At 47.3% G+C, this 144,179-nt stretch overlaps 3 protein-coding genes and 1 pseudogene across 3 annotated transcripts; all 4 read right to left on the reverse strand.

The window, feature by feature from the left end:
• Positions 1 to 15,884: 15,884 nt before the first annotated feature.
• LOC139054487 (uncharacterized) lies at positions 15,885 to 60,426 on the reverse strand. Its single transcript, XM_070531521.1, has 4 exons — positions 60,356 to 60,426; positions 59,275 to 59,410; positions 46,194 to 46,270; positions 15,885 to 16,372 (listed from the first exon to the last, which is right to left on the reverse strand). Exons 1-4 carry the CDS (start codon positions 60,424 to 60,426, stop codon positions 16,201 to 16,203), a joined length of 456 nt encoding a protein of 151 aa, XP_070387622.1. The 3' UTR covers positions 15,885 to 16,200.
• On the reverse strand, positions 42,732 to 45,608 carry LOC139055002 (uncharacterized; annotated as a pseudogene).
• A 1,507-nt stretch (positions 60,427 to 61,933) lies between the features above and the next one.
• On the reverse strand, positions 61,934 to 82,340 carry LOC139059409 (uncharacterized). Its single transcript, XM_070537798.1, has 2 exons — positions 81,154 to 82,340; positions 61,934 to 62,032 (listed from the first exon to the last, which is right to left on the reverse strand). The coding sequence occupies exons 1-2, from the start codon at positions 82,313 to 82,315 to the stop codon at positions 62,013 to 62,015; spliced, it is 1,182 nt and encodes a 393-aa protein (XP_070393899.1). The 5' UTR covers positions 82,316 to 82,340; the 3' UTR covers positions 61,934 to 62,012.
• Positions 82,341 to 91,669: 9,329 nt separating this feature from the next.
• On the reverse strand, positions 91,670 to 94,141 carry LOC135909858 (uncharacterized). Its single transcript, XM_065441897.1, has 5 exons — positions 94,109 to 94,141; positions 93,878 to 94,041; positions 93,641 to 93,767; positions 92,605 to 92,697; positions 91,670 to 91,978 (listed from the first exon to the last, which is right to left on the reverse strand). The coding sequence occupies exons 1-5, from the start codon at positions 94,139 to 94,141 to the stop codon at positions 91,670 to 91,672; spliced, it is 726 nt and encodes a 241-aa protein (XP_065297969.1).
• Positions 94,142 to 144,179: the final 50,038 nt, after the last annotated feature.

The raw sequence follows: 144,179 nt of genomic DNA on the forward strand, positions 1-144,179 counted from the left end.
GTTATGCCAATGCAGCAGCCATCGTAGGACCAGCGTTAAAGCCAAGATTGGGCCAATGTTATGCCAATGCAGCAGCCATCGTGCTGCCAGCGTAGGACCAGTGTTGAGCCATATCGTTGCCATTATTAATGCCAGCTTTGAGCCAATGCCCTTTGCATGACGAATATTCTAGATATGCTGGCTTTAGAGCACGCACATATTCTTACCGCAAACATTTTTCTAGCGGCATTTTTTGTACCAATTGTCCCCTTACTGTCTTCCTCAATAGTAGCTAGGAAAGCTCGGCAAAAAGATGTCAAGAAGCAGAAGTCATATATGATTGGAAATAATAATAAAAGAATACTGAAATTGACGTTTATGACAGTTTATTTGCGAATAAATTTTCACAAACAGGCATTTTCCGTGGACCTAGATGGGTGACGCTCGGTTATCTTCAAACAGTTTATTTACAGGCACTGCCCTCAGGATAGGAATTGGGCAAGGTGCCGAGGACGGTGGGCTGGCCAGGGGTTTCAGGGCAGGGAGCTGACGTCGGTAGGCAGGTTTGTCAGTGCTTGGATGACAGCGGGCTTATCAGGCCCCCGAGGACCACGATAACGCGCTGGTTTCGTTGATATTGCCACCATATCCGATAGCGACTTCACCATTACTTGGGAGGAAATGTTTGCACTGTAAAATGAAAAGAAACAATGTCAGAGATGTTGGTATGACAAATGTATGATGGAGAGTTTTCATTTGAAAAATCGCCATACTGCAACAATATTATAAATCGGAGCAGAGAGTTCGAAGGGGTGAATCAAGAAACTTTCTTGCAAGAGATTTGTCAAGTAACACTTCTTAATATTTCGACATATATGGCATACCTTGTACAAGATGTAACGTAATATTTAGAACAGACATAAAATGCGCAGGATCCGTCCGCTTTGTTTACAGCTCACACCTAGTCAGCGTAACACTTTAAAATTAAAAATTGCAGCAAAACCTGCTGCAGCACAAAAAGCCTTGTTTCAGACTGTGTAGACACAATGCGGCCTTCGTGCGAAATTTTTAATGTGGAAACCGAGAAGTTCCGTCAAGAAACACTAGTAAAAGAAGCATTTATTATACGAAAAGAAAGAAATACTGTCAGCTGGGAATGATGCTTGACCTATACCAGTGAGAAGCGTGGTTCCTCGGTATCACTAGCAGGATCAGGCCGCGCGCGTGGCTTGATAAAATCATAGTCCTGGAATTTGGGTGAAATTCACAGAGATTTACACGTGGTTCTACTCCAGGCAGTATTCAAAGGCTGCAAATAAAAAGAGCTATTTAATTACAGGCATTCTACATTAGCCAGGCCTGTTTCAGTAATATATATACCGCGTGATATTGCTTGGGTGATATAGCTTGGGTGATATTGCTTCTGATAAAACTTATAACATGCGCAAAACAAATGCACTCACCATTGTATGATCCATGCTTCTTTGTATCCGAGTTCATCCCACATCGAAGACGGTGCCCACGAGCGCCGACTTTTTTTCTAATTGTTGTTTCGCCTATATTAATTCTAACACTCACAAAAATTCGTGGCCACATTGCCGCGTATTTCAAGATGTAGGCTTCTCAGTAGGAATGACGACCGCAAGCAAGCATTTTTCACGAGAGGAGTGCTCTGGCAAGAACGGACGGCAAGCACTCAGGCGGTGTTGCACCCAGTCGGCGTGCTAGCGACGCATAGAAGGAAAGAGTGAAAGGAAAGGGTGAACGAAGAATACGGCGTAAACGCCACTTTCCCCCGCTGGACCTAGCCCGAACGGGTTTTGGGGTGGCAGCGATGGAGGGCGACAAGGAGGACAATAGTGACCCCGCCGCTTTCCCCCATGCTTCCGAGAGCACCCAATTCGACACAGCAGCTTATGGCTGTCTGAACGCTTGACTGATAGCATTGACCAGGCTCACCTGGGTGCGTGAAGGAGAGGCAAGGGAGGGCTGAAGGACGAAAAGCTAGGCCGAAAAAAAAATCCGGAATGCGCCGTGCCTACTAAAGGCAACGACAAGAGGTTGTTGACACGCAAATGCCAAAACGTGCAATTAATATTTTTTTTATGTCAGGGGCATTCATACAAGGAGCTTACTACACATGCACGAACAAACAAATATATTAGAATAGGAGCATGATGTCGCCGCAACATGCCATGCATGCTAAACAAACAAACAATAGCTTCACTAATGCATATCCGCTCCATCTCGATGCAATATAAAACGGTTCCATCAGCTCTGAGGCACTGTAATTCTCGATCCTCCTCAGAATCCTGGCCCACTAAAGCCGCCGAGCGTACATGCAAAAAATACAATGCGCAGGCAAATTCGCAATACCGTTGCTTCTTATGGAAAGCTCAAGTTCTTATTCACGATCAATAAAGCAGCGGCTAAATTTATGCGACTTCCCCTGCTTGCTACGTGGTACACTGGCTTTTCTCTTTAGGGGACACATTTCGGTAAAGGAGAAGTGCAATAATGGCGGTGTACCATTCATGGAGTTGACATGGGAGAACATATTTTTGGTTCCTGCGCAGTGTGCCTGTGATCAGTGCGTTTGTCTTCAAAACACGTTGTTCAATCTCAGCAAGTCGTAGAGCACTAAAAGCCGACAAGGCGAAAATTAGCTTATTACGTGCCAATGTCCTCCAAAGAAATCCAACTAGTAACCCATATTGGCAAATCCATACGAAAGTCGGTCCAATAATTCCCGCCTTGTTGAACGGCAGTGCCAATATTGTTTACTGACTGTGTAAAGTGGGCCAACATTGGATCTCTATCAGAATGGCACAGCCAATATTGTTTACTTACTGTGTAAAGTGGGCCAACATTGGATCTCTATCAGAATGGCACAGCCAATATTGTTTACTGACTGTGTAAAGTGGGCCAACATTGGATCTCTATCAGAATGGCACAGCCAATATTGGCGCCACGCTGTTAACCTTAGGCCAACATTGGGCCAGGAACCAGAATGGCACTGCCAATATTGGAACCACGCTGTTAATCTTAGGCCGTCATTGGGCCAAGAAGTGCCAATATGTTTCCAACGTTGGCCCAACCTGACGTGCCGCCTGGGTATATACCTGTTCGTCTTGTCTCCGTTCGCGTGTAGCCTTCCACTGTAAGCCTAGTTCACTTCGATACTTGAACTATTTCTGTGGTTGAATAGGATGTAACCACAGCGAGAATCGAAGTCGGCGAGAAGGGCTTAAAGTGATGAAACTTCCGTGTGCCTTTTATGGTAGTCACTTTGCTAAACCGCGGGGATAGTTATCCCTTGGATATTCTCCTTCGCCCACGTGAACAGCTGGTGTGGGGTCATGATTTGGTAACGAATTGGCCTCTGAAGACTGGCTCCGGCTACTGGCCGTTTCACGGTGCCGCCAAGACCGTCACAGGCACTCTTGCCATGAGCTGTAGCATAAAAATTCCATTCTGCACCAATTCCGAAGTCATCTTCGTGATTGCAGAGGTTCACGAGGTTGCTTTTGTTTTTGTACTGTGCTGGAGCTCCGTCAGAAAAGTAGAGGATTTTTCGTAGATGTGGCAACTGTTGCTTGAGTACTGTCACAACTTCGGCCTGGAACGCGGACACTGCAACGGCGTCGAGCTCTGTACAGTTAGAAATGACAACGTAATTCTTGACTACAATTTCTTCGTCAGGGAGCAATAGACTACAAATGGGTGCAGTGTTGCTTGCTCATTCACCCAGTGGTAGGCCTGCGGGGCATCTTCCACAACGAATGTATAGTTCTCTGAAAAGTCTAGAAGAACAAGCGCTTCGGTTTTGGTAAGCTTTGACATTGCATGACGAAGGTAGGATGCTTGTTTCTTGCTGATATAATGATGAATTTTCAATTTGGCTAGCATCTCCGAAAATTTCTCGCGAAAGTATTCCGGGGTTAGCAGAAGAGTTTCGAGTTTGCATCGTAGGCCACCTACCCACTGCTGTACATGTATGTGGTCGACTTCTTCGCTGTTAAGTAGTGGGCTGTTACCAAGCGCCGTTTCGACGTTTTCTGTACCGGGGCAGGTCTGGCACCTGCCACGCATGCAATCTTCATTTCCTGTGTCACACACAGTGGTTGCCAACAGTTCTTGCAGGGATTTCCTTAATCCGGAACTGTGGATCATCAACTTAAAATTTTGGTGATCCATGCAGACGCAAATGGAGTGTGTGCCACTTGCCCCTGCTACCACGCAGTTTGATGGTCGCAAACTTGCAAACATGGAAAATCCACACCTGATATTATGAGTACTTTTCCACTCTGCATACAGCTCCTTTAAATTCAAAAGCAACAGTCGCTTTTGCCGGCCTGCTATTACATCTTTCTTCCCCGGGAGACACTATGAAACACAATCGTATTCATAAAATCCTTTATCAAAGTCTTCACGCTTTCGCTGATTGGGTGGCCCTTCTTTATTGGTGGGGTGCTGAGGATTCCATGTTCAGTTTTCAGTTTGATTGCTGCCCGTACTTGTCTTTGCGAGACTCCGAAATAGTCCATAATTTTTTTTTTTTTGAGACCAAGACACGGGAGCAAGGGTTAAGAGCTCTATTTTCCTTTCGCGTTTTCCTTCGGCGTGAAGCCTTTCTCTTACATTTTCCATTAAAGTCACATAGTCGCTAAGCATAAAATCGATACGTTGTCTCTTTGTCCTTGCAGTCTGACTGGGTGCCGGAATGGTTCGCGCTTGTCTCTGTGCTGGGGTTCCGTGGCTCAGGCCTTCGTCTGTTACACAATATCTTGGGCTTCCTTCATCGCTTGCTCTGCTGGCAGATGTCTCCACAGCAGTGGCACTCAACCCATTCACACCTCCCACATGTGCGACTACCGAAAGGGCCGGCACCTTTAGATACTGAAGTGCCTCTCGAGAAGAGCGCCTCTTCTCCATTTCATAGCACCGGCGCATGCAAGCTTGACACAATCTAGATCCTGGAATGAGATCCAAAGATGGGTGCGAATCTGACAAGGATAGGGATATCACAGATGAGCCTCGGTAATTCTTGATGTGTGAAAGAAACGGATTCGAGCACCATTTGGATGCTGTGTGTGATGTGTACTTTACGTAGAGGTGGTGATGATGGCCACGCACTGTATCATCCAGTGTGCATTTTGAACGCAGAATCAAGAGCCGGTGATCAAGTTCGCTCCGTTCTTTGACACTACTGATGTACTGATTTTTCACGTAGATTGTCCTGTGGCACCCATTCGGTCCAAGTGAACAGTGCGGTAATTCAGCACCTGAAAATAAATCGTAAAAATACTATTGCCAGGAACACGTGTCATTGAATTATATATTGGCGCATACATGCCAGAAAGTCTGACATAAGGCACCTGTGCCACGCAACTTTACGGCCACGTTTCTTCGTCATCCTACGAATGTAAGGCTAGAATTTTTATGTGCGTCCGGCGACACAATGGTGTTAAAATCACCCGTTGTCCTGGAGAGGAAATACGTGAACTAGAGACATCGTGTAGTTTAAACGTGCCATGAATTATTACGCAAATCCATGTACCTGAATTCTCAGAAGCTGAAGACGCACCAAAACTGTCGTCCAGACCGTCGACTTGATTCTTTCCGATGGTCCAGGTGTGAAGAAAATGTTACTAAATATGAACGCCGGTTTGCTTCTGTGACAGCTGTAGCTTTGCCTGGGATAAAGATGAGCAGTAGCAGACGACACACCTATCGTCTGCTCGTAATGCACGCTCCTCCCGTCGTCTTGACGTCGCTTTCCCAGCCTCGGTGGGTGGCATCGCGGGACGCGTTTACGATACGAATACGCGTTCCAACCACACATTTAAAGCCGCTTCGCAGACATTCTAGGTATCAAGCCGGCCAGTGGCCTTTTTCTTTGTTTTAGCTTTAGCAGAGCGCCACAAATCGTCTGTTCGTTGAATAAAGCCACAGTTCTGGTTCCTGTTCTGGCGCGTCTTTAGTGAATGGTGACATGTGGATAGAATTTATTTCGCCGTATTTTTTAAGAATTACGCGTTATAACGTCTCCGTATATAGTAGTACACTAACTTTCTGCATCTTTTTCGTTCTAAGCTTAACTCAGACGCCTATTTCTTGTCCTACGTGCACTAGAAGGCCTGCAATTATCTAATCTTACAAGATGACAATAGCCAGGAGCTCAGTCCCCACGAACCGCAAATCAACCTGAAGTCGCCAAAGAAGACCTCGTATTCAAAAAGAAAAAGAAGAAACACGTAAAATGAGCCAGACTGAAACGCCGACTGACGTGCTATGCAGTGAAGGCGAAGCAAAGAGATGCTCCGCGCAACCTTGTGATTGTGCAGTTCAAAAATTTTTTTCTCGCTTCAAACAAAATTTAATCTTTTAAATCTTTGTACATAGGTAGACAGCAAAGCATACTATGCAATGCCGACTATGCCATATTTTTACTTGGAACGCTACGTTGCGAAAATGAAGCCACAAATTGAGTCAGGACGTAATTTTTTCATATTTACCATGACATTAAGCGAAAGTTTAGGCTTTATTTCTTATACGAATATTTTTATCATCTAGTATACACACATACCAAGCCCCTATTGTGAATATATTCCTCATGGAAACGTTACTTTCTTTTATAAAAAATATTAAAAAGGGGCAATTGTCGACTTTTTCTTACGGCTGAACATTATGTAAATTAAAACAGAAAGTAATAAACGACAATAGTCACGAAAGAGTGCCATCTGGCGACTATTTAAAAACATATTCGCAGTAACAGGTCAAAGAAATAATTTTGCAGAAATGTTTCTACCTGGCATAGTTTCGCTTGTGTGCGCAACATTCAAAGCGTCCTCAGGGCATTAGAATTTTTTTTTCACGAAAAATTGCTTGATTAATTACTTCGCACATTGAGGTAAAACAGTATGATTTTTTTCAGCAGAATCGCAGATGGTCGATAAAACACCGAGTATACTTGAGATGGAATGACCCAGATACAAAACAAGAGAGGGCTGAGGGGGCAGCCCTGACGCAAAGAACGCTGCAGGCTAATGGGAGCCCCCAAACTCTTATTCAAGATAAGTGTCGTCGTGCAGTTACGGTACGCTGGGGCGACCCCCTCAGATTACAGATCCAAGATTGGCATGGTCTAAGACAGACGGCAAACAAGATTTCACGAGCCACGCAATCAAAAGCCTTCTCGAGGTCAATCAGTAAAATGGCAATCCGACTATTACTATCATCACAGCACTCAAGTACGCTGCGCGCTTTGTGAATATTAATAACAACCCGCCGTGGTTGCTCAGTGGCTATGGTGTTGGGCTGCTGAGCACGAGGTCGCGGGATCGAATCCCGGCCACGGCGGCCGCATTTCGATGGGGGCGAAATGCGAAAACACCCGTGTGCTTAGATTTAGGCGCACGTTAAAGAACCCCAGGAGGTCAAAATTTCCGGAGCCCTCCACTACGGCGTGCCTCATAATCAGAAAGTGGTTTTGGCACGTAAAACCCCAAATATTATTATTAATATTAATAACAATAAACCGGCCCACATGTCTGGTGTCCCACATGTCTGGTGAGGCCCGACGATGTCCTGTATCAATGACTGCAATCTACGCGCCAATATCTTCATAAAGATTTTATACTCGATATTGGTGAGTGCTAAGAGACGATAAGCCATAACATATCTTAATTTCGCTGCATCATCAGTTTTAGGAATGAGTACGGCGTGCGACGACCCATAGGACGGAGGCAATGCTTTCAATTTGTAAGCCTCGTTAAAGATTACATTCAAGACAGGGCTAATTTCGTGCTTGAATTGTTCATAAAACCCGGCGCTAAAGCCGTCTGGTCCAGGCGATTTTTCGGGGTTTTAAGTTGTCTATCACCTGTTCAACTTCGGTTTCTGTTATCGCTAGTTCCAATCTCTGTTTTCTTTCTTCGTCCAGTCTGGGTATAGCACGAAAAAACACATTCCCAAATGTGGTCGTGTCTACCTTGTGGTACGCGAATAGCGCCTGGTAATGCTCATGAAAAGCAGCTTTGATGTCGCCTAGGTCTCTTGATAAAGTCCCGCCCTATTCTATTCCGTCGATGCGATTCCTTTCACCGCGTGCTTTTTCTAAGCCTAGCGCTCGTTTCGACAGCGCTTCGCCTGCAGCTGTGTTTGTGCCCTCACCCTCACCGGGGCTCCCCGATAACGTTGTTCAAGTTGCTCTATCTGTTGTTTCACTTTTCTTATGTCTTCTATCCATTTGCCCAGTGCTTTAGATTCCTGCTTGAGCAGTTTATGAAGAAGTGCCTTTAACTCGGTCTCTTTTTGCTTATCCGCGTAACGCATACAGGTAGCCCTCTCTATTGCCTTTATTTTAGGGTTTCTTTACTCAGCTCCCATTGTCGCCATATGTGAAGGTTATTACTGGGGTCTATTTTCCTTATTTCTTCTCTTACTACTCGGTTAAAAGGTTCATCCTCAAGAAGCTTGTTATCTAATTTCCATGTTTCCCATGAGAAAGCATTACCTCGCTTCGAAATTCCTATGCAGCATTGAACCAAGCAATGGTCAGAAAAATACACTGGCACTACCTCGTAACTGTTACACTCCGGAACGATGTCAACAGATGCATAAATGAGGTCGAGCCGTGCATGGCTAGAGCCCTCAAATCGTGTGTACTTTACAGCACGCGTTCCTTCGAGGCACTCTGCCACATCCTCTAGGTCCCAGTTCTCAACGATTCGCGATAACACTTCAGCGCTTTTGTCTCTAAACCTACGAACGCTTGTTTTATCACGCGCACTGAGGACACAGTTGAAATCACCCATTACTATGAGCTGTCTTCCCTTGCATATACGCTCTTCAATGTGGTGAAAAAGCTGAGCCCTTTCATCCACCTTATTGGGGGCGTACAAGCACACAATACGCCACTCGTTGTTGTTGAACGAAAAATCGACGACAACACACCGGCCCAACACACATCAATAAATTGCATGTACCTCTAGCCCCGGCAACTTCAGCCAGCGGATGCGCCCAGCGCATGAATGACTACCGCAGAAAACCTAGACGTGAAACGTCGCCCCATAAGGCCGGTCCCTTCTTCACCATCGACTTTTGTCTCCTGCACGGCTAGCACATCTATGTCGTGCTCCGTTATAAGCTGGTAAAGCTGGCCTTCCTTTCTTTTCCCTGCCGGTCCTCGAACATTTAAAATAGCGACTTTCAACGGACACGCTGGAGCCATTTTAACAAAAGGCAAAGAGACCGGCAATATGGTGCTTACCTCTCGCGTCTAGCACGAGGCTAGACGCCGTCATCGCCGCCAGTGCGGACCGGCGGAAGAACATGAGCGTTTCCTAGGGACTCCGAATTTCTGGCGCGCTTGTCTACCAGAACGTTAGGGCGCGGCCGAAACGATGACCGCCGGGCTTGAGGCGCCTTTGCTGGGGGCTCCAGGCGCCGCCGCCGTCTGGTCACCGTCGGCGCTGGTTTAGGCGTGGGAACGCTTCGCCGCAGCGGAGACGCTGGTCGACGTGCGGGGACCACTCTTGTCCGGTTGCAGCTCGTCCGGACCCTTGGGCTCGACGACCTTGGTCTCCGGAGCGTTCTCCCCATTCTTTCCGGTTGTCACGTTGACCCCGGCAAGTCATCCGCTGGTTATTGGCTCACTGAACCATCCCCAGTGCGGGCGTCTACGCCGGTAGACGCTGACGAGTCGAGTGTCCCTGTCTGTTTGCCCGCCTCGTCCGTTCCCCTGGCTGCATCCTCGGCTTCAACGACGTCCATGAGTTCCGCGTTCTCGTCCGGACGCAGTCAGCGTCCCCGTGTCCGTAGCGTCTGCACTTCGAGCACCTGCGCACCTTCCAGTAGCGGCGAACATGGCCCGTGGCATGGCAGCGCAGGCACTGCATCGCCCAGCCGGGTACCGCCACAAGGGCCAACTCACCGGCAACACGAACCTGGTGGGGCACGTCGTCCGCCTTCATTCCCGGCTTGAGCTCGAGCAGCACTGTTCTCGTGGTTGAGCCCTTCTCTCTCATGCCTTGAACGCGCCAACGCTCCCGCGTCACCCCGGTTACGTTCCCGAACGCCGCAAAAGCAGTCCGGACGTCTTCATCTTGCACTCCGTGGAGCATCCAATGCAGGCGCAGTTTAACCTGCTGGTCCTCAGGGTCAATAACAATGCACCGGCGGCCTTTAACTTGCACCTCTTTGAAAGCAACCAGTTTTCTTGTGGCTTCCGCGCTGTTGAACGTCACTGCCCACACATGGTTGATCTGGTACGCTCCCAACGCCACGACGTCTGGGAGCACACCAGCGTTGGCGAGGGCGTCTCGGAAATATTCGACCCTGTAGAGCCTCACCCGTACGTCGCCGTGCAAAAACAACGTCTTTAGAACAACACGACCGGTGCGCAGAGCAGGCAGCACAATCTCGTAGTCCTTTTCATCTTCGACGCTGCACCTGTTTCCGCGGCCGGCGAGGGCCGCTGTCGCCACTCCTGCGGAGCTCATGATCCTGCGTCCGTTCGCAAGCGCGTCAGGAAGTAGAATGCTACACCATGCCAGCAGACGAGCACAAACGGATAATTTGGCATGTGAAAATCGAGAAGCAGTTTTAGTTTCGCGTAGCTACGCCTCGCACAGACATGGTAGATGCGCTATCGCCCAGCGAATAAAACTCCCGCCTGTACAACAACGAACAATTTGATGTCCGTATTCAGCAGCATGGTCGGAAATACAACAACATCGATTTTCACTTGCGATTGGTATTTTAACTTCGAAAAAAGTCCTAAATGAACCGCGGACCCGGGACGCTGTATGGGCTGTTACTGCCGATTTCGCTAGCCGTTTCTTGTTCCTCGCGCGATGAATATGCATCGTTTTCTTAGTTCAGTGATTCCTTTCAGTAAACACGTCCGTCTTGTCATATATCATATGACTAGACGAGTCATATATCGTATAGTCATATATGTGTTATCGCCGAAGTTTCCCAGCACTTGCCTGCGCTATACCTCTGTTTATGACGCGTCACATCGACGGTCATCGCTTCTTGTGCTACCACTGTAGACATGAAAATTTGTTTATTTGAGAACACCGATGCGAAAGCTGAAATACATGGTGATTTATCCTTGTTAGTCTTCTTGATTCCTGAGCCTAGACGCGCCCATAGCGTGAAGACGGACTCGGCGGATACGCTAGGCCTAAGCTTCGGTGAGGACCGATCTCGGCGCGGGAAGCTGGCGAAAGCTAAAATGTGTGTATTTGAGCATCAGAACTTTTTTTAGTACAATAGGGAAAGGGCAAGCGCACGAATCCCCTCAGCTTTGTTATCTGTGCGATAATATCAGTCAGCGATTGGCTTCGAACTCTGGGTCCGTTCGCGCGCGTCCGAATGACTGCTGCATTTCACGTCCACGCCACAACACTGCGACAACGGCGACAACTCCCAGTCATATGTTACGTGCGAACTACTACAAAACGCGGCGTCCTCTGCGTTTGCGTGGTTTCGTTCAAGAATTTAGCTATCCGCCCAGTCAAAAGGGAAAATGCCCAGTCAAAGGGAAAAACGAAAAAAAAAACGAAACTGATCTTCAGTGTCAAATGTCCACGAATAAACAGAGCAGCTCACGCACGTTTATTCCAAGCTGCGACACGAAATAGGGTTTTATGACCCCAAGAAGTAGCGTTATTTAGGTTAGGTTGGTTAGGTTAGGCTAGGAAGCGATGGAATTGTATAAAGCATTTAATATTCAGCAGCGTTCGTCCTTGCGTTGGAACCAGCGCGGCACAAACACAACCAGTGCAGTTTCCATTGCGAACCAGCGAACTGCAGCGAGAACCAGCGCCAGTACAGCACTAACCAGTGCGCCCCAGCGTAATAGCAGTGGAACCAGCATCTCTTCCAGTGTGACACAGCTCTTATCCAGCGTTCTCACTGGTGTCCCAGTGAGTCTCAACGAGCGCCAGCGTACCCAGTGCGACCCAGTGCCAAAAAACGCGCTGGTTTCACACTGGAAGACGCTGGTTTTTGCAATAGCGGTACCTAAATTTAAGCGCACACAAAATATGAGCAAGCCCTCCATTCTTAGTATTATGTCAGGCGAAGAAAATATAATGCCACAACATTAAATCGTGTAGTGATGCTCCGGTCGACTCGCACCACTGACCAATACAGATGATAATGCATAAGTACTGAACAGTAACACAAATTTGAGTACAAGTAATCACAACGTGAATACAAAGACCTTTCTGGATGATATGTGAAAAGTTTACAAATGAATTTATTATTTAGCATCGTAATATTTGAGCTGTTTTTCGTATGAACTAGTAAATCCTCTTCCACATTACATACCATGGCCGCATTCAGTATCGGGGATCTCTGTGTCCATGGCAACCACTGGGCTGTCAAGTGGGGGCTCTTCCACATGGGGCCACGGTGCGGAGTCTCGAGCAAACAAGTCATAAGAAAGCACCCAATGAAGCTAATTATGTCCTGTATGCACTATGCATTTACCTTTAGAGCAGCCAGGCTGTGATTGTTGCATGCGCTTGCAGGTCGATTCATGTTCTAGGGAGGCACCTACTGGAACAGTCTTCTCTAAAGCAAGAAGAAAATATTAAGATCCCACGCACTGTGGGAATCGATCTAAGCGAATATTTCTGTGGTGTTTGCGTTCATTGACAATATTTGGCGGTGATGTTGACGGCCCACGACAGTCGTGATGCCATGTTATATGTTACCTTACGTGCACCACATGTGTTTGCCTACGTAGTACACCAAACGGCGAGGCGTGTTTGCTCGAGGCATTGTTGTGCGCCATTGATCGTGTGCTGCAAGCAATTTAGCACTGACATTCCCTCATGCAGGCGCATCGCATCCTGGCTGAAATGTTTATTTGCTCGACAGCCGCTTGCGGGTTGTCTTGACGCTGCAGTACTGAGTGCAGCTTTGCGTCTGCACGCGCTGCACCAGTTGTCATGATGTACAAACTTGCAGGGTGTTTTAGTTTAAGGTATGAAACGGCACGTTTCTGCTATTTCTGAAAAATACACTTTTACAGTTTCTCCGCAACTGTCGCCATGTCTAGTAGCGACGTTTCGTTTATTTGAACGATCCTAAACGAAGCATGCTTTCTGGTGGTGCCTTTCCATTCTCCCGCATGCAAGGCGCCACTAGCGAATAGAAGCTGTTAATGATCCATGTGGTCAGGGCGTTGGCTTTACCCATACTCTGTCTCCTCTTTTCTTCAGACTATCTCCTCTCTGGAAGTTAGAACGAGAGTACAAAAGCGCTGCAGCTTCTGCAATGCGTATGCCGCAGGCTAACGCGTAACTATAGCTCTTCAGCGGACATTTCGTGTCGATGGCTGAGGAGTTGCAGAGGGCATTGTGACAACGACAAGAGAACTCCAGCTCCATTTGGCGGGTGTGTTCGGCATAATTTAGCATAATGAGTGCGTAAACGTCACTTTGACGTGGCAGTTTTTGGGCATTCCTGACGTCGCTTGACAGGCAGGAAAAATTGGCGCGGCCTCAAAAAAATCGACCAATGAGCGAGCGGTGTCGGCCACTTTGGAATAGAAACAGAACGGAATAGCTTTACGTTATGCCGATCCTACAACCAGTGAACTATTTGTATGAAAACCGGTATTTACGCAAGCCAGCTGAAACAGAACGGAATAGCTTTACGTTATACCGATCCTACAACCACTGAACTATTTGTATGAAAACCGGTATTTACGCAAGCCAGCTGCGCATTGCCGGCCCTTTTGGAAGCTTAGTCAGACAAACAAATCAGACTCAATGCATGGAGCCAACTGCCAACGATGTCTTCGCTTTGTGCTTACCGCTTGTGCACAAGCAAATTCGAGCGACGAAGCAGCAAGCTCTCGCACCACAGGTGAGTGTAGTTATGTGAATAGGCAAACGCACGTGTGCGGTCCATATAGCTCCTAGCAGGATTATCAGAAGTGTCACCTCGTACTGTTGAAGGTTTTTTTTATTTTAAAAAAATACCTATTATGTTTAGCATTACCTTGCTGTTGTCACACTTTAGTTGCTTACTAACCGAAAAAGGCGTGCAGGGGCAAGAAAACCATGGTGGAGTGCTGGAGTCGAAGTGCACAAGTAGGCATTGTTAATAATGCTGCCTGATACAATGATAACATTTGGAAATGATAGAAGTATGGGCATGAATAAAAATGATAATGTTTAGATTGTAGGATTAATTAGTGTCGCCAAAATGAAAGGCTAAATTGGGCACCTGTGAAGTGAGTCTGAAATAAAAATGTGCGGACTAAGCAAAGCATGTGGACGTAATAATCAACAGAGAAATTAGGGAGCATGTAAATAAAACCTCCTATTATGAGCGTGAGGTACGTAGCACAATCACAATTAATTGAGAAAATGTGATAAAACGATAAATGGCTTGGTGCACAGGCATAGCAGCAGCACTACATGGAGTATTTAAAAGTGTATGCATTGAATGTATGTCTCACTGCGGCTTTTTGAAAAAAGTGCTGGAAGTAAAAAAAAATGTGTTCTCTGCAGCTTATACAATAGAGCGTAAGTATTCCTTTTCATGTGCTTGCAATGGATACAATGCACAGTGATAATGTCGATATATGTAATAGGCATATGCTGGCAAAAAAAGGTTTGTGAGCTAGTGAGAACTGCTCTGGAAAGCTCCAATTTCTGCTGGTCAGCTATTGCAGCAAAACATTTTCTTTTTTCGTGTACAGGTTTCCAATGAACAATGAACACCTACTGCAAAAATGGCTCCTTCCTGTGAACCAGCCAGGTTTCACCCCGACAGGGCGCCACATGCTATGCTCAGCACATTTTGAAGACGCTGCGTTTCTCGCTGGTCTACAGTGCCGCCGCCTTCACGAGGGTGCAGTGCAATCCAGGTTATACACTCCACACCATCATGAAAAGGTATGCACACCGGATATTTTTATTGACAGTACTAGTGTATACACAGCCGTGACGGGATACAACAGCCGGTGGTGCCAAAAAACAAAGTGGTGGAGTGTTGCAAGAACAGCAACAATGTTACAAAAATGTGTTAACAGCACTTAGCATGCACAGCCATGAATCAATTCGTGCATGACTTTTCACAACCAGGCAAACTTTTTACCTGCCTAGCTCATGCTGTTTACGTGCAGACGTAAAAGGATGTGAAAGTGTTAATGGAACTTTTAAACAACTGTGGTACTACATAACTCATTCTTTGAAGCCCCGCACTGCTTGTAAAAAATTTTAGAAGATAGTCATTCCAGCCATGGAGCTCATATGCCTCATAGTAATACAGCAAGTGTAATAATAGAAACCGCAAAAACCGAATTTACAAATAGTGCCATGTGTCAATATAGAGCGGCAAGTGCTTCAGCAGAAGCTTCGAGAGAGATCGTGTTTAATGTTTTACACAAGGATGTAATCGTAGCGCAGTGGTTTTATTATACATTTCACTTTTGCATGCCAATAGGTGTCTCTGCTGGGCTCTTCTGCAATGTGTGCAGACAATGATAGCGAAATTTACAGAAATTGTACAATTAATTTTTTTAAAGGAAAAGCCTCATTCAATGCACAATTGACATGAAAGAATAGAAGGTACCAATACAACGTACCGCTGTCAATCCTGTAGTTGTATTGCATGCACAGCAGAATGAAGTTGTAGCCGAAAAGTGGAAACATTTTTCATTTGCATGCATGTTGGTCATGCAATCACGCTGAAGACTCCTGGCAATGCTAAATGATGAAAACACACTCATCGCTGTCTGTGAAAAGAAGCGCCATGTAGAGTGCACAAGTTAAAGTGTTCATTGCATGCGGCTTTTGTATGGAACAAGCCAAGTAAAAAAGACGATGTATAAATGAGCAACAGCACAAATAAGTGAACTTAGTGCATGGGTCTGTCAGCAGTCAGCTTGTAATGCACCCCTTCGTTGGTAAAGTATGCAGCTTTTGCGGATTGAAAGGACCAGAGAACTCGACACATGCGTAACATGTCCCACACACGTGCTGTGTGGATTCTGACAGGTCCCCCCTCCGCAACCATTATATTATCAGACAATTACATTGATTACCTGTCAATGTAACAATAAGTGCCATTGCAGCCTTCCCATGAACAATCATCATGCTTGTGTGTGTAATAAAACTGGATTGGATGGATGTTAACCGTGTTCTGTCCTGTGAATAGGTGGCTAAGTTAACATGCATTATACATTCAATCGCAGGCACATGACACTCCGTCACCAGCCACTGAGGAAGCCTCACGTAGCTGCCGCATACGGAGTGATGGTGGGACATCAACTACTACCTTGGAGAATGTCCTTCTTGACCACACGTACAGCTCCGCAAAGCAACCGGAGGGCAGAATGAAGAGGTTCAGAGAAGACCTGAATGCAGCACGAAAAAAAAGTAAATTTACTGCAAAAAAAGCAAATCGCTATAGCAAGACGAATGAAGCCATGGGAAGTGTGGCAGAGGAACAACATGAGCACTGCACACATCTACAAGAATCAGCAAAGAAGAAGGCACATCTTGAAAACCTGCTGCAAGGAATTGTTGCGAATTGGCAGACTAATATGGTAGAACAGCCCCGTGGAAGGAGGTCCACACCAAAAATGAAACCTTTCGCAACAATCTTGCATTACTACTCCCCCCGGGCCTATGATTACATGAGCACATTGTTTCCAATGCCGAGCGTACAAAAAATCCCAGAATGGCTCAAGGTCATTGACGGTTGGCCAGGATTCACTGCCGAGGTGCTGAACGACCTAAAGGGTAGGCACAAGGACGAGAGTCCACATGAGCGTCTTTGTTCCATTTTACTTGATGGCATGAGCATCAGCAAGGCATGTGAACTAGACATCCCCAGAGGCCGTCTTATTGGATATCCCGGCCTTGGCCAGAACAATGAACAGCCAAGTAACCCCAGAAGCACCCCACCTGCTACTGATGCCCTTGTATTCATGGTTGTTGGGCTGGCATCACCATGGGAGATGCCCTTTGGGTATTTCTTAAACGCTGGCCTGGCAGGTGAAGTGCTGCGGGACCTGTTATTGCAGGTTAACCACCACCTGCACGAGTGCGGCCTAAGAGTGGTGGCAGTTGTCTGTGAGTGTTTCGGGGCAAATGTCCATATGTCTAAGCTGCTCGGCTGTCGAGTTCATGAATGTTCGTACAATGCCCTGAGGACAACATTTAAGTGCCCAATCAACAAGCAGGAGGACATTCACATGGTGTTTGACGCGTGCCATGGCCTTAAGTTGTTGAGGAACCTCCTCGGAGACAAGCGAACTTTGACAAGCAGCACATACGGGGTAAACTATTTTTCTTGAATAATTATCATTGCCTCTTTCAAAAGCAGTGAACATGCTTTACAATGTGGTGTAATGCTCACACTGACACGGAATGCTTGCTGCGTTAGTGGATTGTTTGCAAAATATTCTATCATTGTGTTCCCTACTTTTTTATTCAGTGAGGTCATTTAAGGTGTGTCACTACATTTCAGAAAAAGTTGTACAAATGAAATGTGAAAGTCAACTTCATGTTCATCTTCCGACCAAAATCAATGCGTAGTTGTAATGCGGTTAAAGTCTTAAAGCAGTGGAAATATATTCTTAGTACTAACCATGTGCCAAAATTTGCGTGTCAAGGCGTCAGTGATAACAATAAATTTGTAGGCTCCCCGCAATAATTGCCACTTGTGCAATTATATTACAGGACTGTGTAATGAGTCACCATAATTTGCACATGTTTATGTCGAACCACGCATTATTAAAACACCTTATCAATTATTAATTATTTTTCATAACAAAAATTTCTCCAAAGTATTGCCCATACTGGCAAACTTTACAATATGTTTCAACCATTGGTGTTAACCGCACAGGCTCTTGTATGAAGAAACTTGCCACAAATACATAATGCGAATCAAGGAAACTGTTACGAGTGTTTGCATAAGAAATGTATCGTTTCAATGAAGCCTTCAGTTGTTCCCTACGAGTCTTCAAAATTTGTCCATTTGGTTTCCGAGACTTTTTAGCAGGTGCCACCTCACTTTTACGCCTTAATAAAAAATAAATATGGAACCGGGTAAATGAGGAACCCCAAAACATGTTAAGCTTTTGTGAGGTAATTGATAGTGATCCCAATGAAGCGTGTTGCATCTGGAAAATGAAGTTTCGATGCATGCTACCTTATGTAAAACATTATTTTCCAGCATAGCATTCCTTACAAAGCGTTCATAAAAATTGAGAAGTACACAAACATAGAACCACATTTCCCATAAAACCATGACTGTCCACACACACAAAAAAATGCACTTCTGTAAAGTGTGGTAATGAGTGTATGTGAAGCGAACATATGTAATATAGGAATTTACAACGCATGGATACTTTATGGAGAATGTTTACCCTGTTTATGAAGCGTTACCGAAACTCAAACACCCAAATTAGTGCGCCATTACAGAGTAGTATATGTCATGGCAAACTTATCATGTTATGTTTTGTTAGGTGAAGTTAACACATTTAGGAAACTTTTTTAACTACTACCTTGCTTACTTACTATACTGTCCTGAATCTTTGGAATGTGTAACACTTTTTGTAAACATTTCCTTACACTCTTCCAATTATCCTACATCAAGATGTTCGTCTTACTAAACGTCCTCGAGAGTTTGGGTGTGCCTTCTGCTGTCTCTATGGTTCTTAATGTCAGGTTCATACCAGTGACATTTCGGACATGACACGTAAATTCTGTCAAACGCTATTGGTATCCTACAGATGCAGTATGAGGTAAGATTGTGCTTGTGTGATTGATTACATAAAGTTAGCTATGGCATTGACTTTTCCATTACACACAATTACGGTTTTTTTAAAACATGGCGGCACTGGTGAGAACATTGAAAACAAGTAGTCTCTGCCTTGAAAGTGAGGCTTGACTTTCTCTATTAATGCTGGCTCCAGGTCGTTCAGTGGAAACACATTACAATGCTCCACCAGCGCCCTGGTAAAAGAAGGACTAAATGCAGCCAACAAGCACTCACGGGCTCATGTGCAGCACTGCCGACAGGTAAGTTCCTACCTGTTAATACATGACACTACAGTGGCAATTACAATCGTGTTTGTGGTCTCTGTTTCTTCTGTAACAGATAATGAAAGTCAAACTTGCAGCCCAGACATTCAGTGCATCAGTCAGCAAAGCACTGGAATTTGCCTCGCAGCTACATCTGCAGGGTTTCGAAGACTGCAATGGGACCGCAAAATTCGTCATCATGGTTGACAAATAAGGACTGTGAGATTTAACTTCATTCACAACATACTTCTGTTGAAGCACACTATCAGGCCATCATCTACACTTTACCGGAGGGAGAAGAGCAGTAAAGAAAACGCTACTGCAATAACAATGCACACTCATACCCTCAATAAAATGAAGTGTTTAAACCTGATTTGAGGAATAACATGTGACTAATACAGTTACGGTCCTGAGTGAGCAGTAATTAACCAAAGCACAGGGGTTTTATTATTACACTCAATATGATTCAAGCGAAGCGCTTCATTACTTCCACGGCCACATCTTTCTGTTCAAAATAATCATCCCTTGTCATTCAGTGATTGCACATCTATGTCAAGGGAGCTGTCCAGAAAATTTTGACGCAGGTAACGCTTATAAACTCACTAATGTGTCATGATAAAAAAAGGCACATGTGCCGAGCACTTCATTGCTGTTATTTTCATTCCTTGCATGTACGTATACTGAACACCTGCCCATTTAAGAGGATGCTTTAGCTCGGGCCCAAATCCAACGCGGCCTATTCAAGTACATGTAAAATGCAAAAACGCATTTCTGAGATAAGGTCTAGACCAATTTTGATGAAATTTGTTGCATTTGAGAGAGCAAGTTGGATTGTAGTGACTGTTGGAAGCAGAATTTAGATTTAGGGCGTGGAGTGTGTTGAAAGAATTTTTAGAAATGCGATATTTCAGAAAGGAATAGAAACGCGAAGTATACAAACTAATATCTCTCCGCCAAAACAGATACCGCAGTTCTATAAACAGCATCCATTAGATTATTCGAAGTGGACAAATTAGATATGTCAATTTACATATCACGTGAATGTCTTACACTGTGTACTACGGCTTTCAGAAAGATGTATTTGAGCATTACTAAAATATCTGAGACTCATGTGTAACTTATCAATTCTGTCCGCTAGAGATGTACTATGACACACAATATCATTTTTCATTGCACATTCACAGAGGTGGAAGCTTGATATTTTTTATGTTTTTTTAAATGTAGAATTTTGGCCAATTTTCAGTTGAACATTGAGGCCTAAATCGAAAAATCGAAAGCAAAAGTCACTGGATTTTAAATTTTTGTTTTACATGCAACAAACCTCATCAAGTTTGCTGCGCTGGTTGCCAAGAATAAGAAATTCTCCTTTTACACGCATCCCCGCAGGGGCGTCTGCGTCAGCAGGCGTTTGGTGTGTTGCGACACCACGTACCCGAGCACACGAGGGTTGGACCCTCCCGCGTTTAACCGTGCGTGGATTAGCCGTGTCCGGGGAAAAGGGGATCCTGGGGGTTGAGCCGATGCTGGGTGTTCGGACCTTTAAGGCCCCCCGGCGGAGGCAACACACCCCTTTGGCCTCGGCTTCACGTAGACGGCACCCCCGGACTGACCCACCCGGGGGAAATCGGTAGTTGCCTTTTCCTGTCTCTCTCTCCCTCCTGCCTTCGTCTTTTTTCTCACTTTTTCATCTTTCCTGTCTTCTCCTAGCTTCCGTTTACTTCCAATGTTTCCAGGCAGCAAGGGTTAACCTTGTGTGAATAACCAACCTAGGTTATCTCATATTTGGTTATAGTAACAACGTACAGCTGGCGTTTGCATGACCTGTTTTACAGTCCCTGTAACGTCCCCTTGTTGGGCTCAATGGTGGGTGGCTGGCGTTATTGCCGAAAACTAAGTTCTCCTATGGCAAATTCCTTCCCACCCCTCCTTGATCGCCCTCAGAAAAGAGGGCGCACCGAAGATGTATTCAAGTTCTTTGGTCGTGAAAGACCCAACTTCCCACGATTTCATGTTATTCACTCCGAAAAGTCAGACACACAAGTACGCACAATCTCCCCATTTCTAGTTTCAAAGTCCTTAACTGAGGCTCTTGGTCAAGGTTACAAGGCAACAAGGATGGCAAGTGGAGATCTCCTCTTGGAGCTCCAGAATCTGAAACAATTTGAGAAGTTATCCAGTCTCGTGTCATTTGGGGACGTACAAGTGACAGTGACTCCGCACCGCACTATGAACACTTCACGCGGCGTTGTCTCAGATGATGACCTGCTTCAGCTGACAGAGGCAGAGCTTCTAGAGGGCTTCAATGAGCAATGTTGTTAATGTGAAAAGAATAAAGATTAGGCGCGATGGTAAAGAAATTGCAACCAAACACCTAATTCTTACCTTCAATTCAAGTGTCCTGCCCGAATCAATCGAGGCCGGGTACATAAAGCTCCGTGTCAGGCCTTACGTGCCTAATCCACTCCGGTGTTTCAAATGCCAGCGCTTCGGCCACAGCTCGCAGAGCTGCCGAGGCCGCCAAAAGCCTGTTTCACATGATGCGATTTTCGTCGCACCGGAAGTGCGATTTCCGTCGTTTGCGATGAAAATCGCAGTCGCAGTGCCGACCCCCCGATTTTCGGCTGCGACCAACCGGTTGGTCGCACAGTCGCACCGTCGCACCGATCGCTGCGATTTTCCGTCGAAATTGCGCGGAGAGCTGTCAACGGAGCTATTTCGCCGGTTTGTTTTGAAAAAAGGCGCCTCGCACGACAAGTGCAATGCGCGGAGACGTGGATCGTCGAATTCGGTACGTACGCGAAGGGAGAATAAAAAACTTGTACCGCAGATTGCATTCTCCGATTGTTATGCGTTCGTTGACACGCTACACAGCAAATGAAATGCATTTTCACGTTTGCTTCGTACGCCTTTGCGAGTTGTCAGTGCTAAGAAGTGTTCGATCCCCAGCAGACGACGAGGTCGTCACAATTTTCTTTTGTTGAGTAGCATGCAAAAATCGCGCTTACGGAGCAGCTTGAATTATTTCAACCTCGGCAAGGGCAAATGACAAGACAGCAAAGTACCCGAAGTTTCAACGTTGCGCTGAACGCGGTACCGTTCAGTTGCATTTTCTTGTCGGTTTTCAAGCACGAATTTCCCGATGAATCTTGAAAGCTTATCTTGCCTCTTATTAAATTTGACGGAGCAAAAGTGTAGGCTATCGTAATGAATTTGCTACGATAGCATTAAATCCGTGGCTTGAATAAAATATTACATGCACGTTTATTGCACCTCTTCTCTGGAGATTTTTTTTTCTTGCACAGAAACCAATAAACATTGACTATGTTGCGGACTTTGTATTTCTTTTGTTGAGTAGCATGCAAAAATCGCGCTTACGGAGCAGCTTGAATTATTTCAACCTCGGCAAGGGCAAATGACAAGACAGCAAAGTACCCGAAGTTTCAACGTTGCGCTGAACGCGGTACCGTTCAGTTGCATTTTCTTGTCGGTTTTCAAGCACGAATTTCCCGATGCATCTTGAAAGCTTATCTTGCCTCTTATTAAATTTGACAGAGCAAAAGTGTAGGCTATCGTAATGAATTTGCTACGATAGCATTAAGTCCGTGGCTTGAATAAAATATTACATGCACGTTTATTGCACCTCTTCTCTGGTGAATTTTTTTTTTCTTGCACAGAAACCAATAAACATTGACTATGTTGCGGACTTTGTATCCTTACTGCATCTGTATGAACACTTGCTCTGCAAGGTAAATAACTGTACAGCTAGTAGATTAAGTAAATACAGTGACAACGTACCCTCCTGCACAATTATGTAGAACTCGTGCAACAATGCGAAAAGCAGGCAAACGGCCTGTTCTTGTGGGGATAAAACAGTATAAAACGACACGCTGAAGAAAAGTAAATCAAAACTGTGCAGTGAAGTCAGCCAGTACAAGCAGTTCTTGCACGTTCACAGCTGATATCAAGTGTGCAGAAACATTCATGCGTTACATGTTTCTAGTAAGTTTCTAATAAGTTTGTGATCACATATATTAGTGTGTAAACCCATATAACGATATCCGCTGCGATTACTATCTTTATATAAGTAATGAAATGCCATGCTACTTGCAAGAACATATATCACCTGAGGATTTTATAACAAATTTCTGCATTTCAACTATACACAATATGTGGTTTATTCAATAAAAGAACACAAACTGGGCTTTTCTGCAATGACAAACTTATTCCAAACTTTACTTACATACAGGCAAGAAAAAAAATTATTGAGAGAAATATTGTTCTTCAATTTGTTCACCTGCCACTGTGGCTATAGCATTCTGCTGCTAACACAAGGCAAGGGATTGATTTGCCACCCATGGAAGTTGCATTTCGATGGGAGTCATAGGTGCTAAAAAAAGCTCTTGCACTTAGATTTAGTTCATCACCTTTTATTGACCCCTTACACTTCAAAATGCTATTGCACGGGGGGCATGCTTATGCAAAATCTAACACCAATAGAAAACAAAGCGCAGAATTGTAAAACAACCATATTTCGTGATAATTCAAGTGTGTAAATATTCATTGCATCAATATGTATTGCTCAACAGCACTGCACAAGTAAGCATGATCAGGTATAGCAAGTACTCTGTCAAGAAGCTGGTTCTACAGATGTATAAATGTCAAGGCATGAATGCTCATACTACGTCACACACATAGCACAAAGAAAACCTTTTTCAAGAGTTGTCCCTTCTGGCAGATATGAGTGGGCCATAAGCAGCAGAAACTTTATTGAAGGACATTGTGTAATACCGCTTATGAAAGAATGAACAGAGTGAAGAGGCTTTTAACAGCAGTACCTCATGCTGCTCTAATAAGAGGAACGATGAGCAAAAACATTTCTGGTAGAGCACTTAAACTAACTTTCTGAAAGACAGAAAATTCCAGGTGAGAGTTGGAGGTACGTTTAGCCCACACACACCAACAACACGGGCATACTACAAGAAACACTACAGCCTATGGTGTATTACAGTCTGTGGGAAAGCTATCTTATACAGAAATCAAGAATGATGCAACAAGCCCTCGACTACACTGCAGACTTTCTTGGCTAGTCTGGCCTCTCGCTTTCTGATAAGTCAGTTCATATCGACGTCAGAAAAAAAAAGAAAGACTAGAATCAAGAACTACCCCAGATTGCACATCGTGATCCACATAGCTGGACAAATATGCCCGCAAGTCAACATCCACAAATCCTCAGCTAGTGCAAGCCCATGACGGCAGAGCCAGCATGTGGGTGAAACAATTACGCAATGCCTGGACGCAACTTCCACACTTGGTGAAAAGAATAATCTCGAAATAACGGGGGTGGGCGAGCGGATACTATAGAAAATCGCAGATGCTGTGCTTGTGTCCAAGGTATGGTACGGTATGAATTACCAGCAGCACACAAAAAAGACAACTCATCGAATACAGGCATCGGGTAGTAATAACAGGTCTTTCCAACTGTGCCATGCTTGAAGACCTCTATGAGAAAGAGCTAACGAACAAGCACGTAGACAGAGTAGAGTTGCAGCCTGCAGCACAAATTCTTTGTCTCGAGAGCTCAGAACCTCATCCCAAGATACTATGCCAGTTAGCATATGAGATGCGAAGACGACTACCCCTCCGTTCAGAAACACAACCTCGGGAGTACCTGAACTTGAAACACAACAGGCCCATACCATGGAATATGGGGGCAAACAATTAGGCCAGGAGACTATATGCAACTGCCAAACACACAGAGGAGGTTGCTAGTCATGAAGATACAAGCAAACATAAGGCACATATAGTACACTGATCTGGCAACAGCAGTGTAACAGTAGTATGACACTACATTAAACTAAACCCCATATAAGTGAGTACCATTCCAGGTCATCCGACACCTAGAAAAGCTGAACGGAAAGCAATCAAAGCAGCACTTGTAATGCAGATTACACCCTGCACAACACCCTGCATGGATTCACCAGACACTGTCTGGGCCTGCACATCACACAAGATTGTCAGGAAAATCAGGAGATTAACACGCGACTTGCCAGCACATGGCCAGAAATTAAATTACAGGATACATAGCCATGCAGATATTCCAGGACACAAGCGGGCTTATAAGCCTGACATAATAACTGAAAACTAGATGAGTTTGTGTGTATTCATTATTAACTAAAGTGCAACAGATAGAGAACACACAAGAACGAAGCGCTCTGTGTGTTCACTTCGTTCCTGTCCATCGCATTTCTGTTGCAGTATAGTTAATGAATTCATAAGGCTGCACAGGAGAAGAACGATACCTCTGCCCAAGGGCCCGATCTCGCATCCAAATCCACGCGTGTGCACACACACACACACAAATGTTGCAAGAGTGCATAGCATGAAGCAGTATCAACAGGATGACACTAGATATGGATGAGGACTAACTTTCAACTGAGGTTCATTTGTAAAAATGTGGCGTGTTGCAAAAGGGCGATGAGCAAAATGAGAACAAGGTCAAAGCAGGAGCCAACGTTTCGACAAGTGGACTTGTCTTCTTCAAGGTCCACGTGTGGAAACGTTGGCTCCTACTTTCACCTTTTTCTCATGTTGCTCATCGTCTTGAATTTCCATCTCCTGCCTTCCCCGAGTTTTCCCCAGAAAAAGAAAGACATCTTTGAAGGATAGATAAAAATTGGTGCTTGATGCAGCCAAACATAAATAAAAATGCTACAGAAAGAAAATAGAGAACAATTCCAAGTGCAGGAAAAAATAATTACAATTGCCAATCCTGCATGCCAGCACCTTTCAAGAAACACTGTTGTTATTCCAATAGACAGACTGACTGCTTGCTTATGCAATGCAAGCACATTCTTCCAGTTCCATGCCATTGGGAAAAAAGTGAGTTTCCTGGAAGGTAGCCACTTGCACACTTGGTGATCACTGTTTTTTTCCCTGGACTTGTATATCTATATGTATTTTCCCCCTTTCCTGCTTTTATGCTTGGTTTCATCAAGCACTAGCCTTTATCATGTTTTATTGCTGTACTACTTTGTGGTAACCTTTATAGATCACTGCATTTTCACAATAAACCTTTTAATTAGAAGTTAGCATACCCTATTCTTACTGCTTCACACTGTACATTCTTGCTACATTGGCCAAATAAAAGATTTTATAAGGTATCATGAGGGCCATTAAAGTGACTTGCTGCAGTTTAAAAAAAAACGAATAGCCTGGCTGCAAATGGCACCAAAGAACACATAGGACAAACAAGAAAACCGTGATGATCTAACAATCAAAAGTTTAATGTACACACCGAGTAAATGCTCGCTGACAAGCAATAGACTGAACATACACAAAAAGGAGAAGCAAAAATTCATGTGCATTTCCTGACGGGAAATGCATCCATTTCTAACGGAGGCCATGATGACAAGAATAACCCAGCATTTTTAGATCTACAGCTTCCGTAATTTCTCTAGGCAGCCGATCTGCACAGAATGCTAGCTTCTTCCTCTACAATGCACGCTCAGATGTGGAGAGTGCATTGTAGAGGAAGAAGCTAGCATTCTGTGGAGATCGGCTGCCTAGAGAAATTATGGATGCTGTAGATGCAAATACACTGGGAGAATCTTGTGTCAGCATGGCCGCCGTTACACTTTCAGAGATGGATGCGTTTCCTGTTGGGATCTGTATGGACACGCATCAGATCTTGCTTCTGCTTTTTGTGTAAATTCGATTTATTGCTTGTCGACCAGCATTTACTCGGCATGGTCAATAAACTTTCATTTGTTAGTACACCTCATGAGATTATCTTGGTATCTAGCAGAAAGGTGTTCATTCTTTTTAGAGTGAAGCTGTATATCCCTAGGCGAAACACTCATGGTCCGATCACAAGAACCCTAGCGTAGGGGTATGAGCCATTGTTTCGGGGGTTGTGAGCCATTGTTCGTCTTGCATGATGGATGGAGACATTTCTTGTTGGGTAGACATAGAAATGCTTATGGATTTAACACATAAACATTTATCTACGCATTACTGCAAGGAAGGGACACAGAGTGTGACGGGGTTAAGACAAGATCATGATGTCATAATTACCTTGCAGCAAAGGTGTGGTGGGCCATTGGCTACACCGATAGTGGCGTCGTTTCTCTCTAGCAGCAGAGCGTGCGTGCAGAAGTCTCTCTCAGACTTCCCTATAGGTTCAAAAATGTGTCCCTGTATTTAATTAAAAGAAATGTGCAGCCCCGGTGCGTCACTTGGTAACTACAGTGCAGAACTGAGTCATAAACATTATGATTAACGCATTACAAAACACAAATGCGTAACATAATTCAGAAAGACTTCGATGGACCACCTGGATTAACACAATGAACCGCTGCTCATCGCACTTTCGAAGATGGTGATCTTGCAAAGTGCAATGTGCGGCATTCCAAATAAACAATGTGATAAACCCAAGCCAAACATGTGCATAACCTCATTAAGAAACACAGACATAACCAATAATATAGAAAGACTTGAATAAGCCATTGGAATTAACCCAGTGATAAAAACTGGGGCTGCACATTTCAGCTTCGCTGGTTTACCGTCTGTACAGGGTGCATGGGCAGTAACTTTTTCTGTTATTGTTTGTTAAGTATTGTATAATGTTGTGCCAGTAAAACACGTTGGGCTAGTTGGTGCAATGTAGTGGTACTGCTTTTTTTGCTGGTTTTTTTCTTAATGTTGTGCCCTTCTTCCTTTTGTAACAACTTTTTTATTCCCTCTTGCATAATACTCCAACCTTGCAGCCTGCGAGGTATATAAATAAATAAGTACATAAGCACGTCATTCATTCATCTGCATACACCTCGCACCATTCCTTTCTCAACAAACTTCACTGTGTTGATGTCTCGCAGCATGCATCTACATTAACTGCCGTTTGCGTTTTGGTATGGTTTGTGAACAGTGTAATGCATAAAGATTACATGACATTAAGGTTGTGCATTAAGGTTGTCATCTTTTGCAAGGTTTGCTTATGCACCTATGCGGTGCATAAGCAAACCTTGCAAAAGATGACAAGTTGGGTTGTTGAAAATAAGACAAATTGTATATATCGCAGTTACTTTAACAGCATTTAATTGACCACTTGACAAAAACTTAACTTCGCATAGATTCCAACACGTACACTGAATCTGCAGTTTTCTTTTTTGCCTATTAATGCAGTCGTTACTGCATGGCCACATTGTAGATTTGAAAACAAAGTGAAATAAATTTGTTTGTTGCAATATAACGATATGTGTAGATCACTGCGATTGTAACCCCAGAACTTAATACAAAAATGCACACTATAGGACGCAGACAAATGTTCAGGACAAATTTCAGAATGTTTGCATCCTGATACTTATGAAAGTGAACGGTTTCATTCCATGGCTGTCAATGAGAGGGAGAGAGAAAACTTAATTGTGTTCGTTGAACAAAAACGCATTGATAAGCTTAGACATATAGTCATTGCTTAACACTTTCGAAATGAATAATTATACCTTGCTATCGACATTGAAGCAGCCATTCGACAGCAAGAAAAGGAATCAGTTTTTCCAGCTCTGAACATTGAATTGCAGGAAATGCAAGCAGACATAAAATTCTGCCAATATAATGTTTAGGAATACGAAATTGGAATAAACATTGAGGCTTGCATTTGTACTTTCTCTGGCTGAGCAATCTAGTTTGAAATGACTCCCATAAGCATGTCGTAACAATGTTGATCTAATACAGGTTAAATGCATGACTAGTTTAAGAAATCTGGATGATTGCTATAAATTACAGTGAAGAAACTATAATATCTAACAACATTAATAATATAATAATAATATTTATTTACACAAAACAGGCTAACCGTGAGAGGCGTGCGAGGCTGAGCAGAAAGCTGAAAAATTCTACGGCAAGTGCACCTGCCGTGGGCCTACGATCCTGCATTATGAATAGCGCGTATTGATATGGTCTTCTTGTTAGAAGTTCCGAGTATACTACCAGCGCGAGACACGGGACAACAAAGTGGACGAGAAGCGTGTCTTTTAGAATGCTACGTTACAACGTACAGGTTTCTACAAAAGTGACGGTAACTGCTCGAAACATTTGATGCGTGGGCTTTTGCGCCTTTAGAAATATTAAGAGGGGGCTCCCATATATATATTCGCAGCGCAAGCACGGCGATGGACAAACCAGGCTAGCGCTAAGGTTGAATTTCACAACACAATTTTCATTCCACATCGTAATCACACAGATCGTTTGAGGCTTCGTTCAGGGGCACACACGGGCGTTCGGGTTGGTGCTTCTTGTTGCGTTTGGCGTAAGAATATGGCTAGGACCAGGCACCACATATGCGCAATGACAGGCAATATACACGTATCATTTCTCCAGCAGAAGTTGACGTCGAGCATGGGTAGCGCGAGGATCTTGTTAGGCTGACACGACAACTTCGTGGCAGCCGAATTCCGAATACTGCATATACGGTGAGGGTAGCTATATGAACTTGTCGATAGGTCATCTTGCAGATTGTTGTAGCACAGGCAGAACGAAACGGTCATAGAAGGTAGATAAGATAACACACATCGCTGAACCACCTGAGAACAGCTTTTTACGTGCGCGATGTCGCACTGAGCTACAGAAACCGCCGTCGCGCACTACAAGACAAATCTTAACTAACGTTTTTAAATGAGTAAACGTACATATTATTTGCTTATAATCAAAAGAAGTCAATAATATTATAGTGTAAACGTTTTATTCACTACAATAAAAGAATTATGCAGCGTGTGCCACGATACCTGGCACTAAGCAACCCTGGGAGTCGCACCAGTCGCATTGTTGAAATCGCAATCATGTGAAATGAGCCCTCTAAAAATCGCATTGCCACGCGTGCGACAGCACCGATTTTCGTCGTTGCAGTCGCAGCATGTGAAACAGGCTAAACGTGTGCTAAATGCAGTGCCAAAGAACACACCACTGAAGCCTGTGAGAACGCTCTCCGCTGTGTAAACTGCGATGGGGAGCACGCCGCGTACTCGCGGTCGTGGCCATCCTGGAAGAAAGAAAAGGAAATTGTTACAATTAAAGTCAAGGAAAATATCACTTTCAAAGAGGCACGCAGGCGGGTTTCATACCTGCCCAAGAAAAGCTTTGCCGAAGTGGCGCGTCAGGGGGCAGCGTCACAACGGCCTCCGGCGGCTGTCCGACCCACACGCAGTGAGTCGGCAGTTACGCCGTCTGCCCCTGCGGCGGTTGCAGCTAGCGCTGCTCCGCCAACCGTGGAGAAGGGACCATCGATCCCGAAGGTGGGCGCAGCCGAGGCTGCCTCAACCTCCCAGGTCCCTGCCAGCGCTGGCAACGGCCGGCGCAGCCAAATCCCCCAGCGAGCCCCAACGACCTCCGGGCTGGTGGGCGCAGCGGTCTTGCCCTCCAAGGCGGGACTCTCCCTGATAACCTCTCGCTCGCAAGAGCACGTGTCCGGCGCCTCACAAGAGGCAATGGACACAACACCTATCCTCAAGGCGCAACTAGCGCCTAAGGAGCGGCGAGGCTCCCTCGAACGCTCCAGAAAGGGCAAAACACCCGTTACAGGGCCTCGAAAGGGCTCTGTAATTCAATCTCTGTAATATCCATAATCACTACTTCTGTGTCTGTACACACAGCACTTATTAACTTCCAATATGGATACACAAATAATTCAATGGAACGTCAGAGGTCTTCTCAGAAACCTTGATGATGTGCAAGAACTGCTCCACAAACACAATCCAAAGGTTCTGTGTTTACAGGAAACACACTTAAAATCTATACACACAAACTTTCTCCGAAAGTATGTTACGTTTCGCAAAGACCGCGAGGATGTTGTCGCATCATCTGGCGGTGTAGCCATTATTGCTGACAGCAGTGTAGCATGTCAGCATTTACAGCTCCAAACGGCCCTTGAGGCAGTGGCCGTTCGAGCCGTACTTTCAAATAAACTCATAACCATCTGCTCCTTGTATATATCACCACATTATCACCTTCACAGACGAGACATAGAATCATTAATAGATGAGCTCCCGGAGCCCTATCTGATTCTTGGGGATTTTAATGCACATAGCAGTTTGTGGGGCGATTCACGCTGTGATGCGCGAGGTCGCGTCATTGAACAGCTGCTGTTTTCTTCTGGAGCATGTCTCTTGAATACAAAGGAGCCTACGTATTTTAACCTGGCTAACAAGTCATATTCTGCCATAGATCTTAGCATTTTATCGCCGACACTTTTACCTTATTTTAAATGGAGTGTGCTTAATAACCCGTATGGCAGTGACCACTTTCCAATAATCTTAAGTACGACGGAGCAAGATCAACTTATCCCGCAGGTCCCCCGGTGGAAGGTTGAATCAGCCGATTGGGAACGGTACCGAGATCTTACTCATATGACGTGGACTGAGATGTCCGGTATAGCCATAGATGATGTTGTCACATATTTTACAGCTTTTATACTAGATGCCGCCTCTAAGTGTATTACCCAAGCGAGCGGCACTGGTTCTAAGCGGCGTGTTCCCTGGTGGAACGATGCATGTAGGCAAGCGCGGAGGAACCAGAACAAAGCATGGGCGCTGCTTCGCGATTCGCCAACAGCAGAAAACCTGGAAAATTTTAAGCATGTTAAATCACAGGCGAGGAGAACGCGCCGACAAGCAAGACGAGAGAGTTGGGCAAAGTTTATCTCAAGTATTAACTCTTACACAGATGAGAGAAAAGTCTGGAATAGAGTGAAGAAAGCTAACGGGCAACAAACGTATTCCTTACCTTTAGTAAAAAGCCACGGAGAAAGCCTGGAAGATCAAGCCAACTCTCTTGGTGCACATTTTGAATACATATGGAGCTCCTCGCACTACTCCGAAACCTTCCTAAAGAACAAAACGCGAATAGAACAGCAAAAGTTACAAAGGAAATGTGCTAAACGTGTGGCGTACAACGAACCATTCTCCATAGCAGAACTGCAGGCAGCACTGAACTGTTGTAATACATCCGCCCCAGGTTCAGACCGCATAATATATGAGATGTTGAAACAACTACCCCCCGAAACACAAAAAACCCTCCTCTACCTTTACAACATTATATGGTTTTCCGGCGAGATCCCCTCTGCTTGGAAGGAGGCTATTGTAATCCCAATTCTAAAGCAAGGAAAGGATCCTTCCTCTGTATCAAGCTACAGACCCATAGCACTAACAAGTTGCCTCTGCAAAGTTTTCGAAAAAATCATTAATTGTCGCCTACTACACTTCCTCGAATCAAACAATTCGCTCGATCCATACCAGTGCGGGTTTCGGGAGGGTCGATCTACCAGTGACCATCTTATACGCATAGAGGCACGTATCCGTGAAGCTTTTGTCCATAAGCAGTTTTTCTTATCTGTATTCCTTGATATGGAGAAAGGTTATGATACTACGTGGCGGTTCGGGATATTGAGAGATCTCTCACACTTAGGTATAAACGGAAATATGTTCAATGTTATCGAAAGTTATCTGTCAAATCGGACATTCCGTGTTCGAGTGGGCAATGTTTTGTCACGGAAATTTGTACAGGAGACTGGAGTGCCGCAGGGCGGGGTGCTCAGCTGCACGCCCTTTATAGTAAAAATGAATTCTCTCCGTCTACACATATCACATAACATCTTTTATTCAACATATGTTGACGATGTGCAGATAGGATTTCAATCAAGTTTTCTCGCTATCTGTGAGCGACAGGTCCAGCTTGGTCTTAACAAGGTCTCCAAATGGGCTGATGAGAACGGGTTCAGAATGAACCCACAAAAAAGCACCTGTGTTGTTTTCTCTAGAAAAAGAGGCCTGCACCCTGATCCTGAAATAGTGTTGCATGGTGAGCGTCTGCCTGTAAACAGGGAACATAAATTTCTAGGGATAATTTTAGACGCGAAATTAACTTTTATACAGCACATAAAGTATCTTAAAAACAAATGTATGACAACAATGAATAACTTAAAGGTTCTCTCACGCACAACCTGGGGCAGTGATAGAAAATGTCTCATGAACTTATACAAAAGCCTCATACGCACACGACTAGACTATGGAGCCATAGTTTACCAGTCGGCTACTCCAACTCCTCAAAAGATGCTAGACCCTGTCCACCACTTAGGAATTCGCCTGTCCACAGGCGCCTTTAGAACAAGCCCAGTGGAAAGCCTGTACGTTGAATCGGATCAGTGGTCACTGCATCTGCAGAGAACATATTCGTCTTTCATGTATTTTCTTAGAGTGAACGGAAACAATCAGCATCCCGCGTATTACACCATAAACGATTTGTCCAGTTGTCAACTTTTCCGCAACCGGCCCACAGTGGCACAGCCTTTCTCCATGCGTGTTAGAGACATGGCTGAAGAAACAAGGGTTCCACTGCTCGAATACCACCTTATGTCCCCTGCTATACGGCCTCCGCCGTGACAGTGGCAACCAATACACTGTGATACATCTTTCGTAGCTGTTACAAAGCACGCGCCTGTCGCGCATATACGAATGTACTTCCTCGAGTTACAGCACAAATACTCTTCTCCTGAATTCTTTACAGACGCATCGAAGTGTGATTCTGGCGTATGCTACGCAGCGGTCGGTCCATCCTTTTCAGATGCCGGTGTTCTGCACCCTAACACAAGTATTTTCACAGCAGAGGCCTACGCGATATTGGCTGCCGTTAAACACATTAATGAATTTAATATCCCAAAGGCAGTTATATACACAGACTCTTTGAGTGTTGTAAATGCTTTGAAAACTGTCCGGAAATATAAAAACCCTGTAATTCTATCTCTTTACTCAGCATTATGCACAACCTATCAGTCCAAACAGTATATCGTCGTATGCTGGGTGCCGGGGCATCGAGAGATAGAGGGAAACGTGTTGGCTGACCAGCTAGCCACATCCATCCACGCAAACGCTTCCAACACTTGCACGACTGTCCCTGTAATGGACCTCAAGCCCTCAATAAGGAAAAAGCTAAGGGCTTTCTGGCAGCTCTTGTGGGATAAAGAGACAGAAAATAAATTACATGTTAACGAGCCGTATCTAGGCAACTGGCCGCCGGTATCAAAGAATCGCCACACAGATGTAACACTTTGCAGACTCAGGATAGGACACACATACAGCACACACGCATACCTCTTGTCCGGTGGCGATCCACCCACGTGTGATAAATGTGGTGAGCCACTAACCGTGCTTCACATCCTGCTGCAATGTACTCAATTAGACACTAATAGGAAAAAGCATTTTCCATTACCACATCGGCAGCTAATTCCACTCCATCCTCAAATGATTATAGGTATAGAACCTTTCTTCAAACATGAATCCCTGTTTAGATTTTTAAAAGATGTAGATAGTTTCCATATTATAGCCCCAGGAAATCCGTAGCACAGCCTCTAAGAGAGGTTTCTGCTGCGGTAGGTGCAATAAAAGAAAGCACCTGCCTCTCAGCCTTTGGACTCAAAGGCCCCCGGAGGCATTAGTGCTATTTACATATTCTCGCATTTTAGCTCCATGATCACTTATCACGCGTACTATATCCAGAGACCACTATATGTATCACTATCATAATTTTATGCTATATCCTATTTTACACTTCCATGTCATTGATTGATTTTAGGCCACTTTACAGCCATGTTACATTCCACCATCGCCACTCACAAATCAGCGCTTAACACAACATTATCAGTCATGGCGCTCTTTGGCCATACCTGGCCCTTGCGCCACTAAACAACACACATTCTATCCATCCTTTTACACGCATTTCAATAGGAGCACCCGAGCTGAAGCTTCCTCTAAAGGCAAGAGTTCTGGTGAAAGCTAAACACTGTTGTGGTCTGTGCAACTATAGTGGGCTTTACTAGCAGTGGAATTTAGCTAGCGCTACAGTGGCATATCATAGCTGCACCTTTGTTCTATGAGTGTTTGCACACATTGCTGAACGACAACCTTCCCTCGCGCATGAATGGTGCAGTTTCGTCTATTATCTCTTTTGCCACGTTAGACGACTGGCACATAATAACCACTGTCATAATGAGTGTCATCATTAACATTGACATACTTTGTCTAGTACAAGAAAACCGCACCTTGCGGTGATCTCTCCTTATCTCAGGTTACACTAAGCGATTACATCTCCTACCTGCAATTTGCCAATTTCTTTGTACCACATAGTATTTTTGTCATACTCGACTCCATCTCCCTACTTTGGCGTACACTATGTCAACTCTAATAGACCAACATTTACTAGCCAATCACATTATATCGCTTGTACAACTCCATCTCTTCCTCATGCTATTAATGAAAATACTGCCTACGACTGCTTCCTCTGTAACGTCAACCATGGCCTTCTGTTTCTTTAACGGTTATGTGTACGATTTCTCGTGCCACCACTCGCTGTGTGGCTGTTCATTTAAAGAAAACTGTTTCATAACATGAAAATATATACTCCGCATGTTATCACAGGTAGGATGCAAGGATCGTTTGCTCCTTGTGAAATTAATTAGGCTGGAAAATGTATCCAAGAGTTTGACTCTTGTTTATGTCATGCCATTACCCAGTAGCGAGCGTATAAGTTTTGAAGCCCTGTAAACATGAACAAGTCATCGTCACGCTGATAAATCATTGCAAGGCTTCTTTAATGCATTCAGTGCATGACACAAATTCATAACTTGGAGTATTGCTCAACTGCTCATTTGAATTCATATGAAGCGTTGCTTGCTGTCTTTATTGGTACAGTTGCTGAATATATGTACCATTGTGTGTATAGGTGCATAAATAAATGCATCAATTGCTGGTACTTGTTAACCGTTTCATTAGCGGCATGCACTGCTGCAATGTATGCATGCACATACATAAAATGCTTCCTCTATTTTATGTCTTGCACCGTCCTTATACGCAACAGTTATGCGCTGTTACTTCTCCAGACAAAAAGCTGTTCCTCTTTCTCGTGGGTACGCCTTTTTTAATGAGATCTGTGATTTTCTCTTACTTTCAGGGCATTCGACCTGCTGAACACGAGTAGTCCAGTGGCAAAAAGGGTTCAAGGCTCCGCTGCGACCTTCAACTTTCCACTTTCAGAGGGAGGCCATGGAGTGTGCTGGCAGAGAGCTGATGGCTCTGCAACTGGTTACTGGGAAGCCAGTTGTACAAGACAGCAGGCGTATGTCAGTGATCTCACTGACATTCACGCTGAAGGGCGTGTCCCATCTGGCGCAGGAGATCTTTGAGGCTGACCTGTGCAGGTAAAGCAACCACATAATGTATGCGAAGTTTTCATAACACTAAGAGAGGCAAGGACTTCATGGGTACCACGGTGAACATTTGTGGATTGTATGATAACAACACTATTTAAATATAATGATCCTTCTTTACTGGAACAGGTGTCTGCAGTAGCTGCAGGCAGCCTCCCATAGTCTCTTCAATAACAATGAATTTTAGGGGGGTATGGGCCAAAGAAAGCTTTAAATCATTAATTGAACTAGGTCTTACCCGAAACGACATAAAGGTAATGACCATCCGGTGTCTGCAGGGGGGGGCTTCGGTGTTTTCGGGCGCACCACCGTATGACGACTGTCCTATGACGGGTGAAGTTAGCGTTCTGGCGTCGTTTCCTCTCCTCCACTTAAGCTGTTAACAGCACGGGTAGTACTGCCAAGGTAAATGTACCTGGTAGCGAAGCTTCCATAGGAGCCCATACGTTCAAAACATGGCGGTCCATCGCCGGTTCATGGGGCTTAGCGCCATCTGTATGTGGTGGGAACACTTCCGGCGGAAGAAAAAATAACGTGACGCCATGTCCGTTAAAAGCAGAAGTGACGTCATTTTGTTTTCGAAGGCGCGAAATTTGTTTTGTTGTTCTTCCTTTGGAGCTATATATTCAAATGCCCCGCCATTCGGCTTGATGGGCGTTTCGAGCTTTCAGCGTGGAAAGCGATGCAGGAGAAGGCCAGCCGTACGGTTGTCGAAATCGCATCCCTGCACAGAACATATGGAACATACATTCTTTGGAGGCCGACGAAAGCTCTAGGTGTAGACTGCTGATCCTTTTGTCGGATGCCAAGCCCGTCGGCCAGCGCAGTCGCACGAAAACAACTACACAATTATCTGGCGGTCGTAACTCACTACTATTGACTGAATAGATTAAGAAGCAGTGAAGCTACCCGCGTCACCAAATTCAGACAAACTTCGACAAGCAAGAAAGCACAAATTGTGAGGGGGGCGTATTTCAACAGGTGATACGAGTGCGCCTTTCTGTCCATTTCAAGACGTCCATTGCACCGCGAGTGATAGTGGCGTCAACCCCCCTGTAGCGATGGGCGCCGAAAAGAAATGCATTTATTAATAATATAAAAATTAAACGTATTTTCTTAACTCATCACGAATATATAAAATTGACTAGGAATTTTATTTTCGTTGAATGAATCTAAGTGTGTCTCGTTTGAATTAAAAAACGCGTTTTTCTTTCCCAATGTTTGTTCCCTCCAAACATAGTCGCGCTTCAATCGCTGCTCCCATAACCCCCCATGCTGATGTCGGTGACAATCTGTACTGAACCGCTTTTCACCCGAAGCTTCGCGACCTATTTGGATCGACCTTGGTACTGCCCTTATCCAGTACTCAGCTCTTGTGATGGTACCTGTCGGCTAGATTGTGCACCGTTGCCAGTCACTGGATCCCTTTTATCAGGGCTGGCCTTACGTCTTAGCCGACAAGCCGTCACAAGATTGAAAAAAAAAAGCGACGTAGGTGGCGACGGTGTCGTTAGAGGCGGCAACGACGTTGATCCCACTTGCTCACCGTCATCATGGTGCGGACGGTGATGCGACATCGGCTGTGGAGCTCCGTTTCCAGCCGTGGTACCGCGCACTTCCCACGAATATGTTGCGGGGATGTTGGGAGTGTATAAAGGCTGTACTTACAAAATATACACAGGATCAGTCAGCGTAGATAAGATAGCTGACCAGCAACAACGCGCAGCAGCCAGCGTCTCGCGATCTTCTTCGTCCGCTGTCGTCTTTCATTATTCCGTAACAGTATCTTATCATGTAAGAAAGCAACGTCACTTTCCTGCTTGAAGAAGACAAGTTCGTCATCTTGTAACTTTCCTTGAAAACATTGGCAGCACAACCACACTACTTTTCTAGCTACCTATAACATCCACTTTTTTGAGCATTTCTATTGTTTAACTATTCTTAACCCCTTGTGCTCTCCATGTGTGTGAATGAGAGTGACCCATAACATTTTGGTAAGAGAAGCAGTTGCGACATTCATAAATACAAGCCCACTTAACAAAACGCAGGCACCTGACACATTTCGCGTTGTAGCATTTTTAATTATTGCAAAGTCCTTATGTTTGAACAGTTCTTCAGTGATTCGTCAATCCTGCAATGTAAGCTTAGCTGCTGTTGAAGTTCCCTCGGGTACGTTTTAAAGCATTTCACTTACGTAGGCATGGCCGATTCTGTTAGATTGGCGGCTACCAGGCTTTGGCCCATCCCATAGAAGTCGCGAATATTCTGCCGCAAGTGCATCTCCTAGCGCCTTGTATTGCCCGCGGCGCTGCGCTTTCTTTCCACTGGTGATTAGATCATATTCAGTAGAAGAGCACAGGCATGCTTATACAGATCATCCGTCAACAGTGTTGTAAAAGAATCAATGCATCTGTTTTGATGCATATATCACAAGATGTACTCGTTTTACATCTAAATGACTCGGAAATGTGATGTTATACTGTTTTATGTCGTTTTGGAGTAAGTCATCACGTGCAATTGCATCAAGAATGTGACAGATATGTGAACGGTAATAGTTGATTTCCGATTGCCTTTCCCTTATTATACATCAAACTATCGTTCATACGTTTTGAGGCAAAACCGCGAGAAAGACGTGCTAACCGGGCAGACGTTCGATTCGAAGTAACTAAACCAAAGTCGCAGTTTCGCAAGAAAGGCGAAGCATCGATTGCAATATCAAACTGCTATACGCGGCTATACGAAGAAAGGATAGCAGTTTTACCGGCCGTATAAACGTGCAAACATTCGCTTACAAAATTGACAGGCATCGCGTTGACATTAGGTTCGCTGCGGTACGACGCACGTGACGCCGACGCGTCGAGATGGTGGGGCGCCGGCAGCCCAAGACGCGTTTTGTTGTTTTCTTATTGCGATGTGTTATAAGACGGCAAAAAGAAACCGAAACGAAATCGAGCTGGTGAGCGATGCCGCATGCCGCCGGAATGAAACTGGACGCTCACATCGTGCCGCCTGCAGCAGAAGCGCCGGCTCATTGGGGTCAATATCGCCTACCAAAACCGTGCAGTGCGCTTCCAACGTCACTACGCACAACGCGCAGTAAGATACATAGGTGAAGGTGCTTATCGCAATAGGGTTGACGGCGAGAGGTGTGAATGCGGCGTTCGACGACTCGAGAGATTTGCTTATGACGGAATAAGAAACTGCGTGGGCGCCGGAGTTTCACGTGATACGGGACGGGCAAATGTTGCGGGAAAGCTGATGCGGCGGGCAGCTACTACTGTTGTCGATCGTGCTCACCTCGCGCATTATCTTGTTTACACGGCATATAGCGGCCGCAAACCGTGTCATACGATCGCATTCTGCTGCAGGGAACGGCGGCGCGTTTGGGTTATCGTGTAATAAAGGCGTGATGGTGCGCTTCAACGACACCACGCGCTGTGAACAGATAGGTGAAGATCTTATCGCAATAAGGTTCAGGCGATAGTTGTGAATGCGGCACGCAACGACCCGGGAGATGATTTGCTAATCCCGTAATAAAAGCTGAGTGCGCGCCGATGGTTTCACATGAGACGGGCGAGTGATTGTTCCATTGAAGGTGCCGCGGCGGGCGGCTACTGTTGTCGATCATGTGCCCTGCGCATTTTCTTAATTGCATGAGATCTAGCGGCCGGAAAACATATCTCACACTCGCACTTTGACGATGTGCTAAGCGTTGCTCCTGGGAAATCGTACATAATAATAATAATAATAATAATAATAATAATAATAATAATAATAATAATAATAATAATAATCTTTATTCAGTATAGTTAAAACAGTATACAAAAAAAAGGAAGCGCCGAAGCCACAAGAGGGCTTGTGCGGCGACAACCGGCAGCCGCGGCAATCTACGCGACACACCAGAACTCCATCAGAAGCTGGTTGTGCATTTGGCACAACCATCACACATTATCAAATATGCACTGATAACATCTGTATATATTAAAGGTTCTCTAACGCTTGTACAGCAACTCTCAGTGTTTTGCGGGTGGACAAAGAAAGTACATCGTCTGGTAGTTCATTGAAGATAGCAGGAACATAATAGCGTCTTGTTGCTTTACCGTAGTGAGTGCGCACTCTCGGTTTAAGATAACGAGGAACATGTCTCAACGGTACCGGTTTCGTATTTATGTGCCTGTGTGCACTGCTCCAAAAATACTTAAGTACGATTTGTTTAAAAAGATTCTCGAAAGAAGGCAAACCGGCTGTTCTAAAGACACTGCTGGGCAAATTCTTCTGTGGCATGTAGAGGACGCTTGTAGCGATGTTTTTCAAAATCCTATTAACTCGACATTTCCATGTGAAAGAGCAGTTAAAAAAACAACACATACCGTATCTTAAAACACTATACCCCAGAGCCTGGGCGATTAGTTTTCTGATAGAAAAAGGCATCATGGTTTTTAAATTAAACAACAAACATGCAACACTTCTAAGTTTCTTACAAATATGGCTCAAATGAGTATTCCACGTCAGATCACTGTCTATGTGCACACCAAGATACTTAACCGACTGGACGCTAGCTATAGGTTGACAAGAGCACAGAGAGCAGTATGAAGTGTGTAAATATATGGAAGCGACGCTTGGTACATCTTTGTGCGGGTTACGAAAACAGACAAGTCTGGATTTGGTGCTATTTATTTGTATTAAGTTTGAGGCAAACCAATCACTAACTTTAATAGCGTCCTCTTGAAGGTTAGCCAGGGCGCATGAAAACTCAGGGTGGCTTGACACTAGTAAAGTGTCATCGGCATAAAGGAATACGGTGGATGCTTTCACGTGGTCACATATATCATTCACATATAAGCTGAACAACAAAGGAGATAAGATAGACCCTTGCGGGACACCGCACACCAGACTTACCGCGTCACTGCAGATAGGTCCAAACATGACTACTTGTGAGCGATTGTGAAGATAGTTTTTAATTAGTCCCAAAAGGACCCCTAAATCCATATGAATACAGTTTAGAGATTAAAATTTGATGATTTACTGTGTTGAAAGCTTTTTTTACGTCCAAAAAAAGCCCAAATGCCACCTCATTGTTTTCCAGTGTTTAGTGCAGTAAATCAGAGAGATTTTCTAATAGCACCTGTGTTCCAGACCCACTAACAAATCCGTACTGATTCACACTCATTAGGTCATGTTTAGCAACAAATGCATTCATCACAGAAAGTACGTGTTTTTCTAAAATCTGGGATATGCAGGAAAGAACAGAAATAGGGCGGTAGTTGGCAATATCATTCTTTTTCCCACTTTTGTACAGAGGAACAACGCGAGCACTCTTCAGTGAATCTGGCCATGTACCAGTTGCAATTATGCCGTTTAAAATAAATAGCAGAACATGTTTCAAAGCTGTAATGTTTCTTATCAGATCAGCTATGAAAATGTTGTCAAGTCCGGCGGATTTATTACGTTTCAGACTAGACAAAATGCTGAAAAGATCAGATTCTGTCATAAGAGGAAGGAAGGCTGATGGCGATACACTGTTTTTAATCTTTGTCGAGCTCAAAGTTTGGACTGCGACCCGTTGCTCAGCCGAAAATACGTTATTGAACTCATTAGCCAAAATAGGCGACACTACACCGAAATTATGCTCCACTGTTTCTTGGACGGACAAGCGTATGTTACCACGTAACTGGTTTATCAGGGACCAGGTGTTCCTTACGTCGCGACGAGTGTTGTGAAACTGCTGTGCAAAGAACTTCCTCTTTGATAAGCGGATAAGCGCAGTTACCTTATTTCTAATGCAACGATATTCTGCTCGAAGTTTGTCATTTTTTGGCGCCCTGCGGCATCGAGACCAGAAAGCGTCTTTTTCTTTGATAGCAGCCAGGATTTCCGAAGTCAGCCACTGGCAGTCAATTTTACGTTTCTTCACAACCAAAGTTTTTTTGCAGACTTTCCTTATTTCGCCTAATATCCTGACCAAGCTATCGTACGCAGTGTCGTTAGTGTTATGATGAGTAAATGAATCCCAATCATATTCAGTGACATGATTATCGAACTTTTTTTGGTCTAGAATGGTCACAACACACCTGGTAGAGTTAGCGTGCTGCATAGAGTCAGTTTTCATAAGGCGACACGCAATGTAATAGTGATCTGCCAGTTTCTGTCTGATTACAGCTCCGGTCACTGAAGAAATGTCCGACGCACGGACGTTAGCGTGGTCAATGCAAGTAGTTGTAATGCGATTATTAAGAAATTCTTCTCTAGTAGGATCGGCGATATGTGGTTCAATGCCAAATTCTGCGAGTACTGTTAAGTAACTTTCAGTGCCATGGCGATCACCCTTCATCAAATAAGATCATTTATAAGATCATATAAACAAATTTCTAATGTATGTATGTACTATCAGGCATTAAAATGCTACTGCTTTTCTAAGCCATACGTCTAGGTGGCCTCTAAGCTGCATATAGAAAAGATAAAGATAAAAGATAAAGCATAAAGATAAAAGAATGTTGACCTACTTCAAGAAAGTAGCGATTTCTGTGCGCAGCATGCAACAGAACTCCTTTTGTGGACCTTTTCTGGAACAAGCTTTCCGAGTAGTATTGGCTGTGCGGCCTCGGAAAACTGTGGTAAGGTGCCAACAAGCCAACGATATAATTCCTGAGAAGCAAACATTTATTATGAAAAGTATTAGGGCAAGTCACAAAGAGGCACATCTTCTAATCTACAATTATATTGCATTTGTAATCTAAATATTCAAGAATTTCCTGAAAAGAGAAAGAAGGTAGGCAGCAAAGTGTACAACAGGAATTGAAGCAAAATTATTTAGGCTTACGTTATCTGGAAACAACGGACATTATGAGAGGGGTGATTTACAAACACATTTTGAATACCATACAGAACATAATTTTTGAGTAGGTGAACGGTGGCCAAAGATAAAATAGGGATACAGGCCGAATTACTGACATATGTGGTGTTTTCATCAGAACGAATGCATTTAGTTGGTTTGAATACCTAACCTTGGCAAACAAATGCAGAATTATAAAGACCTTGTCTCTCCAATGTACAATAGCATCTACCTAACCAAACATTGGTTCATCATTTTCTGCAAACATTACTACATCTGACAGAGAGATCTTGACATTTCAGACACAGGCAGATGATACAGACATTGCAGTTCGACGAACATCATGGGGCTGAAGCCCACATTGCACAAACGCAGATGTCAGCACACAGGTACACCAATTTCAGGTACAGTATTGCTGGGTATATAATGCAAATTTGGCAGCCCTGGGCCCATTCACAGATCACTGGACATTTTCATTTGGGAAAACTCAGCTACATACTTCTGAATAATCTTAAAATTAAAAGTTTTTTGGGACTGTAGCTGTGTATTCTTACCTTCAAATCTCATGGTTGTTGGAATCCCACCGATGGCACCGGCTGTTGGAACCTCAGTGCTGACACCCGTTATTGCAATCGGACCGCTGGCGCCCGTTGTTGCAAATGGGTCGCAAGCCCCAAGGTTAGCGTTGGCCTGGTGGCCTGGGGCACAACTGGAAGCATTCGAAGGTCCTGGCAAAGCATGAGCCGACTGCCAACAGAACAACTTGTTTCTTCTAGCATCGCAAAAGAGCGGCCGGTCAGGTCGACCGAAGTGGAGGGACGGGAGAGCACGTTACTCAACAGAAGAAATCGGAGCCTCTCTCTCGGCGTCCGGGGGCAGCTGCTTTTAAACTCTTGGCGTCGCGGGCAAGAAGGAAGGTCACGGGATGAGACCACGTGACGGCGGCCACGGACAAGCTGAGAGACATGTTGAGACGAGTGTAGTGACGCATCAGACGGGCCGGCGCCGGTCAGACCTCCTCGCTTTACACTTGGGGAGCTCCTCTCCCCGGCTGCCGCGCTTTGACAAGCGTGGGCACACACACACACACACGCACACACAAAGACACGTGGCACTGAACATGCCGGGACGCGCTTGGCGGGAATGCGTTGGGGCCGCTCCGAACGGGCCAAAATGTCCGCCGCTTTGAACGAAGCCGCGGCGTCCGTTGCATCCGCGCCGGCTATACCGCGCGTCGTAGGCGAAACGTAACATGGTCCAGTGATGGTGCAAAGGACCAAAGCGCTTTATCTTTGTGATAATATGAACAAGCATATGATGCTTAGGTCTGAATGCATCGGGGCCGTACAGACTTAGAAACAGGTCATTGTGGCCAGTTACTAGGTGGTCTAGTTCACCGAGTGTATCTGGGGACATGACCGGTGAAAGAAGCAACTGCGTAATAACAGAAAGCAGTACAAAGCACTCACAACGCGACTCCTGCAGATAACCTTCTGGCAAGAAGTTCATAACTATTAAAAGAAAATGTAGCAAAAGGACCAAACTGGAGCTTGCCGAGGATGGAAAGGTAAAGTCAGCTTCAAAGAATCTTGAATAATCACTCTTGCTTACGAGTCTGTGAAATTTAAATTCAGACAAAGCTTTGTGCAACTGACCTAGGCTCATCCATGCTGCCCCTTTCTTAATAAATTTGCTAAACAATCTCAATTCTAGGGGAACAACTCCTTGCAATAAGATGTGCATGTAGTCATAGAGGAGGTCTGATAGCAGTGAAAAATGACGAATGTCTGCAAGGACCGACCTAGACTTTATGTAATATTTTGCTGGTAATGCGCACTTTTTTCAAACGTGCCTCTTGCACTTCCAATAAGTGTTCCTTGTATTGCGACTCTGTTCGGAGAGGGCGCTCTAATTCATGATGAAATTTATGAAAGTCCAGAGTTGGAAGCATGCACGTACGGCAGGCAAATAGTACGTTTTTACTGAAGCTTTCTTTAAAACCTGCAATATTGTGAGAAGCCAAAGAATCACCAATGTATGCCACCCAGAAACCAAAAAAGAACTTCTGGTCATGAGCAGTTTTAAAACTGCACCCAGTTTCCAGTGCCTTTAGTGTAGAAATGAAATCCTGTAGCACCACAGCATTTGTGTTTAGTGACTTCAGGTCACTAGAATTTCTTACTGTAAGCAAGAATATGTTGCTGACTTTTGACCTCAATGATAGTGGCACATTCACAAAGGAGATATAAAAAACAGTAAGCTCTTCTCTCAGGCTCCTTTTCATTCCAATAGGATTGGCCAATTCTATGTCGTCAGAGTACAAAATCACAACAATGGTGTTTTCATGATGTGACCTTGCAAGTGGGTGTGTCTGAAAACGCGTCCCATCAGTAATATCTCTTAGCAGATCACTGGTCCAAGTGCAGATGGACGACTTGAAAAATTGGGGGAAGCCTGGATGCAGCAGCAAATTCTCGAGCATCCTTTTCAGCGGTACTAAGTAAGCCTTTTGGCTAGAAGGCAGTCTACGCTCCTCAGCTGGAACATATATGTCTTGAGAAGCATATAATGCCTTTCTTGCCCTCTCGCTGCGTACGACAGACACATCAATTGGAGACCCAGCTGTAGCCAAAATGTCACCAACCCCAGCACCAGCCATGTCTACCGCTGCATTTGTACAGCGATGTTGCGCTGCAAGCTGTCTCGCCAAACATGAAAATTTCGGAAGAATGGACGTACTTGCTGGAACTTCAGTGGCCTCCGTACCTCTATACGTATCGCAATGTAGTTAAGAGACAGAAGTGCCGCCTAAATCACTGTGAGTCGCTGGCTGTGGATTACAAGAGTCAGCTTCACTACTGTTGGCAATTTCTGAACCCTTATTGCTTTTAATTAAACAGCAAGTGCTCTCAACATGACAGTTCTAAAGCGCCATACTGGGAAGCCGCCTTTTGCATCTGGTACAGACTGATGGCGCCTTGCTTTTGTGTACGTGTCTCACATGCAACAGAAAGGCATAAACGTGTCTGGTAGTAAATCTGCATACTACAAAAGCGTGTTTCCTGACCTGAGATGCGGTGGGTCCCGTGGAAACCTTTCTTTTGTTTTCTTCTGAACTGATGGCGGGTACTTCTCGTGAAAAATCTGCAAATGTGCGAGATACAGGCTGTAGTCATGGATACACCTCCCATTATACGGGCTCATGCAACAGCTACACTCGTGTAATAAGCACCCCTTTATTTTCAAAGTAGATTATTTTAGACAAAGAACATTTATGGAGCAAGTTTTATCGGTAGTACTACTGCGGTTCGAAGTTTGCCCTAGAGAGCATGCGAATAAAAAGCTAATGCTACTGCACAACACAGTGATACATTCTACCCACTGGTAAATTGTTACCACACTCCACCTAACGAAATTCTTCAGAGGAACTACGATTCTTTATAGTAACAACTAAACGAAAATGACCGGCAGTGATGTGAAATAAAGGAGCGGAGGCAAACGTTTTTTTCTGTGTGCGAGTAAAATTCACTGGACAGGAATATAGGCCGCTTAATGTGCCCATGGGAGACATGCACAGAACTTGCTCATGGCACCGGCGATGTTCCATCATTTTGGTACTCTTGTGGTTCTCCCCTTGCTTGCGCATTCCCCATTCCGCTTTATTGTGAATATTTGTGCATGTGTACAAAGCATAGGCCTGAGACTTAGTGCCACCAACAGCACGAATTATTTGTGCTAATTTTCAGGGCTTTATTCAGTACATGTATTGAAATATCCAAAAATGTAGTCTGAAGGACAGCTGCCGACATAAATAAAACCTCGTTAGTGCGCATCTGCTTAAGGCGCACTAACGGTCAAACTGAAGTTGCTACGAATTGTCGATCCAGTCTCCATACAGCCTTGTTTATCGTGCGACCGCTTAAGCCGTAGTTGCTTGTCCTAGATTAGGTTTAATGGACTTTCAAAACTTTCCCGATTTCTCGTTGTGGCTGACGCCATTATGTGCCGCAATAGACTTCACGCCTTTTCGGAAAGTGTACAGACCAGTCGACCAGTGATTTCGAAATAGGCACGAGTCATGATTCCTATATAGAGAAATATAAAAAAATGCACAGAAACATGGCGGAGACGCCAACAGAGAATAAACATAACTACCGATGGGCGCGCCTGTATGGGTTATCGCCTCCGACACCATCGCGTAAAGCATCTCCTACTATCTGCTCGGCAACGCGCGCGGCGTAGTGCGTAGCGCTGTTCTAATGCTATCTTCGGCTGGTCGTATCTGAGCACTCTGGAGCGCTCTGGCGAGCGGCGTTGTCTTCGGCTGGTTGAAAGAGGGTGCGCGCCCTGCGTTCGGCTGGTTCTTCTCGGTTGCTCTCATCTATCTTGGAGCGCTCTGAGGCGCTCCGAGCCCTGTCGTCGGAGCAGTCATCGAGATTGAAACGTCATCGCAGCGCCGCGTCGCTGCTGTTGGCGACGGCCCACCGTAACCTTGGCAACCTAGGCCACTGCATGCTGGCGTTTCGACGAACGTTCGTCCCGCCGGCACGTCCGCCGGTTTTTCCAGCAGCGCCGGGAGCTTTGGATAGGCGAAACATCGGACGTTGGCAGTAGTCGCGTGGTTTCGCATCAGCCATTTCCTCCTCCGAGAGCGAGTCGCACGTTCGGCTTGCGCGCTTGTCCCCTACCTTTGAGCTCGGGAAACGACCGATCTACCCGACTCTGCTTCGGGGCATACAGGCGACCAGTCGAAGATACCATAAGTGTACTGCAAGCTTTTGATAGGCGATAACTCAAACGCAGGGGGCGGACACTCCGTATACATCCCATTGGCCGTTTTTGAGCAGACGCTCTTTCGACGCTAGCGCCAAGGTCCCCTTCAGTTACCATCCTAACCTAAGGGCGATGCATTAGAAAAATGGCGGCGCACATGATTGTTTACGTTGTCATGGCAACAGCAATAGCAGCCGCGCGGCACCTCCTCTCCCAAAAGTTCTTCTTTCCTTTTTGTTTTATTATGCCGATTCGTTCCTCTCTCTTTCCCCCTTTCCCCCATGCCGCGCGCCCGCGCGCGCCGCTCACTTTTTTTTTTAACCCGTAACCGGCGCGTTTTTTTTTTTAGCGCGCTTGTTACGGCGCGCCGCGCGCCAGCTCGCAAGCAATGCGCGCGCTACGCAGCGCATTGGCATTGCTTGCGAGCTGGCGCGTAGTGCGCCGTGGGCCATGCGTTGGCAGGCCCACGGTGGTATACTTATATTATACCAGCATATGCCGGGACATAAAAAAAACATTCCACTTCCAACACAACAGATCTTTTGGTCTCGCTTTATTGACTTCGTTTCCGAAAACAGATTTTCGTTATAATGTGGTGGTGATTCACGTTCAAAAAATGAGCAAAGGTGAAAGGTACATGACATATACAAGAGTACTAAACACAAATGTTCAGACAGTGAAATAACAAAAAGCGCTGAGAAACGCGAAGGCCGTTTCATGTACACACACATATAAACAAAACAAGACCTTTATTTAATGGCCTCAAGGCCGAAATGTAGACGAGCTTCTGGTATATGCTCCAAGATATTGCACAAAACTGGAAGACGTGTATGACATAGTCATGACAACTAAAGGAAGTGAAAATTCACTGGCAATGGCAAATACGATGGCATGCAAGATACCTAAAAAGTGCAACCAAAAGCAAAGATTTTTTTATTGACAGTCATACCAAAAAAAGCTGTAAATTAGTTACTTACATACCTGCACAAAAGTATATGAAATGCGCGACATGTTCATTACTACTGAAGAAAATGAAAACGCAGACATGGCAGGACAAAAATAACATTGTACGAAAGACGTAAATACACATTATTCTGCACTTGGTCACTACTTCCGTAACTATGGCAACTAGTAGCAGAAGGTAGTCACCTTTTGTAGGAGCACATAGAACACCTTGGAAGAAAAGCCTATTCATCCATCAAAGACCCGGTGAAGTAAGCCGACACAACTTTCACCAAGAATGCAATGTTTAGCAGAAAAATTTCATCACTGACGGCACTAAGTCATACCATGTAACTGGGCACTCCATTGTGTAATAAACACAAACAGCGAAATTTCTTCAAACCGGACACTTCCAATGCTCATGCTTTCAAGAAGAAAAGCGTATCATGCCTACACATGAAGGTTGTTCACGCGGTTTTTCCCATCAGCAATGACTTAGATAATACATAAACATGAACAGTAATTTTTCAGCTGTTAGTATGCTCATAGAATGATCACACAGAAAAATGACTGGCAACGGAATGGTAAGCTGGGCGAGATTCTGAAGTTGCAGAATGAGGCTCGGCACAGAAAAACAGTAGCCGAATAGCAGATGACAATGAGGAGGAATAACCTGTCGTGGTTACTTAGTGGCTATGTTGTTGGGCTGCAAAGCACTAGGTCGCGGGATCGAATTCCGGCCATGGCGGACACATTTCGATGGGGGTGAAATGCGAGAACACCCATGTCCCATGCATCGGGGGCATGTTAAAGATTCCCTGGTGGTCCAAATTAATCCGGAATCCCCCACTACGGCATGCCTCAAAATGAGGTGGTGCTTTTGGGATGTAAAACCCCATTATTTAATTTTTTATGAGGAGGAACATCTATTTGTGAACTTTGCCTACTGGTAAGAGCAAAGTGCAGCACAGTCAAGGCACGATGACATGGAACATACACATGCATAAAGCCGTGCTCGTGTACATGCACCGTCGTATGTCCTAGGGTCTTTCACTCCATTTAACGCTTCCCAAGATGAATTACCAATAAGCCTTTATCGCCATTCTTTGTCTAATGGCCTTTGTCTTTCTGTGCCAAGCCACATCCACACAGACCAAATCGCGAAGTGCGCAGAACACTCGCAACATGTAAAACGATTTTCTAGAAGGAACCAACTGCTGTGGCTCAAAAGTGAAGGTGTTCAGCTGCTCCTGGCACAATGCAATGTAAGCCGAATGTAAAATGAGATGCTTCTACATCAACTCGTTACGGTAGCCGAGTGGCTCTGGCGTTGCGGTGCAGAGCGCAAGGTTCCTAGTTAAATCCCAGCCTCAGCGGCCGCGTTTCACTGGGGACGTCATGCAAGAATGCTTGTGTACTTAGGTTTAGGAGCACACTAAAGAGCCCCGGACGGTCAGAATTATTCAGGAGTCCACCATTACGGTATCTTCATAATCACATCACGGCTTTGGTACATAAAACCCTAGCATTTAATCATTTATTTGCTTCTGTGTAAATACAGATGCATGTTAAAGAACCTCTGGGCAACAACATCAGTGCACAATTATGAGCTACATGATTTCAGTTGAAGGGTAACATATCAGACGCAGAACAAGTGCTCACCTTAGCCACTGCAGTATTGAATAGCTATGGTGTTGTAGACCAATGTCATGGGCTTGGCAAACAAGTGCAATTGTGACATACAGTTCATTTGAGGACCCAGAAAGTGCCATGGAAATGTCATAGTACAACATGGCCATTTAAATGCAGGCAAAAAGTTCTCATGCCATCACTCGCTCGTCTTCTACTGCAATAATTACCACAGCTCATGGCAAAGAGAAAGAAGAAAATCTGATTTTATGTTCTGCATATTTTATAGTCTACTACAGGTAAGACATGTTGCGATAACAACTGAATTAGCACAACTTCGAATATGAGGAACCTATGAAAATGGTGAAAGAACCACGGATCAAAAATATGAAAGAATCAGCTGCAATTTCAGCCAAAGCCCATGACAGTGCATTATGATTAAGGCTGCTGACCAAATAAGGGACGTAAAATAAGGACACCAATGACACAATAATGACAAATTGTTCTCTTTATCCTGTAGGCACAGAAAATGTTTCAGGAGAGCATGTATATTATGAAAATTTAATTTTGCAGTTTTTGCAATTTTCTTTTTGATGATCTTTTTTCCCGCTGTTTACGCAGAACTCGATTTACTTGCCTTATATGAAGCAGCAGCCTCGCCCGACAAAACTGTTGGAGGAAGTCCGTACGACAGCTTGTGGAGCAAAACAGTGCCTGGGAAAGGCTGTCGCACAGTTTTTCCTCTAACACATGCACTACACGTGGTAGATGAGCTACAACACCAATATTTTCTAGAAAATCTTTTTCTATGTCCTTAACCGCCCCAAAGAGGCGTTCGGAAGGCTGTGTCAGGCCGGCAAAGAGTCCCCCTGGCTTACCATGAGCGTGAAGCATGGCCATAAACTGATGGGAACCTACTAGTGCCTCCTCCTCATGTCTTAAAAATCGGCTGCAAACACACTCCGCAGGACGTTTTTTTAAGAAATTGCTGCATGAGGTGAGCCGTAAAGCAGTACAGTGCATTCTGCTCTTCGGCATCTAGAAGGTCACCACCTGATGTGTCGCAGGAACTTGGCACCTCTGCCTCATCAGCAATGAGTGGCGGTGCAGCAGCACCGCCACCCATTACTTTTGCCAATAAATAGGTGTCTCCGATTTCACAGTTCCCACGAGGCAACAGGTTCCTTAGTTTCCCGAAAGAAATGTGTTTCAGAGCAGCAATGAACTGAAACACATTAGGATGTTCATTACAGCCAAGATTCCTTCTCACAGTGCCAAAAAGATTCTCAAGAGGGTCCTGCTGCAAATGGCGTGTCAGGAGAAAAGTGAAGTCAAAATTTTGGCAGAGGTCTTTCCACAGCAAGAGGACAGCCTGGATGGTGACAAGCCAGCCACGAATTACATGGGGCTGTCTGGGGCTGTCAAATCTCCAGCATTTGATCCATTTGAATGCCTCCTGCAAAAACTCCACATGACCAGAGTCAGCACTGATGGCATAGTCCATCTTGCCAGGCCTGGCAGTGATGCTTTTGCTGTTGAGACAGTCAAATAGCTTGTCAATTCTATCAATAAAGTCTGCTGTAGACTTGGCAGTCCCATCCATTTTCCCCAGAGCAATCATGACAGTCAATGCCACCGACACTGACTCGCTCAGTGCCTCGGCGGCAAACTTTACCTTCATACTGTTGAAAGCCCTCTTGTATATATGATCATCTGTCAGTTTCCTTGCCAATTTCATTCCAATTGGATCAGAGCTCTTATATAACTCCACAATGTGCTTCCATTCAATAATGTCTGTGCCAATGACAAGTTTGTGAGGGGCACGCAGGTTATTTCTGGTGCACTTCAAAAGGTGTGGAGTGTCAAACAGAAAATAGACTTTGTGACCACCCACTTCGAAGAATGGTTCATCTGGAGTTACGTTTAACTGCTCTGAAAGTGTAACATTACTTGTCCCCTGATCGCACACCACTGCCTTAACGAACAGCTGAATTGAGCTTAGCTGTTCAATTAAGGCAAATAGCAGCCTCCTGATGTAAGGAGCATACAGTTTGGTTCGTGCCACTGCAAACGCCAAAGGCTGCACCCATGGTTTAGAAATTCCAGAAAGGAGGACTACAAAGGCTTGGTTTGCCACACTCGGTGTCCTTTCAGAGCCATTATCTGAAAAGCCAATGACAATATCGTTTTTGATGTCATACTGCAAGTTTTGTCGCAGAGACATTTCATCAAATATGATGACACAGGCCCGATCCAGTAAATGCCAATCAGTGGTTGCTTCTTTAAGTACATCAATTACATTAGGAATAATTCCGGTTGTCATTGGCACTTCTGTCAGCCACCTCCGAAGAGACCTCGAGGTTGGCAAAGCAAGCACATTGGAAAGGTGCCTGTATGCCACCGGGCTATGAAAGTATGTGCTCAGGGCAAACTCTTTCATTTCCTGTGGCCACCTCCTTCCCTTCATTTTGCGACCATGGAGCACGACCTGACTGCTCACGAGCTTGTAAAACTGTGGTGTCAGGCACGACCTTAGGGTTTCCATGGCATCCCTCTTAGTAACCTTACGAGGACTCTTACGCTTTTGCAACCGTGACACGGCTCTCCGGTACCTGCGAGCATCTGCTTTGCACCTCTTTAGAATTCTCCCCGTGCCAGGGCTGAAGAGCTTTTCTTTCCGCCCACGCCATGAAGGTGTACCTACAAGAGTAGTGCATCGTTGTTATAATGCGCAGTTTCATAAAAGTCAAAACACACTTTATTTGTATGAAATAGCTCTTATTCTGTGGGTATTGCTCAACTTATGTCAAAGACAACAATTAGTAATGGAAAATACGGAAAACGTTTAGAGAAAAGCATTCATAATTGACGATTTGGGAGTCTAGGGGTATCTTACAAGTGCAACATCAATGTAAACATCACTTCACTGCCTTGACTAAAATAACGAGGAGCTTGTATTATATTACTGGTGTGTGTTTGTCTGAGAGACTCTACCACATGCATGTGCACTGCTTTATGGAGTAAACTTACGTTCAGTGCCTAGGCGCCGTCCTGTTGGAGTGCCAATAGCTGGTGTAGCTGTAAAAAGCAATTAGTACACATGATGAAACGGCTTCCCAAAAACAGGTCTTAAGTCTAAGCTTACGCTATGCGTTTATAAAATTGCCACTATAGGAGCACAGATTGACTGCATTAGATGCATGTGCAGTGTGCTGACATTCAGATTTGCTGAGGTATGGCAACAGGTAAAAAGTGTTTGAAAAGACAGAAACGAAAAGGAAGGGTGCAATGCGAGGGCTAGTGCCTGTGTTGGGATCACCATTTTTGTTTCCGTCTTTTCAAATGCTTTATACATTTTATTTTACTATGTCATGCGTCACAATGTTTGCATGTTAGACGAGCTCTGAATTCAGGACCCACACTGGGTTGTATCGTGGATTACAACTGTTTGTTAAAGTATTTAACAAATCTTTGTGCTATGTAATGTGCTGCAACAATGTGCCCACCTCTGCATAGTCCAGACGGTCCTGGCTCAGGTGTCCGCTCCCGCAGGGGCGCAGGGCTGGCAGCGTCATCTGGGTAAAGTTATATAGAAGCTCAGCTGTCGAGCCACATTTTCATACAGCAGTTATTGCATAAGAAACAGCAAACACGGGCGATTAGCAGTGGCAAGTGCAAAATGTGCTGCTATGTTTGCCACAATAAGAGCAGAGATTGACTGCATTAGATGCATCTGCACTGTCTGATATTCAGATTTGCTGAGGTATGGCAACAGGTAAAAAGTGTTGGAAAAGACAGAAACGAAAAGGAAGGGTGCAATGCGAGGGCTAGTGCCTGTGTTGGGATCACCATTTTTGTTTCCGTCTTTTCAAATGCTTTATACATTTTATTTTACTATGTCATGCGTCACAATGTTTGCATGTTAGACGAGCTCTGAATTCAGGACCCACACTGGGTTGTATCGTGGATTACAACTGTTTGTTAAAGTATTTAACAAATCTTTGTGCTATGTAATGTGCTGCAACAATGTGCCCACCTCTGCATAGTCCAGACGGTCCTGGCTCAGGTGTCCGCTCCCGCAGGGGCGCAGGGCTGGCAGCGTCATCTGGGTAAAGTTATATAGAAGCTCAGCTGTCGAGCCACATTTTCATACAGCAGTTATTGCATAAGAAACAGCAAACACGGGCGATTAGCAGTGGCAAGTGCAAAATGTGCAGCTTGCCAGAATAATAGCACAAGCCACCAGCTTCGTTTGTGTTTACAATACTTATACAATGAAGGGCTCTGAATTTAGGACGCATGTTGAGTTACTTTCTTAATGTCTATATATAGTGCCCCAAATAAATTTTTGCTTTTGTAATAGTTAAGCTACAATACGTCATGAATTTTTACAACTGTTAAACAATCAACAAGTTAACTGCAGCCTACCTAGATCGAATTGAAGTGCCAATCGAATGGAAGTGCCATTAAGGAAACTAAATGTATGCCAGCAAAGTTGACAATAGAGTTATTCTTTCTATGGAGTTTACAAAGTGAAGAGTACATATTCACCACATAGTAAATTTCAGAAAAAGAACTGCACTTTCAAAACAGGCCGACGCTTTTTTCCAGTTGATGAAAAGACAATGGTGTGAGAAAGCTGTGTTATTTAATGGGGAGTGTAAGATAAGGCCCACGTAGTCTAGCTAAAAAGTTTAAAACTGGACCTACCTTTTGACTCGAACCGCTCAAATGGCGCTTTCACGGTTGGCACGGCTGACCAAACGAGCCTTTGTCCCGCCGGGTCCAAAAAGTCTCCATCCGTGAAGTGCGCCGAGCAGATTCTGTAGTTGTTGACCTTCTGCCTGGGCAAACCCATCAGGTCTTGCCTCCCAGAGTACTCGAGATATGCTTCCATCCTGAAGAAACGTAAGTGAAAAGCATAAATTCCAACGTGATAAAGTGCGCATTCGGATCACGCATAAAAACTCGTTTCGTCATCTCGGCACAGCAAAAGTTGTGATACATCTACCTTGAGGCTCAGAAACGAGTTTTTCAACGATAATTAGTTTTCAGTAGGGGACAAATACAAAGCACACACCCAAGCACGTGGTTATATGAGAGACGCAAAGGTGAAACTATACAGTATGTTTCAAGTGGTTTGTGTTAGCTGCTTGTTGGTCCAACGGTGTTACTGCAACATATTTGTTCCTCTCAAATCAGCCATACTTGCAATTAACTGTTGCCTCACTCCAGAACGGCTATGTATGACTGCGCACACTAATTAGCACAAATGAAAGCCGGGAAGCAAGCTGTCCGCTCACCTGCTGTCTTTAGGCACCCGGAAGAACCTTGCATGGCTCGTTTTCGAGGTATTCGTGCACCATTTCACAATGCATGTGCGGTGCGCGTAGTCCTGGAACGGGCGAAACATCGGAAACATCGCGGAGCGCTAGCACAGTTACTGACGGCCGCGAAACTGACGAAACTGACCATGCCGGCAAACACACGCAACGCACGCAACGCACGCTTCCCGATAACAACAGATATCGAAATATGCAATTCATGTAGAGCGCTAAATTGGCGCGGTGCCGCTGGCGCCGTGCACGCATCTCGATGACAGTAGATAACAAAAATAAAGCGTTACGTAGCGGACTTAGCAGCCGCCGGGCCGGCGGGAACGGCACGGCGGCGCGGCGCGTAGACAGTCGAAGGTGAGGGAGTTGAGAGGGTATTACGAGAGAGGGCGTAGGGAGAGGAGTTGAGCGGGGGGAAGGGCTTGGCCACCTGGATCGGCGCGCGTGCGCGCGACGATCTACGAGGCCATGCAAGGGAAACGAATTTTCGCGTCGCCCTGTACAGAGATGGCGCCAATTTCCTGTGCCACCGGAACCGAGGAGTGTCCCCCCCCTGCCACCGTTCGCTGCCGCCTGTCTCAGCAAGACCCCTTCAACTGTGCCGCACTTTGAACAAGGAAGCCTTCGCCGCTGTTGGCGCAAGATGATACGCGCCTTCCCCGTGCATGGCCAGGAGCGGCGCGGGCCCAAAGTAACTGCTTTCGACTTATGCTGCCACGATACGCGGGTGCAGGTTTGCCGGCAAACACGCACATGCATGGTACAGCAACCTTTCCGGCACAGTGACGGCGTGCGCGTTATGGTCGACGCGCTGCACAAGAATTGCACGGGACGATAGAGAGGATGCGGCATCAGGAACCGCTGGTAAATGAAGCGATGCCGGTTTTCCCGCAGTAACAAATCGATAATCAAACGCGTATACAGGCATCGAGGAAGTCGGTAAGAGTCCTTTGCTCCGCCTTCATGTTTACATCTGCGTTCCCTGCCAAAGTTCCTTAATTCTCATTGGTGTCACCTTTGCGATAACGCACGGTCGTGCAACAAAGCGCAGGAATTTTTTCAGCGCTAGACAAAGTAGTAAACAAGAACTTTGTAGGATGGAATTTAGGTCACACTTATCGTGGCATCCAATTTATTTCCTTGTTGGTAACGGTGACGCAAGTCAAGAGATGCATATTTGTAAGTGCATGGCGGTTATTCTGTACTACCGTTTAGCGCGCAGTTATGCCACGTTCCCAGAAGATAGGCATTAACGAGATTTCAACAGATAAATTGGTGCAGCATCGCACACTTCATGAGCTGGCTATGTGTACGTTCCATCTGGCAGGATGTCTTCTACGGTTTTTTGCTTACACCGCCTTTATTAACTGTCAAATGCAGTACACATTTAAAATAAATTGTGAAATATAATTTAACAATTTCGTCTAATGTCATCAATTTGTTCCTTCTCTATATTTTGTGCTTTCATATCATTCTCAGCTTGCCGCAGTTAGTCGTTGACACAGCTAGTGAACAGCGAACCCTCGTTTTTGTTGAGCGTCGTTATTTATAGCGCACTCGGTCTGTAAAGCCCGGAATACATGGAGCGTTTTTGAGGCGATTTTCGCCTCACGGCGCCGATTTGACGCCCGGCGTCGCGAAAAACGCCCGCCGCCGCCGATCAGGACCGGCTAGATTTTGACGCGGCGCGCACGCGTCTGACGCTACCGGAAGTACCTGTCGGAGTCACTTCCGCCTGTTTTCGGCGGGAGCGGCCAGCCGTCTCACCGTTCCTCGCCGTCCATTGAACACTTCGCGCGCGTGCGCTGGACAGCACTATGGCTACGTCGGCGAAAGCATCACGCGTGGAGTTTAACGACAAACTACAGACATATTAGTGGGGTATTTATTGAATAATTTATTAATTATAACACAAGCAAACAACATCTAAGCATTGTTCGTTCATTTAGTGGTAGCCAAAACATTTTTGCCTTGTCTGGCCACACTGCGGCGGCGTTCGCTGCTCGTACACCTCATGTAGCCTGGCCGGCGTCCCGCCAGCGCGTTTATTTTTTGGCGCGCGATAATCGCAGGAGAAAAACGCCCCATGTAGCCCCCGCTTAAGAGGGGGAGTGCGCCATCGCACATCCGACAACGGCAAGTTGACGGCAGGCGCCCACTGCTGGTGCGAGTGTGTACAATGCGATACGTCTTCCCTTCATACAAGAAGTCTGGGTCGTTTCAGCGCCTGTAGCAGACTTGCTCGAAGTTGGCATCATAAGTAGATGTTCCGGTGGCCTGGATTGCCTGTGCGATCCCCTAGGTAGCGTTGGAGGCGGGATTTGATGTCTCGCTGTTCTCACGCTCACCAATTGAGACGCAGCTGGTGGAGTATTTGTGCTCTCCGACGGCGTGGTGCCTTGTTCGTCGTCTGACTCACTTGCCGCCATGTCGGGACTGAAGCTTTCTTTCGTGGCTAGCAGGTGTTGGCAGCTTCGGCGTAGTGTCTTGTGGCCCTCTGTGCGGGCATGGAAGGAGCGTGGTCCAGCTGGTGCCATTACGTCGTCATTCTCTGACCGCGACGTTCCCTTGACTCGCACGACATCATTGTGTTGAACGGGGAGCAAGGCATGATGCCTCCGATTCGTTGCTTGTGATTCGTTGTGTGAACTACTGGCTGCGGTGTGAAGTCTGGTAGGGGTGTGTGCAAACGCTTTCCCTGAAGCAGTTTGCCAGAGGCCGCCTTTCTTCCAAGGGGATGGCTTTGTAATTAAGCAAAGAAAGCCGGAAGTTCTCGTTTGCTTCAGTGTACTTTTTCAATATCCTTTTCACCACTTGCACGCCTTTTTCTGCTAGTACGTTTGAGTACTAGCAGAGTTTTGAAAGTTACTAGAGTTTTGAAAGTCGTACAGCTTAGCGAAACGAGCAAATGCTTCGCTGCAAAATTGGGGACTATTGTCAGTGCACACTTCCGTTGGGATGCTGTATCATGAGAACATCGCTCTGAGCCTCTCCGTCATGGAGTTGGTTGACAGGTCACGCAGCTGGTCGATTTCTCTAAAGTTAGACATTGAATCGTAAGCACACAGGAAGTACTTGCCGCCGTATTGAAAGATGTCAACTCCAACACGCAACCAAGCCTGTCAAGTGGTTGATCGAAGCATTAACAGGCTCAGCTGGCTGGTTGTATGCATGCCTTCTGCAAACAGCACACTTTTGTATTAGCGCTTCAATATCCGAGTTGATGTTTGACCAGAAGACCAATTGTCGTGCTCGTCCTTTGCATTTTCCTATACCTATGTGCCCTGCGTGAATTATATGCAACATTTCAGCCTGCATACGCGTGGGAATCCCAACCTTTGTTCCCTTGAGAAGTATTCCGTTCACGACTGAAAGCTCAGGACGCAAACGCGAGGGGTCCTCCCACAGCCTGTCCGCCCTTTACCTATTGTAACACTATATTCAGGTACGGGTCGCATCAGGACTCACGTGCGAGGCGTAGGGCAGTTCTCTCGCTGACGAGTGACGACACCACGCTAACGGCGTGGACTTCAACGTCGGTGGTGTCCCTGGCAGTCCCGTCTTTAGGAGCGGGTGCCCTTGACAGCATGTTCGCCAGCGCCATCTGTTTGCCGGGAATTAACACGATTGTGTAATCGTACTTCGAAAGCCTGAGAAAGAAATGCTGCACTCGTGGTGGCATATCAGATATCGCCATTTTTTGCAATGTGAATAAGAGCCCGCTGATCGCTTTAAAGTGTCACCGGGCGGCCGTACACGAAGTGATGGAACCGTTCAAAACCGAAAACAAGCGCCAGAGCTTCTTTTTCAATTTGAGAATACCGCTGTTCCGTGTCAAGCGCTGGAACCTTTGAAAGTGTGCACGAAAATGATCGCGTTGCTCTTTCACGGGAAAAATGGGGGCATTATTTATGAATATCACTGGCGTTTCTGAACATGATGCTTCAGTTACGCTTCCGTCTTCAATAGATATCACCGTACATGTATTCCACGTTTACCTCACAATCCCTGACATACTCAAAAAGTCTGATATTCTTATTTCGGCAATATTACGATTTGCTTAGTGTCACATGTTCCAACGATTTCCAGATGATCTTCCAGTGTTCACAGATGCATCTGTACACAGCAACGGTCAAGGCGCCTCTGCAGCTTTTTTTCTGCCCTTCGACTCAAGTGGGACGTCTCTTTGAAATACTTCATCCAACTTCGTCGACAACTGCGGAGTTAGCAGCGATTAGTGTTGCACAGAAATACATGCAAGAGGAGTCAACCACATCGAAGATTGTCATCTTTACGGACTCCCACGCTGCCTTTAGCAGGTTAAAACGCAGTCAGATTGATTGCCCAGTTGTGCGCAGCAGTACTCGGCATGCAAATAAAATTTCATCTCGTGGGGTATCTTTCGTTGCTCAGTGGATACCTTCGCACGTAGGAATCGCCGGAAATGAAGAGGCTGATCGGTGGGCTTCAGCTTGCGCTCACAACTGTGACTGCCCTGAAATTGTGTGCAAGCTTGATGACGCCCGTCCACTGATCCGTCGCCACCTACTCCAGCAGCATCCAGACCAGCGCGTCGCATATGGAACGTTCCCGCCCCGTGTTCGCGATCGAGGCTTGCATCGTCGCGCTAGAGTGCTAATACTGAAGCTGAGGTTCGGCTGCGTGAACGTGCGCGAACGTTTGTATAGACTAGGACGTGTGGCCAGCCCATCGTGTACGTCTTGCGGCTGCTGCGAGACACTTCAGCACCTAATATTTTAATGTCGCGCTTTCTGTGCGCAGCGCATGTCGCTAGTGAGAGACAATCATCTCCTTGGCCTGCGGTGCACGACACTCGACAACCGTTTGTACCCCAGTGGTAGTGATTCTCGACGTTATCAGGCTCAACGCGCCCTTCGTACTTTTCTAGAGTTATCTAAATCAGGTTCAAGTTTGTAGCGTCGATACTATTTCTTGTATTTACCATTCAGTAGTTGCGTGACTTTCAGTGACCGGCCCTACTGTGTGTGATCTGTACTGTGTGTTCTACTTTATTCGTTTAGATTTGTCCTGTTGCTCTTTCTTTCCTCTTTCGTCCCTTCCTATTTTCCATTTCTGTGTTGCTGTCGCCTCCCTTCCGAAGAGTAGGCAGGCGTTATGCCCTTTCCGGTGGCAGTTGCCAGCCTGATCCTCCTTTCCCCTTTCCTGTTAAATGTATATATGTGTTCAAACCAAATAATAATAAGAAGAAGAATAATTATCAAACAATGAAAGGAATTTTGGCGGGTTCAGAACGGAAGAAGCATCGGATCATGGTTTCTTCTTGCAGACTCACTTTGATCTCGTTCTTGGAGCTTCCGTATGAGCTGAAAAATTTGCCGAGTTCTTTCCTGTGCTTCCTTGTTAGCCTCTCTGTCAGCAGTACGTTCCGCTCTTTGTTTTGTCCGTTCGTTCTCAATCCACGCACGCACTTCCTCACCTGATAGTCCCAGCTGTAATCCAACAGTAGCTACTCTTTCTGTATCCACTGTTTAGTTTACTTCTGTGCGAATGCACTCGAGAGAGGATAATGTCCTTCGATGATTTTACGAGCGGTATACTGGCAGGCTCGTACGATTGTTATCGAATAAGAGAGGTATGGTCCCAAGACCACTCACCAAGGAACGCAATCTACATTCGAGTGCACACACAACACAATGTTGTATTTTGTCCTGCTAATATAGATTCTGATGCGAGACATATACTTAGAGGTATTCTAACTAACACATGCATTTCTGCAGGTGCTAACTACGATGTATTTCTGAAAATATAAATAGTCGCTCGGCGTGCGTACCTGTGTGTGGAGCCGGTTGGCGCGCGGAGGCCGACGTCGGTCCGGAAGGTTTGGCTGGCGTTTGGACGACGTCACCATGGGCCTCCTCACGGCATCACGGAATGTGCAGTCGCAGCAGTAGCTTTGATGACAGCCACGGCAGTCGACGGACCCGAGGTAGCCGCGCAGTAGCTCCAGCTATTGCTATCGCCTTCGGCATCAAGGCTGGTCGTCACCGTGGCCCGGGAAAGAGGCCACTTCGCCTGGCTTCCTGGACCGGTTGCTTAGCAGGAACACAGGCCATTGGCCTCCAAGAACGTCTCAGTGGCCGATCCGGGGTTCTCTGGACCGGGCGTCCAGCGAGAACCGGCACAGGCACGCACCAACACAGGAACGCACCATGCGTCATTCCAACTCAACACTTTGTCGTCGGCCCTGCACAGCGAACGCTGCATTGTTCTGGTTTTCCGCGCGCATCTGTGCATGCCATGACAAACACGTACGCACGTATGCAGCGAATGCGACTGGCGACCTTCGGGAACGCTGCCAACGCAGTGCTGCGTTGCCGGCTCCCGCTTATTGTGTGTACGCCGTGCGAAGAGTACGTGATTTCAAATCGATGAGGCCAGAACTAGAAAAACAGTTCCCTTTATCCTAACTGCTTACTTTTCAGTGCGCATCTGCCGGTAGCAGCTGCAACAGCCCGACTCCACCAGGCCAAACTTCGCTGACCAAGATGAGCATCGGCTCAACGTTCATGTGCACTGTCGGATAACTTGAATATACCGTAAACACAACTGCATTCGGACGTACAGAATGAAGCAGAATAAAGCTTTCCGTGTCAGCGTTTCACAATGTTCAAGTCTCCGACCCGTTCAAGCTCCAACTTGGCAAATGTTTTTTTTTTATATATATATATACTGCAGGCCCTTCGCGGCCCGTGGAGCAGTGGTACAGAAATGTAATGATTAAAAAAATCATGGTGAAAAGTCAGTACACTGAATGCGAATTATAAAAAAGTCGATGGTATTGCAATACACGATATCGTTATTAACTTATTCCACTGAGAAATGGCCGACGGAAAAAGGGAATGTTTGTGAACATTAACACAACTTGGGGGAAGATAGATTGTTTTGAAATGACTTAGTCTCGTTGAGCGTTTTGGAGGATCTTACAGGTAATGAGAATGTGTTATCTGGAAATGACCATGGTATAACTGATAGATGAATTTTAGTCGCGAAATCGCTCTTCTCTGCGAGAGGGATTTTAGGTTTGCCCTTGCGAGCAGAACTGAGATACTGGACTGCCTTTTGTAGTCCGAATATACAAACCTAATAGCTAATTTTTCTATGCGTTCTATTTTATTTCTAAGGAATTTTGATGAGGGCTCCACAATAAATCAACGTATTCTAGGCATGGTCTTATTAGTGTTTTCTACACATTTAGTTCGAGGTGTGGTGGCGCTGCGCGCCGTTTTCTTTTTAAAAAGGATAGCTTGCCTACGGCTTTTTGACACATGGTCGAGATATGAAACTCCCAGTTAAGGTTAGGCGTCAGTTTAATTCCTAGGTACATTACCTGGTCGCTTTTATTGATTATTCAGCTTCCGAGCAAATATGTAAACTTAAGCGGGAGTTTCTTATTTGTGAAAGAAATGTAATGTGTTTATAATTTGTTCAGTTTCATGCCTCAAGTGTTGCACCAAGAGTAAATTGCTTCCAGTGAATTGCGAAGTTCTATCTGATCGTCTGAGTTGTGCACAACTGTACACGACACAGTCGTCAGCAAACAGACGCGGCGCATCTGAATTGAGTTCTTAATGGAAAATTGGATGTCGTTTATGTACATCAAGAACAATAGTGGTGCCAGAACCGATCCCTGAGGTACTCCGGAGTAAACGTTGAGTGGTTGTGAAAGATGATTATCGATCGCAACGCTCTGTTTACGATTGGTTAGAAAACTGTTAATCCAGGATATTATTTTATTACTAATACCAAAAGCCGATAATTTTGTGAGTAAATCCTGGTGTGGAACTAAGTCAAACGCTTTAGAAAAGTCTAAAAAAACTAAATCTAGTTGGCCATCGTTATGTAGGTTAGCCATATCTTGAGTTAACTAAGCTAGCTGAGTTATAGTTGACAGGCTTGATCTGACTCCGTGTTGTTGTTTATATAGAAGTTCGTTTGATTCTAGGTGAGTCATTATGGCCTTGAATATTACTTGTTCCATTATTTTGCAGCATGAGCTTGTTAATGACACTGGACGGTAGTTATATAAATCTAATTTCGAGCCCGATTTATGTATTGGAATTATTGAAGCCTTGCGTCAATCATCTGGTAACAGTGATTTTGAAAAGAAAGACTGAATATTTTAAATAGATACGTTGGTGTCCAGTTTGCGTATCGACCTAAGAATGAATTAGAAATCCTATCGGGGCCGGTAGATTGTTTAAGATGAAGCTTATGCAATAGAGACGGTATGCCCTCTTCACTTACAGTTAATTATCCATCGGTATTTTTACAGCGTAAGGTGTTAAAGCTGCATTTGTAGCATGTTTTGTAAAAACTGTCTGAAAGAAGTTATTTATCTCATTAGCAATGTGTTCAAGATTCTGAATAACATGATCCGAGATATTGATTTGCGTTATTTTTTCGCGCTTATCTGGCAAATATCGCCAGAATTTGTGAGGGTCATGCGCCATAAACGAAGGTAACGTAGCGTCAAAGAAGCGGGTTTTTGCGTCCAATATTTCTTTGCTTTAATGTACCGATACGATCGTCTAAGGTGCACTTGGTTCCCTTTCTTCGCGGTCGTTTTTTTTTTATTTTTAGTTGGATTATTTGACGTGTTATCCACGGGAATTCTCTGTTAATGCGTTTCTTTTTATTTCGAATGAAGATGTCTTCGCAGTACTTAACAATATTTCTAAACCGCGTCCAGAGTTCTTGTAGATTTGTTAGTTCACTGAATGTATGAAACTGGCATTCTAGGAAACCTAGTACAGTAGGATCATTTACGCGTGTATAATCCTTAAAGTAAGTAGGTTGTGTTTTTTTGTATTTTGGCGTTGTTGAAATGGGACAGGTTAGAATAAGCGCTTTGTGGTCTGAAATGCCATTCTCGATTGACACGGGAGATCTTTCTAATGTACTACTTATAAGAACTAAGTCAAGTAAAGATGATGATGTTGATGTGATACGGGCAGGCCCCGCACACTCTCAAGTTCAACAAATGACCACAGAGGGGAAAAAATCAATCGAGGCGTGTTTCAGCGTAAGCGCGCAAGTGGAACTACTGCAATTTGGTCGAATACTTTAATTTGTGCTTTTTCTGCTAGGGGCGCTGAACATGCTGATTTTTTTTACTTTACACAAACCACTGACATAAACAATCGAGGTTTCTAAGGATGTTTTGTTACCTCAGGAAAATAGTCAGTTGATTTTTTTTTTAAATTTCATTGTTGAACCTGCTTTTTAGTCATAGCGTCAAGGTTCTTGTACTTGATTAACCACCGACAGCCGACAGCCTATTGGTATCGATGTGTTTCCTGGCCGTTGGCGTTCGAATACTACGGCGGTAAAACATTTTCGAATGCATGCTGGTTTCGTCTGCGAGTCATTACATAGACTTGCTGTAAAAAGGTCTACTCTTGGCCAAAAATAGTGCCTCATTTTTTTAGGCGTTGATTATCATAATGAATGCGGCGGAGATTGAGGGAGTACGCTTGAAGGTACGTTTTTATGGCGTTGATCTCCATAACACCGTAAGTACGCAAACCGATGTCACAAAACACCCGATGCATCATTGCGTGTTCTTCGTCATCGCTTGTTTGCTGTACGCCTACTAATTCTTCATTTCTTCAAGTGTTGTATCCTCCTTTTGTCCTTGTTCTCTTGTGCTTGACTTACAGTATGTCGTTCCGTCAGCTGTAATGCGCATTTGGAAAACCAATACGTTTGATAAGACGCAGTGGTTATCATAATTTCACTATATACATGTATTAAGCTGGCACATATGGTTCAGATACAGATGCCTGTATGCGGAGTTGCACGATGTTGATGCGGAGATTAGGATAATTATGACGCCCGTAAGGAAGAGCCAGCTGACGGCCGTAAGCTGTTGCGTTCTTTCCGCCGAACTACCCGGCCTGGTAGTGCTGTAAAGATGCCGTATATAAGTGACACGCGGTGACAGGGAAATTATTATACTTAGCAGCCGACCGTACGTTTTGTAGCTTAGGTCTTCCTTCTTGTGCGTTTGTGCTACCCTTATTAATGAGCCATTTCTTGACTATGTTCTTGACTATGAAACCGCGTTTGTGTGGATGCGTAGACGTGTGCTTTTTGTTGTACTTGTAAAATGCAAATAAAATATTTTCAGGCTTACTCAAGTTTAGGTGTCGTGTGCGTTTATTGCAGTCTAGGCCATCATGCCACCTGGAAACCGCATTCTGTCAGTAGCCTTACACGAAATGCAACAGCTGGAACGCGGCGGCACAACTCGGGGTAACGGCGGCGTAGTAAACGTAAAACCGATCGGGATGCCCTTAAAAGTCAGTTCAGAGTGTGCCTTAACTCGATATGACTCAGCGCTACATGTATTCTGCTGCGCCTCGATCGTGCTCCCGCCAGTTTCGTTGTTGTGTGGCAAACATAGCGCCTACATAAATATGTAGGCGCTACGTTTGCCACACAGCAACCAAACTGGCGGGAGCACGATCGAGGCGCAGCAGCCAGAAACCCAGTAAAGCCACAGAACACCTGGTAAACTGTGCAAAACCCCGTTTCCGTTTCCGGTTGTACAGCGCCACCTGTGGTCGCATACTTTAGTTCACGACGCCACCGCTACGCTTATTTCCGTAGCACTGTGGAGGGTACAGTTTTCCTTCTCTAAATTTGTATAGGTGTTCTGTGATACGGGTCTTATCAGTTACCATTTGGTTCAATGAAAACGTAAACGCCACGTCTAGCAGTGATCCTGAACTTGCGACATCACGGCCGTCATGTGAGCGTTTGTTCCAGCCTATTCCGGGAAGGTTAAAATCTCCGGCAATAATAAGCTTTGATCTAGAATTAGTATATTTTGAAAGGTAATCATGAATCTTATCGATGAAATCAGGTGCTGCATTTGGGGGCCGATAAACGCCCCCTACAATTATGTTTTTGTTACAATACGTTATTTTGCACCACAAACTTTCATGATGGAATAGATTCGAGGTTTAACCTACGACAAATGCCCTTGCCATTGCGTTTGATCTTCTTCAAGGACACCGTCTTGTGACAATCAAAAAAAGGAAGAAAGTGTGCGTCGCACTTTATCCTGATTCAGCTTAACACACATGGCTGCAAAACCACCCTCTTTGTCTGCAGGGAGCACACACAGGCAATGTTCTTTCGAAAACAAGTGACGCGATTTACCGGGAGTTTTGAAAAGGTTGGCCCTTACAGCGGCTCAGGACGTCAACACCGTCTGCTATGCGTCGCTCGTACTCTTGTTCTGAAGCACCTTGGGGGACTTGCCTGACAGGTGCCACGAGATCTGGCGGGGAGCGCTTCTGCTCAACTGCGAACTTAGGTCCCAGAGAAAGCATGTCGGTGACAGGCTGGGGCAAGTCCAATTTTTCGACTTGCCCCAGCCTGCAATCGCCCAAGTGCCTGTGGACCAGGCACTTGGGCGATTGTTGTCTCTAGGCACGAGAGTACGAAGCTAAAGGAATTGGGTCTTCCAGAGGGACTCAGTAGATTGGTAAATAGTTGGACGAACTTCCGGAAGCTTCCTCGCAGCCTTAGCGGGGCGGGTGGTGACGTGAAGATGAGCACACAAATACCCATTGTGAAACCGTACCTGCATCTGCATTTCAGCCTTCACGATTTTTTGCAGACTCTCGTCCCGTTACCATGAGGCGGACTGATGCCACCAAAATGATGTCGAACGTGTTCAGCAAGCACATTTTTTTTTGTATTCAAAAGGAAAGTGTGGGAGCTCGGCGAGTGGCAACTGCGATGACACTGATAATAGAATGCGGTTAAAGTGGTAGGCATTGAAAAGGGCCCTTTGTACGAGAAATGTAATTAGGAAGGGTCAAGGATGGGCTTGTTGGTGAATCATTATTTAATGTTTGAAGTGCTAGTGTTTGGCTATATAACTTGCTATGCTTTCTGAAAGGAAAATACACCGTTGGAAGTCAGCGCTCTTTTCTGTCCTCAGTCCCCACTGCTCTCCTTGCGCTATTATTCAAACTCTAAAGCATGTTTCACCAACAAGCCCAGTTCTACACCCTTCTTTATGAGCAATCAATATTATCGAGGACGTGTAATTGCTGATATGTTTTATATATTATTATAGGTATTATAAAGAGTGGAAAACAGCCAGTGGCACATAATCACTGATTCAAGTTGGCGTAAAAGGGATTCACTGAAGAGCGTCCGTACTCAGTGGCCAAAGTTTGTTTTTGTATGGATAGCTAGATAACAGAAAAGAAAGCTGGTCTGACGTTGCTATGAATTCGATTGGCGTTAAAACATACCGGAGTAAATAATCACAGCAGGATGATGCATGTATCTGCTGCAGCAAAAAGGCGCAAACGACTCCGCACGGTGTAATGGAATTCCAAGGTATTCCCTCAGGAACGGAACGTCCACCATCCAGAAGCGCCGGGATTCAAACTGAGCGGAAGCGTTAATTGATAACCGGTCCACATAAGCACGAGACGTTTAGAGCATTCGTATAAAAAAGGCAGGTAACATACTTATATAGCCGATGTCGTTACAGGCACACGTAATTGCAACATCAAGAAGAGGAAGAGGTGGGCATAATACTAGGCGGCGGAAGGTGTGGTAAAACCTCAATAACTGAAGTGGGCTTTGGTCGCCGCCCTATTTATAAGGGGATGTCAGTAGCGATCATCGTGATTGTTAGTATACTTGAATGTGTTTTGCTTGCAGACTGCTTTCATGAATTCAATACTTTCGTCGAAACTCATTTCACATCGTGAATTCGTAGCGGGTTCCCGTGCGCTGCTTTCTCTGCAATGCAGTCGTGCTTTGCAATTCGGTGACAAGCTGTTCTTGGTCAGGTCCAATGGAATTTTTCGTTGCCAGCTCTGAAACTCACTTTTAATCCATGGGTTTCTTAAGATAGTGTCACGTGGCCTGCATTCAAGTACCACGCACATCGCTTTGGACATCGCGAGCTTTGCAGCGAAGGGAAACAGCAGCAGCGTCCATCACGACCGGTACAGTGCGCCTGCCTGCCAATCTGCGTGCGCACGAGCTCCCACCGAAGAGCTGCCGCACCAATGGAAAACGACCACATGTGGCTTGATCAAGGGAGGCCGCAAGCGGTGTTCGAAAACAGTGGAAAGCGACAGAGGACGCCTTCGACTGCTTTCGCTTCTCAGGGGCTATAGTGATATCCTGTAGTTGTGGGCACAAGCTCCTTAATAAATGGTTCATTTCTATCAAACCGTGTTGGCTAAAGTCGCTACAATATTGAGCGTAAGATCACCAGTCCTAGCATAAAATTGTGGATGTGTTGTTGAAAACATCGCCTTTTATTTGCAATCGATTATGCTAGGCGAGTATCATTTTATCAGAAAGGCGCTGTTTCTGAACATTTCTAAGTGGCCCTACTATGCAGGCCCTGATGTTATTTTCTTTTGGCACAAATATTACCATCGCAGCGCCTGATTTATTTCGTTATATTGAGGCCACAGCTTATCCTGCTTTGTTGAAGCGTTTTTTTACGCTTATCCCGTCGCGGAAGCGAAGTTCTGAAGAAAATACTTTCTTCGCAAAACATCATTCGACATTTCTAAGCAAATCGCTATTGTGTATCACGGTTTCATATAACTGTCCATAGAACACAGACGACCTGTAGGAATAAGGCCAGGGTTGGTACGTGGTGAAGAAGGTCGTGGTGATTGCATCAGTAAACTAGTTGACTTTACGAAGACGTGTTTCGCTGTAGCCAGATTTTAAATGACATTCCCCATTGAGTGACGTCACGTGACTTCCAGCCAGCCAGTCCGCCAGCCTGTGCCAGCCGGCCGGCCATACGATCGCTTCTGAATAATCTTAGTCACTTGTGAGCGTTGATTTCCTTTATTATATTTGAGCTTCGTGCTTTGCTGTGAATTTTTAAGAAGACTAGTAAAGAAAGTGGTCGTCTAGCGGCCGTGCAGCTTTATGTCACCCTTCGGTACAAGTCAGGACCGCTTGCTTAACGCTCTTTGGCTATATTTGGCCATTTAGCCACAAAACGCCACATCATTTTCATTTCGGTACTAAAATTATTTGCTTCAAGTACGGCCCAGTCCCCTAACGCAATGATCAATAACTACTCTCAAAGGACCAGCCTACATTTTTCGTGTTTGCTGTAAAATTACCTTCCACAAGCATATTCCATCGGTTATTTAATTCGACTTGTGTACAATTTTTTATGTTCTCGTCCTTTGTCACCAGTCAGCACGGTGTATACCTACCGATAAGAGTTTTGTGTTCTGTTACATACAGTTATCATGCCTTGGGAAAGCAATAGTAAAAGCTTTTTCGTGCTAAGCGTTTTCTGAAATGCCACACTCAGCAGGATATCTGTAGTATGGCCGCCAAACCATCCACGGTGTTCCTGATTTGGCAGCACATGAATGAGGACGAAGAAGAAGTCTGCATTTATTTAGATTGCTTTGTGTACCTGGACATCAAGGATTACTCATGAACGAAATGGCTGACAGTCTCGCGAGAACGGCCCTCAGTGGCCCTGTATTGCCATTACTTCCTACAATAGCTTACCTAACGACTACTAGATTCAGGAGATCTACAATTATTCAAGTCTTTTTGAACCCAGCTGTAGCTAATTTTTCAGAATATCGACACCTCCTATTCGCTTGGCCCAAAAATTCCTTTCACAGCAGAAAAACTCAAGTCATCTTTACCCGATTACGTTGTCGAATACCAAAATTAAACTTCTGTCGTCACAGGGCTGGTTTGGTGCCCTCCCCTCTGTGCCCAGCCTGTGGAGAAAATGAAACAATAGATAATTTTTTCATATTCTGCTGCTGTTTTACTTCTTTTAGAAAAAATATTCTAGACTCAAGGTTTACGCAGCTTGGTTTAAGCTTTTCAATTATAAGTATCCTTTCTCTAGGAGCCTCCTCTCTTGGAAAGTGCCACAGGGATATTTGCTCAAGCGTGGAGGAATATATAATTGCTACAAAGAGATTATCTTGAATTCTTAAACATTTTATTTTTGTTCGTTTCCTCCAGTTAGATTGACAAATCTTTAGTATTTAATAAAGATTGCCTAATTTCACCGAAACCTAGGCCAATCCCCCACAGTGGGTGTGCGCCATCGCATGAGGAATACCATACCATACCTGTTTCCAGTTCGCTGAGTGCAAGGCTTGAGATTGTGGCTCGACTCCAGTAGCGTTTTCCAGAAGCGTAAACGTGTAGCTGCCGCACTCAACCTGTCGGCCAGACAACGCCACTGTTAACGTGCCGCGAGAGACATGCTCATCTACCGCGGCGCAGTGACGCAGCATCCCCGGGGCAGCACCTCGGCCCCGGCTATGTCCCCTCACTACTGGATACCGCCCACCTCGGTGTCTTCCACCGGCGTCACCGAGGTCCAGTCGCTGCTGGCGCCTCTCTCGACCGCTGGACTTCTTCACCAAGGCGCGCCACCACCTCCGCCATCCAACGGCCAGCGCGACGACCGCAATTCCCTGGGAACACAGGGTGATGACAATGCTGCTGGATTTGCGGCGTCTTCACAACCCCTAAACGCCAAATCCTTTACTCAGCCGTCAGCCAAGATGTACCGCAGTCGTGGCCTGACCTTCGTCTCAGCATTACTGGCGCTCGGAGGGCTGGTGGCGGCTATGCTCGTCATCGGCCAGGCACTGCAGCCGAGGGATCGGGCAGATGACGAACCGACCGCGACGGACGTGGCCTGGCAGCCACTGGTCCAGGAGCCATCTCTAGGGCACGCGCACGGTGATGACGTCGCTGCAGCCGTCAACGAAGACGCAATGGCTATGCCTGCAGCCACCGACCGCAGCAAGGCGGCTGACATCGACAGCAAGACGGCGGACATCGACAGCAATACGGCGGACATCGACAGCGATCGTTTGCCTACCGTAACCACTGTCACTACTAAGGGCCACTCGATGCTGCTTGGGCGACGGGTGCCTTCTATGAAACCGCGGGTCACTTCCGTTTCTCGTACTGGGGTGAAGAAATCCGTCATGAATGGGACAACCGAATGGTTAGATTAAATTACTGAGAACCTTCCAGCATTGTGCTTTGTATAATCACTGAAAAACTAGGGAGTCAAGCACGCAGTAAAGAGGAGGCATGTTTTGATATGGCAGTGTTCTGAGAGGCTGCTGATGAATTTGGAAAATGTACGGTGGACTGCGTCGTGCCTTTTGTCTTTGCCGCTTACATTCTGGTTCTCAGGCCGCAGAAATTAATTTTTGTTAGGAGGCTGATACCTTATGATTGGGTGAATTTCCTACTACTATCCTGGCTTTTCTGGGTTTCGTAGTACTGTCGGGAGGCCTAGTTCAGAAAAATCAAAAGCAATATCGGACGTAACCCAATCCTTTAGACGCAGAAATGAAATTACCAGATACACTGAACTTTCGCACTGTTGAAGAAAATTTTGTCGTGTCATAGCCAATCTTCGCCCACAGACGAGGTTTTCTTGGATAAATCTTTACATTGTTATCGCATTCAGGTGACATAGGTGTACCACCGATGAGGTGATATCATGTAGTTTTTGTTGGCATTGAATCTTTTCTGTGTTGGCCAGAGTATATACCTTGCAGAGAATTGCTGGTGCCCATGGAACAAGTCTCTCACACCTGGTATGAATGATTAGCCAAGAAATGGGTGTATTGTTAGAAGTTATAATCAAAAATACATTTTCAGGACACTTATAGAGTAAGAGCTGTTGAAAGGGGAAATTGCGTTAAAATCAAAACCATAATAGCACGAAGAATCACTAATTATAACTGAAAATTGCTCACACAAAAGAATGAAACGGGTGCAAATTTTGCAGGGCCGGTCTGTTTAACTCCGTAGGAAATTAATAAACAGCGGAGCAAGGATATCTTTGGTTGAATTCCGCAGTAGAGGCTGCAAATGAAAGAGCAACAGAGTCTATTATATATATATATATATATATATATATATATATATATATATATATATATATATATATATATATATATATATATATATATTGTGACGAAGAAGATCGGCAGGCTGAAAAGCCCCATTGACATCGCGTGGCTCGTGCCCAGTTCGCTCGCTGGCTGCGCCCTACCTGCTGTTGCCGCGTTGGTCGCTGCTTCTCTACGACCCGAATAAACCCCCCTTTACAATTGGTGGAGGTGCGGGGTACAACCGGAATTCTGGAACTTCGCAACCGGGCACTGCAGCCTGTCTTCATTATGCCGGAAGAAGGACCACCGCAACCACAACCCGCTGCCCCGGTGACTACCGTGGTCTGCCCCGGCCCGCTGCGTCAACGCGACCCACCCATCTTCAGCGGTACCGAAGACCATGACGTAGAAGACTGGCTCGCTGACTACGACCGGGTGAGCATCCACAAGCACTGGGACGACACCAGAAAACTGAATTACGTATCGTTTTATTTGAGCGGTGTCGCCAGCGTGTGGCACCGCAACCATGAACGTGATCTCACGACGTGGCAAGCCTTCAAAACTAACGTAACGGAGGTATTCGGGCGCCCCGCCGTTCGCAAGCTTCGCGCCGAGCAGCGTTTGCGCAGTCGTGCGCAACAGTGCGGGGAGACATTTACAAGTTATATAGAAGATGTTGTCGACCTCTGCAACCGCGTTGACGTCACAATGGCTGATGCCGAGAAGATCCGCCATATCTTAAAGGGCATTGAAGACGACGCCTTCCAGATGCTGTTGGCGAAAAATCCGGCGACAGTCTCTGAACTCGTCATTCTCTGCCAAAGCTTCGACGAACTCCGCAAACAACGCCTAGCCACCCGCCAATCTCCTCCTCAGGCGACTTCAATGTCGAGCTTGGCTGTTTCCCCGGATAATACGTCGCTACTGCTACAGATCAAGGAGTTCGTCCGTGAAGAGGTGGCTCGTCAGCTTTCTCTGATTCCCCTCACACACGGCCAGTCGAATTCTCCGTTGGCGCCCGCTCTCCAATCTGTCATCAAGGAGCAGGTAGCCGACCACATTCCACCTTCTCTTCAGCAGGCTCCGGTTGCCGCTCCCCTGACGTACGCCAAAGTCGCTTCGAGGCCTGCACCACAGACCTACGGTCCCCTTCGCCCGCCTTTGCGCCCGCCCGTATCCGCTCCGGTCCGGCCACTGGTGCAGTATACACGACCTCAAGATCATTGGCGCACGGAAGATAATCGGCCGATTTGTTTTTATTGTGGCCGTGCTGGACACGTAGCACGTCACTGTCGCCTCCTTACCCCCAACGTCCCCAACAATGTGCGTGCATATGCGCCACGTTTCCACCAACGCCGCAACTATTCGGACACCTTTGACTCTCCTCCTGTTGTCGACACCGCATTCTCCGCTGCTCGCCGTTCACCTTCTCCTCGCCGCCGCTCGCTTTCACCCATGCACCGGCGTCGGAGCCCTTTGCGCCAGGAAAACTAAATATCGCAGTTCAGGAGGCGAGAACTGCGGTGCCAGCGAAATGTATAAGGCCTCACACTTCCCCGAAGAACGTTATTGAAGTCGCCATAGAAGGAACATTGACGCTAGCACTTGTCGACACCGGCGCTGCACTTTCAGCGATAGATGCCCGTATTTGCCGCAAGATCGGAAAAGTGACGACGCCGCTATCTGGACTGTCTCTTCGAACTGCCAATGCGCAGCACGTCGAGCCATCCGGCGCCTGCACTGCTCGTGTCGTCATTCAGGACGTCCTCTATATCATAGAATTTGTCGTGTTGCCATCATGTTCACACGACGTCATATTAGGTTGGGACTTTCTCTCCACACATCATGCGATCATTGACTGCGCCCGCGCCGCAATCGAGCTGTTTCAGTTTTCGACCGATATTATCAGTGACCATAAGGACCATTGCCGCAAAATCTCTGTTTCAGAAGACACTATTATACCTGCCTGGTCTTCCACCCTTGTCAGTATATCTTGTGACTATGTAGATGACGGCACAGTACTCTTCGCTCCGTCTGAACTCTTCGTTCGCCGCCGTTCACTACCACTGCCGTTCGCCGTCCTCGAGTTCAAAGCTGGCGCCTCTCTCATGTGCGTCTCCAACCCATCGGCTGAACCAATTACTTTACGCCGCCGTGAAAGCCTTGGCAAAGCAGAGCCACTGACTTCATATTCAATATTTGACACGATGGACGACTCCACTTATCTTGCTGCTCTCGAGGAATCGCGTCCACAGTACCTACCGGGTTCTTTTACGCCAGCTATTGCCAGTGATCTTACGACGACGCAGCGCGACGAACTTCTTCGCTTGCTCCAAGGCTTCTCTTCCTCCTTCGATTGCCAAGCAACATCACTCGGCCGCACAACGACTGTTTCGCACACTATCGACACTGGGAGCCACGCACCAATTCGACAGCGTCCCTACCGAGTATCGGCGACTGAACCACAAGTTATCAATGACCAGGTGAACGATATGCTCAATCGCGGTGTCATCCAGCCTTCTAGTAGTCCTTGGGCATCACCAGTCGTCCTAGTTAAAAAGAAAGACGGCACCATACGATTTTGCGTCGACTATCGAAAGCTTAACAAGATTACCCGAAAGGATGTATACCCGTTGCCACGTATTGACGACGCACTTGACTGTTTACAAGGAGCGGAGTTCTTTTCCTCCTTAGCTCTCCGCTCTGGCTACTGGCAGGTGCCCATGGCGGACGCTGACTGTTCTAAAACCGCATTTGTAACCCCAGATGGCTTGTATGAATTCACTGTTATGCCGTTCGGTCTGTGCAATGCACCCGCCACCTTCGAACGCATGATGGACGGCATCCTACGTGGCCTAAAGTGGCATACTTGCCTCTGCTACCTCGACGACGTTGTCTTTTCCCCTGATTTTCCGACCCATCTTCGGCGTTTACATCAAGTTTTGACCTGTCTCCGGAATGCTGGTCTCCAGCTTAACTTAAGGAAGTGCCGATTTGCAGCTCGAAAACTGACTATATTAGGCCACGTTGTCTCCAAAGAAGGCATTCTTCCCGATCCTGATAAACTTCGCGCCGTATCCGAATTTCCGAAGCCCACTAATTTGAAAGCACTGCGAAGCTTCATTGGCCTATGCTCCTATTTTCGACGTTTCGTTCGCAATTTCGCTACAGTGATCGCACCACTTCACCAACTTCTTCAAGGCGACAATGAACTTTCTGGTTGGTCGGAAGCCTCTGATGATGCCTTTACGACTCTTCGTCACCTCCTCACGTCTCCGCCAGTCTTGCGCCATTTTGATGCAAGCGCACCTACAGAACTTCACACTGACGCCAGTGGTGTCGGCCTTGGTGCCGTGCTCGCACAACGCAAGAACACTAACGCCGAACACGTCGTCGCTTATGCAAGTCGTGCCCTCACGAAACCTGAGGCCAATTACTCAGTCACAGAAAAAGAGTGCCTAGCTATCGTATGGGCTCTTCAAAAATTTCGCCCATATCTCTACGGTCGACGCTTTGACGTGGTGACGGATCATCACGCTCTTTGCTGGTTGTCCAACCTAAAAGACCCGTCGGGCCGCCTCGCTCGGTGGGCCCTCCGAATCCAGGAATACGATATCCGTGTCGTCTATCGTTCTGGACGCAAACACTCTGACGCCGATGCCCTCTCGCGCTCCCCAGTTACTTCAGACAGCAGCACTTCTACTTATAGACATGACATCTCACCACTTGATATCCTGGACATGGCATCGGAGCAACGAAAGGACCCATGGATCGTCATGATATTCGACTTTTTATCAAATCCTCCGGCAGCTTCGGCATCTCGAGCGTTACGCCGACAGGCGCAGCATTTCACAATCCGCGACGGACTTTTATACCGCCGCAACTACCGAAATGACGGCCGCAAATGGCTTTTAGTAGTACCTCGCCACCTACGACAAGAGTTATGCTCCGCTTTCCATTCTGACCCGCAGTGTGGTCACGGCGGAGTGTCAAAAACTTACACACGGCTTCGCCTACGATATTATTGACAAGGGATGTACACCTTCGTCCACAAATACGTGCGCTCCTGCATTGCCTGCCAGCGACGCAAATGTGTCCCGCATCTCTCCACCGCACCTCTCCAACCACTTCCCTGCCCAGCTCAACCATTCGACCGCGTCGGCATTGATATATACGGGCCTCTTCCATCTACTGGCGCTGGCAACCGATGGATTGTTGTGGCCGTAGATCATCTGACACGGTATGCCGAAACCGCCGCCTTGCCTGCTGCATCAGCAAAAGACATCGCCTCGTTCATACTAAACAACTTCGTTCTCCGCCATGGCGCCCCTCGCGAACTGTTGAGCGATCGGGGCCGCGTATTCCTCTCAGACGTCCTGCAGTCACTCCTATCTGAATGCCAAATTATTCACCGCACTACTACTGCTTATCATCCACAGACCAATGGCCTAACAGAACGATTCAACAGAACTCTTGGTGACATGCTATCAAAGTATGTTGCATCTGACCACTCCAACTGGGATCTTGTACTTCCGTTCGTCACTTACGCATATAACACTGCCTCTCAAGCAACTACTGGATTCTCGCCATTCTTCCTGCTTTACGGCCGCCATCCCTCCAGCACCATTGATACTGTTCTCCCGTACCGGCCGGACCCTGCTGAATGCTCACCTGTTTCTGCGATTGCTCAGCACGCCGAGAAATGCCGACAACTGGCCCGTTCTTTGACATCTGCTCAACAGTGCCGCCAAAAAGAGCGCCATGACCTCAATCCTCCCCCTCACCCCTTCCCCGTCGACTCACTCGTGTGGCTTTGGGTCCCGCCTGTTGCTGCTCCTGGCCTTTCGTCCAAGCTCCTCCCAAAGTACCACGGGCCCTACCGCGTGGTTGCACAAACATCACCAGTGAACTACGTGGTCGAACCCGTATCGCCATCTCCCGATCTCCGTCGACGAGGGCGAGAGACTGTCCACATTGACCGGCTGAAGCAGTACTACGATCCGCCCACCTCTTCCTAGTTCGCCAGGATGGCTACTCTTCAATTCCGGGGGTGATTGTGACGAAGAAGATCGGCAGGCTGAAAAGCCCCATTGACATCGCGTGGCTCGTGCCCAGTTCGCTCGCTGGCTGCGCCCTACCTGCTGTTGCCGCGTTGGTCGCTGCTTCTCTACGACCCGAATAAACCCCCCTTTACAATATATATATATTGCCGTAGTAAAGCGGTGCAATAAAGACGACATCGTTGGGATTCTGTCCTCATGAGAAATACAGCAGAGTGGAGAGCGAAACCTCACTTCTGTAAACAAGAAGTTCAGGGCGGACAAGCGGCAAGGTAATTTTGTGTTGCACTCCACAGGGACGTCTGCATGAGGAGGCGTTTGGTGAGTTCTAAAAGCACGGACCCAAGCACGGGCTGTTTGGACACTGCCGCGTGCCGCTGTGCACAGCTTAGCCTTGTTCGGGTGAAAAAAGATACTGCGGGTTAAGCCGATGCCGGCTATTTGTACCTTTAATGCCTCTCGGCGGGGGCAATGCAACGCTTTGGCTTCGGTTTCATCTAAACAGCATCTCCGGATTGACCCACCAGGCTAAAATGTGTATCTGCTTACTTGCTTGCTTGTTCCTCGCGTGTGGCGCTTGCCGACTACGGTCGATTGGCCAAAAAGCCGGCGGTGAAAGGTCAAAGGCAAGGCGGAGAGAGAGAAACCTAAACGAAAAAGTAAATCATGGTGACGTATAACGTTTATAATAGTAAGAACATATATTGACTTGGCATATATAGAAATAAAACTAATTGTAATAATATATAAACAACAAATCTTAGTTTTTTGGTAGCACTAGAATAATTTCGAAGACAGGATCAGCGATTTAACGAGCTTTCTAATTATCGAATACGGGAATCAACATGGCAGCCTTTTTGTGCAGTTGCCTTTCCTGCACTCCAATATAATATTCGTCTTTTTCCGTCACTTTCTATCTTTTCTCTCCTTACTTTATTTCCTTTTATCTTCGATTTTCCGGGCAGCAAGGGATAAACTAATGTGGCCTGCATAAATTTAACTTATTTATGCGCATAACTCACAGGTTCCAACTGTAGTATTGTGTGAGGGCGGTAAGAATTACAACATATTGCGAAAATAGGAGCAAATGAGGAACATCATCAATACACTGCGATCAGAAACGCCCATCGATCAATGAAAGTCTCGGCAACGAACTGAAAACGTATCTATCATATAAATAGTACGCAAGAAACAAGAACGACAACAACTAAGTCACATGAGACAAATGAAACAACGCATTCGCGTGACGACGCTACGGAATCCCGGCCGCGGGGAGCGCGGGGAGCGCATCAGCGCTTGTCTGTGGTATTTGTTTCCTTGTGTCCTCGTCTTCTTCGCGCTTTTTCACCTCAGTTCTAAGTATGAACCAACTAGCCCTCATCAAGATCTTACTAGCGCATTTCGATGAGGGCAAAATGCAGAAAAGGCCTGTGTCCCGTGCGCTGCGGCAAGTTAAGCATCCCCTGGTGGTGAACGTCAATCTGCATTCCCCCCCTACGGCGTGCCTCATAAAAAAATCCTGCTTTTAGCATGTAATACTGCAGAAGTCAATTCGAAATAAATTTTTTATTACTTCTCTGAAAGATTCCTAGTTATTAAATTCAACAATGCGGCTTGGAGATTCGTTCCAAGCCGCTATTGCCCGAGGTAATGCACACTTATTAAATCAGCTTGTGCGGCATCACACACGTGTGAAACTGCGTGTGTTATACAAGTGGCGAGATGTGCGAAAGTGGTAATGTAGTGACATGTTGACTGTGAGTGAGTTTTTGCGCTAACCGATGCAGGGCTATCGTCGTTATTGTTTCAAGAGATACAGTTGCAAGTGTAATAGTGATTTCTTTATAGCAGTAACGCTAGAATTCCTATTATAGTCTTTGGCGATGAAACGTGCCCCACGCTTTTGAACCGACTCGACAGAATTGATTAAATATTCCTGATGTGGCGACCAGATGGCGGGGGCGAATTCGAACTGTGGACGAACAAAGGATCTTAATAAGAGAAAACAATGCATACACCCAATTGCATACACCCAATCGCAATACATACGCCCACAGCTTCTCGGCCCGTGCACGGATAACCGCCGCTCTGTACTTTTCTGCATCGATTCTCTCTAACTGAATTTTTATGTTTCTTAATTCGTTGGTGTAAGTACCTGGTTGGGAGCATTCTATACCCGTAAGAAATTCAAGTTGCTCACGAAGCAGTGTTTCGTTTCGTTTGTCTTCATAACGCAATATGCTACTTCTTTTGATGGCTTTCATTTTTACTAATTGCTTAAACTCCGCCTACTCTACATTAATACTTAAAGATTGCACTGCGAGTAGCTTCTTTAGCTTCTCATCTACATCCTTAACGAAAACCTGATCCTCCATCAATTTCGCATTAAGTTTCCAAAGTTCCCACTTGAAGTACTTTTGGTTTTCTTTTTTACCAAAGGTTGCAATAACTAGACAATGGTCACTGAAAGACACTGGCTTAACCTCGTACGATGTGCATAGTGGCACAAGTTCAAGCGACACATACAGCCTGTCCAATCGTGCATGGCTATCGCCTTGAAGATGTGTGAATTGTGGACGCGCACCATTTCTGACAACACTTCCAATATCTTCTAAGTTGTGGTCGTGAACTAGAACATTCAAGACCTCTGAACTCTTATCTCGCACTGGCAAACCTTTTACACGGTTTACCGAACGACAAACACAATTGAAGTCCCCCAACGAAACTAGTACTTTTTCACAATCGAGATACATCTGAAAACGCTCAAAAAACTATTTTCTCTCCGCCTCTACATTTGGAGCGTAAGCACAAATGACGCGGAAATTCAGACCATATTGGAAAAAATCGACAACCAGGAGGCATCCACTTTGGCACGAAAAGAGCGATTGCACAGTTATACCGACACTATTGCGGGTGAAAAGGCCACAACCACCTGAGTCACCGACAGAATGACACACACAAACATCATAATGCTGACGGAAAGTGGACACCATTCGATCAGTCGCTTCCTGGCTATCAATTTTGGTTTCTTGGATTGCCACCACGTGTAGATTGTTTTCTAAGAGAAGGCGACTAAGTTGACACTGTCGCCTTCTTGCTCCAAGACTTCGTACATTCAGAGTCGCTACACGTAGTGCTTGAGGAAGGTGGATCGCCATATCGAGAGCAAAGAAACCCTATCTTATGGTGTCTACCCTCACGACAACATCGCACGCCCCCAAACCCCATTTCGCGATCTACAGCACGAAACTACGGAGGCGGTTTCCCCGCCTGCCGTGATTCGGCCAGAATGTTCGGCCGCAGTTTCCAGGGCGCTCGCCTCATACCTGCTGCTTTAAAAGGAGGCTCATCACCGCCTATTTCATCCTGTTGCGACGCCTTTCTCACGGCCTCATCGTGCGACCGCTTTCCGGCCATGTGGCTGGACCCTTCAGGGAAAAAGTCCATGGGCTCCGCCACCGGTTGGGTGGCGTTCTCCGAAGACGCGTCAGGCGTTTCCGCTGCGTTCTTTGACGCCGCCACGGCGTCCTGTGCCGGAGGTAGAGGCGTCTGTCCAGGAGATGCGCAAGCCTTGGGTTGCGCGTCGAACTGATGCGCCCTAGGAGCAGCCGACGTGGTCTCCTGCACCGCTGATCCGCTAGCTTCTTTCGATGCCTCCTGCGCGTCAGCCTCATCCGTGAGAAGTGCTGACGTCTCATCACTGCTCACTGGCCCGGTGACGCTGGCGTACGTCTGTGCGCAGTGGCCCTCGTCATGTCCAAAGCGACGGCACGAACCACACCGTGGAATTTGACAGTCACGCCGAATATGACCTGTGCCACGGCAGCGAAGGCACAGGGGTGGCCGGCCCGATACGACAACAAGCGCCAGCTCTCCAGCAACGTTCACCTGGTGCGGCAAGTCGTCGAGCTTCACGCCAGCGTTCAACTTCAAGGTCACCATGCTCGTAGTTGACCCCTTATCAGACACGCCGTGAGCGCGCCACAGCTCTCTTGAGATGTCCGTCACCTTCCCAAATGGCGAGAAGGCAAGACGCACGTCCTCGTCTGGTACGCTGTGAAGGAGCCAGTGCAGCTTCATTCGAACATCCCGGTTTGCAGGGTCGATCACGAGACATCTCGCATTTTTCACTTTCAACTCGCCGATGTTGAAAATCTTCCTCGTGGCGTCGGAATCCTTGAATGCAACCGCCCACACATGACTCATGCGGTACGCGCCTAAGGCGATAACTTCCGGCAGGAGCGAAAGTGGAGCGAGCGCGTCACGAAAATCTTCCACCCGGTATGGGCGGGCACTGATGTCCCCGGGCAGGAAAACGGTATTTAAGACAAGACGACCTGTAGGCAAAGTAGGGAGTACGACCTGGTATTCGTTGTCCGATGCAATAGCCCTGTTTCCGCGACCAGGCATGGCCGCTGTAGCCGCTCCGACGGAGCCCGTCATCGCTCGTCCGTCACGCTCGGTGGCCGGAAGTAGACACTCAGCCATGAGTTCGTTGGTTCAAACGCGACAAAAGCGCCTCTAGTAAATGCGGTATTGCCTTAGAAACTAGCCGTAGAAAGTTATACTGCGGTGTATACCGGTAATTATGAGCATGTAAATTACAGAAGTCGCCGTTACACGCGTAGCGAAGTACGTTTCCGCTACAATTCTTCTGCGCTTGGCGCGCACGCAGAGCCATCTGGCGGCAAACACAGAAGACCCCCTCCTCGCAATCTACGGCGCTGCCCCGATAGCTGGCGCGCTACTCGCCCTCCTCTTTCTGCTCGCAGCGCGATTACTTGGTGCAGCGTCCGATGCGGAACGCCTCTGACGTGATCGCTGCGCCGTAGCGCGTCTGGTGGGAAAGCGTCCCCTGCGCTGTGTACCGTGCTGCTGGCGAGGAGTCATGCGCCTGCGTGGTCCCAAGCGAGATAGAGGACGATCCCATCGAGGCGTCGGCCCCATGATCGCGTCCACCTTGACGGCGCGTCGCGGCCCGGCTGTCCGTGCGAATCACGACGTTTGGCTCGTGTAGATCGTTTGTCCCTCCGAGACACCGTGTTATTTGGCTCGTTCCGCTTGCTCAGGCTCATGTTTCGTCTTTGTGTGACTCAAGAGCGTGCCGAGCGAATTGAGTGGGCGGTGCGAACAGGGTGCGATAATGCTATCGCCTTCCACTCTGGAAGGCGAATCTTAAAGGCTAAACCCCATGAGCGCGATTTTGTGCACGACAGCGACGAGCGATGGCTTCGCGCGACTGATAGGGCCGTCGCTTGAACAGATCGCTCGGTCTTGTCGCGCGATCGCTCGCTTTTGCAAATCTATAATCCGTGGCTCGTCGCCCGGAAGGGCTATGAGCGACTAGCCAATAGTAGGCAGCCGGAACAGGATGTACATTAGTGACGTACTACCGGTTTGCGCACGCGCGCGCTTCTCAAACAACGTGCTGAGCTGAGCAGACAGCCTCCCTGGGTCGAGCGCACTGCAGCTTCCACGTTGAGCATGGCGAACGCGGACAAGAACGAATTGCGTACTGCAGCTTCCACGTTGAGCATGGCGAACGCGGACAAGAACGAATTCAGTGAGCGACTGATAGACGCTGTTGAGCGAGAGCGCTGCCTGTGGGATCTGCAGCAGAGACACTACAAGTCCGCTGGCGTATGCGAGGCAGCGTGGCAACGTGTAGCAGCAGAACTCGGAGCGACCGGTAAGTTGTGCTTTGTCGCTGTTTACATTGTGTGCTTGGTCTCGAATTTGACTAAGCCTTCTGCTGCATTCTATGATGCTGATCCAGCCCTTTCATAAAACGCGGGCGAAGCGCTGCTTGATCACCATCTTTAGCCAAGCGCGAAAAAGAATAGCGCCAGAAAAGGCACCACTGGAAAATTGCGGCCCTATAATTGCTAAAAGAACAGTGCGATCTATCGCGCATTGAAATTGCATGTGACGACCGCAGGCATGCATGTATAGAGCGAATGCTGCATTCATCATGGCATGTGCGCGAACTGCAGTGGGTGCTATGTACTCGTGTTTTAATACGCAGTTTCTGACGTGAAAGCCTGGTGGATGAACTTGCGGGACACTTTCCGCCGTGTGCTGAAAGTTCGCAATGAGCCAAAGAGCGGCGCGCTCGCAGAAGACCGCCTCGACGAGGACCAACAATATATGTTTTTCGTGCGGCTTCTTTTTCTGAAGGCCACCATGATAGGACGACCGCAAGTTCATAATAGAAAGTTTCTGTACATATAGTGGTATTTTTTCTGTGGCCTCATGCCAACATCACAACGAATTTTGTGCCTGAGAGCAACCATATGTGCATGTATAAACAAGCGTATTGTGAACAAAAAAGTTCATAGAAATAAAAAAATACACAGACAAGCATATCTACAGTGACCTTATGTGTTGAATGTTTAATAAGTCACACATGACAACTGAGCTTTTTCAGATGAAAGCAGTGCTTAGTAGACCTAACTTAAAACATACAACGTTCTTTTCTCCAGGACATCGGGAAATCTCACGGCTCTACCTGCAGATGATTTGCAGAGTGCGAGCGCAAATGGCCACGCCGAGTCAGCGCAACAAATTTTTACAGCAATGTACCAGGACGAGGCTAATAACGAGGTCAGTGAATGTGACCAAACACAGGCATCGAGCCTTGTTGAGGGGTGTTGAAGTGCCGGAGCTGTAGCCACCAAAAAAATGGCTGTGGCTTAGGTAAGGTTAAGCCCAGGATGCGAAGCATACTAGCCTTTATTTTAGTTGTTGAACCACTGTTTAGCCTGGTGAACTGCTGTTGCTTGGCTATATTTGGTTCGGCTAGACGAAGAAACAACTCATGCATTACTTCTTCGCCTTCAAGAGTGGAACGCGACAGCGTTCCCGTCGACCCGCCAAGGGGTGTAAGACAATGGGCTACAGGGCAGCGACTACGCGCCCCGCATTGGACGCGGTGAGCGTCGAGCAAAGCAGCGTTCGGCGCGGCAACGAAATGTGCGCCTGAGCAAGAGACGCACGCCTTAGAAACAGCGCGTTTCTAAGGCAACACCGCATTCACTAGAGGCGCTTTTGTACCGCTTTGAAGCGTTGTACTCGTGGCTCAGTGGTAGCGTCTCCGTCCCACACTCCGGAGACCCTGGTTCGATTCCCACCCAGCCCGTCTTGCAAGAGTTGAGCCAAAGCCACTTCTCCTCTGTCGTGACGTCACGGTGTCACGTGATTTCATGGTCACCGCCGCGCCTGAGGAGCTGGGTTGAGCCCTCGTAATATGCTTCGCATAAAAGAAATGGAGAAAAGATAAATACGATGACCATATTGAGAACTAGAGAAGCAGTACGATGAAAGCGATCACTTCGCCGCATTTCTGGCAGCAAAAATGAAGCGCGTACCTCTGAGGCTGCGTGAGGATATGCAGATGGAGTTGCTGCGAGATGTCAATAAGTACATTAATAGCGCTTGAAATTTAAAGTTTTCTTTTTCATCGCATACTTCACTGTTTAAGCAAGGAAAGTATCATTTTCAGTGCACGATTTGCAGGAAGAAAGGCAACAGGGCAGAGCCATCCTTCTGCATTTTGCGAATTACGCTCTGTCTTGTCGCCTTCCTTTCTATGAATTGCACACTAAAACGTGTACTTGTCTAAACAATGTTTCCCCAACTAGGCCAAGCAGGCACCTTTCTGTAGTATACTGAGCATGTGTTGGTGGGCTAGTTGGTTAAGCATGATCACAAAGTATTGTTTTATTCGGAGCCGCCTTTGTTATCATTCTGTAGTATGTTTGACTGACTTCTTCAAAGTGTCGTGGCATTTCTACGCCGGTGTTATGCAAGAAAGTGTATCTGATAGGTGACATTTGCTATTGCTTCCCACCTAGCTGCCCTTTTACCCAGCTTTTTAAACACTGCTGCATTACTCTGAAACAATCAGTCGAATGTGCCATTCCAGGACTCTATGGCAAGGTATGGCAGGTACTGCAGTACATGGGGCTTCAACACACACCTCAAGAAAACATGGTGCCTCTTCCATTCAAGGAAATGTACGGCACAAACTTGACGCAAACAGAGAACACATATGCCAGGACGGGTGCCAATTTTCAACTGATCAGAACAACAATTCCCTTCCCATGCATGCGCAAGTCATGTGATTATGGTGAACATGCTTAAGGTAAACAGGCTAAACAAAATTTCAATTAGCATGCACAGTAGCTCGTGGAGCACTCGTGCTTTGCTATTGTAGCATGATCACCTGACTTGCCTGTGCATAAAAATTGACAATTTGTTCTAAATAAAATCGGTCGAAAGTTGGCACCTGTCCTGTCATGTGTGTTCTTTGTATAGTATGCGTTGTAGTTTTTCTTGAAGATGACTTGCCAAGCAGCTCAAACTAAATTTCCGGTTGATGCCTGTATTCGCTCACACAGCTGTGCCATATGTCAGTGTCCTATTTGTTTTTACAGCCTCGGGTTCTTTAACATGTACTTAAATGCAAGTGCACAAAGTTATTGCATTCCACGCCCCTTATAACATGCAGCCAGTGCAAACGGTAATCGAAACCACATCATGCTTAGCAGCACAACTTCACGACCAGTAAGTCACTACAGCAAGTTGCGATATATATATCTATATATATTTCATTCAACTGTTGTTACCGGGGAAGAGTTGATAAATTATTTTCAAGCGTTACTATTTATTGAACTAGTCCCCCAATCAGTGAAGAAAATCCATACTGAAAAGGTTTGCTTCTTTTACTGCTATGACCAAACGTGTTTCATATCACTGGATTCCTTTGGCGGCATTCAGTGTTGTCGAATTACCTGTCATTGAAATTCTGTACGTTTGCGTGCCTTCCCCGTATTTTCATACAGGCAAACTGCATCTCTCCATTTGGTAATGCTGTGATTATGTGAACTAGGGCTTATTATGTAGACCGTAATAGTTTGGTGTATATATGCACTGTTGTGCAGTATTACGGCCATTGCATGTCTCACTTTGTTAATGCTGTGATAATGTGAACTAGGGCTTATTAAATACACTGTAATGGTTTGCTTTATTTATATGCTTTTGTGCAATATTAAGGCCATTACTGTGTTGTTTCCTTGCCTCGCCTGTTCCTTCGTACATGTGAACTGCATCTCTCAATTTGGTAATGCGGTGATAATGTGAACTAGGGCTTCTTAAGTACACCGTAATGGATTGCTATATAGATACTGTTGTGCAAGCATCTCTCAATTTGGTAATGCTGTGCTAATGTGAACCGGGGCTTACTAAGTATCATTAATGGTTTGCTTTATATATATTGCTGTGCAATATTACGGCCACTGCAACTCTCAATTTGGTAATGCTATGATAAGGTGAAGCAGGGCTTATGAAGTAGACCGTAATGGTTTGCTGTATATATTGACACGTGTACTTATCTGTATCGGGCGACCACGTTTCGCCGCTTAACAACTGTAATCGCACAGCGAGGGATGCGCCTGAATGTATCCGATGTTTCTGGAAAGTTATCGACGCTTCTATCCGAGTGTCTGTTGTCGCCGAACCTTGTGTTATCAGATTTCATCGCGTGACACGAATGGTGTAGAACTTTGTGGAAGACACGCAGGTCCCATCAGTTAATCTGGAACATTCGACGACTGATCTATAAAAGCCGACGCGCTTGACCCGCTGATCAGATTTTCGACGATCGCCGACTGTGTTCGCCGCTATCGTTGTGCTTTAAGTGTATCCTGTTTTGTGGGCACAGGTTCGCCCAATAAAAGCTAGTTTTGTCTTTCACAGTACCGCTACTGTGTTCTCTCTTCACCGTCACTACCACGTGACATCTGGTGGAGGTGCTAGTGCGTTCATGTACCGAACGCCCCCGCAAAGCCGCGATCCAAGCCCGAAGCCCGAGGACCAAACTAACATCGCCGAAGACCAGCGTGCTAGCCGCAGACTGCAAGGACTGCCCCCAGAGCACGGACTTCTACCTGAGTCGACAAAAAAGATCGTGGTCAAAACAACTCCAATGGCTGCCCCAGCGTCCCCCGTTATCCTACAACAACCTCGGGACCCACCGACCTTCCATGGAGCAGCGACTGAAGACCCAGAATCCTGGCTGGAGACCTACGAACGAATCGCGACTTTTAACAACTGGGACTCCGATGACAAGCTGCGGCATGTGTACTTTGCCTTAGAAGATGCCGCCAGAACGTGGTTTGAGAACCGGGAGTCGACCTTGACGACATGGGACCTCTTCCGTAGCGGCTTCCTGCGCACCTTTACGAGCGTCGTGCGCAAGGAAAGGGCCGAAGCCATGCTTGACGCCCGAGTGCAGCTACCTAACGAGAATGTTGCCATCTTCACGGAACAAATGAAACGTCTGTTCCGCCATGCCGACCCGGATATGCCCGAGGAGAAGAAAGTACGCCTTCTCATGCGTGGTGTGAAGGAAGAACTTTTCGGCGCAATGATACGAAGCCCACCGAAGACCGTAGAAGAGTTCTTTCGCGAGGCCGCCAGCATCGAGAAGACACTCGAAATGCGGAACCGGCAATTCAACCGCCGTACAAGCTCTACCCACTACGGAGGAATTCAATCACTGGCCGCCGACGACCTACGCGAGACTATCCGAGCTGTCGTGCGGGAGGAGCTACAAAAGCTGTTCCCATCATCACAGCCTCAAGTGGCTTCGATTGCCGACGCCGTGCGTGAGGAACTCCAACAACAACTTGGAGTAGCCCCTGAATCGCCGCAGCGTGAGCCGCAAGCGATGACCTACGCCGCCGTCGCACGCCGTCAAGGACCCCCTCCGCGACCGCGCCAGGGCCCTGTCACGCCGCAGTTCCGTCGTCCGCCGCCGCCACCGCCAACACGACCACCCGTCGCCCAGCGCACCTACGCGAGGAAGACTGACGTTTGGCGCGCCCCCGACCACCGCCCGCTCTGCTACCACTGCGGTGAAGCCGGCCATGTGTACCGCCGATGCCCATACCGAGAGATGGGACTGCGAGGTTTCGCCGTTAACGCACCGCGGCCACAGATTGGCGAACGACCCCGCGATATCGCCGACTACCTCACCCGCTTCGCTGAAACTAAAGCACTGCCGAAAGGCAGCGCAGCCGAAGTGGCGAAATTTTTTGTCGAAAACATCCTGCTTCGACATGGCGCCCCAGAAGTCCTCATCACCGACAGAGGAACGGCCTTTACAGCGGAGCTCACCCAAGCCATTCTGAAATACAGTCAGACAAGGCACAGGAGGACCACGGCCTACCACCCGCAGACGAATGGCCTTACGGAGCGGCTGAATAAGACCCTCGCCGACATGCTAGCGATGTACGTCGACGTCGAACACAAGACGTGGGATGCCGTCCTGCCGTACGTAACATTTGCTTATAACACGGCGGTACAAGATACAACACAGATCACGCCGTTCAAGCTGGTCTACGGCAGGAACCCGACGACGACTCTCGACGCCATGCTCCCTCACGTCACTGACGAGGAGAACCTTGACGTCCGTACCTATCTCCAGCGCGCCGAAGAAGCCCGACAACTCGCCCGCCTACGGATCAAAAACCAGCAGCGTACCGACAGCCGACACTACAACCTCCGACGACGCTTCGTCGAGTACCAGCCCGGCGACCGTGTTTGGGTATGGACCCCGATACGCCGACGAGGACTGAGTGAGAAACTACTGCGACGCTATTTCGGACCCTACAAGGTCATCCGACGTATTGGCGCACTCGACTATGAGGTCGTGCCAGATGGCATTTCGCATTCACAGCGGCGCCGCGCACGACCTGAAGTAGCCCACGTGGTGCGTCTTAAACCGTTTTACGGACGCTAACGAACTTCCCTTACTTTGTTATTTTCTTTGCTACGGGTGCTTATTTGTTACTTTCGTTTGTTTGCAGCATCGGGTCGATGCTTTTTAAGAGGGGGGTATTGACACGTGTACTTATCTGTATCGGGCGACCACGTTTCGCCGCTTAACAACTGTAATCGCACAGCGACGGATGCGCCTGAATGTATCCGATGTTTCTGGAAAGTTATCGACGCTTCTATCCGCGTGTCTGTTGTCGCCAAACCTTGTGTTATCAGATTTCATCGCGTGACAGGAATGGTGTAGAACTTTGTGGAAGACACGCGGGTCCCATCAGTTAATCTGGAACATTCGACGACTGATCTATAAAAGCCGACGCGCTTGACCCGCTGATCAGATTTTCGACGATCGCCGACTGTGTTCGCCGCTATCGTTGTGCTTTAAGTGTATCCTATTTTGTGGGCACAGGTTCGCCCAATAAAAGCTAGTTTTGTCTTTCACAGTACCGCTACTGTGTTCTCTCTTCACCGTCACTACCACGTGACAATATGCACTGTTGTGCAATATTAAGGCCGTTCCTGTGATATCATTAGGAAAAATTTTCTAGTCTACCCTTAACTAGTTTTCGGTCCAACTCACTGATAAACGAGTGAGTGTTTAAACAATGCACTAAAGATAGTATGTTGACCACATGCGTGGCAGGTATTGGGGCATTTTGTTTGATTTAAATCTTTCTTCCTTGCACCAGTGTTTGTCCTGCTGGCTCCTTGTACTTGTGCTGCCATATTTTTTGCATTACTGGAACTATCACACTTTCACAACGCACCAACTTGACCAGCAGACCACCCCACTTACTCTCTAGGTTACCGTTGTATTGATTACTTTTGTTTCCTTCATGCAGTTTCTTTGCACAGGACCCTGTGAACACCATTGTCTTTGTCATTTACGACTATAGTGCTTCCTGTTTACCATGACAAATTTAGGCAAGTTTTGTAATGCGTTCGGGCCAATAAACGAAATGAAATTTCAAATACTTCTTGTCACTGTTGCGGTGATGCGAGACACCTAAATAACGAAGCAAGTAAAAAATTTAGTTCTACCTTCATAATGCCTGTCTTCCTTGAATGATTTTTTTAACACAACGACACTGAATTGCACTCGTTCACCAAATCAATATCGCCACATTCCAGAAATAAGCAATACGCAATTGAATGCACAGAAGGGCCACAGAACAGAATATCGTAAATCCAGCGACTCGCCGCCAAAGCATTAAGTACGTAGCCCTGAAGAGGGCTGTTCGGTTCTTCATGGAGTCCAGCAGCACGTGTTCTTGGGCTTGACACGGCCAGGTCTACACCGCCCTACAGGCTTGCCGCCCCTGGCAGCTCCCACTGCCAAGACACCTGCCCTTCATCCTTAAAATACTTGATGAACTGCTTGCGCGCCGAATTAGCAGCATTTGTGCAGTTGCGGGCCTTTGCTCCCTGCAAACCAAACACAGCAGCAGATGCCGCTCCTTGTCGCGAAGTGTCGTCACGGACACACCCGAACATGTCCTGGCAGTCCGCATATCCACGTGGGCAGTAAGTCGCTGAAGCGCTGGACGTTACGGATAAAAAGTTGTGAAGTATGCAGGTTGCCTTTACAATATTCTCCACAATTTGCGGCTGCAGGTTCATCTGCCTTTCATATATCTGCCAGCGGGGAACGAAAATCCTGAAGGCGTTCTCTATACATCGTCTAAACAAAGATAAACATATTCCGACCTAAAAATGCAAAAAATGTCTAAAAAATGCACATGTGATTCTTTAAAAATTACGGTAGTAGACGTGCAGTAGAAGCCTGCACCAAATTAAAAAAAAATGGAGCACTAAATGGTGATGACATGTTGTGCACTGTGGTGCACAAAGACACCATCACTGTATAACACCAACATTGTATAGGCAATGTTACAATTAATAAATGTGAAAAAAATATTCACGTAGTTAAACCGAATACATAAACAGGTATCATTGCAGGATTACGGTTTAACAACTACGATATTAAACCTGATACGGTACAGACTAGGCACGGCTGAGGCGGTAGTTGAAGATGATCCCGTCAGCTTCAGTCCGGGTGCCCGGTAGTGGCCGCATGAAGTCGGGGCGCAGCTGGAAGGCTTCATCGCCAACAAACACATGAGGGCAAACTCTATCGGAGCCTGGTAGCTTAGCTGCCCGTGGCAGATTGAGTTTGCCCTGGTGCAGTCGTTTGACAATGGGGGAACTTTTGAAAATTCCCCCATCACTAAACCTCCCAGGTGCGCCCACATCAATAATGCGAAACAGGTACTGACTGCCAGCCACAGCCATGAGGACAATGGAGTGGGTGCTCTAGAAGCATTGGAAATAAGATTAACAACAAAGAATTCTTGTAATTGGAATCTTTCATTACACTTTGCTCCATTACAGTGTTGCAAGGCACACATGAAAAATGGTTACCGTTTCACTATATACAAGCTTTGCCTAGAGTATATACATGATTTTTCCATCTTCTCGTCCTCCTCTGCTACTCGCATATACCATCCCCTCTATGCTACAACTAGACGGAAGGCGCCCACAAGCCACTCTCCTTTGTCATCGTTGCATTTCTGAAACAAATCTCTCCCTCACTTCCCCACAATCATAAATAACGCTGTAAATGTTACATTCTCATATCAGATAAATTACTTGCTGCAGTCCTCTGCTTGCAGGTTGAAAAAAGAGAAGGATGGAATTGTATTCCACCCTTTTAACAAAGCGTACGAACAGGCTCTTCTCAAAATCATTTAAAAGCAGTAGGCTGTGTCTTATGCACAAGGATGTTCCCATAGAATACTCCTGTCAAATTGAGGAGTGTTTGCTTTTGCAAAGCTGACCCTTCAGCAGCAAATATGCTGCATGCAATACTGCAATGTTCTGTTCCATATCTTATAGTTGAAGTACAGGCTCCGAGCATTTCTTGGAAATGTAATACTCACGTGCTTGCCGTCCACAGCACCCAGGCAATTCGGGAACTGCCAGCGGCTGCCAAATCCTGAGGCGACGTCCCTCCATTCTTCCTCTGTAGGAGGCTGCCGGTGATTGGATGCAGACCAATCACCGGCAGACTTTAGTGCTGCATTATTCACATGTGTGCCCTCATGCTCTGTCTATATGCATGTGCTATTTAAGTTATGCCGCTACTTCAGCTGCTGCAAATCTCACTGTCACACACAGTACACTTTACGCCTGCTGGTTTCACCGAATTTAATCTGATGTCTTTGTATATATGCATGTAAACGAGAAAAAAGGGGGTTCACCGAGGAGCCCGATTTTCATTAGTCATATCGTAAGAAGCCAACAAACATGGACACCGGCGGATGTGCGACATCCTTTCTGCCGCAGGCGTCGCGAGAATGTGATCTTTTTGGGTGTGATATTGACCGGTTGCCTTCACACAAAAAGATCACGTTCTCGTGACGCCTGTGGCAGAAAGGATGTTCCACATCCACCGCCAAGGTATGTGAGTGGTGCCGCTTGCTACCACTGCCAAGGCTCTACTAAGAAAGATAAATACCCAAGAAAGTGTATCGGAAAATGGCGCTGCAGTAGCTCAATGGGCAGAGCATCGCATGCGAAATGTGAAGGTTGTAGGATCGTTCCCCACCTGCGGCAAGACGTTTTTTCATCCACTTTCATTTCCATTAATTTATCGTTTCTTTATTTCGTTTATTAAATCCCAAGTAATTTCCCCTATGTTGTCCTTGGTGTCAGTGTTTGTTGGCTTCTTATATGTATATGCATGTATTTATTTTAAGCCATGATCCATTTTCTAAGGACATGCATGTGTTGTACCATCTCAGACATTCATGCTGAATAATATTCAACGAACAACACTAACATTGATTGAAATCCACTCAAAATGCTGAGAAAGGCGACTAATACTGAGCCATTGCTCAGTAAGTGTGAACGTAAGATCATGCTTATTGTTACCACTCCACCTTGTACCACGTTATCAAAATATTTTAAGCACACCTTCATGTACACTGGGGACAACACCTCCCGTAGCACATTACACGTCAGGTGGATTGCCTTGCGTGCAGTCTCCAGCCCCACTCTGGACAATGCTGCATCTCGCACGAGCGTACCGGGGGGCAGGTATCTGAAAGCACACAAGATCATATAGCACGATCGACGCACTGAAGTTTTGTACTGGTGAACGGCGAGTTTCTACCGAATCTAAGAAGTACTGAAGTGACAAAATGGTCCTGCCGCAGCGTCAGTGCGAGGCGCTCGCCAGACAAAATCGGTTCTAGGCAGGCCCATTCCTTCGTCAGCCGGTCCCGCACCATGTCGTGGAGACCGTCAAATGTCTCCGGCGACCTCCTGTAGAACTTGAAGAACAGCGAGTCGTCGCCATTCTTCATGAGCTCCATCTGTAAAAAGGCAATGAAAGCGCATGAAGTTGTACTGCGCTGACGCATTGAGTCCTTTGTTTCTTACCGCTGTGAAGAACTCCCTTTCCTCCGCTCGCATGGTCCAGACCGGCCGAACCCAGTGCTTACGCGACCGGCCGAACCTAAAGCCCCTCCATCCGCGCGCCACCGCCGCTCTCTTAAGTACCGCCAACCGCCTTTTCCCCTCACACCAAATCCGGTTCCGGCATTTCCGCTTCCGGCGTTTCCGGTTCCGGCATGTCCGGTTTTAAGATTTCCGGTTCCGGCGTTTACGCTTCCCGGAGTTGCGCTGCGAGAACTTCCACTGTGATTGCAGACGATGGTGAGACGCCCGTGCTTAGCAATCGGTGCTAATTTGAGTAGCTCGCTCTAGCCATTCCACCAAGCGTCATTCGTGTGCATCTACGTGCTTGTTTGCGTACGCTGCGCCCGCACGCTTTGCCTGTCGTCCCCTTTCTCTGACAAAGTGCGGAGAGCCATGGGCTGGGGCACAACACACGAACATAATTTGCCGTACACATCTGCTCGCGTCACAACACGCGCGCACGCACCAATTCACTGCACACCTCCGCGCATATCGCACAAGAAAAGCACACTTGCTTTCACCATGTCACTGAATGCCTTCCACGCAAATTTGAACTTGTTATATTTCATAGCTTCACGTCATTGCAGTTCTTCACGCAGTGCACGCACTTGGGACGTTCGTTACCTTCGATCTGCCGTACGAGACAAGTTCAACCTCAGAATCAACAGCATAAACTCTATGCGTCTGCCGTACAAATTGGCGTCGCGAACTCCTTCACTAAAGTCCCTCCATACGTGCTGGCTGAAGGGGATGTATGCTTCAAAACAAGAAGAATTCAAAGGGGACAAGCTGTTGTCTTCCGCTGAAGTAGTAGTTTGCGGTCGCTGTTTTCCAAATGCACGAAAAACGGGAGCGGTCTCCAAGCACCCAGGCACTGCATTCCACTGCACGTTGTCTCTCGAGGCACAACCCGTCGCAGGTTGACGCGAAGCAGCGAACACGACCAGATCGCCGATTACAATAGGCGGTGGTTCTTGGATGGAATCGCATTAACAGTTTCAACCGCAGCTGGTGCAATTAAAGCCTCTCCGTAGACGCGAAAGTAAACAACGCTAAAAACAAGCGTCACTTCCACTCGGAACAGGAAGCTGAAGCTACGTAAGTTCCGCTTGACGCCGGAAGCTGAGGGGGTGAGTGGGAGAGGAGCGTGGAGGAGGAGGGTAGGTTGGCGGTACTTAGCTTGGTCGGCGGTGGCGCGTGGATGTAGGGGCTTTAGCCGAACCCAGCGCCTGCCTCCTCTTCATTATCAAAAGTAGCTGTAAAGCAGCTAGTTCCCTACGCCGCTCCATCACCACGCATAGAAAACTTCACAGTGGGGACAGAAAAAAACGCTCGCAGGCTCGAACAGGAAAATGACACCGGCGGTGGAAGTAGCGCGGGCGGGAAGAGGAAGCGGACAGCGTTTTGCAGCGTTGGCCGCGCCGTGCGTCGCGGACGGATCGAGCGAACTACCGAATTTTGATAAGTAAACAAAAAACAACCTACTGCAAGACCTTCAGAAATACTTTATGTTGCTTTGCACAGCCTAACAAATAAAATTGTATTATTGTAGCAAGTGCCACACCATGTTTGGCGCTAACTAGATCCCCTAATACCGGCAACACTGGAAAGCCGTCGCGCGATGTGGTCGCTCGCTTAGAGCTTGACTTCTGGGCGACGAGCGAACGCGACTGCCATCTCCATCGCGTCGCTTGTCGCTGTCGCGCGAGAAATCGCTTGCATGGGGTTTATACTTTAGCATCTTCCAATTTTTGGTCATTCCGTAGCCACTAGTTGCCATTACAAGTCACATCTCTCATTATTAGTCATTACTGGTCATTGCTAAGCATTTTTAGTCGTTGCAAGTTCTTAGATATATTCGTCATTTCATCGTCATTACTAGTCATTACAAGTGATTTCAGTCATTATTAGTCATTACTGCTTACTAGTAAGCGTTTTTAGTCATTTATGATCAATTGTATTCAGTAGAAGCCGTTGTTAGACATATTGATTTTTCGGAATCACTCGCAGTCACTACAAGCCTCAGTAGTCATCCTTAGTCATTAATAGTCAATATTAACTTCTATCAATCTCTATTATACCGTTATCATTCACTAAATGTCACTATCAATTATTTTTCATTCCTTAATGTGTCTTCATATGGCGTGATGACGCTTCGGTGGATACTCCGGAGGTCAGGTCTGCCGACACAAACTTCACAAAGAGCCTAGAAAGGCGTTCGCCTTAAAATATGAAAAAAAATCATCGTTAAGCAAGGTATGACGGTTATGCCTAGGTGGGTGGCTAGACATGACTATGATTGGGCTTGTATAGGCACGCATCGCTTGACGGCGTGACGCTTCTTGTGCCACAGGGAAAGCGCTAGTACTAGACATCCAGAGACGCCGCGAACTTGCGCAGTTTCGAAGCACAAACGGACAAGACGCGAACGCGGTCGTTACATTGATCTCGACGGTGAGACCCCTGTTGCATTCCGGACCTACTCCAGTGAAGCAGCTTGCCAGACGATATCCGCGGGGTGGTCAGACGCCGCTTGGTAACGACTCAAACACCCGCTCTCGCGCAACGCTCAGAGAAGGCCCAGCCTCGATCCCAAGCATGGCCAAGCTTGCACTGGCTAGGCGAGCGTGGCGCTCCAGGCGCGCGGCGACTAAGCGGCGACCCGCGTGGTCATGCGGCGATGCAGCTGCGGAGAGCGCATGCCTCAAGTCAGCGGCTGGCGCAAGAGGCGGCGGTGGAGCTCGGCGCGGGGAGTCACGTGACGGGTTGCCAATGCTACGGTTCAGACAGATTTTGCCGACGCGTAGGGTACAGCTAAAGTTAATCATTCGCACCGCAATTTGTGCGAAGCGTCTCATATTAGGAGAGCTACGGAAGATTACAAGTTACCCTCCTCCATAGCCATGCATTTTCTCCTCCACTCGTTCGCCGAGTGATCGGGGCTAACATGGAGGAAGCTAAGCTGCGCCTTCGCTGGCTGGGCGTCATGATGGCACGTCGTGTCGTCTACTTCCGCTTCTCTAGCAGCGAGCGTGCCAAGCCTCTCCAACCTCTCCGGCAACTGCTTGGCAGTCGAGCCCAAGCGAGAGCTATCGAAGCAGCGTGCATTGCGAGCATTCTGTCGTAGCGCCGAACGTGTCTGGTATTCCGGTAACAACAGGCCGGCTGGGCCTTTCGACGGATCGGTGGAGGCACAAACTCAAGCTGATGAAGGAACTTTAGCGTTGACCTGCGTGATCGGTCTGCACAATCTATCCACCTGTTCGTGCAGAGCTTAACCAGCCAAACAAAGAGCTAATATTACTCTAACCAAGTGTAAAACATTCTAAACATTTACAATAGCGGTATGTCAACGATTACGCTCCTGCGAAAAATTTACACCAGCAGCAAAGAAGAATACACTTCGTTACTGCTGCTCTGTTTGATTGATCTCTGTGCCACCAGGTGGCTGCACAGTGCAGATCATTCACGTTTGCGCTTCTGCTCATTCCGTGAAACCAATGTTGGTTGTTTATTCTATGTTGAAACGGCAAGGTGAAGCGGTCAGGCCGTGTCCCCTTGCTTGCGTTTACCCGAATGCCAGAGTCGCGAAACGCTATTGCGTTAGTAATCTTCCGGTGTAAAGTGACGGCCGTAAACGCGCAAATTCTGGCGCCGATTATAGCGACAGTCAGATGCGCTGCAGCTACTCCGCTCGTCTGCTTCTCTGCAGAGGGACACGATGTCGCAGCTTAACATATTACCAGTCGCTACGCTGCAGTCCACAACGCAACAAAGGCAATTCATGGTGCTCACGAAAAGACACACTGACACTGACCACGGAACGCAAGCAAACGACGCTTGCTGTGTGTCGGAAGTGCTTAAGTGTAGTGAGAAATCGTTTCTTGTGCGTTCTCTTTCTGTTACTTTCTTTTTATAGAAACAAATTAACTAACATTAGAACTATTACGAACATCATTTGTTCACCACGGATTCCGTGGTGAAGCAGATTCCGAACCCCACGGATTCCGAAATCTGTTGCTTGTACCCACTGACAGCGACATTCCTGCGCGACGGGAAGCGCGAAATATATGGGACACTTTTAAATGCATAAATGGGATACATACGATACGCTTTACAATTTGTGAATAATGCCGTAGTGGGTGTGAAATAAGGAAATTAATAGCTCAAATTAATTTGCAGGGGGTAGGGGAAATTAGGAGTGGGCGTTTAGGGGAAATACATCGTGAATAACCTAGAGCTTCGAGTCCAGTGGAATCTGTAGCTTTGCATGTTGGAACTATACATAAAAATTCATGCGTGGCAAGTGACGTCCGCATCTATTCGTGCCGTGTGCGGTTTGCACCTCGAAATACAGAAGCTGCTCATCGCTTAACCCTTGAACAGAATGTGTCGAGAAAGTTTTGCAGGTTTCGCTGTGATCCGCAATCGCAAATGCAAAATTTCGGCGAACTACGTGCCAGAGATAGCAGACGTAGACCCAAACAATGAAACATTCCTTTCCTTCGAGCGCTTCCTAACCTTACGTGAGGGCTCCTCACAGCGAAGGACCGATGGAGGAAGCAAGCGTACTCTGAAAGCTGCCTTCACCCGTCCTCACGTAAGGAGCGGTTGCCGCATGCCTGGGTTCGAGATTATCTCTTAAAATCTTTACGCGAACACCATTATTCTATTAAAAAATTTGTATCGTTGCACAATCTTTAAATTGAAGAGCTAATATAGAGAAGCGTGGACGCTTTCTTCCAGTTTTATTAAAGTAAAAAAATGCAGCGCATTACGGTGCCAAACTTGATGTCCTCCTTCAACGCTGGCCCGCCGGCGTCGTGCTACGCCTAGCAACGCCTTCATGCCGCACGCGTGTCTGAAACGAACATGCCTGGCAAGACGTACCATGCGCGCGCTTTTCCGCAGGTGGGCGACAGCGCGCATGCGCAAGCAAATGTCACGTGGTTGAGCGGTGAGGTGAACCGCTCGTTCAGGGCCAGGAGCGGTGTAAGGACGCATGAAGGTAGCTTTGGAGCTACCTTATGCTGAGGAAGCACCAAGGAATCCTTCACCGAGGGCCCCTCAGTAAGGAAGCTTTCAGAGTGACATAAGGTAGCCTCACCGCAATTAAGGCTTCCTTACTGAGGTAAGGAAGATTTCATTGTTTGGCCCGTAGTGTCTGAAAGACCGGATGCGCCGGCCGTAGAGATGGCAGTGGTTGGCTGGAGGAAACGCCACCGGTTTCGATATGAGTAAAGGTACGTAGGAATATCGGAGGCCACGGCAAACAGGTGGACGAGGAGCTATCCCACACCCAGAGGGCGCGGCCGCGGCGTGACGTCAGGGCATACCCTGAGCTTTTTCTTTCTTGCCTCTATGGTGAGACTGATAAGACTGTTCAAAAGCAGTCATTCCAGTGGATCAGACAAGAGCATCTAGAGAAGCTCATTGTGAAAGACCATGGTGGTCATCACTGCTTTTTGTTTCTTGTATTCTAATGAAATGGCGCAAGCCACTTTTGGGGGATCGGCCATGGATCGGGCGGTCAAGAAACTGTTAATATTGTTTTGAATAAATCAGGGCGAAATTAAATAAATACTTTGCAAATGGCATTTCAAGTGTCTGCTTTACAGGTAGGAATAATCAATTTAGATATTTTCTCAACATTACAAATATTATATAGAATCCTAACAGGCAATTCATTTTGTCTCACGGAGAAAGATGCAGAAGGCTTCACAAACGTTCCGACTACGGCGGAACGTTTGTGAAGCCTTCTGCATCTTTCTGCCTTGCAAGAACCTTTAGATCGGGCCCAGCTCCCGGGTTATGTGACGTGCGGTCCCCCCTACGAATCCATGGGGAGGGACGTCAGGGTGTGCACCCTGGTTTAGCGCGGGACGGCCTTCATCGAACACGAACTCGTGCTCCACGAAGAGTCGGACATAGACCATGTACTGATCGAAGTCGTGCCGAGTATTGGAAGTAGGAAAACCGGCCTTTTCGTGCTCAACGTATATAGCTCCCCCTCGCAAAGATACCGCACTCACACTTTCGACGCCCTCTTTCGCGAAGCGATGGCCAAGGCCGCCTCTAGTCCCTTGCTGATATGCGGAGACTTCAATGCGCCGCACACGCAATGGGGATACGGAGCCGACTCGCCGAAAGGGAAGAGGCTAGCCGGACTGATGGACGATCTCGGCCTGGCTGTACTTAACGAACCTGCTTCGCACACCAGGATCGGACAGGGAGTGTGCCGCGACACGTCCCCCGACCTCTCCGTCTGGTCAGGCGCGGGCGTGGTCACTTGGTCGAACTCCTTCGAGTACCTGGGGGAGTGACCACAGGATCCTGTGCGTGACCGTGGGAGAGGATGAAAGCGAAGAGGGCGTCTGCCGAAAGGCGAGAATCGTAGACTGGGACAGATTCCGAAAAAATAGAGAGCAAGACAAGAAGGAGGGCCCGATCGAAGACATCAGCGAATGGTGCAGAGTACTACTCGCGGACGTAGAGAAAGCCACCGATGAGGTCGAATGGACGGACTGGCGACAAGAACCACCCAAAGAAGATGCAGACAGGTCCCGCGGAGCCGTGGGCGACGGCGCTCCCCAACCGTCCAGAGTGGACAGGCGGCTGGCACATCTTGTTGCGGCCAAGAAGTCCGTGCCACGAAGAGCGAGTAGGCAAAAACTCAACAGGAAGATACGCAAGAAGATCGCCGAAATCAACTGGGAGATCGAGACGCATTGCGCCCGCCTGTGCGAGCAAGAATGGCAGGAGCTGTGCGACACGATGAACGGGAACATGAGCGCTGGACGCACCTGGAAGATTCTCAGGCACCTGCTCGACCCGGCAAGCACCAGAACGGCGACCCGTACAGAGATGGCCAAGCTGCGACACAAGTACAAGGACGACCCAGAGGCCTTCGCGGAAGAGATCGTGCAGACGCACCTCGCACGCCCGGAAGGGCAGAGTCACCCAGAGTACTGCGGGGCTCCCAACGAGGAGCTGGACGCGGACTTTTCCGTGCAGGAAATTAGAACGGTCCTCCAGCTACTGAAGACCAACTCGGCGCCCGGTCCTGACAGGATCACCAACAAAATCCTGAGGAACCTGAACGACGACGCCATCGAGAAGCTCTGCGAGTACATCAACGCGTGCTGGAAGGAGGGTCAAATTCCGCAAAAGTGGAAGACCGCGGACGTTATACTGATACCAAAGCCGGGCAAACCGCTGGAGGTCCGAAACATGCGGCCGATCTCTCTCACGTCCTGCGTCGGGAAAGTGATGGAGCATGCCTGCCTTAACAGGGTGACGACGCTGCTCGAGAAGCAGGACGCCTTCGGCACCCACATCATCGGTTTCCGGAAGGGACTTTCAACGCAGGACGCCATGCTGCAGATCAAGGAACAGGTCGTGAACGCTCCGAGCACACACGTGCGTGCCCTACTCAGGCTAGACCTCAAGAGCGCCTTCGACACTGTGAAGCACATGGCCATACTGGACAAGATCAGCCGACTTGATCTCGGGGCGAGGTTCCACCGATATGTCAGCAGCTTCCTGAATGAGCGCGAGGCGACAGTCAAGATCGACGGGGCCTCACCACGAACGGTCGGAATGGGTGGTGCGGGAACGCCGCAGGGCTCCGTACTCTCCCCCAAGCTTTTCAATCTCGTCATGATCGGCCTGCCGGAGCGCCTTGACGCGATAGAGGGCATCAATCATACGATATACGCAGATGACGTGACGGTGTGGACCACGGAGAACACGAGCGTCGGCGAAATGGAAGACCGACTGCAGCGGGCCGTCCGGGAGGTGGAACGGCACCTCGAGGACACGGGACTCGTCTGCTCACCCGACAAGTCGGAGATCCTGCTCCACAGGCCGCGCAAAAAAGGGCCCCTTCCGCAGGCCGTCCTAGACGCTCGTAGTTTGGGCGTCTGCGTCACGACGAGGGAGGGGACCCGAATACCGACGGTGTCCAAGTTGCGAGTGCTCGGCCTGTGGCTGGAAGAGAACGGTGCCAACCGCGAGCTGGTTGCCCGACTGCAGAAGAAAGTGGCCGCCGCCACACACCTCGTGCGGCGGGTCGCGAACAAGAGGAAAGGAATGAAAGAACACAACGTTACGAGGCTGATACAGGCGTACGCGCTGAGCCACATAGCGTACGTCGCCGCATATGCCGACTGGAACAGGAGCGAAACCGACAAGCTGAACGTGGCGATCCGCAGGGCGTTCAAGACCGCCCTGGGAGTGCCCCAGTACACGCCAACCCACAGGCTCCTCGAGTTGGGCGTACACAACACGCTCGAGGAGATCGCCGAGGCGCAGAGAATCGCGCAGCTGGAGAGGCTGTCGAGCACCGTAACGGGAAGACGAATCCTAGACTTGCTCGGGATTCGATATCACGAGGCGCGTGGACTGAAAGAATCACTGCTACCGAAAGTCAGGGACGCCATACAGACGGAAAACATGCCGAAGAATATGCACCCGCTGCATGACGTGCAAAGACGTATACGCAGGGCGGAAGCAATCCTCGAGAAGCATGGAAGACAAGAAGGCGTCCTCTTCGTCGATGCAGCCAGGTACCCGCGGCCAGTCGGTGACTCTGATGGCGACGAGGAACGTCGACCACCACCGCCGCTACAAGGGAATGTGCGAGACGAACCGCAGTTACCAGCACCACCACCACTACTGCTACTACGACAAAAACGGCAGCAGCAACAACGGCAACATCGACACGGCCGGCCGACGGCAGCGGCGCCCGCCTTCTCCATGGCAGTCGTAGATACAAAGGGAACGATCCGAGTCACGGCATCAGCGAGGCTGCCGTCGGCCGAAGCAGCGGAAGAGATGGCCATAGCCCTTGCGGTACTCCACGGAGGTGCGGAGGATAACCTTATCATCAGCGACTCCAAATCAGCGATTCGGAATTACACCAAAGGTTGGGTGTCCGCGGATGTGGCACGCATGCTCAACGCCCGGGCCGGGGACTTCGGATCCGGCACGATTACAAACAAGTCCCTCAAGTGGTTCCCCGCGCACGTCGGGGAGCTTGGCAGTAACAACAACAGCCACGACAATAATGACACCAACAATGCTAACGGCCGAAGACGCAACGACACTCCACCCAACCACAACGAGCGCGCCCACCTCGTCGCGAGGCAGCTTACCCGCCGCGACGCGGTCACCCAGAGGGCAGCTGCTGCCGTTGTTGTGCGGGACCCCAGCGGAGGAGTGACGGCGACGGCGGCTGCCACCCCGTCTGGCGCGGCCGCTGTTGATACCAATACAACACAAATCGTGGCGGACGGAGCTGGGTATCACGAGGACGCCGACTGCGATGTCAAGGAGTTTCCGGCAACGTACCGGGAGGTGCTTGGTCACTATAGGAAAGAACGAAGAAAATATCCGCAACCCCACGGGCGCCTAGACAGGTCCCAGGCGGTCGACCTGAGACGGTTGCAGACGGGCACTTTCACCAACCCCTACCACCTGCACCGCCTGTGGCCCGCGCTGCACCCGTCGCCCGGCTGCCCGTGGTGCGAGCACGAACGGGCCGATATGGCCCATGTGCTTTGGGAATGCCGACGCCACGTGGAACAAGGACAAAGAGGAAGGGGGAATACAAGAGCAGAACCCTCTGAAGCGGGGCGCCTCGCTGAGAGATGGCAAGCCGCCCTCCTCAGCGAGGCACCCGAAGACCAGGAGTGGGCCGTCCAGCGGGCCAGGGCCGTTGCCGGGGATCTCGAAAGATTTTCCTCGGTTGATGGACCCCTGGCAGCCTAGCCCCGGGCACCAACATCAACAACCGTTGGACAAATAAAGTTTATTCCTATCCTATCCCACAAACGTTCCGGTGGCTGTATCCCAGTACAGTACCCCCAAAGGAAAGAATTACAGCAAGAATGAAATTCAAGCTAAGCTTCTGGAAGAGTTCCAAAAATCTTTTCGTTTTAATAGTGAAACGGCGGCATGTCAAAAAGGGGTGTTCCAGAGATTCACCCTCATTGCATAATGGGCTCAAAGGCGATATAGCGAGACCGGACCTGTGAAGGTAAAAGTTCAGTGGGGGACTCGGCACCGTAGTTTCGCAATCGTTACTTCCGTTTTTCTAGAGGAGAACCATTTGTTAATCCATAGAAAACTGAGATGCGGGAAATCAGATGTTACCAATGATGATTGCGCGAACTTATTTGTAGTAGTATATTTTCTGAATCGCGCCGCAGTGATGAAGGCTGACGAAGGTAAAATGGGGATTATAAGACAATCGTGGGGATGCTACTGCGACTGTACCTGCATATTCGTTTAACGCTCGGCCTTTGTGACCTGGCACCCATAGTAAACGAACGAAACGCAAGCCTTCTGGGAGAAGAAAATAGAAAGTTCCTAATGAATCTGGACAATTTGGGCGTGGTCAGCGAAGAACAGACAGGCAGGCAATCAGTTAAAATTATGGATGATGACAAAGGTCGTGGCAATCTGCGCCACGCTAAGACAAGTGCCAATAATCCCGCCTGAAATTTAGGCGTGAAGTCAGGTAACCGAATGGAATAAGGCCACTTTAGATGTGGTGATACTGTGCACACACCTGCCTTTTCTTCACAGACAGAAGCATCAGTTCCTATAACGGTCTTTGTATGCAGGTGAGCAAGGTGGTCTTCCAGAATACTATTCATATATTGATAGGGAAGATGTTTAGCATTACTTGGAAAAATATCGTCAAATTCAATTTTAGCTGCTGGAACCGAAGAATTTAAGAAGGCCACCTCCCATAGGTGAACGTTTAATGCTTCCAACAGTTTTTGATCGGCAACAACTTGAGGACAACGTGAGCGATGCCACTGATAGCTAAGAAATCTAGGATAAGAGTGTCATGCACGCGCCCGCTCCACCCGTCCTCTTTCTCTTCTAATTTGTAACATATCAGCGCCTGCGACTTCACTGGCAAATTGACGAGCCACATTTCAGTGCGTCAGCTTATATAGGGTGTAGAAGCTGCAGTAACTGGCTCGTCAAGAAGACAAGCTTTGAGCCATGGTACAGAAACGCATTTAGTGCACTGTGTGAGGGACCACCCGAGGAAAAGCCGGGCCAACGCGTGGATCAACCCGCCGTGGTTGCTCAGTGGCTATGGTGTTAGGCTGCTGAGCACGCGGTCGCAAGATCGAATCCCGGCCACGGCGGCCGCATTTCGATGGGGGCGAAGTGCCAAAACACCCGTGTACTTTGATTTGAATTAAATTGTGGTGTTTTACGTGCCAAAACCACTTTCTGATTATGAGGCACGCCGTAATCGAGGACTCCGGATATTTCGACCACCTGGGGTTCTTTAACGTGCACCTAAATCTAAGTACACGGGTGTTTTCGCATTTCGCCCCCATCGATATGCGGCCGCCATGGCCGGGATTCGATCCCACGGCCTCGTGCTCAGCAGCCGACCACCATAGCCACTGAGCAACCATGGCGGGTGTGTACTTAGATTTAGGTGCACGTTAAAGAACCCCAGGTGGTCGAAATTTCCAGAGTCCTCCACTACGGCGTGCCTCATAATAAGAAAGTGGTTTTGGCACGTAAAACCCCACAATTTAATTTTTTTTAACGCGTTGATCTCGCACTACATGAAGAGGCACCACAGGAACTAGTTCTGTAGCAGTTCTGTATCGATGCTGTGCTATAATATGTTGTCGCGGCGCTCCAGGTTTTGGTCGCGAAGAAGGGGTTCGTAGATGGCGCCATCCAAGGGTGAGTGCACCATTCAGCACGTCCTAATAGAATGCGAAGGGATTCACATGGTGAGACCAGTAGGTAACGCACGCGTTCCAGGTGTGCATTACCTTTCAGAAGCGCTTCCAAGCGCTTCAACGGAAGCATTAGCCGGTCAGCGGTAGAGGTAAGCAAGAGAAGTTTAGAGATTTGGTGGTGGAAAAGCAGGCAAGAGATTGATACGGCCGGATGCGTTACAGGCGTAGGTAGCGTTACAAGGTAAACAGATAATTTTGAGGAACGAAAAGGAAAAGATTATGGAGATGTATTAAAAAATAAATAAAATAATAAATATGCAACACATGTCATCAAAAAAGCAGGCTATGTGACTATCACCGCTCCGTTTTCGAGGATGCGAATAGATCATCATATCATCATCATGAAGCATCGGTCACAGGTGATCCCTCCTCGGATATGCAATCGCGCGCGTTGTACTTGTCCGTCGGCAATATGGCTCACACAAGAACTTGCTGCTGGGGGCATCCGGGTGCTCTATTGGTCCGCCGAAGTTTTGCTATCAGCGACCAAGATATCCGCCACGTCAGCTGGTTGATTGGTTGAAATAACAGGTGAGGGGCGTCCAGGTAGGGCCGTATGTTAAACGCCAATTTGACCTTTCTTAATGTCGTGTTGGGCCACCGTTGCAGGGATCTTCCAAATAGTTTATGATGCCCCAAAGTATCTTTGTAATGAGCTACCATAGGCATTTCGGCCCCAGAGTAATTCGTGTTTATAGAGGTTCCTTCGCTCTCGTGTGAGGTGGATATTACGTGCGCTGTCTATGTTTCTCACAACGTTTTGAATCTCCCTAGTCTAATGATGATGATGAATCTGTGTACCTACAAGCTTTTATCACTATATATTCGTATTGGCTCGCCCCACTGCAATGACTTGTGGCATTCTGGGTATGTGATGAATATATAAATTAAATAAATAAATAAATAAATAAACAAACGCGCTTATGGCAACGTGCACCGGACATCCATGATCATTCGTTACACAGATCACTTCGTTGCATATGATGCAAAACTGTACGGCACAAAATAGAGCAGGCTGAGTGTGTTCAAGAAAAGAAGCCCTTTATTTAACGTGAGTTCTATTGAGAATTATGGAAGTAAGTCACTTTTCTTGCGCCCTCTTAGTCAGACAGAATGTGCAACCACAGCCAGACTTATTTCAGCGATGTTAACGGCAAGCTCCGCGGCAAAACGCCAGACTTGCCAAAGTAAAGCGGAGATTGTCGAACGCCACTACCCCCTCCCTTGTTGATAAAGATCCTGGTTTATTTGTAGGATCTTCATCAATGTTGCCTTAGTTGACACTCACATCATTACCACCCCATACTGCTTTGAAAACGTTGTCCGTTGTCAGTTACGATTACACGATCATGTCATCATCCACTGCAGCGTATTCGTCAGGTTTCGCAGCCGCTGCTGCGTTATAACAAGCAGCGTAGCAGTTGAGCGGTTGCTCCAGCTGTGTTGCACATATTTCTTATATTCTCATAATCATGCAACACTACGTCAGAATGCTTGTCAAGTGCGTTGCTAGCGCAACCGTTAGTGATGGCGCCGAGCGCACTTTGGCCTAGCTTGCGGAGGGTAGTGGCGGTACTTTTCATTGTAAAGCAACATTCAGCATTTGAGGACGTTTGTGCTTCTTCGTTATGCCGGTAAATTTGTTATAATGGTCTTCACCGTACAGGCTTTCACAATACGTATGAAAGACAACAATCCTTTTTATACAGGTCATTTCGCTGTAGAGTCTTTTGACTATGGCTCCTCTTCGAATGCCAATACAATGAATGTGTACAATTCGATTGGTATTCGAAACTTAGAATATACGCTGTGAATATACGCAAATGCGATCAGAATCTGGGTGTAACATGTGCTTCTAAAAATTGGTGACTTCAATATCGTCGTAACTGAGATTATAGACAAGGCCTCGAGATTCACGTAAAAGATGAGCACTGGTCGCACTTACGTGGAAGGCGATGACGTCGTACGCTATGCCTGTCAAACGGCATAACATGTTTCGTAAGCGGACGCAGAGATTTTGCGAACTGATTATTGATGGAGACGTCATCTGAATTCTCCAACTGGCGCACTTGAAGAAAGCGCCTAACAGCCATTTCACACCTATGCAAATTTCTTGGTGGAAAAACGCGGGGTACGTAATTGTGCGTGATGTTACAACACTACAGGACGTTGCTTTAAATGTATTTGCTTACTTATGCTGGCCAATGCTTGCACAAGTAACGTACGTACAAGTGCTCGATCTGGGGCACTCAAGGTTTCTCTCACATTTTCGCGGTGCGCATCAGTAACGAAAACTTATTGCTGAGGGTCGCCCAGTCACGAGTCACTTTCGGAGTTCTCAAAGCAAACATCAGGCACGTAGTCCGCGCCCCTTTCCATCATCTCGCCTCGCTGGGAAAAGACCGTCCTTGATCTAGCTTTGTCACAAACGAAAATTCGCGTACCGCAGGTACTTTCCTCCAAACTAAACGCCTCCGGAGAGACTGCTCTTTGGTGTTTGGCTCGACCACGAGTTCGATTTTCAGTGCCAGGAATTCAGACTAAAGCCGAATTTTCGTCGCTACGTCTCAAGCGGCTATCCGTACTCATGGTTCAGGAGACCTGCGCAGACATTGTTCACATTTACATTGATGGCTCTACAACCGGGGGCGCATCTGTAGGATCTGTCACATACCTCGCAAGACCATCGCAAGAAAGACTTCTCACCATCGCAAGTCTAGAAACCTCTCACCGAACAACCTCGAATGCCGCGAACCTTGCTGCACTTCGCCATGCATGTGACAGCTTATGAACTGTCATCAAAATGGAACGCCTCTAATAATTCCAAGGCCGCCCTGAAATGTCTGCTATCTGCTGTTCGGCGTGGAGTGGATCACAAGACTAATTAATTAGTGCTGGAAACAGGAGTTATGCCATAACCTTGCAGAGAGAGGACATGATGTCATTTTTTAATGTGTTCAAAGTCACTTTAGTTTCACGTCTAAGGAAAATTCCAATGAAGCTGTAGGAGTGCTCGCGAAGATGGCGTGCTGTCTAGAAGGGAGGTTGTAATAAATGTTTCCATGCTCACGCAGGGTGCCGCATGATCATTGTGCGACGCGCCATGTTTCCGACCTGCACAAGTGCTTAACCTGCGACCCCAATCCTCCGATTCCGTATCGAATCTAGGCTATCTCGCACCGGAACAACTGTTATCTGCCAACAGTGGCTTGATGCATCGTATGCGGATGCTTTTGCTCGCTGCAGGGAAATGGCGGGAAATAGCGCCTCCGACTATTGCGGCAGAGAGGTTAACAATCGATCATGCATTTTGTCATGGTCCTCGCTACAACATCCCAAGGCAGTCGTTCGCGACACACTTCAACGATCGCCCGTAGCAGATGATCTTTGAATGCCGGCTTATACGGTCATGTCACCAGAAGGCGATGGAGGCGCTAAAGAAGTTCCTTTGTTTAAGTGACCTACGGGTCTATAACGTAGAGGTATTCCAAACTTTTTCTATTCCCATTACGCAATCAGCCATCAACGATTGGTCAAAATTTAATTGGATTACCCCCCCCCCCCTCGCCTATCTGTCAGGCGACGTCACGAAAATCGCAAGAACGCCCAATCTGATATGAGATTTGTACGCCAATTATGCTGCACACTGATTATGCATGAATAGACCTAATGAAAGAATTAATTACTTCTCATTAAACGCCCTTTTCGCCATTAGCCCTCCCCTGTTGGTCAAATGTTTTCGTGCGGTGCCCACTTCGCCTGTCTGTGACGCGACGTCACAAAACCGCGAACGCTCATCGCGTCTAAGTTACCCGTACGCGTTAAAGGCGCATTATATTTATTTATTTAATTTATTTAGCAAATACTGCCGACCTGTATTACAAGCCTTAGGCTCGAGTGGGGTACAGAAATAATAAGAACAGAGAAAATGTACTCGCGACAAAAGAAGCAAACAACGAGACTGGACCAGAGTCCAAAACACAGCAGAATCAAGTACAAAAAAGAAAACACTCGATTCGAAACAAATTACACGTGTGCCCTACTGTTCACTCAGGGCTTGTAAAAGCAAGTTCACCATTTCGGAACAGACCACGTTTCCAGATAGGCGATTCCATGGAACAATGGTGCGATGAAAAATTGAGTATTTAAAAACATTTGTTTTAGACAAAAATGCGCCGACTTTTTTAGAATGATAGGAACGCGCTGAGCGGTGGGCAAGGGGCTCAACTAAAATGCCTTCCTCTAGTTTTATTTTATTATGGTCATATAAGTAAATTAATTTTAGTCGTTCGCGGTAATGTCGGATGTCAAGCTGTTCGAGTCCTGCGGTGTGGAGTAGGGCTGTTAGGCTTATATTCCAGCTGTAACAATTAAATATAAACCTAACAGCCTTGGGTTGGACGTTTTCTAGTTTCACTTTGCTACTTTCGGTCCAGGGATGCCATACTGCCGCAGCATATTCTAATAGCGTTCGTACATAGGTTTTATAGGCTAAAAACTTTATTTCTAGAGTAGATTGTGCTAGTCTTCTCCTCAAGTAATGCAGTCGTCTTAGGGCTTTTGTTTTCATTATACGAGATATGCGCGTACCATCGAAGGTCAGAGGTTATGTGAATTCCTAAGTTTTTAAATTTATTTACAACTAAGAGAGGTTGCTTGGCTATGCGGCATGTAAAACTTAAGGATGCTTTTTATCTTTGACAGTCACTGGTACGGTTCTTTAGAATTAAGAGGCATTTGCCGCGTCGAGCACCAATTTTCTATTGCAGATAGGGAATCGCTTAAAGAAGTTGATCGTCAGGACTAGAAGTTTCTTGATAAATTATACAATCATCGGCGAACAGTCACAATTTAACATGTATGTTTTCAGTTAATGAACACTATAAAGAAAAGGAGACCTAGGACAGAGCCCTGCGGAGTGCCGGAATCTACTGGGACCGCATCAAAAAGGACGCAATCGACAACTGCACTTTGAAGTCTGTGCGAAAGATGGGCTTCAATCCACGAGACGAGGCAATCGTGTTTTAATATGGGTTTTAATTTTAGCAATTATTTGTGATGTGATACGCGGTCGAACGACTTCTCGAAATCAAGAAAAATGATATCGACTTAACTTTGCCTGCGTAATGCTGCTGCCAAGTCGTGGACAGTTGCAATCAGTTGCGTAATATTGGAAAGACTGCGACGGAACCCGTGCTCTCGGTTATCAATAACGTGAGTCTCCTCGAGAAAATTGGATATGCGTTTACACATGACGTGTTCTAGGAATTTTACGGAAGTACACAGCAGAGAAACGGGCCTGTAGGAAGAAGGTGGTGACAGGTTTCATTTTTTAGGAATCCGAGTGATATTTGCGAATTTCAAATCTGACGGCAAGTCTGAGCGTTTTAGCGATTTCTTAAAAACTAAGGTTAAGTACTTCGCACACCACTCAGCATACCGGACTAGGAAGGTGTTGGGCATTTCATCGATACCTGCCGACTTCTTGTTGTCTAAGTTGAGCAGAAGAGCTCACACGCCTTCTTCAGTTATACAAATGTCAGTGATGCCGAACAGAGCTGAATTCTGTTCGCTAGCCACCGCAAGCTAAGTTGGGTAAGCGGACCAATCGTAGACGTCGGTACCACCGTCTTCATCGCGTTATCTACTTTCATTTTGATGGCCCGTCCGCCTCAAAATCTTCCCCACTGAAGCTTGCTTCTCGGCTCTTATCATCCAACTGTATAAGAGAAATTGCTCAATGTAGGCAATGCTGCATGATTTGAAACCTGAAACAGTGACTTCCTCTAAACGAGGAGCGCGTTTGGTTGGGCTTTGGAACACCGCTGCAGATTACTGCCGGATGCTTGTGTAGGTGGTTAGGTAAATTTTCGATTACGAGATTGGAATAAAAACAGATTGGGATAGCTTAATATTACAGGGAATAGTTCAACGCATCTAATGCAACACCGTTCTTCTGCGCGTGCACATATAGGCGTTTCTTTCTCTCGGCCTGTGCGTCTGCTTTTTCCTTGGATTTTCTGTTTTGCATTATTACTTCACAAGTGTAGGGCGGCAGACAGGATATTTGTTTTCCGGTTGCCTTCCTTGTCTTTCATATCTCGATTTTGTAAATACATTGTAAATTTTTTACGTTCTGTAAATACGTGATATTCTGTTTTAATCTTATTTGATGCATTGGTTCCACCTAACCCCTAAATGGTCAAACAAGCGCAATATGCTCAGGTAGACCATCCTCTAGTTCTCATATCTCACTTGAGTAAGCATTTAATTGAAGGTACATTTGAAGTGTGAAACTAAAACATTTCGAGCGAATCTAGAAGTGAAACATCTTGGGCAATCTTGTCAGTGTGAACTGCAGTAGGACTTTCTTTGCAGGCACCAACACAGGCTGTTAATTTTGGCGACAGTCGAATCTGGAATGGCACATCGAGTTGACAAGTACCGGAACTTCGCGCCCTCTGACCCAACCGTCGTGTCATTCTCTATGCCGCCGGGAGAGTACCTGATCGTCCTTGAGGTCGGACTGTCACTGTCACTGCTGGCTTTTTCCACAGAGCTCCTAGTACATCACATCTCGGGGAAGAGGGTTTTACCAAGGCTCAGTCTGTTTAGTTGCGAGACCACTACCTCAGACCAGCGATACATGCAGTAAGCTGCACAAAAGTCGATAAATTACACAGGCCGAGTGGAGAGCTCACAAATGGAGCGCTGAAAGCGTGCTCAGCCTAATGTGCAACATGAAAATACTCTTCGTTCCCTCCCTCCGCTGCCCCTCTGCAGCCCCTTGAAAAAATTCGAGCCGAACCATTCATATGGTGACCAATGATTCATTGAAGCGCTGCTTCTGCCGCTTAGACGCAGACTCGAACGACCTAGCTTGACGCTTAGGAGCCGCCTCCAGTGCGCGATCTTCATCGGTAGCATACCTCGTAGATGACCTTGAAGCGGTACAAAATTGTGCCGCCAGATTCGTTCACTCATCTTTTTCTCAAGAAGTCAATGTTGCCGCACTCACAGCGGAAACCGGGGTGCAAGCTTTATCCCTCCACCGACGCATAGCAGCACCTTGTCTATTCCATAAGCTTTACTATTCATCACTTAACAGTGCTCCTTACATAACACCATACATCTCTACATACATATCTTACATACATATCTCCTCGCACTGGTCACCAACCGCAAATTTCCCGTACACGTATGACAACTGTTAATTTTTCAGGATATTTTTTTTTTCCTCGTGCAGGCAGAGACTGGTACAGCCTTTTTCATAATATCGTCGTTTTCATCTGTCCATCATCTTTTTCTGCCAACGTGACTGAGTACCTGTGGTCGCAAATTTGAGTGTTTTATTTATTCTTTATGTACACCCACCGCTTATGTAATACCCCCTAGTGGTGTCTTTAAGGTAAATAAATGAAATGGAACAATTTGGAATAGCTTTGCGTTATAGCGCGCACGCCCTAGTTCCCGGTTAAATGCAGTAATAACATGGAGGGGAAGGAGCTAAAACAGACCTTTGGCAATACAAAGTAAGCATTGCTATCCTGCGACGTATTCTCTCAACCAAAAGATCATATTTTCGTGTTAAACACTAGCTGCTGGCCCAAGGAAATCTAAAATGTTGAAAAGCGGTGTTATTCAATAGACATGGTTTGGCGAATTCCCCCAGGACAGATATTTTTAAATCTTGCAGCAGTGATGCACTCTCAAGGTCGTAGAGCCCGACTACCGGGCCTTGAAGAGATGTCACCGCTAGTTGTCTGTACTTCGCCACGTTCTGCCATGCGCTGCGCGTTCTTCTTCCCTTTGTGGCTCCGCACGATTGGTTCTTCAAAATTTCGTGTGTTTCCCATATTGTTTCTTTAGGCTTCGTGGACTTGATCGATTGCCTCGTGCTTTCTTTTTCATTTCTTCTGTGCGCCACGTGCCCTCCTCCTTGTCTCGCTACGTCATCGTCGGCTTTCTCTGAGCACTACACAGCGATCCGCGATCTCTTTGGTCATCGCTTCCTCTTTCTTAGGTGCATTTCGCCTCGCGCGTTTCAGTAGTTGCAGCTCCGCAAAGTTCTTTTAAAAGCAAAGCTTCCGTTTGCGAACGTCGCCTGGACCGCTATCTTGTACACGTTCGAAAAGCCGACGTTCGATTTCGCCTGGCGCGATTGTCCAGGTTGCGCCGATACCGCGGCCTGGGCCAACCTAGTCCCATCGCGTGCGGTGAAATCGAACGTCGGCTTTTCGAACGTGTACAAGATAGCGGCCCTGGTTTTCGTGAGCGTAGGAAGGGCGTGGCTGTTCGGTCGGCGAATAGGCCAACCAGTCACAGCGGAGGAGGCGCGCGTCAATGAGCTGAACGCTCAGTTTCTCAGTATGTGGATTTCGCTACGTGTCGTCCTTAGGAACGGATCAATGTCTACGTTTAAACGCAGAATTGCGTGAGCGCTTTGTAGCGCATTGGACAGAATGAGGCTGAGTGAAAACGAAAAATCAGGGAGGTGTCTTACCTCGCGAAAACTACATCTTCAACCGAATGGGATATGAAAGTGCTTTAAGTGCGTTTCGATATCGCAATGCACCCCACATTACGACGAGCGCGATGTGAGAAGTTTCCTCTATGTATAAGTTTTGAAAGGTCCTGAAAATTATTCAGAGCCTTTTCCTTTCTATGACAACAAACAGTGCATTAAGTTTGATAAGGGCAGCGCACGCAATGTGAAAAAGGAACAAACGTAAGAAAAAGAGCGCACCGCGTAGTTTCTACCGTCTCTTGCGTGCAGCGTCTATAAAAAAGAAAGCCGTTATCAACTCGCTCGAAGGTCGGTTCTGACAGTGAGACATGGACTAGAGCATTGTCATGATACCTGACCTGTAGTCAGCTGCTTAGAGGTTGCCGCAGCTCTGAAAAAATAGGGAGAAATGATACTTACTAATATATAAACAGCGTTTTCGAGGGCGCAAGCTCTCATTGCTAAGTTTTTGTAATAATGTCGATTCCTAACAAAGCGAAACAAATTTCCGGCACCATTTTCGTGACTCTCTTTTGCTGCACTACGCTGGTGTCGGCGCATTTGAACAAGTTGGTTATTGACACAATGCAAGTCATCGGGGGATATTCTGGATCACCAGTGGCTTTGATCATTGAGAAGGAAGACAGTGCCCAGGTAACGAATGCTCATGCTTCATTTCCTATTCCCCTAACGCTCTGGACAAGCTTCGCTGCAAACGGCACTGGCTACAGTTCTCTCCTTGGCTACCTGACGAACACCGGCACGTTTAAAATACCCGCATTCGTCATTCTCTCAGGGCACAGGAACTTGCATCAGAGCACTTTTGAGACCATCCGTCGGGTTGAAATACTTAACCCACAGGTATATTGGATCTTCGCCGTTGATAACGACTTAGATGTACTTCGACGGCTGTCTAATCACACATGTCAAGTCATAACGATTACCCAAACTGGCATCAACTCACCTGCCGACGGATACAAGCGTTGTGACACCAGAACGATCAGTTCAGAGCCCGGAAGGCACATGTTCAGTGGAGGAACAGCGCCAAAAGACAAATACCCGAAACATAAAAGGTTCTCCTTTGCGTTTTTTGACGAGCGCAGCCCCAGATGCAAAGCCGTTGGACTTTCCACTTTCGTGTCCTCTACAATGATCCGTTTGGGCAAAACATTTCCCGAAGGATTTGCACTCTTCGAGGCCTACGCTTCAATTAACACGTCTTTTCGAATGAAGTGCTCCGATGAAGAAGGAAAATTTCTTCTTCAAAAGAAGACGATCGACTTCTTGTTCTACGCTAGGTTGACAGAGCTCCCTGTCACCCTCGAGAGGTACAGATATGCACTGTACTCGCCTGTATCGCTTTGCTTCTACGTTCACACTCGTACACCTCTTCCACCTTCGTTCACTGACTCGTGGCGGTTTGTCTTCTCATGCTGTTTATGCTTGGTTCCTCTTTACTTAGCAATCATTTCTGTTATTCGCATTCAAAGAAAATTGCACTCTACCAAACGTTCCGCAATGTCCAGCGGTCCTGCATTCGCTGTTCGTGTGTCTCCATGCCGGAGTCCTCGCTGTTCCACTCTGATGGATTCACTGCCAAAATTATGTTTGTCGTTGTGGATGGTGGGCATGTTTTTTGTGGAAACCTGCGTTCAGTCCAGCTTGACAGCATCAAAGAATGCCCCAGCTTATGTAGCCGCCATTAAGACCAGGGAAGAACTCACGGAGCGCCTGAACGACGGAACGGTAGCTCCGTGCGCATCAGCAGCACAAGAAGCTGTTCTAGGCGACAGCAGAAACGAACCACTCTTCAAACCGCTTAAATATGCTTTTGGTAAATGTAAGGCTGGCTGTGTAGACTGGAATTACGGTTTCAATTGCATGAAGAAAGTTCGCGAGGGAACCCATGTTTTCGTGGGCAACTGTGACGTATCCGGACTCCATTTCACAAAACACTATGGACTCGTACCTGGAGAAGACACACTGGGACTCTGGATGATGTATTCTGCTGTGCATAGTCGTGCTCCATTCAGGTAAGAGGAACGTTCATTATGCAAGTTGTGCTCAGGACATGAAACATGCACTAATTCAAGCATGCTTTTTCTCAGGCATGGTGCCACCTCCTTGTCAAATAATGAAAACAACAGTCTACATGTGTTCCTCAGTGTTCGTCCATGCTTCACCTGTGTTGCGTTGCAGACTTCCTAAATAGTTCTTGTTGTTTCCTTTTGTTGAGGATAAAAAACAAAGCCGTAATAAAAATCTTGAACATAGCGCTAAGTATGGACATAGCGCTCCACTAACCAAAAACAATATCTCAAGTTCCTGTAGTAGAGGGGTAACTTACGACAAGTATACTTGAAAAGCTCCAGTGCCATATTTGATAGAAACGTTTCATGTGTTGCTTGTGATCGCTGCTGTTAGTAGGTATTGTATCTTGCATCATAAGGCTTTCAATGCGTTGAGAACTAGCATCTTTCTTTGTAGTAAATCATTCATTTCTTTTGTATTACGGATAATAAGAATACGTCAATGTGGCCATTGACTTAAACCCAATAAATGTTTTGCTGCGTGCATGCTAATGCTGCTACAGTAATTTAGCCTTCTTTTCGTCCAATATGGCAGCTCCCCGACTTTCGCGAGGCGCTCTGCCCTGCGTGAGTGTATGACATCCTGTGCAGTTCGCCAGTGTAACCGTCGGCTCGGTCGCGTATTCCTGCTAGCAGTGGGTACCTCTGCGTACGGCAGTAACAACGTAACTGCGCAAAAATTGTAATAGGGAGTGAGTATCTGCACGCTAACGCTCATAATGACATTTATGCATGAAGGAAACTAACTAGAGGCCTTAACAATCGCAAAACATTGCCATAAGGTTGGCGGAAGTGACTAAGGTTGCAGGCTTAGGTGGTTGCGCGCCAGATAAGAACGGTTGGTTGGGGTGGGGGGGGGGGGGGGGGGGAGGGGGTTGTTCTATATAATAGCGCGATGTCCAAAACCACGCGCCAACTACGGCTCCCTCCGAGTAGTGGGAAGCAATCTCGATGACTAAAAGCTTCTGCATAAAAATGAGTATAAGCGCAAGATACAGGACAAAACGAGACGGAATAAGCGCTATTCTTGTACCGGTTGCATGCGTGGAAAGTAATTTCGGAGCCATAAACACGTTATTTACGCCACGTTTCAAGCAGTGTCTTTCTGCGCTCACCGACACCAAAGCGCGCGGACGCTGAAGGTGGCCGCTCTCAGTCGGCAGTGCAAAAATTGCAGGATCTCTTACCACCTCTCTTAAGTGGCGAACTCCAAAAGCCTACTCTTCCTCCTCTGATCATTCACCTATTTCCCTTACATTTAGTCATTATTGCTGACTGCTAAGCATATTTAGTCATTTCTAATCAATTGTCGCGAGGAGAAGCTGTCGTTAAACATGGTGGTCAGTCATCAGTAGTCATTTCAGTCATTATTATTCATTACAGGTTATTACTAAGCATATTTAGTCATTTCCAATGAATTCTAGTCGTCACAAGATGTCGTAAGATATATTGGTCATTTTGTAGTCATTACAAGCCATTTCAGTGATTATTATACATTACTGCACAATACAAAGCATGTTTAGTCATTTGTAATCAATTGTGGCCATTACAAGCCGTCGTTAGACACGTTCGGCATATCGTAGTCATCAGTAGTGATTACAAGTAATTTCAGTAATTATTACTCATTACTAGGCATTTTTAGTCATTTCTAATCAATTGTAGTCTTCACAATTCGTCCTTATAAATATTGGTTATTCCGTAGTCACTAGTATTCACTGCTAAGCATTTTTAATCGTTTCTGATTGTAGTCGTTGCAAGTTCTTAGACATATTCGTCATTTCATCGTCATTACTAGTCATTACAAGTGATTTCATTCATTATTAGTCATTACTACTCACTAGTAAGCGTTTTTAGTTATTTCTAATCAGTTGTGGTCATTAGAAGCCGTTGTTAGACATACTGGTCATTGCGGAGTCACTGGTAGTCACTACAGGTCGTTAGTTAGCATCATTAGTCATTAAGAGTCATTATTACCTTCTACCAATCTCTATTGTACCGCTATCATTCACTAAATGTCACTGTCAATTATCTTTCATTCCCTAATGTGTCTTGATATAGTGTGATGACGCTTCGGCGGACACTCCAGAGGTCAGGTCTGCTGACACAAACTTCACAATGAGCCTATAAAAGGCGTTCACCTTAAAAGATGACGAAAGAATCATCGTTAAGCGAGGTATCACGGTTATGCCTAGGTCGGTGGCTAGACATGACTATGATTAGGCTTGAATAGGCACGCATCGTTTGGTGGTGCGGCGCTTGTTGTGCCACAGGGAAAGCGCTAGTACAAGACATCGAAAGAGAGGCCGCGAACTTGCGCAGTTTCGAACCACAAACGGACAGGGCGCGAACGCGGTCCTTACATTGATCTTGATGGTGCAACGTTTGTTGCCTTCCGGACCTTCTCCAGCGAAGCAGCTCGCCGGGCGGTATCCGCGTGGTGGTCAGACGGCGCTTGGTAACAACTGCTCAAAGACTCCTGCGCAACGCTCAGAGAAGACGGCCCAGCCTCGTTCTCAAGCATGGCCAAGCTTGGACTGGTTAGGCGAGCATGGTGCGTCAGGCGCGCGGCGACTCACGTGGTCATGCGGCGATGCAGCTGCGGAGAGCGCATGCCTCAAGCCGAAGTCGGCGTCTAGCGCACGGGGCGGCGGCGGAGCTCGGCGCGGGGAGTCACGTGATGGGTTGCCAATGCTACGGTGCAGCTGCAGTCAAATGTAGGTCAAATTCATGGCGACGGCGAAACTCGGCTTGACGAGGTTAGTAAACCTTTCGCTCTAAAGGGACCCTGAAACCGTTCACACAAATTTTGCAGACGCGTATGGTGCAGCTAAAGTTAATCATTCGCACCGCAATTTCTGTGAAGCGTCTCATATTAAGAGAGCTACGGACGATTACAAGTTACTCTCCTCCAGAGCCATGCATTCTCTCCTGCACTCGTTCGCCGAGCAGTGTTGCCAGGTCGGACAAGGGGGCGTAGCCAAAAGCCAGAGATATGGTAGCCCAAATATAGCCAAACACAAAAAAGCGCAAAAAAATTTGTAGCCATATAGCCATTTTTGTTTGTATATACATTTTCACAGTCGACTACGGTAATCCCTTTTTGCACAGCCCGTTGTGTAACAAAAAGTCCGCGACGCCATGACAGTCGACCCTTGACATCCACAACAGCGATTTCATGCTTGCACACAGAACACTTTCTTGGTTGGCCCCGAAAACTCAAGTCCCAGCGAATCGTTGCACATAGCGAACCTATCGAAATGAATCTCGAATGTAAGCACGAACAAAAACGCTGGAGGACGCTTCAAGGGTCTGACCACTGGCCAGAATGTGTCGGGGAACGCTGATGGAAATGAAATGACCATGATTTGTAGTGATAGAATCCAGCATGCTGTTCGCGATTGAAGAAGGGATTATACTTTGAAACTGGCAAAGAAAGTCTCAAAACCCAGTGTGCGGCGAGGCCTGGCAGTTATATCTTGGTACTTCGTATGTAGTCTATGAGATTACTGTACGTAAGTCAGCTGTTCTGAAGTACAAACATAATTATTGTTTGTAATTGCATTTGCTAAATTATTACACACTTGGGCTTAATACTATGCTTCGGAAATCAAACGCGCCAGCACAGCTACGGTAACACGCTGAACTGCGAATCACGTGTAAAAGCGTCGTTTCGTTTTTGATCGGATTGGTTTCGGTTTGACTGGTTAAATACCAAAGCAGTTGGACAGAAAACAACGAAAAGGCGTAGCTATTATTGCAGAAATACTTTAACACTTTCGAAAACGTGAATCGTAGGAACGTCGACTTGATAGAAAAAATAATACTTTCTAACAGTTACGGCCGCACTTGTCGTCTGGCTTCCGCTAATGCCGGCGTTTAATTGCTATGGCGCTCACCAATCACCGCTTTCAGCATGCTTCCGGCGAACGACTACATCCTAACTGCAGATCGAAAAATTCCGGTAAAAAATATTCCACGGCGTTTTCCGCGTTACGAGTTCATGATTAGACACTCTGACCGTTAAGCTTTCTATTGCATTAAATAATAGATACCATGAAAATTGGTTCTCGGTACGTTTGAGCTTCGCCTTTAAGAGTGGAGCGCGATAGCACTGAGATCCCTAACTGCTTCTCACGCTCCCTGGCAACTGCAGCCTATGTAACCGCAATGTTTACCTGCAATAGCCGGCGGCGAACTTCTAGTGAGCTTTCTGGTCCTTTTTTTTTCATTCCGCCCGCACGGCCGTCACTGCTGCGAGTGCCATCTGGATGGTGTTGCAATGAACCGAGCGACTCCCGCCCGCTAGGACAGATCTCAAACGGCAGCTGGAGATGGGGTTTCTGTTTGAGGTTCCGCTTACCAGAGGTATGTTTTCTCGGATATTCAAATTACGATCCGACGCTATCCTGTCTGTAGGTTGTGTGCAATTTGTACTTTACGAATTTTCTGAAGCTCACCAGGGTTGCAATGTGGGCTTGTTGGCAATGCATATTGAAGGGGTGTGCGTAGCGCGATTAAAAGACGGGACAAAAGAAGACACATAGGGACACACACAGCGCTGTATGAAAGCGGTGTACGGTAGTGCTGTGTGTGTTCCTGTGTGTCTTTTTTGACCCGAATTTTAATCGCCCTACCGTACACCCCTTTCTGAAACAGTTTACTTTGAGAAATTCAATTAGTTCAGCAATGCCAATGCGCCAGCCGAAGGCCCTGCGTGGTTCGGGATCATTTTTCTCATACTGACAACGGTGCCGACACCGAATTTTCTCCGACACGGGGCCGTTAACGCTGTCGCGTTAAAATTCATGTTCCACGCAAAGGACAATGGCAGTAAAGCTTACCGTGAAAAACACGGCGCGATACTTCAACCAGAAGCCTTGGCCATGAACACATTGGCGCATGTCATCCAGCCGTGCTTCACTTCGTCCATGCTGGCGCCACGATCGCGCGACCCTATTTTATTGCTCTCCATTTCTGCGCGTAGCCAGTTAGTACAGGGTACTATGAAACACCCTCTACTCCCAGGCTCATCCCAGTGCCCGCTGATCCAGTGTCGAGATAAGACGAAGATGAGATGATGTTGCTGTCGCAAATGTTAGCAGCGTGAAGCGCGATGTGAATTTCAATGCATCAGAAATCAAAGCCATCGGTTCGGAGGCATCGAGAGGAGGGGAGCCATTTCGCGCATGCGCGCACGCACACACGCACAGACATACGCTGCCAATTCAGCCAGCTAAAACGCAGCCTTCGAGATTTGCTTCTACTCGATGAGCGCCACCTCTGGATCGTGGACTAGGGCGCCCCTTATAGCCCAAACAAAGCTGAGTCGCAGATTTTCAGTAGCCAAAATATGGCCAACTCGCCCAAGTTGTCGCTAAATTTCCTTTTCTGTAGCCAGATTTGGCTATATATATAGCCAAACCTCGCAACACTGTCGCCGAGTGATCGGGGCTAGGGTGGCTAGAATGGGGAGGTGTGAAGACCGGCCTCCGGAAGCTGGCCCTAAAACGCGTTCCTGCCGCGTGGCGGCGCTGCCGGCCGGGGCGCCGTTTAGGGCGCCGTAGTTTCTCGCGGCATCTGCATACCTCCGGGCGGGGAAATGATTTGGTAGCGCTTAGTTATAGCGTTTGAATGCGTCAGAATCTGGCCAGACTTCTTTCTCTACATTGTAGATGCAGAGACAATTCAATGTTTCGCTGCTCTCATTCCACATGGAAACACCGAGCACGGACTACGCAGCCGACACAGCAACGGTTTTTGCGACCACCTCTTGTCGAGATTAGCGCGTTTATTCCTTGCCGAAAGTATAGTTCATAGGAGTCGCCGCGCAAGGCCAGCGCATTGGAATAACCTTGAATGTGTCGCCCGCACATAAGTCACATATCTGGGTTTGTAACATTGCTTTAAATGGAGGAAGTTCATGCAGTATATCAGCATCTTGGTGAAGAAATTCTAGAAAGTACAAAGCGCTTGCGATATAATACATATTTATTGGAAATAACACAGTTATTGCATAACATCACATTTTTACAAAACACAGGGCTTAACCTTCTTGGCTTTGTTGTGGATGACACACTGATTTAAGCCTTTGAGGAGACCGTGAATACGTGTTATACAATAAAACCTAGACACCGATCCTGTTAGATCAGCGGAATGCTTCCTGCAGCCAATCTGTGGCACATTGGCTGCTAGAAGCAAGAAATTCTTCACAACTTTTGCGTGCACTCGCGTACTGCTAAAGGCACGAGTGAACCTGTCCTCGAGTGTCTGAATGAGGTTCTATAGACAGACTGAGGGATACAGAAGCCCCTTCATGTCCCCATGCACCCCCAGACTGAAAGGGATAAGCTTGCATGCTTCATTATAATGATGAACTGCGCAGGAGTGGTGTGATCATTGGCTCCGCTGGACTGTCTCACAATACCAAATGAACGCTCCAAGCAGTCCTGACTGAGGCGGGAAGTCATCAAGAACCTGAACCCAACGTCCTCAGTAAGATACGTCAAGAGGTCTTTAGTGGAATGTATGGTCACACGCAGACCTTCTGATGTGCCCTTGCTTAAGAAGCCGATCCCTTTTGCATGGACCTACCACTGATCCAGAAATGCTAGCATGCTGTTAGGTGCAGTTTCTTGAGCACTACCACGTCTGAAACACGAAAAGCATTTACCACCGGCACACGAAAATAAGCACAGTTGCTGTGGGCATACCTCAAAGCTTCAGCTGGAAACCGTGATGTCATGGCTTCAATTGCTTGAGCCATCACGTCAATGAACACCCTTGTTGGCTCCAGATTTGAGTACTGTTGCTCAATTTTTTCTTTTTGTAAGTCCATGGCGTGCACAACTGCACTGTTGAAAATATTGAAGGCCAGATTTACCAGCATCTTTTCAAATCCACCAGAATATATGTGTGAATATGTCAACTTCAAGGGTGCAACTTTCAATGTCAAGGCACTGCTGTCGACCTTCCATGTCGTTGTAAAATGTTCACAGGGTGACAAGGGATAGCCACAGCAGCTTACACCACCTACTTTCAAGAAAAACTCAGGAAACGTGCGAAAAACACAGCTGCACTACACCGACCACGAGAGTTACTTTGCACTGCACCGTGGCTACTGACAAGCTCCACCCTACCCGCGCCCCCGACGGAAGCGCCAAATTTTTCCCCAGTGGGAGGAACGCGCAGCGGGGCCTCCCTAGGCAATGGCGGCGGCGCCGCGGTCTTCACACCTCCCAATTCTAGTCACCCTATCGGGGCTAAGCTCCGCCTTGACTGGCTCTGCGTCATGATGGCACGTCGCGTCGTCTACTTCCGGTTCTCTAGGAGCGCGCGCTCGAAGCCTCTTCAACCTCTTCGGCGGCTGCTTGCCAGTCGAGCCCAAGCGAGAGCTATCGAAGCAGCGTGCGTTGCGAGCATTCTGTCGCAGCGCCGAACGTGTCTGGTATTCCGGTAATCACAGGCCGGCTGGGCCTTGCGACAGATCGGTGGAGGCATAAACTCACACTGATGAAGGAACTTTAGCGTTGACCTACGTGAGTGGCCTGATCGGTCGGCACGGTCCATCCACCTGTTCGTGCAGAGGTTAACCAGCCAAACAAAGAGCTAATCGCGCTCCAGCCAAGTGTGAACATTTTAAACATTTACAAATACGGTATGTTAACGATTACGCTCCTGCGAAAAATTTTCACCCGCAACCAAGAAGAATACACTTCGTTACTGCTACTGTGTTTCATTGAGCTCTGTGCCAGCAAGTGGCTGCACCGTGCAGATCATTCACGTTTGTGCTTCTGAGCTCATTCCGTGAGACCAAAGTTGGTTCTTTATTCTATGGTGAAACGTCAAGGTCATGCGACCAGGCCCTGTCCCCTCGCTTGCGTTTACCCGAATGCCAGACTCGCGAAACGCTATTGCGTTAGTAATCTTCCGGTGTAAAGTGACGGCCGTAAACGCGCAAATTCTGGTGCCGATCGGATAGCGACAGTCAGATGCGCTGCAGCCACTCCGCTCGTCTGCTGCTCTGCAGAGTGACACGATGTCGCAGCCTGACATATTGCAAGTTGCTACGCCTGCAGTCCACAACGCAACAAAGGCAATTCATGGCGCTCACGAAAAGAAAAGAGAGACCGACACTGACCGCGGAGCTCTCGTGAAGACGGAGCACCTTGCAACACAAGCAGACGACGCTTGCTGTGTGCCGGAACTGCTTAAGTGTAGTGAGAAATTGTTCTTGCGCATTCTCTTTTTGTTACTTCTCTTTTATAGAAACAAATTAACTAACATCTTGACTTTTACGAACATTACTTGTTCAACATAAAGGTGAAAAGATTATCGATGACGCGCCCTTGGCAGCCAGTCGGATAGCTCGCCCTACTTACGTCAATTGGGTGATTTACGTCATATGGGTAGGGGCGGCTGAATATTCCGCCGAGCAGTGTGCCGCGATCGGCAGCGATGTACATTTTGAAAACCTTATCATAAATTACACTCTTTACACGGAGCACTTAGATGCGTCAGTTAATGATCAGCAGGACTTACGCTTACGAGTCAGTACGTTTGTATAAAATCGTCAAAATCGTTTCAGGGTCCCTTGAATAAAGCTGCGCCACGCGTGCTCGCAGCGCAAGCTAGGCACGCACTAGGTCGTTCAATGAGTCTGCCACGCTAGTCCTTTGGTTCTGACGCTCCGCTTCAACCCCACGGATTTCGAAATGGGTTGCTTGTTGCCACATACTGCGACATCCCTGCTCGATGGGACGCACGCGCGAAATAAATGGGACACATTTACGAGCATAAATGGGATACATAGGATACGCATGACTTGTACGTAGTGCCGTAGTGCGTGTGAAATAAGGAAATTATTAGCTCAAATTAATTTGCAGGGAGGTGGCGGAAGTCAGGAGTGGGCATTTAAGGGACAAACATCGTGCATACCCCAGAGCTTCGTGTGCAGCGGAATGTGTAGTTTTGTATGTTAGAAATATACATAAAAATTCATGCGTGGAAAGTAACGTCCGGATCTATTCGCGCCGTGTGCTGTTTGCCCCTTGAAATGCAGAAGCTGGTCATCGCACAACCCTTGCACAGAATGCGTCGAGAAAGTTTTGCTGGTTTCGCTGTGATCAGCAGTCGCAAATGCAATATGTCGGCGAACTACGCGCTAGAGGTAGCAGACGTAGTGTCTGAAGGAGCGAATCAGCCGGCCGCAGAGATGGCAGTAGTTGGCTGGAGGAAACGTCACTGGTTCCGATGTGAGTAAAAGTACCTAGGAATATCGGAGGCCACGGCAAACAGGTAGACGAGGAGTTATCCCACACCTAGAGGGCGCAGGCGGCGGCGTGACGTCAGGGCATATCCCAAGCTTTTTTTGTTTCTTGCCTCTATGGTGAGACTGATAACACTGCTCAAAGGTAGCCACTGCAGTAGATGAGACAACAGAACCTAGAAAAGCCCATTGACAAAGACCATGCAGGTCATCACTGATCTCATTCTTGTTGCTTGTTTCCTAGTGAAATGGTGCAACCCACTCTGGGGGATCGGCCATGAATCGGGCGGTGAGGAAACTGTTAGCATTTTTTTTTTAAATAAATGAGGGTGAAATGAAACAAATACCTTGCAAACGGGATTTCAACTGTCTGCTTTTACAGGTATGAATAATCAATTTAGACATTTTGTCAACAGTATAAGTATTTGGAATTCTCACATGCAATTCGTTTTGTCGCACGAAGAAAGATGCAGGGGGCTCCACAAACGTTCCGGTGGCTGTATCCCAGTACGGTAGCCCCAAAGAAATAATTACAGCAAGAGTAAAATTCAAGCAAAGCTTTTGGAAGGGTTCTTCTAAAAATCTTTTCCGTTGAATAATGAAACGGCGGCGTGTCAAAAAGGAGTGTTCCAAAGGTTCACTCTCATTGCATAAAGGGGTTAAGAGCGATACAGCCACACCAGACCTGCGAAGGTAAAAGTTCAGTGGGGCACTCGGCACCGGAGCCTTGCAGTCGTTTGTTCAATTTTTCTAGAGGAGAACCATTCGTTGTTCCAAGGAAAACTGAGATGCGGGAAATCAGATGTTGTGAATGATGATTGCGCGAACTTATTTCTAATATATTTTCTGAATCGCGCCGCAGTGATGAAGGCTGACGAAGGTAAAATGGGGATTATAAGGCAATCGTGGTGATGCTACTGCGAGTGTAGCTGCATATTCGTTTAAAGCTAGACATTTGTGGCCTGGCACCCACACTACGCAAACGAGACGAAAGTGTCTTGGGAGAAGAGAATAGAAAGTTCTTAATGAATGTGGACAATTTGGGCGTGGTCAGTGAAGAACAGACAGGAAGGCAATCAGTTAAAATTATGGCTGATGACAGAGGTGGTGGCAATGTGCGTAACGCTCAGACAAGTGCCGATAATTCCGCCTGAAATTTAGGCGTGAAGTCAGGTAAACGAATTGATTAAGACCAATTTAGCAGAGGTCATACTGCACACACCCGCCTTTTCTTCACAGAGGGAAGCATCAGTTGCTATAACGGTCTTTGTATGCAGGTGCGCAAGGTGGTCTTGCAGAATACTATTCAGACATTGATAGAGAAGATGTTTGGCATTATTTACAAAAATATCAAATTCAATTTTAGCACTGGGACCGAGCAATTTAGTAAGACCACCTTGCATAGGTGAACGTTTATTGGGTCCAACAGTTTTTGAGCGGAAACAACTTGAGGGCAGCTTGAGCGATGCCACTGATAGTTGACAAATCTAAGATAAGCGTGTGATGCACGCGCCCGCTGCACCCATCCTCTTTCTCCTCAAATTTGCAACATACAAGTGCCTGCGATTTAACTGGCAAATGGATGAGGCACATTTCGGCGAGTCAGCTTCCATATAGGCGCAGAAGCTAGAGTACCTGGCTCATCGAGCAGACACGCTTTGAGGCAAGGTGTAAAAACGCATTAAGTGCACTATGTGAGGGACCACCGGAGGAAAAGCCGCGCCAAGGCGTGGATCTCGCACCACATGAGGAAGCACGACAGGAACTAGCTCTACAGCAGTTCTGTGTCTATGCTGTGCTATAATCTGTTGTCACGGCACTCGAGGTTTGGTCGCGAAGAAGGGGTTCGTAGATGGCGCCATCCAAGGGTGAGTGCACCACTCAGCACGTCCTAATAGAATGCGAAGGGATTCACACGGTGGCACCAGTAGGTAACGCAAGCGTTCCAGGTGTGCGTACCTTTCAGAAGCGCTTCGATGGAAGCATCAGCCGGTCAACGGTAGAGGTAAGCAAGTTCAGAGATTTGGTGCTGGAAAAGCAGGCAAGAAATTCATACGACCGGATCCGTTACGGGCGTTGGTGGCGGTACAAGGCAAACAGATAAGTTTTGAGCAACGAAAAGCAAAAGATGATGGAGATGTATATTCATTTATTTTAATTTTTTTTTTGGGGGGGGGGATCGATAGGTGGCGCCACTCTGGTTATCTGGCTGCATATCGTGCTCCGTTTTCACCCGTCCTTGGCCCGGTCCAGGGCCTTGCCCGCCCCTGGGTCTACTCTTCATCTTTTCACGAAGACTTCCGCCACAAGTGGACACCATACGACTCCCGGTCCGACGCCAGGCTGGCCCTCCAGGCCCCTCCAAATCTGCGAAGCGGCGCGGCGCCGCGCTAACCCTAACTCGCCGCGCCAGCACCTCTGAAATGCAGCGTCTCACGAAGACCCGCCAGCCGACAGCCACCAATGCCCCGCTGGCCTCCTCTTCTACCGCCGCCGGTGCCACTGAGCCTACTCTGTCAACGCTGAATGTTACCAGCGACGTGCCTAATTCTAAGCCGGCAGCCCTGCCTCAACCGGCTGCGTTCCTGCACTCCGCACACGCCACCGTGCATATTCCGGCCACGTTCAACGCTGTGAGCAACGCTGAGAGCTCTGACTCGACCGCCGCGTCGCAGTCGGCGTTCGTCGCCTCAATGTCTCCTACGACCAAGTTCCACGCTGTCAGCGACGCCAAGAGTCTCGGACCACTAAACGTGTCGCAGCCTGCAGCGTTCACCATCGCCGCCACGGATGCCGCCGCGTCTATTCCGGCCACATTGGCGCCTGTTGTAAAGTGCTGCAATCAGACATCAGAATCGCAGCTGAACGCGCTTGTTGCAGCCGCTCCCACCGGATCCACCACTTCTGCCGTGCTGGACAGTGCAAACCCTACGCCCGCCAACGTCATTCCCAATGTTTCGAGATGTGTTTCTGTCGCCCCTACCTCCTTTACCACTGTGTATCCGGCTGACGACTCGTCGGCGGAGATGGATTTCACGTCGTCCCCAGACAACGACCATAATACGCCATCATTAGAAAGCGGCTGGAGCACCGTCAGTACCAGCCGCAAACCTGCCTCCGCCGCCCGCCCTCGCACCGAGCTCATCTCAGTTGGGATACAACTTCCGCCCGGTACCCTCACTCCCAAGCTGCCTCTTTACGACTTGCTTGCCGCCATCGTCTCCGCCGCACATCTCTCCTCCAAAACCAGCGCAGAGATCACCCTTCAGGCCAAGCCAGCTCAGAGCCTTGTATTTCTGAAAACACACTCCCCTCTCACCGCCCAACTCCTACTTTCTCTCACGCATCTTCAGCTCCACGGTAAGCCAATCACCGTCAAAACATATGCCCCCAATCCTCCCATTTCCTGCCTCGGCGTCATTCATAACGTTGGTGGTCACTTTACTCCTACTCAGCTCATGCATGACCTTGAATCATACACGACTGATATTCTCGCTGCTCGTATGATGGGAAGCACAGAATCAGTGCTCATAACCTTCGCTGGCACCGTCATACCCCACTTCGTATATTTTAAACGCGTCGCTTTCCGATGCCGCCCTCATAAGCCTAAGCCCCCCACATGCACCCGTTGTCTTGCTCTGGGACACCGTGCTCACCAATGCCCTCAGCACGACGTTCCGGCCAAGTGCCGCCGCTGTGCTGCACCCCTACCCGCAGATCCTACCGCTCACGCGTGTGCCCAACCATGGTGCATTCATTGCCAGGTAAACACACATCCCTCTCTCGACCCCACCTGCCCCTTCCTCCTCGCTAAACAACGCGAGTGTGCCAGAGCCGCGTTTCTCCGTCGCACAGCTTTGCGCAGGGCCACGAAGCCCACCCCTTCTTCCGCCTCCTTCGCTAATCATGCATCTCCGTCAAGTCAGGCTCCATCACCTCCAGGCTCCTACGCCGCTACAGTCAAAGGGCCCTCGGTGCAAGCATCCCTTTCTTCCTCTACTATACCCTCGCCATCCCTGACTGACGAGAACCGCTCCTTCGATCTCCGGCTCACAATGCTTGAGCGTCACCAGCGCGAACAACAGCGCATCTCCCAAGATTTACAACAGCAAATCCACGCATTGACACAAACCCTAAAGACAACAACCTCCTCTCTTACATCCCAGCTTACCAAGCTAAATGAGCACCTTGCCACGCTCATCACCCCGTCCCCTAACGCCCAGGTCGCCCCATTGGCTGACCTGGTAGAAACCACCACCACTGCACACCACACTCGCTTGCTTCAGCTCGAAACTTCGATTGTCCAGATCCTCACCATCCTCCAAACCCAATCCAAGCAATTGGAATCATTCGCTTCTATGCTGGGCTCCCTCCAGGAGTCACTGCCCCCGGCCAAAAAGAAGGAACGTGTCCTCGCAAACTCTTCTACCTCTAATCTATCGTAAACATGGCGCCTGGAGAGGACCTCGAGATTGTGCAGTGGAACTGTCGAAACCTTCGCCACAATAAGACCCCCCTCCACCAGTATCTCCTCACCCGCCCTTCCCTGCCCCATTTTCTCCTTATCCAGGAGACTCGGACGGCCCGCACCGTCCCAGGTTACCGCGCCTACCATGCCACGACGGGCACGCCGCTTGCGTCCATTTATGTACGCAGCGACGTCCTCGTCGAGCCACTTGATATCCCCTCCAGCCTCTGTAAATATTTAGTTGGTGTTGTGTATTACCGACCTTCATCGCGCATCTCACTCGCCTTTATGTCTTTCTATAATCCCCCTGCCACATCCTCTTTGTTCACTGCCTTGGGCAAGTTCCTTCATTCTATTCCCGCCACCACCCATCTCCTCCTTGGGGGCGATTTTAACGCCCCTCACACGCTCTGGGGCTACCCCCAGACCCTCAAGCCCGGCCGCCTTCTCCACTGTCTTGCCCAGGAACGCCACCTCACCCTTCTTAATACCCCTGGCTCCCCTACTCGAGCGGGCACTGTCTCACAGCGCTCCACGACACCCGACCTCTCTTTCTCTCGGGGCTCCCTTTCCTTTCACTGGCAGGTCACAGCTGAAACGCTCCTCAGCGACCATTTCCTCATTCATATTACCGCTTCACTTTCCCACGTCCCTCGATCGCACTCAACCACTCACACTGACTGGCACGCATTTCGCACTAATCTCCTTTCCGCCTCCTTTGAATCTTACGATGACTGGACGTCGCGCATCTCCGCTGCGCTTTCGACCAGTAGCCGTCGCGTTCGCTCACGGCATCCTATCCCAGACCCGGATCCTCACTTTCTCCGTTTATGGCGTCGGATGAAACGTCTCCAACGTTCTTTGCGCTCCCAACCCCAGAATGCCCAACTTTCCTCTCGGATTGCTGCTCTGCGGGCCGAGATAGTCGCCCATGGCACGTCCCTCGAGCATTCTCGTTGGAGTGCGCTTTGTGACGGCCTCGATTCTGCATTACACTCGCGATCCACGTGGTCCCTTTTTAAATCTTTCTTAGGTACGAAGCCTGCACTTGCTCCCACTCTAGCAAAAGCCCTCACTCAGGGGACTCCCTCCGAGGTCTTTGACAAGCTCACTTCTTTGTATCTCCCACCCCCTCTCACACCTTCCTACCCAGCCTACTCTGGCGATCCTAACCCAGACCTCGACCGCCCTTTCACTCTCCGGGAGCTCGAAGCTGCCCTGGCTGCTAATGCTTCTCGCTCGGCTCCCGTTGAGGATACCATCACATACACTACACTCCGCAACCTCCCCGACCACTCCAAGGAATTCCTCCTTCAGACTTTCAACAATGCCTGGGACAGCGGCTGCTTGCCGAGCGCTTGGACATCCTCTCTTATTTCTATGATTCCGAAGCCGGGCAAACCTCCCTCCCTTTCTAACCTTCGCCCTATCTCCTTGACGTCGTGTGTTGGCAAGACCCTTGAGCGAATGGCTTTGACTCGCCTCTCTGATCTTATTGAAGCGAAAGATTTCTTCCCCCACTCTCTTATCGGCTTTCGACGGCGCGTCTGTGCACAGGACATGTTCCTGATCCTCCAGCACACCTTTCTCTCACCCAATCCCAGCCAGATCCACGCTCTTGTGACTGTTGATGTCCGCAAGGCCTTCGATGGTGTGTGCCACGACCATATCCTGTCTCAGATCTCCTCCCTAGACTGCGGACACCGCATGTACTCTTATCTCCGCTCCTTTCTCTCTAACCGAGTGGCTCGTTTCCGAGTGGACACACATCTATCCGATCCCCACCCGCTCACCCGTGGCACTCCTCAAGGTGCTGTTCTCTCTCCTATCCTTTTTAATCTTGCTATGACCCCTCTCGCCTCCCAACTAGCCCAGATTCCTGACCTCCACCACATCTTTTATGCCGACGACATCACCCTCTGGTGTTCGTCTGGTTCTCCCGGTCACGTACAGGACACCCTGCAACGTGGCCTCGATCTCATCAACTCCTTTCTCCCCACTGTTGGCTTGTCACCTGCTCCGGAGAAATCCGAGCTTCTCCTTCTTAACTACTCCTCATACCAGCGCTCCCACAACGCCCTAATCTCCCTACATCTTTCCGGCTCTCCCATTCCTGTTGTCCCCCAATGCAAAGTTCTTGGCTTCCCGTTACATGCAGCCAAGAATGTGCAAGCCCTACACCACGCGGTCAGGACTTGTCACTCGGTAACTCACCTCCTGCGGCGCGTGGTCACTCGGCGCTCGGGCCTCCACGAGGCTCATGCGTGCCGAGTTGCCCATGCGCTCGCCCTCAACAAGTTCCTGTACTTTGTGCCTTACGTTTCCTTCACCCACACTCAGCTTAACACCCTCGAGACCGCCCTTGTTGGCCTCTACAAGGCAGCTCTCAACCTCCCTATCACCACCTCCACTGCTAAGCTCTTTGCCACAGGCCTCTTCCATCCTCTTCGTTCTCTTCTCTCTCTCCACCGTGACTCCCAGCTTGCCCGGCTTTCTCTTACCCGTCAGGGTCAGTGGTTACTGGCCCAGGCGGGTATCTCTCCCATTCCCGTTTCCTCCTTTACCTCTCCAAAATCCACCCCGGCGCCCAATCTTCGCATTCTCCCCCTCCCGTCTAATATGTCCCCTGTCCTGCATGCCGGCCGTCGTCACGCGGCCGCGCAGCATCATTCCCCCCTCTTTATTACCCAGGGAGTAGCCTACACGGATGCCTCTTTCATAGCCCCTCGAGGTTCCTGTGGCTACGCTATCTACCATCCCCACCTCCCAGAACCTGAAACTCACACGAGTGGGCCGTACCTACACCCTCCGGATGCACTCTCTCTCGAGGTCCTTGCCATTGTACATGCCCTACAATCATTTCCCTCCCTGCCCTCGCTCCCAGAGTACACGATATACACTGACTCCCAAGCCGCCATTCGCCACATACAGAACCGCACCCTACCCCATTCACTCCAACAAGAGGTCGAACGAGCGGTCTCCGCACTGCAACCTTCCACCGTTTTCCTCCGCTGGGTCCCTGGGCATTCGGGGATTGACGGCAATGAGCTGGCCCATCAGCTCGCCCGTGATGTTTTTAACCGGGCACCGTTGATCCCCTGGTCGGGGCCCTCGCAGGATTCTGGGGGACTCTCCCTGCGCCGCACTATCAAGGAAGTTTACCTCCAGCTCCGTCTCGACAAGCGCCTCTACCCTCCCCCTCATCCATCACTCACTGTGCCGGAGGCTCGCCTTCTGCGGCACATCCAAATGAATGCACTGGTCACCCCTTCCCGCCTCTTTCTCTATCGCTATCGCTCCGACCCCTCCTGTCCCAACTGCCCGTCTACTTATGCAGACCTATCCCATTGCCTATTCTACTGTCCGACTGCTCAGCAATCAAGTTCCTACCCTCCCCCTTCGCTTTCCATCACCACCTGGCTCGACTGGCTTGGCGCTGAAGGTGAAGAAGAACAGCGTCGACTGGCCGCCCAGGCGGTCGATATGCTCGGCCTGTAATTTTTGGCTGAATAAAAGTCTTATACTACTACTACTACTACTTTATTTTTTTCATACAACACATGTCATCAAAAAAGCAGCTCCGTTTCAAAAAAGCAGCACACGTCATCAAAAAAGCAGCAACTGTCACCGCTCCGTTTCAAAGAGGATGCCGATAGATCACCATCAACATAAAGCATCTGTCACAGGTGATCCATCCTCGGATATGCGATCGCGACCGCTGCACTCGTCCGTCGGCAGTATGGCTCACAGTATGACTTCCTGCTAGGGTCAGCTTGTTGATTGGCTGAAATAACACGTGAGGGGCGCTCAGGTAGGGCCGTATGTTAAACGTCAATTTGACGTTTTTTAACGTTGCGTTTAACCACAGTTTCAGAGATCTTCCAACCTAATTTATGATGCCACAAAGTGCGCGAATCTTGGTAATGAGCTACCATAGGCATTGGGGGCCCAAAGGCGCTGTATCGCCGTAAATTCCCCGTCGTTTCAGACCATGAAAATATTATTTTTGCTTCTTAATTCGTGCTTATAGAGGTTGCTTCGGTCTCGTGCCGGGTGGATATTTCGTGCGCTGTCTATGTTTTTTACAAAGTTTTAAATCTCCCTAGTTTGATGATGATGATGAGTCTGTATACCTGCAAACCTTTATCACTATATATTTGCATTGGCTCGCACCACTGCAGTTACTTGGGACATTCTGGCTGTGTAATAAATAAATAAATAGATAAATAAATGAACAAACGCGCTTATAGCAAAGCGCAACGGACATCCATAATCATTCGTTAAACAGATCACTTCGTTGCACATGATGCAAACCGTACGGCGCACAATAGAGCAGGCTGAGTACATTCGACAAAAGAAGCGCTTTACCGTGAATTCTAATGAGAATTATGGAAATAAGTCACTTCTTTTACGCACACTTGGCGTTTGGTGTGTTGCGACACCACGTACCCGAGCACACGAGGGTTGGACCCTCCCGCGTGTAGCCGTGCGCGGCTTAGCCGTGTCTGGGGAAAAGGGGTTCCTGGGGGTTGAGCAGATGCTGGGTGTTTGGACCTTTAAGGCACCCCGGCGGAGGCAACACACCTCTTCGGCCTCGGCTTCACATAGACGGCACCTACAGACTGACCCACCTGGAGCACATCGGCAGTCGCCTTTTCCTGTCTCTCCCTCCTCGAATCTTCGTCTTTATTCCCGCTTTTTGACCTTTCCTGTCTCGTTCTCTCTTCTTTTTACTTCCTTTCTCCTGGCGGCAAGGGTTAACCCTGTGTGGCTATCCAACCTTGAATACACCATATTCGGTTATAGTGACGGCGTACGACTGGCGTCGTGCAGACTTGTATGCAAGCTCTGCCGCGTCCCCGCGTTGGGCTCCGTTGTGGGCGGCTGGCGCTGTTGCCGAATGTTTACATTTTTTCATGGAAACTTTTTTCCCGTCCCTTGCTGATCGCCCTCAGCACCGAAGATGTCAAGTTTTTTGGACGCCAAACCCAGAATTTTCTCCGCTTCCACGTTATTCATTCTGAAAAGCCAAACAAAACAGTGCGGAACATTTCACCATTCCTTGTTTAAGAGTCCCTGACTGATGTTTTTGGTCCCGGATACAAGATGTCGAGGATGGTAAGCGGCGACCTCCTCTTGGAGCTCCGCGATGTAAAACAATATGAGAAACTACCGCAACTAGTGTCATTTGGAGAGACCCCCATAACAGTAACCCCGCACCGTACAATGAACACCACCCGTGGTGTTGTGTCAGATGATGATTTGCTTGAGCTGACTGAAGCGGAACTCCTGGAGGGCTTCAGCGAACAAAATGTCATCAATGTCAGAAGAATTAAGATGAGGCGGGATGGTAAAGAAATTCAGACGAAGCACCTAATAATTACTTTTGGATCAAGTATCTTGCCCGAATCAATCGAGGCCGGGTACATCAAGCGCCGTGGTAGGCCGTACGTGCCAAGCCCACTCCGATGTTTCGAATGCCAGCGCTTCGGTCACAGCTCGCAGAGCTGCCGAGGCCGCCAAACTTGTGCAAAATGCAGTGCTCAAGAACACACCTCTGAAGCTTGTGAGAACGCTCTCCACTGTGTAAACTTTGAAGGGGAGCACGCCGCATACTCGCGGTCGTGCACCTCCTGGAAGAAAGAAAAATAAATCGTAGCGATCAAAGTAAAAGAGAATATCTCATTCATGGAGGCACGCAGGCGGCTATCGTACCTGCGCAAGAAAACCTTTGCCGATGTGGCGCGTCAGGGGGCAGCGGCACAACGGCCTCCGGTGGCTGTTCGACCCAAAGGCAGTGAGTCGGCAGTCACACCATCTGCCCCCACGGTGGTTGCAGGTAGCGCTGCTCCGTCAACCCACCAGACGGGGCCACCCACAACGAAGGTGGGCGCAGCCGAGGCTGCCCCAACATCCCCGACCCCTTCCAGCGCTGGCAACAGCCGGCGCAGCCAAATCGCCCAGGGAGCCCCATCGACCTCCGGGCTGGTGGGTGCAGGGGTCTTGCCCCCCAAGGCAGGACCCTCGCTGGTAAATTCTCGCTCGCAAGAGCACGTGTCCGGTGCCTCACAAGAGGCAATGGACACTACACCTATCCCCAAGGCGCACCAAGCGCCTAAGGAGCGGCGAGGCTCAATCGAACGCTGCAGAAAGCGCAGAACCCCCATTACAGGGTCTCGAAAGAGCTCTGTAACCTAAGGCATCACCTCCGTTTCCATACACACAGCACTTATTTACTTTCAATATGGATACACAAATTATTCAATGGAACATTAGAGGTCTTCTTATGAACCTTGATGACATGCAAGAGCATATCCAAAAACACAATCCGAAAGTGCTGTGTCGACAGGAAACACCTAAAACCACAACACGCAAACTTTCTCGGACCATATGTCAAGTTCCGCAAAGATCGCGACGATGCTGTCGTATCATCAGGCGGTGTTGCCATTTTTATTCATAAAAGTATTTCCTGTCAACATTTACAGCTACCAACGCCCCTTGAAGCAGTGGCGGGTCGAGCTATTCTTCTAAATAATCTCGTCACCATTTGCTCGCTTTACATACCCCCACACTACAAATTAACGAAACATGAATTCTTTCTTTCTTCTTTATTAATACTGTTAACCCTCGCTTGAGGGTTGTTACAGGGAGGGAAAATAGTACAACACAAGCAAATTTGACACTTCATAGCATCAGGATGGGTGTTCACGATACAAAATATCAATCAAGCATTCAAATTTGTGCACATCCGTCTGATCGACAACAACATCAGGTAAGGCATTCCACATTTCAATTGCATCCGGGAAAAAAGAATAACGAAAAACATCAACACCATATAAAGACAGTGTCAATGCGATTCGGAAGGCCTTGACGCCAAAATGGCAACGCGATTGGGACACTTGTTTAAGCAACAAGCTTCATCTAATTAAACCTGTCATTGTAGAGTGGAAATCATGCAGTCACCAGCAACGATTCTACGAGGTGATCTTGTGTCGACTTCGAATTGGTCACACACAACTGACGCACAATTTCCTTCTCCGAAAAGAAAACCCGCCAACTTGCCAAGAATGTAATGAAGCTCTTACAGTCATGCACATCTTAATAACGTGTCCACACATCGATACACTGAGACGGAGGTTTTTACACAGCCTGTATAAATTGCACATCTCATTACACCCTACCCTATTACAAGCAGATGACCCCCTAGTGCGATTTCCTAACCTCTTCGACTTTTTAGAAAAAAACTGGTTATTTACACCAACTATAATGTAATGCAGGTTTACCTGCCCTAACGGTCCTTTTTATTTTGTCTTGTGACTGGCGCAGCATGGCCTTAGTTGCCTTTGTGCCACTAAACCCAAACTAACTTTACGGAAGGACACAGCAGAGAAATCGGCCTGTAGGAAGAAGGTGCTGACGGGTTTCATTTTTTAGGAATCAGAGTGATATTTGCGAATTTCCAATGTGGCAGAAACTCTGAGCGTTTTAGCGATCTCTTAAAAACTAAGGTTAAGTATTTCGCACACCACTCAGCATACCGGACTAGGAAGGTGTTGGGTATTTCACCGACACCTGGCGGCTTCTTGGTGTCTAAGTTGACCAGAAGAGCTCACACGCCTTCGTCAGTTACACAAATGTCAGTGATGCCGAACAGAGCTGAATTCTGTTCTCAATAGCCGGCAACTACTCCACTCCGAAAGGAATAGAAGATGGCTGCCCACCGGTCGCTCTTGCACTGGCTACTCGGAGCTACCAGGGTGTATAGATTTGTGTATAATGAAAATAGTTACATGGCAGCATAACGTCATTGAGCCCTTTCGGCTCGTATACGATATCGCTCTGTCAGCTATTCTTGGCCGAGGGTTCATGCTGGCGACATTTTTAACCGTTCCTTGCATGCCGCTGCGATGTTCCACTAGCCACCGCAAGCTAAGTAGGGTAAGCGGACCAATCGTAAACGTCGGTAATACCCTCTTCATCGCGTTATCTACTTTCATTTTGATAGCTCATCCCCATCAAAATCCTCCCCACTGAAGCTTGCTTCTCGGCTCTTATCATGCAACTGGATAAGAAAAATTTCTCAATGTAGGCAATGCAGCACGATTTGAAACCTAAAACAGTGACCTCCTATAAACGAGGAGCGCGTTTGGTTGGGCTTTTGAAACACCCCTGCGGATTACTGCCGGATGCTTGTGTGGGTGGTTACGTAAATTTTCTATTACCAGATTGGAATAAAAACAGATTAGGGTAGCTTTACATTACAGAGAATAGTTCAACGCATCTAATGCAAGCGCGTTCTTCTGTGCGTGCGCATACAGGCGTTTCTTTCTCTCGGCCTGTGCGTCTGCTTTTTCTTTAATTTTATGTTTGCCATTATTACTTCACCAGTGTAGGGCGGCAAACAGGATGTTTGTTTTCCGGTTGCCTTCCTTGTCTTTGAGATCTCGATTTTGTAAATACATTGTAAATTTTTTACGTTCTGTAAATGCGTGATTTTCTGTTTTAATCTTATTTGATGCATTGGTTCCACCTGACGCTTAAATGGTCAAACAAGCGCAATATGTTCAGGTATACCATCCTCTAATTCTCACATCTAACTTGAGTAAACCTCAACTTGAAGCTACATTTCATGCGTGAAACTAAAACATTTCGAGTGAATCTAGAAGTGAAACATCTTGGGCAATCTTGTCAGTGTCAGTGTCAATCTTGTCAGTGCTGTAACGCACATGTACCTACGTTCGGCGCAGGTACTCATGTTGCTATGAGTTCTCATCGCTGGTTTTCTTTGCAGGCACCAACAGAGGCGGTTAATGTTGGCTACAGTCGAATCTGGAATGGGACATCGAGTTCACAAGCTCCGGCACTTCCCGCCCTCTGACCGAACCGTCGTGTCATTCTCTATGCCGCTGGGAGAGTACCTGATCGTCCTTGTGGTCGGACTATCACTGTCACTTCTGGCTTTTTGCACAGAGCTCCTAGTACACCGTATCTGGGATAGGAGGGTTTTACCCAGGCTCAGTGTGTTTAGTTACGAGACCACTACATCAGATCAGCGCTACATGCAGTAAGCTGCGCAGAAGCCGATAAATTACACAGACCGAGTGGAAAGCTTACGAATGGAGCGCTGAAAACGTGGTCAGCCTAATGTGCAACATAAAAAGACTCTTCGTTCCCTCCCTCCGCTCCCCCTCTGCAGCCCCTCAAAAATATTCCAGCCGAACCATTCATATGGTGGCCAATTATTCAATGAAGCGCCGCTTCTGCCGCTTAGACACAGACTCGAACGACCTAGCTTGACGCTTAGGAGCCGCCTCCAGTGCGCGATCTTCTTTGTAGCATGCGCTCGACGCCGACGCTTAGACTCTCGCATCTGACCTCGCTGACGTTCTTCGGAGGCAAAGTCACCGGCCGCATTCTCCGCATTCGCACGGGCTCGTTGCTGTTAGTTATAGTGGCGTCTGTGCTGTCGACGCCTGTCGTCGTACTCGGCGTGTTCTGCCATGTGCACAATGCGTGGTCGGCCCACTTTTCCCAATTTTATTGGAGTTGCACCTGTTGCAATGTTCCACCTCTGTAATGCACAATTCAGTTCTTACGCACCGTGGCGGCTCCCCAGTGCTTTCCTGCCACATCTGGCACGCCGTTGTAATGAGCGCAGACGGCATCAGAATTCCGGCCAGCCGCAACGGCGGCCAGCTCGAGTGCACTCCCCTACTGCACAGTCAGCGCGTGCTGAAACTCGTACTAGCCGGTGAGCAAGGATTTATTTCCGTATAATACACCTTGTTGCGTGGCAGCAAAATATAATCGAGCCCTTTCGGTGCTCATACGACATCGCTCTGCCAACTCTTACTTGCTGAGGATCCGTTTTAGCGGCATGCATAACCTTGCAAAGAGTTTCTACCACCGACCGCAAGCTAAGGAGAAGCGGACCAATCGCAGACAGCTCAGCCACCCACTTCATAACTTGAATTAGGAAGGAACAGCGCCAACTAAGACGATCACAAGAGGGGAGAACGACACAGGACAAGCGCCAAGTTCGTTCTCCCCTCTTGTGATCGTCTTAGTTGGCGCTGTTCCTTCCTAATTCAAGTATGCACCATCTAGCCCAAATGAATGTTCTCCTGAACCACTCCATAAGGTTATCTATTTTCACTGCGCTGGCTCGGCCCGATCGAAACTCTCCACTTGAGCGCTCCAACGAGCAAAGGCGACCTCTTATGAATGACGAGAACATTTGATTGGGCTGTTCAGACAACGCTGCGGATCGCGTCCCGATGCTTGCGTGTCGGTTATGTGAATTTTGCTTCAGGAGAGTGGAATTAAAACAGATCGGAATAGCTTTACGTTATGGGACCCTTAACCACCCAACAACAAGCTACAACAAAGCAGTTTCTATGTCGCCATGGGGCTGCTCCCGCGATTTGCTGTTTCTGCCGCGAATTTATTAAGAATATTTATTTTCTAAAAAACTGTTTTTGTTTGGGAAGCTGCAGGCTTCACAAGAGATGCCTTATATAAACACTGGCTTTCAGATATTCTGATTGTAACACACCAACCCCATCTCCAAACTGAAAGCTTTGTTATCCCCTACACATGTGCTTATCACGGACAAGCAACCCACACTTTGTATGTCCCCGTTAACTATATCACATTGAATATGTACTCGACACTTACTACTACACGAACACACAATAAAACGAAATGTCTAAGCTAATGACTCACCGAGAATAATAATCGCAAGTGCCCAGCTTGCATTCAATCCTATATGTTTGTCCTTCATCAGTTCATTTGTTGTGTATGTGCATTTTCGTCCGGTTACTTTTGTAAATATCTTCATTTTTCTTAGTATCGCATCCAAACAAGAGTTACATGTTTGTTAACGGCATAACGAATGTTCCTGTATGTTGGTTCTGCGTAGCTGCACACGCACACGCTTGCGTTTGTGCTGGCTGTTCAACGCTTTCGATTATTATTAAATAAAATTGTATTTCATGTTGAAGTAATTTTTGCGGACTATTAGATTTCTAAACTAAACTAGGTTAATACTCAAACTACGGCCACTGAGTACCGTCGTAGCAGTGAACGTATTTCCGAGTAGGTTGGCATGTACATGGCATTGAAATGGTGATCACCCATAGATGAAGAGTACATTTAACAGCCTAGACGAGAAAGCAAGGAAATATTTACTCTTGCAATCACATGATAATTGTTTTTTGAGCACGGGTCAAGAAGGCAAGTACACAGCGTCGGCAAAAATGCGACAATATGGTTACTGAGCAATTACAGTGTCACATTATAGAGACATGCAGGGTTGTCGCAGACCTCACCAAAGTAGCGAATGAAGTGTAAGCACGACAAGGCCATGCATACAGGGTGTATTAACAAGTCATGAGATATAATTAAAGCTCAGCTGAGCCGGGGAGGGGTGGGCGTATGCTGCTCGAAACAACACCAATCCGAGCCACTGGCAACTAACACGCATGTAACATGGTCGGGCGTCTGAGATAGTAAATGAGCGTGTTATTTGTCAACAAACGCAACCTATCGTGAGCAGATAGGAGCCTGGAGGCTTAGCATTGTCTGGCTATTGCGTTCCTTCTTGGGGTGGTCGGCCAGGAACAGAGCAAGCAAAGTTTCACCGAAAAAACTGCGTTTAAATTCGAGGACCTACAGGCGCAATGCCGCACCAGGAAAAATCGCGATGTTGCGCTGAGTCAACGCCTTCCAAGCGCAAGGCTGCTGCACTTCATCAGTGACGTCATGCTACCTTGCCCGATTTGTATGGAATCTCATGGAGATATTTCCGAATAATTCCGAGGGATTTTGATGTCGCCTAGTTCGCCACGGCGGCCTTGGCAATGGGAATTTTGGCCGAAGTAGCCACACGTCGTCAAGCAAGACGTGTAGGCGTGCTATCGACGAGGTGTTAGCTGAGCACGACATTTTAACGCCCAGTCGCACATGCGCATATGCGCACACGCAGTCTGAATATCGGATGCGCTAGGGCATGTGCTGCGGTGCGACCGATTTGCGAGGTGTGTCGTCACCCAGTGCGAACTGGTGGCTTTCAACTATTTCCCAAGTGGGCGGGGGAGGGGGGTCAAGGCCCCCGTTATTCCTACACTTTGTCTCTCTCTCTCTCTCTCTCTCTCTCTCTATATATATATATATATATATATATATATATATATATATATATTCTTGGGTGATAATTGTATCAGGTCCTCGCATCACAACACGCAACGTCAGGCCGATGGTTCACGCGTTGCCGTGAGTCACAATTCGTATGCACTACTGTCAGCTACCTCGGATGCACTATTTGACTTGATTTTGACCTGGAATCTTCAACAGTTTGTTTTGCCTGCAACGAGTTGGTAAAGAACTACTCAAAGCATTCTTGAGTCATCATATCGAAATTAACGATATACGAGCTGACGTAATTCGTGGCATATCTGACCATGACCTGCGAGTATGCGTGTTACCACAAGGTGGCAATACCGCTCCTTTTCCGCTGTCCGTAGTAACAGACTGCCAAAAAGCTGATGGCTATAGCATAGCATACCTTGATAACGAGTTCCAGCTCTCTTCAGAAAAGGGTTCCAATGCCTTAGTAGACGTAAATTCCTGTTGACGTTATTGAAATTTAGACAACGTACAGTTGTCCAGGTAAAGAGGGCTAAAGTTGACACACGTGGTCACCCGATTAGGTCCTAGACACTCATGCATTCATGCAGGCACACTTTCGACATAACGACGAAGTAGAAACAATTTCTTACAGGAAGACTACAACAATTCACATACAGCAATATACATATGGAACGTAGACCGTACGTTCAACTCAACGTAATACAAAAATTGGTATCAACCACAAACATGTTCACTTCACAAAAAAAAACAAAGCAAGAAATGCTAACTGGATCTCCTAAACAACAATAAAAAAATGTTCACTTGACAAAAGAACGAAGGAATAAATCCTAACTAGCTCATACACGATTCAAGAAAGAACTGCCGGTTTTCGGAAAGCAAGCAAACAGGAACAGGTTTCCATATCAATCCAATCAGGATAAAGGTGTAATAGATTCGGAATGTGCCAACCTAATAGCTGTGTTCCGTAGTTCGTCCTACATTTAAAATTAATGAAATTGGTTCTCCTAAATTCGTAATGGGATTCATGTTTGGTATACCTCACAAAGAAGAGTAGTGGATCAATTTTGAAACCTGAAAATGCAAACTGGATAATCGCAGTTTATATACTGATTCACTGCCCAAGATTCGATTCTGACTAAATTATACTGATGTTGATTCACGTTGTGGTTGGTTTTCAATAAGGCGTGAAATTTGTTTTCTGTAATCGATGGAAGCTTTCCATGTTAGACATAGTAGTGGTGCCCCAGACTAGCAGGGAGTCGTGTAGTCGCGAGTGAACAGTATTAGAATACAGGTGACGTGGTAAATAACGAGGCAACAGTAAGCGAAACTTATTAAGCATGTCAATATACAGTGCAATATTGCGTTTAATATGGTGAACGTGAAAGGACCAACGAAGGTTTGACATTTGAGAAGACGATCGACTATTCAATTCGATCGTCTTCTACTGCGTCACATCCTTACTAAAATTGTTGAAAGGTTGTTGAAATATCATCGGTCAAGGTCAAGAAATGGCAAGAATGCACATTGAGGAAGTGTTGAAACATTATTGAAGGAAGTTGTTGACAATTGTTTATCATTAGCCCGCGAGTGTCGAAATATAATTGGGGTCTTTCAATTTGAAAGATCATTGGTCTATTGAAACTATGACGAATTTCAATGTTTGAAAATTCATTGAAGTATTATTTAAATGTGTTGTTTGTCAATATTGAAGACCAAATGAAGCATTGTTGCAGATGTGTTGAGCCTCAACATTGAAATCACATT

The sequence above is a fragment of the Dermacentor albipictus genome, chromosome 1 (genome assembly GCF_038994185.2).
Source record: "Dermacentor albipictus isolate Rhodes 1998 colony chromosome 1, USDA_Dalb.pri_finalv2, whole genome shotgun sequence".
NCBI classification, from domain to species: Eukaryota; Metazoa; Arthropoda; class Arachnida; order Ixodida; family Ixodidae; genus Dermacentor; species Dermacentor albipictus.

What these genes read in the sequence shown, in the direction of transcription:
- LOC139054487 (XM_070531521.1), bottom strand. Translation starts at nt 60,426, where the DNA reads ATGCAAGCCTCGATCGCGAACACGGGGCGGGAACGTTCCATATGCGAC. An exon ending in AACTGCCCTACGCCTCGCAC is followed by an intron (nt 46,271 to 59,274) that starts GTGAGTCCTGAT and finishes GCACATTTGCAG; the next exon opens with ATTTTTCACGAGAAGTACCC. An exon ending in CGGGACCCACCGCATCTCAG is followed by an intron (nt 16,373 to 46,193) that starts GTCAGGAAACAC and finishes TGCTGCATTCAG; the next exon opens with GTCTTCTCTGAACCTCTTCA.
- LOC139059409 (XM_070537798.1), bottom strand. Translation starts at nt 82,315, where the DNA reads ATGGCTGAGTGTCTACTTCCGGCCACCGAGCGTGACGGACGAGCGATG. An exon ending in GCCTCCTTTTAAAGCAGCAG is followed by an intron (nt 62,033 to 81,153) that starts GTATGAGGCGAG and finishes TTCGCTGTGCAG; the next exon opens with GGCCGACGACAAAGTGTTGA.
- LOC135909858 (XM_065441897.1), bottom strand. Translation starts at nt 94,141, where the DNA reads ATGCGAGCGGAGGAAAGGGAGTTCTTCACAGCG. An exon ending in AAAGGGAGTTCTTCACAGCG is followed by an intron (nt 94,042 to 94,108) that starts GTAAGAAACAAA and finishes GCCTTTTTACAG; the next exon opens with ATGGAGCTCATGAAGAATGG. An exon ending in GTGCTGTGGACGGCAAGCAC is followed by an intron (nt 91,979 to 92,604) that starts GTGAGTATTACA and finishes CAATGCTTCTAG; the next exon opens with AGCACCCACTCCATTGTCCT.